Source organism: Misgurnus anguillicaudatus, chromosome 24 (genome assembly GCF_027580225.2).
Source record: "Misgurnus anguillicaudatus chromosome 24, ASM2758022v2, whole genome shotgun sequence".
NCBI classification, from domain to species: domain Eukaryota; kingdom Metazoa; phylum Chordata; class Actinopteri; order Cypriniformes; family Cobitidae; genus Misgurnus; species Misgurnus anguillicaudatus.
Window position 1 is genome coordinate 33,978,455 of NC_073360.2, and position 144,179 is coordinate 34,122,633.

Here is a 144,179-nt window from a genome sequence, read left to right on the forward strand (position 1 = left end):
GCCTGGGGGGAGAGAAAAAGAGAACGAGGAAAACTTTACCTGCACCGTACTTACTGTACGTCGTCCCAAGTGGAGAGGTGAGAGAAACCAGCAGAATAAATAACTGATCTTCTGTGTCCCAGTCAGCAGCCTGGGGAGAGAGAGAAAGAGAACGAGGAAAACTTTACCTGCACCGTACTTACTGTACATCGTCCCAAGTTGGAGAGGTGAGAGAAACCAGCAGAATAAATAACTGATCTTCTGTGTCCCAGTCAGCAGCCTGGGGGGAGAGAGAAAGAGAACGAGGAAAACTTTACCTGCACCGTACTTACTGTACGTCGTCCCAAGTGGAGAGGTGAGAGAAACCAGCAGAATAAATAACTGATCTTCTGTGTCCCAGTCAGCAGCCTGGGAGAGAGAGAAAGAGAACGAGGAAAACTTTACCTGCACCGTACTTACTGTACGTCGTCCCAAGTGGAGAGGTGAGAGAAACCAGCAGAATAAATAACTGATCCTCTGTGCCCCAGTCAGCAGCCTGTGGAGAGAGAGAAAGAGAACGAGGAAAACTTTACCTGCACCGTACTTACTGTACGTCGTCCCAAGTGGAGAGGTGAGAGAAACCAGCAGAATAAATAACTGATCCTCTGTGCCCCAGTCAGCAGCCTGTGGAGAGAGAGAAAGAGAATGAGGAAAACTTTACCTGCACCGTACTTACTGTACGTCTTCCCAAGTTGGAGAGGTGAGAGAAACCAGCAGAATAAATAACTGATCTTCTGTGTCCCAGTCAGCAGCCTGGGGAGAGAGAGAAAGAGAACGAAGAAAACTTTACCTGCACCGTACTTACTGTACGTCGTCCCAAGTGGAGAGGTGAGAGAAACCAGCAGAATAAATAACTGATCCTCTGTGCCCCAGTCAGCAGCCTGTGGAGAGAGAGAAAGAGAACAAGGAAAACTTTACCTGCACCGTACTTACTGTACGTCGTCCCAAGTTGGAGAGGTGAGAGAAACCAGCAGAATAAATAACTGATCTTCTGTGTCCTAGTCAGCAGCCTGGGGAGAGAGAGAGAGTGAACGAGGAAAACTTTACCTGCACCGTACTTACTGTACGTCGTCCCAAGTTGGAGAGGTGCGAGAAACCAGCAGTATAAATAACTGACCTTCTGTGTCCCAGTCAGCAGCCTGTGGAGAGAGAGAAAGAGAACGAGGAAACTTACCTGCACTGTACTTATTCAGCCTGGGAGAGAGAACCCTGAACGCTTATCAGGGAAATGACTGCCTGTAAAAGAAGAGAAAGTGAACCTGAAGAGGCCGTTATTTTAAGTTCCCCTTTTTCCCTCCCCTATTTATCTTTTAAATAATTTAAATAAAGTATATTTTAATATTACTCTCACCTTGTGTTTTTGGTCATTGGGGTGACTTTGGGAACCTCCTCGAGGTGGAACCTAGGAAGAGGCGTGACCCTTTAGCTATCTCGGGTCTGCTCCGACCTGTGACATAAATTAAATAAAATATATTTAAAAAATATCTTTTAAAAGCATATGTTTCACATTCAGTCTGTCCAGTCTCTACTACCTTAACTTTGACTATAGGTTACAATCTTTTTTGCAAACCATTGCGATATGCATACTGTAATATGCACATTTGTAATATTTTAATAATATAGTGTAACCATCACACAATATACACCTGAAATTTGGACATATGATGCTGGCCTGAGAATTTTCGGGTGTTTGTTGTTTCACCTCACACCTCTACAATGGCTGCATGGGTGCACTGGAACAATCTTTCCTAAAATACATTAAACTTTCATTTACAAAGACGTGAAACTCACAGAGTGGTCGGGGGTGTTAACTGATATGCTCACAGAAAAATTGCTGCAAAAGATAAATGTGCATATTACAGTGTGCATATCGCAAAGACAGGTCCACATATTATGATGACTTTCATTCATACTAACATGAACTCACTCCAGAAGAGATTGTCTCTGCTTTAATAATAGATAAAAGCAGAGTTGTGTCATACTCTGAACATGCAAATAAGCACTCATCTGTTCTTGTTTTTTGTAATGCTTCTGTATTTAGCATGTCATGTTGAACAGAGGAAGGAGTGGGACTTGTTATATGCAAAACATGAAAACGCATAGTATACAAAGTAAAACGGATACTCACATCCTCTATTAGTTCATGTAAAGATTTTGATGAGAAACTAATTAAGTTGCAATATGATTATCATATTTTATGGAAAGTTCACTTACATTTTTATTATTATTATTATTTAATCATAACAGTTTTACACCACATTTATGCCAAGAAATCTTGTACCATCGATTTCATAACTTTCTCCATAATAAGTAAACTCATGAAGAAAACCATAATGAAGAACATCCACATGAAAAACCTTGGCAACCTTCTTCCACTGTCATATTTGTCTTGCTGTAGCTCTCTGATCATTGTACAAGTTTTCCACATACTGTGTAAACTTGTCATGATCTTATCTTTCAACTTTCAGTTCCTGTTTCTGAGTTGGCCAGTGAACACATTGGGCTCATGATTGAGATAAGTCTTCTTTGTCTTCTAGCCTTGGAGAGATGTTATCCTGACTTCTTTATATTTAAATACAACATCTTCTTTCCTGGTATTGCCATTCGTGTTGCAACCAAACTAGCTTCTGTGGTTGTAGATGAGTTAAATACTGACTAGATACTGCAAGATAAACTTCTTGGCCTAGATAGGGATGGGTCTGGCTTCCGGGCCACAGTGATGTACTGTATGTTTATTATAAAGATGGTCAGGGCCATAGATGCAGTTGTCAATCAGGTTGGCAAGACCTGTACTTTCCATTACATTCGTCCAACTGGTTACCATTATAGGATCCGTAGGTCAGATGGCACTGCTCGGCATAAAAAGGGAAGAAGGATACGTCGACCTTACAGGAGCTTTTGGTGAGGACTGAAGCATTTCCAAAGTGTTTTTTTCTTAATCATGCATCCTGCCTTTAAAATGAACTGAGATTATTAAATGTTGTAAATAATTAACAACATTTTTGTTGTCCTTGGTGTTTGGTAAAACAGCAACATATATGCACAAATCTGTGCACAAAATCTCTTCTTTATTCTTTTTCATGATACTATCATGAATTTCCACCTTTTTTTTTTGTATCACGAATTTTTGTTTAAGTGTCATTGTCACGTATTGATTACTGTTTTCCTATTTTCTTACCATTGTTGTTTCGGTTAAGGGTTATATCTAAATAAAATGTGTTAGGAATGACAGAAAACTGAATCCCATTGCAGAGGTGTTTATTTCAGGAAAAATATGTGTAGGAGAAAACATTTAATGTTCATGAGTAAATGGTGCGAAAAGGAGAGAACACTAGATCCAAAATAGTAATAAAGAGACAACACTAGAGCGGCGGTCCACAGCCGAAATTCTTCGGGAATAAATCAGTAGTGGGAAACACAGCACGAGCCGTAGGACATCCACTAAAACATCCAAAAGCCTCTTGAATAACAGAGAGACACAGAGAGAGAGAGATAAATGTAGACGGTGCCTTCAGCAGGTGGAGACGCTGGACAGCGCTTTGATGTGGACAGCGCTCTGAGAGACCCTTTAACTGGAGACATGCAAACTCGGCTGTTGCCACTCCAGCCGAGCGAGTGAGAGAGCAGAGAAGCGGTTAAATCCAGCCGATAGTGGGCGAAGACTGGAAACAAATCCTCAGGGAAGTATACAGCTGAACGGGGGATCTGGGAGGATAAAGGCAGCAGAGAGCACAGACTATAATTAGAAAAATCTTAAGACACGACTAGACAAGAACTAGACAGAGCTAGAGCGGCATGAACATACTGAGACAAACTTGCAAAGAACTGGGGAAACGAGGGGAATTTAAATCAAACCGAAATGGGCAAAAATATGAATCAGGTGTGTGACGCCGGTGAGAAGAGTCAGCGATAATGAGATCACCAGGTGGGAGGCGCGCATGTGTGGAGCTGTCAAAACAAAACACAACACATAAAGAAACAAAGACAAGGCGGCCGGTAAGACCGAAATCATGACAGGACTCCCCACCCATGACCGCCACCGGGCGTTCCATGAGGAAGCTCACCTCGTCGCCAGCGGAGATCCTCGATCAGCCCAGGGTCCAGGATGTCCCGGGCCGGTACCCAATACCTCTCCCTCCGGACCATAGCCCTCCCAGTCTACAAGATATTGAAATCCCCTACCCCGGCGATGCACATCTAGTAAGGACTTAACTGTATAAGCGGGTGCGCCGTCCACAAGCTGAAGGGTGGGAGGGGTGGGGGCAGAGGGAACGGGATTAAGGTGAGAAAAATAAACGGGTTTGAGTTTGGACACATGAAATACAGGGTGAATCCAACCGAGTGCTGGGGGCAATCTGAGCCTGACCGTCACGGGATTAATAACCTTAACTATGCTGTACGGCCCAAGGAATCGCGGAGCCAGCTTGGGAGAAGGCTCATGGAGAGGCAGATCCTTGGAAGAAAGCCATACCTTCTGCCCACAGATAAAACGGGGCGCGGGTCTAGGGTGACTGTCGGCCGCGGCTTTGGTTCGTCTGGAAACCTAGCGTAAAGTTGCAACGACGGACGAAAGCCAGTGTAGACGGAACCACCGCATCGGGTTCTTGAGATGGAAATAAGGGAGGCTGAAACCCCATGGACGCCTCAAATGGGGACATATTAAGAGAAGACATGGGTAGAGAATTATGGGCATATTCAACCCAGGGTAGCTGTTGGCACCAGGAGCTCGGATATTGGGATGTCAGACAGCGGAGAGCTCTACCTAAATCTTGGTTAGCCCGTTCACATTGCCCGTTGGTCTGTGGGTGATAACCTGAAGACAAGCTGGCTGTTGAGCCAATCTGTCTACAGAACTCCTGCCAGAAACAAGAAATAAGGACCCCTATCTGAAACCACGTCTGTGGGCAGACCATGTAAGCGAAAGACGTGTTCAATCATTACTTGGGCGATATGAGACCAAGGGCGAGAGGGGACAGGTAAGGGTTTAAGCAGACCAATAGGGGCTTGATGAGAGGCCTTATTCCGGGCACAACCCTGATTATTATGTCATAATTTCACTCTGCTGGGTTTAACCAATGGGAGAAAAAGGCACAGGGATGTACCTTGCCATCCTTAGCAGGATCTGGAATAGAGAGAACAGGAGCAGAGATAAACCGGGACTTTAAATTATCAAAGGCCTCCTGAGCCTTAACATTCCAGACAAACCTCTCCTTGGTGGAAGTGAGAGCCGTAAGAGGCTGAGCAATCTGACCGTAGTTCCTGATGAATCGCCGGTAAAAATTGGCGAAGCCCAGAAACCTTAATAATTCCTTACAGGACTCTGGGACTGGCCATTCGACAACCGCTTTGATCTTAACTGGGTCGGGACGTATCTCGCCTGCGGCAACAACAAAACCCAAGAACGAAACTGACCTACGATGACATTCGCACTTCTCCGCCTTAACAAAAAGCTGGTTCTCTAAGAGTTGACGTAAAACTCTACGAACTTGCTGAGTGTGTTCCTGCATAGAAGGGGAAAAGATGAGAATGTCATCCAGGTACACAAAGACAAACTTATTAATCATGTCTCTCAGCACGTCGTTAACCAGAGCCTGGAAGACAGAGGGAGCGTTCGTGAGACCGAACGGCAGAATGCAGTACTCAAATTGGGGTGTTAAATGCTGTCGGGGTGTATACAGCTGAACGGGGGATCTGGGAGGATAAAGGCAGCAGAGAGCACAGACTATAATTAGAAAAATCTTAAGACACTACTAGACAAGAACTAGACAGAGCTAGAGCGGCATGAACATACTGAGACGAACTTGCAAAGAACTGAGGAAATTAGGGGAATTTAAATCAAACCGAAATGGGCAAAAATATGAATCAGGTGTGTGACGCAGGTGAGAAGGGTCAGCGAATGAGATCACCAGCTGGGAGGCGCACATGTGTGGAGCTGTCAAAACAAAACACAACACATAAAGAAACAAAGACAAGCCCGCCGGTAAGACCGAAATCATGACAAAATGACATCCATGCCCAAACCCAACTCTAACGTAACGCCAGGCGACAATGGATTAAGTTTTTGAAAATATAAAAAAATAAATCTGAAAAAAATGATAAAAAATATAATAAAGTGACATCCTAAACAAACATCAAATCTAACCCTATACCGAAGCGAAAATGGTTTGAAAATAAGAAAAAGCAGTTGAGTAACCAACACATGACATTGACACATAAACAGAAATTCGTGATACGATCACGAAAAAACACGGAAATTCGTGACACATGTAAAGGGTGAGATTGGCTCACAATCCCAAAAGGGCTTTAAATAAGAATCGGTTTTATTGCGGCAAATTAAATTTAGATTAAATCCTTTTGGGGCCTCATAAATTAATAAGACATAATTACATGACAAAAGAAAAAGAACGTAAGTAAGATACTTTGTGCTAAATACAACAAACAGTTACAACAAAAAATATTATTATTATATATTATACAACATATGTCATTCATGTTGACTGCAAAAAATATTTTAACTTAAACTTTAAACATTTTATTAAACTAAAAATTATGAGTTTTTAAATTTTTTTCCAAAATTCCAAAAATGAAATGTATGCAAGCTTAATTTCAGCAGCTTTTAAAGCAATACAGCCTAAAAACTAAAGCTTTCTCATTATTTCTCACCCTCGTGTCATTTGATCTTTGTTTGTTTCTCAGAACTCAGACAGAATTTTTTTTTAAAGTGTTGCTTTGAATTATCTGGCTACTATGGGAGTGGATGGTGACCACCTCTTCAAACTTTAAAAGGACCCAAAAGTGTCAAAAAATAACACATTTTAGGTGTCTTGAAGACATACAAAAGGTGAAATGCAAACTAAAATATAATCCATTATTTAATGAAAGTCTTGACATGTGTCACATTTCACATTCTCTGTGTCCATAGCATTGTTTAGGCAGGATATTTCATTTTAAATCATGTGTAACGAAAAACAACAACAATAAAATAGAGAAGTAAATGAGAAGCTCAGAAGCAAAAGTCACTAAATGCCACCTCCATCAAAAAAAAATAATATTAACCGAATGCTCTCGTCACTCGTTTAATGTTCATCAAATACTTTCACTTAAAAACTGCTTATGACAGATGTCAAGTGGAGTTATTTATGTAACACTTTTTGGTTATTTTAAAGCTTGGGCTTTTTGTAAGGTACGCCTCTGTCACCAACCACTCAAAAACAACACTTTAAAAATCTTTGGGTTTGGAAGAACAAAGAGAAGAAATAGGGGTTAAAATTACATGAGAGTGAGTAAATTACGTCAAAGTTTCTGTTTTTGGGTGAACCCTCCCTTTAACATATCCTTACAGTAAATGCACATCTAAGACATTTTAAACCTTTTGTCAAAAATAAATGTGAAATGCTTTTTGAAAGTTCATAAAACGCATTGCAAACATCAGGGGATCTCTGAATAATCCGCCAAAATTTCCAATTCCTGAGAATTTGAATAAATGTCCTCCTCGCCCTCATTCTGTTTCTGGTTTTCGGATCCTTCATTAGATATTTCAACTTGATTATCTTGATTCTGATGGGTTGTTCTTCCCTTCTTATCCTTTTTGATCTCTGCATAGTCTGTGTTGGCTGTCTCCTCCTCTTCCTCTTCAGGTGGTTTCTCCTTCATAAGCGAGTAATCGATTGCGGCATAATCAACATCTCCATCCTCCCCACCTGCTTCATTCTCCTCTGCTGGACCTGTCATCTCCACCTGTGTGCTTGACATCTCTACATCAAATTGGTTTAGAAGAGGCGTCTCTTCATTGGTCTGTTCATCGTTCACAGCCGAATCTATGTTTGTTTGCACCTCCTAAAACAAAGAGAACACGTTATAGGAAAACAAAAAAAACAAATGTCGTAAGACATTTAGGGCTCAATCATACACCCGGCGCAATGCTGCGCAATGTGTGACGCAAGTGTCTTTTTCAACCCGGCACAATTATCATTTTCACGTTTAGCGGCACGTTGTTTAAATAGCAAATGTATTTGCGCCCACTTTTGCGACCCTGGGCGTTCTGGTCTGAAAACGAGGTCTGTTCAGGCGCATTGTTGGCACGTTGCTATTTTGAGGAAACTAAAATAGCCTACACCACTGACCAACAAAAACCTGCTCTAAAGTCTATGGCGCAATATGTTTTTTTTTTTGTTATTTAAAGAGCACAGTAAATTATGCGCTATAAACGGGATGACAACGCGGGTTTGCTTATCACATACATGAATGCGCAGCAGCACAAAAACGCTTTTAAAATATAAAAGATTAAAGGATTGAATGTAAAAGATTATTATTTATAATGTTTCTTATTTCAACAAAGTAAACATTGTGTAATCAAATGATCTTTTATTCATGCTAGGCTCACTCAGCAGGCACACAGCATTAATCACTACACAGGTGTTCTTGTAGTCTTCTCACTCTTCAGCTGTATACTCTACAGATAAATGTAATGCTATTGACACCTAGTGGTTAGGTTCTGTACCGTACACATATATATATATACTATCACTTGGACATAAATGAGGACTAATTATGAGACGTTAAAAGGCACAGAGAGCTGCTTCACCTGTAGACTGGTAAGTAAATAAATGCTTTGCTTTAAACAAATGCATCTGTTTTTAAATGTTTTTAAATGCTACCTTATGGATTTATTGTATATGATGACACTGTACCTGTGGATATGATGAAATGAGAAACATTTTAAGTAATGCTTTGTAAAAATCCATGGCGCTGTCCGAGTGCTGAAACGCTTCGGCTTTCCGCACATTTGTAAATTTTTTATCTCTTGTTTGTATTTTTAGAGTACAAACCTTTTCTTGCATATTTGCAAATTATTTTATGAGATTACAATGATTATGTAGGATATCAATACATTTACAGCAATTAAAAGCCTCCTATTCGTACTTCTATGACTGAAAAAAAAGTCTTTTAAAGGCTTTAATCCAAAAAATTAAATTTCAATAACAATGAAGACAACACATTATTTAACATTAATCTTAAACTGGGGGTCTTCTTCCTGTTTTTTTACTTTTTATCAAAAAATATTAAAAAACAATTAGTTAAATGTCTTAAACCTGCCTCCAAATGAACTACAGAGTCTGCTGGTACATCCAGCACTTCAGGTTTTTTGGTTCTGTGGAAAAGACAAAATCATAGCAAACTGTGTAAAACATTGAACAAATGCATTTTGATGGATTTTGGTACTTTCTTTAGTGACGGTAATAAAGTTAGTATGTTACCTGTTGCAAGACACCCAACAACACAACACCACAGAGAAGAAGACTGCTGAAATTGCGATTCCCACCAAAAACGTGTGTAATCTTGACAGCCCCAGACTTTGAAGAAAATCTTCTATATGATGACTTTGGTTCTTGTTACTTACACCTGTAGTTGAATGCACATATACACATATACTTCATCAAAAATGAATTTGTCCTGGAATAGCATTACTTTAAACAAACATGCTAAGCTTATTCCCCAATACAGCCTTAACAGTAACTACCCCTAGGTCAATAAGGCCTAGTCCACATGTACACAGATATTTTCACTCCTCCGTTACAAAAAGCCTGCTTGTCCACATAGACATAAAAAAACCCGATATGAAGTGCTGTCAATAGCATGCTTAAACCAGCAGGTGGCGATATTTCCTTAACCATAAAGCCATGTTGGCCAATCAAAAGTCATTTCAGAGTTTCCCCTCAGCACGTCACAGGCCAAAAAGTCTGGTTTTACCGGTTACATGACATGCAACAGATTTTCTAAAATTCTTTACCCAGGCAGAAGTTTTTTATAAAAGTTCGGTTTTAGTCACTTGATACTGTGTTTGCGTGTGGAAAAACAGCCAAACCACATAGAAAAAGGTAGGCTATGTGTAAAATACCCGTGTACATGTGGACAGGGCCTAAGAATGTTTTTAATCCTAAACCCCAGTCCTAAATACATTTAGGGGTGGTTTCCCAGACAGGGATTATCTTAACCTTAGTTTAATTATGAAATATAACTAGTTTTAACAAACATGCCTTAAATACATAAAAAATAACCATAAAATCAGCCATTGCGTGTGACGTTAAGGGACCTGTTATAGTCCCTTAAGTTTTTAAGGGAAAATGGGACTTAAGGACTTTGTAGCAACGCACAGCAGAACTTAAGGTAATACTTTAACATTTAAGGGTAAATACTTATTGAGAGCCTTAAGGTTCACTTAAGGGTTTTTTTTTTGCAACCCATTTTTTATTTAGGGGACCCTTAACCTTATATTTAAGTGATTTCTTAGCTTAAGGCTTAAGCTAAGAAATCACTTAAATATAAGGTTAAGGGTCCCCTAAATAAAAAATGGGTGGACTTTCATGCAACCGGGCACTGATTAAAAAAATGTACAAGAAAACATGTCAGGTACAGTTTACATCTCCAAATGTCCTCGGGATATCTAAAAATCATGACAGAAGTTATTTTTAAACACTTTTTGGTTATTTATGACGCTTGTGGGGTTTTCAGTTTTTTATATAGGCTACACCTCTGTCACCAACCACTCCCATAGTAACCAGAAAAACCAAAAACAACACTTTAAAAATATTCCCACCAAGAATGAGATTTTCCCATGCTCATGAACACACAAAAACCCAAGTGTTGTCAATAGCATGCCAAACTAACAGATGGCGATATATCTTTAACAGTTAAGTCATGTTGGCCAAGTAGATGCCATTGCAGAGTTTCTTCTTACCACATCACAGGCCAAAAAATCCAGTTTTCCGGCTACATAACAAAGCTGCTACTAGAGTTTTTATAAAAGTTTGGTTTTAGTCACCTTATACTGCGTTTGGAAAAAAGTTACGTATAAAATACAGTACCCATGTACATGTAGACACGGCCTAAGAATGTTTTTAATCCTAAACCCAGTCCTAAACCTCCCCTTAAAAGCTGCTTGGTCAATAGAAATGTTGATCTAGGAATATGTCTGACTCGATCAATAAAGATTGTTAATTTGATAGTTTTATTGATCATTACCTGTATTATTCCCAGTGGCATTCTGTGACCATTATTCATGGTCAGGTTTCCATGTTCAGAAGTATTTTTGACTTTTGGACTGGCTGTCAGATATGTTTTAATTTCATTTGTATATGGGTTAAGATGAGATACATACAGTATTTGCTTTAAAATTGGTTATTCATATTTGGTTATTCATATCAATTGGTATTTTGTAGGACTTTTCGCATTTATAACCTACAGTCATGTGTTTTGTTATGTTCAAGACAACATGTTTTATGTAAGTGCTGTATAAATGGATGTGACACTTAAACAGTCTGTATGAGTACATCTATACAGTAGATAGATATGTATATTTAGTCATGTCTTTTCTAGTAGTTTAAATAAAAATGTAGACTGGGAAACTTACATGTCACTTCTATGGTACTACTGGTATTGATGGTTGTGTTTCCATATCTTGCTTCACATTCAACAGTTGCATTGTGTAAACCAGCGGTTGGCATAAAGGTCAACGTTGCGGCGTAAATGCCTTCAGAGGTTGTAAATGTGATCTTTTTCAATTTGAAGCCTTTTTCATTTTGCTTGATCCACCATGAGATATCAGGAAGAGTTTTAGGGTATGGAAAGGGCACCGAACAGTTCAGATTTGCCTCCTGTTCTTCTGTGTGAGGCTTAACTGCAATGAGAAGAAGAGGTAAACTGTGAATCAAACAGACATATAGACAAGAGATCTAAATGTTATTAACTCTTCATTTATTTCTCCAGACTTAATATGTTTTTTGAAACGTACAGAAACTCATTTAATTTGAATTGAGGAGCAAAACAGTTTACTTTGCATTGTGGTTCACACACAACCACACACACAACTAAACTTCTTTATTTAGGAAACTATAACAGTACGTAATGTGCTCTGCAATAAAGCTTCCCCAGCTGACATTATGAAATCTTGTACAAAATGAGTTTATCATTGCTGACAGAATAACAAGAACTAAAAGAATAGATTCAAGGAAAAAAAACTGAACTTATAACCTTTACAAACACAAGCAGCATTACCTTGAATGATGAATTTAAATCTGGAGCTGTATGGGTCTGACTTAGTTTCCTCCTCTCTGATCTCACATTCTACTTTATCTTCGGCCCTGATATTGGTTATATTAATGCTAAATTTTTTATTGTCTAGAACAAATGTAAGCATCTTAACATTTGTGTTCTCAAATTCACTACAATTGTTTCCTTTTGTACACTGATACAACAGCAGGATCTCAGGCTTTGCTTCATTTGGATAACTGAAGGTAGATGAAATGACAGCACATACTCCTGGCACTGCAGTCACTTCTGCTGGAGTGAAGCTGATGTTGCAGTTCTTGTTTCCTTTACCTTGAATAATAATGTGTGGTTATTTATAGTTCTCACATACATTTAACACAAAAAAGTCAAGTTAATCTGAAACATAATAAAATTAATATTTTAAAAATACGTACCTTCACACAAAATATTTAATATAATCATAAAGAAGATTATACTTGAGATGATATGCATTTTGTATTTGTGTTCCACAGATCTGCTCAGAATAAAGTACAATGAGCTTTTTAAACAAACTTACATACTAGATTTTAATTGTATTGATAGCATTAAAATCTGAGTCTTACCCTTTTCTCACGTGAACTTCTTCAGACTGCTCTGAGAAACTTCAATGATAAGAATTTGCAGGTCTCTTGTTGAGCATTCACACTTCATCTGTTGTGTCACTTCCTTGTTATATCTTTATAAAAGGTACACATTGCAAAATTTGTAGGAGTGGAACAGCAGCAGAACAAATTATTTTCTCATATAAATATATATATATAAATATTCTTTATTGTTTGATGTTTCTTCAAATGAATATGTGTCTATGTGCACTGAAATAAAAAGAAAAATCTCTATATTCACAGTTTATTTTTCACTTACGTTTCACACACATCACTGCCCCACCCCATTTTAATGTCTTTACATTTTGTGCCTATATATGGCTATACTGTATGTGTTTTGATGTGACCGAGATCCTACCACTCTAAAAGCATACTCTTGTATCTGTCGCATTTACTGCTTTCATAATGAAGCCACAGTTATTTGAGTTATGATCAGGTTAAAGCATCTTAATCCATTTTGTTTCAAAATCTTTTGATCCCCTTTTTCTGCTTTTTATTTCATCACAGTTCAATATTTCAGTTACGCATTGGTCTTTTTATACACTCATACCACATCATGTTTCTAACAAGTGTTAAAGGAATAGTCTACTCATTTTCAATATTAAAATATGTTATTACCTTAACTAAGAATTGTTGATACATCCCTCTATCATCTGTGTGCGTGCATGTAAGCGCTGGAGCGCGCTGCGACGCTTCGATAGCATTTAGCTTAGCCCCATTCATTCAATGGTACCATGTAGAGATAAAGTTAGAAGTGACCAAACACATCAACGTTTTTCCTATTTAAGACGAGTAGTTATACAAGCAAGTTTGGTGGTACAAAATAAAACGTAGCGCTTTTCTAAGCGGATTTAAAAGAGGAACTATATTTTATGGCGTAATAGCACTTTTGGGAGTACTTCGACTCGCCTGAAAAGTCCGCTCCCCTTCTCACTCTCATAATGGGAGAGGGAGGGTGTTACTGCGCAGAGTCGAAGTACTCCCAAAAGTGCTATTACGCCATAAACTAAACACAGGTAAGACCCGTAGCAATAACTGGAACACACAGGAACTAGAAACAGAGCACACGGAGAACATGAAACTCTGAACATACAACAACGCACGCACGCACACCACACAGAGAACACGAGGGCATTAAATAGACAGCACATCAATGGGGAACAGGTGAACATAATTAATCACGTAAGACACGAGTACATAAGGGAGTAGGGTAAAAGTGACAAGACACTGGGACATAAACACAATGCTGTCATGGCCTTGCCCTCTAACATCCCGCCTGGATAATGACCAGGGTCAGGCAAGACCATGACAGCCACAAAACACTGGGAACACGTGTCACACAGAACATAGTACTGTCATGGTCTTGCCAGATACACTCAGACCTGAGTCTAGTACAAAAGCTCTGGCAAGCCCATGACAGCTGCGCTGTGTTAAAATTGAGCTAAAGATTTAGTAGGGAGAGAAATAATAAAAGCCAAACCCATTTGCTGAGGTTTAAAGATTTGAATTATTTGTTTATCTAGTTTCTGTAAAATCTCAGAAAGATGAGATGAGATGTTAGTTGATGTTGACATAACATTTTTATTATGCAAGTGGTTTGAATGGCTGCACAATATTGGTGTGCAGCCATTCAAAACGGTGGTGTTTTCCTCTAGTTTTGTAAGATTCATGTAAATTAACCCTGGAGAACTTTGAGAAATTTGGCCAATGTTAATAATAGATAAAAGCAGGGGTTGTGTCATACTCTGAACATGCAAATAAGCACTCATCTCTTCTTGTTTTTTGTAATGCTTCTGTATTTAGCATGTCATGATGAACAGAGGAAGGAGTGGGACTTGCTATATGCAAACATGAAAACGCATAGTATACAAAGTAAAACGGATACTCACATACTCTATTAGTTCATGTAAAGATTCGGATGAGAAACTAAATATTAAGTTGCAATATGATTATCAAATATTATGGAAAGTTAATTTACAGCTCTTTAAGTTTTTTATTATTATTGTTGTTTTGCACCACATTTAGGCCAATAAATTTTGTACCATCCATTTCATCTAGCTTTCTCCATAATAAGTAAACTCATGAAGAAAACCATAATGAAGAGCATCCACATAAAAAACCTTGGCAACCTTCTTCCGCTGTCATATTTGTCTTGCTGTAGCTCTCTGATCATTGTACAAGTTTGCCACATACTGTGTAAACTTATCATGATCTTATCTTTCAACTTTCAGTTCCTGTTTCTGGGTTGGCCAGTGAACACATTGGGCTCATCATTTGAGATAATAATAATAATAGTAATACATTTTATTTATAGGCGCCTTACATGACACTCAAGGACACCTTACAAACACATTAAAACAGTCAGTAGTAATGATATGCACTTGATATGTCAATGTCAAAGATAACTTTTTCTTTGTTCAGATAAGTTTTCTTTGTCTTCTAGCCTTGGAGAGATTTTATACTTACTGACTCCTTTAAATTTAAATACTACATCATCTTTCCTGGTATTGCCATTTGTGTTGCGACCGAACTAGCTTCTGTGGTAGATACTGCAAGATAAACTTCTTGGCCTAGATAGGGATGGGTCTGGCTTCCGGGCCACAGTGATGTACTGTATGTTCATTATAAAGATGGTCAGGGCCATAGATGCAGTTGTCGATTAGGTTGACAAGATCTGTACTTTCCATTACATTCGTCCAACTGCTTACCATTATCCGTAGGTCAGATGGCATCAAAAGTATACGTCGACCTTACAGGAAATTTTGGTGAGGGCTGAAGCGTCTCACATGATCGTCTGTGCTGAATAAAGAGAGATATAACATTTAAATATACCAATATATAAACAGATTACTTGACATCGTTTTAGAAATTAGTACCTGATAAATAAATATTTAAAGTAAGGTTGTATTTGTTAACATAAACCAATATATATGGGACCAATATGAACCAATATATAGTTTCTCAGCATTTATAAATCATTGGTATGTTCGTTAATGTTGTTTCATATTCGTTCATTGTGCATTAACTGACATTAACAGTTACACACATGGCCGTAGCCAGCTATGAGGTCACAGAGGTCGGACCTCAGTCATTTTAAAAAATAAAATGTGAAGTTCTCTGAATGACTATTAAGTTTTTTAAAACGAATCCGCATATATAATTAAGATTGTACAGTTTACTGTATAGTTTAGTTTAAAATGACGAAGATTAGCTTAAGCTGCGACAGCGCGGGTACAGAATTTGCAGTGTTGCCAGATCCCATTGTTAAAAATCCTCTTTAGACGTAGTGTTTTAGCAATAGATGTGACACTTTGACATTATCTATAAAGTGATTGTTAGGTGTAGGTTAGTATTAGCGATTTATCTGATTTATTTCTGAAATACAAGGTTTGGACGAACTTTGTTTTTTAAGGCCAATTATTTTTGCTTGTTTTATGTACTAATATCTGGCAACATGGAAATTGAAAGTTATCAAATAAGATGCATCATTCAGCGCGAGCAGGTTATTGCTGACAGGATAAAAGCAGTAAGATAAAAGCAGTAATCATCATAATTGTGTCTGTAAGAGTATCAACAACACTATAACAGAAAATAACTCTGGTACAAAGATGTAGAAGAATTGGTTTTAAATAAAATATGCCAAAAAGTCACGTAGCGAAAAACGGTAAAGCTAATCTCAACAAAACATAAGAATTAAGAATTCTGTTATTTCATTTAATTTAGAAGTTAACCTTTAACAAAGTCATGCTGAAAACAATAAGAGCACTAAACAAGTTATTGTTTAAAATCTTGTAACGTTTTTGTTATATAATATTGCTTATTAAAATGATTACAAAAATAAACATTGTTGCATGAAAAAGTAATAAATAATCCAGCAGTCCCAGTCCATGCCCCAAAACAAAGTACCCAAAGTGTAAAAAGGTTAAGACAGAATATTTTAGATCGCAGGTAAAAATAAAGTATGCTTCAATGTACTTAAACCACTTAAATACTAGCAGGTTTGTAAGTTATGTAAAGTTATGCTACAAATATATTTATTAAAAGTACATTTCTACTTGAGCAGTACTTCAGTTTACCTGAAAAAGTAAGAATACCAGTACCAACTAGATTTTTATTGAAATAAATGTCTCAAAATAAAAGTTCAGTTAGATGTTCTTAAATTAATTTTAAGAAGTACCAAAAACAAATGTGATATATAAGCCACAAAATGAGTGCACGAAAATAGTACATTTACTAAGTGTACTTAATAAGTGTATTTTATTTAAGTTCACTTTTTTCACCCGCTATAGCATTTGTTAACTCTTAACACCCCACCGTGGACCTCGGTAATTTTCAAACCGTGGCTACGGCCATGGTTACACATTTTGATTTTATATATGTATTAAATGCTTTTTGCATCTTTTGATCCACAAATCACTAAATAATATCGAGTATAATCATGAAAAAACAGAAACACACATTTTCCTGAAAACTGAGTCGTAATTGGCTTTCAAGTGTTCAATTTGTGCCTCCATGTGGAGAAAGAGGAAAGTGTAAGAGAAAGAGACAAGCCCTTTGAATTCTGCCAGGTCATTTTTAACCCAATGCTGGGTAAATATTAGACAGAAAACATGTTGGTATATAAATAAACCTATGGTGGGATATTTCCATTTTAGAAATATATAAAAAAAAAATACGGCATATACTGTCTGCATCAGATGCAGAGAAGCTTATCCATGCTTTTATGACCTCTAGAATAGACTATTGTAACTCGTTACTCGGGGATGCCATGCAAATCAGGTAAACAGACTTCAGCTAGTTCAAAACGCTACCGCAAGAGTGCTCACTCAATCTAAGAAGTATGACCACATAAGCCCAATTCTGGCATCTTTACACTGGCTACCAGTTAAATATTGCATACAATTTAAAATATTACTAATCACCTACAAAGCTTTAAATGGCCTAGCACCCTCATATCTTAGAGAATTACTATCAGAATACAATCCATAACGTATACACTGCGTTTGCAAAATTCTGTTCTCTTAACTATCCCTAGAATATCAAAAGTGTCTAAAGATGTTAGATCCTTTTCCTACTTAGCCCCTAAGCTCTGGAATGATTTGCCAACTGATGTCCGAGAATCAGACACATTCGATCACTTTAAGTCTAAACTTAAGACTTTTCTCTTTAACAAAGCATTCACATAATTTGTCTAGTAAATATACTTATATCGCATAGCTTGTACGGAACAAAGCATTCACATAACTCGTCTGGGTTATTTACTAATGCCACAATAGCTAGCCTGTCTTGAACCGAGCATATATTAAAACACAACACTGTGTGACACTTGCATTACATGCGAACGGACCCTAAGCTAATAGGATTTTATTTCTCTCTCCCTGTCTCGTCCTCGATCCCAAGGAAAATGAGACAAACAGACCCAGTTCCGGCTGCCGTGAAGGTCAACACACCACTGACTGATCTACTGATCTACTGGCCGTCCTTCAACGTGATGCCCAGCCGATGCCCGACCAACGACCACCGACGGAACCCATTAAAACTCCTTATCCGTTTACACACACACACACACATATATCCAAGGGTTTTTTTCCTCCTAGGACTTTTTTCCCCTTTCCTTTTTTCCATACTGGCTTTCGTTAAATTATCATGTAACTTTTTTATTCTTTTTTCGTGATCTAATCGTGATCTCGTTTATCACAAATTTCCATGTTTTTTCGTGATCGTATAACGAATTCCTGTTTTCGTGTGATTATCACGTATTGGTTACTCAACTGTTTTCTCCTATTTTCTTACCATTGTCGCTTCGGTTTAGGGTTAGATTTAAATAAAATGACATCCTTACCCAAACCAACTCTTACCCTAATGCCAGGCGACATATAAAAAATAAATAAGAAAAAATACTATAAACCAATATATAAAGTGACATTCTAATGCAAGCACCAAATCTAACCCTAATCCGAAGCGACAATGGTTTAAAAAAAGGAAAAAGCAGTTGAGTAACCAATACCTGATAATCACATGAAAACAGGAATTCGTTATACGATCACGAAAAAAACACAGAAATTCATGATAATATCACGAAAAAGAATAAAAAAAATTTACGTGACTATATCACAAAACCTTGTGAGACTGCACTCTAAAAAATTATGTGTTCAATTTTTACACATAGTTTGTGTCATGCCATTTAACACGTTTGTGTGTTATTTTGTGTTAAAATAAATGAAATGGACAACACAAGTTGTGTTAAAAATAACACAAAATGTGTTGTTCCAATAACACATAGATGTGTTAGTTAGGGACAACACATTTAATGTGTTGTCCCTAAACTAACGCAGAATGTGTTGTTTTTGACACATCTGTTTTAAGAGTGTGGGTAGGAGGAGTTAGCCGACATTGGCTTAACTTAGCATCCTCTTCTATACGTTACATTATTAACACGCTCGCTTGTAAAGTTTATTCATATCCGCCACATTTTGCCACTTATGTTGTCTGTCGATTTTTCTGTGTTTTTCCCTGCTTCTATTAATGTAAAGCTCCTTTGAAACAATTTCCAGTTGTAAGCGCTATATAAATAAAATTGATTTTAATAAGTTAAAACAACCCAGCATTGCATTAAAACAACCCAGTATAGGTATATTTATTAACCCAACATGTGTTCTGTCCAATATTTACCCAACATTGGGTTAAAAATTACCCAGAATTTAGAGTTAACCCTGTATCAACCCAACCTCCCTGTTATATAAGACTACATCAGGTCTGCATACATACCAGGTATACGGATGGTATAAATACCTGTAATGGTTTTGTCTTGTGTTCTGTTTGTTTTGGTCTTTTATTTTGAAGTCGTGTTTCTGGTCTTTTATTTTGAAATCATTGTTGCTCCTCTTCAACAATGCACATGTTTAACCCAGTCTACTTACTGACAGTTTCTTACATAAAATTACTGAAGAATACAAAACCAAAACACACTCTCTAACAGTCAAGTTGTTGACATTAGACAAAATCGCTCTGTTGTTATCTGGCATCACTTGTAGCTGTAAAACATTCATATTCATACTACATAATAACTTGCAAATTATTTTATTGTTAGAAATTCTTCATTCATTATGGTGACAGATGCATTGGTTGGATTAAATCTATGTATAGTGACCCACAGGCACAAATATGTGTTAATGGTACTCTTTCAGAGAAATTTGGTTTACAAAGGGGCAGTCGGCAGGGATGCCCCATCCCCATTTCCCGGTCCAGAATATAGGATGTGTTGACGAAATCATCAACACTAAAAGGGAAAATCTCTGTTATATATGGTGTACTTCTAGATTAACGTAACTCTTCTCTGGCCTCACTTAAAACTGTGTGGCAAAAGGACCTTGAGTGCACCTTTGATAAAGACCAGTGGGGCATTATATGCAAGAAAGCTTTTATCTCTTTTTCCTGTAACACAATTATAGAACAGAATTATACATTTATGCACAGAATTTACTATACTCCTCTTTGTTTGAGCAAAATGTATCCCAATGTGTCACCCAAATGTCACAGATGTAAATCATATACAGGGATCAAATATACACATCTTCTGGAAATGTCGAAAGCTTGAACACTTTTGGAAAGAGGTACATGATTGGACAGTTAAAGTTCTGGAAACACCATTGGACTTTACACCTGTACTATATATTTTCGGGGCTGAATTTGATAAGACACACGATCCTGTATTTGCCAAAATAATTTGTATAATATCATAAATAGCAAAAAAAATATTTTGCTTAACTGGAACCAACATAGACCTCCAACATTTAATCTGGTCAAACTTCTTTTGTATGATACAGTACGACTTGAACAATTTACTTACTTTTTAAGAGGCAAGGCTGAAGTTTTTAAGAACAACTGTGCTCCTATTATATACCAAAAATTGTATGACCATAATTTCTTTTTCAACCGAAGACAAAATAGTTATTTTTGTGTGTGTGTGTGTGTGTGTGTGTGTGTGTGTGTGTGTGTGTGTGTGTGTGTGTGTGTGTGTGTGTGTGTGTGTGTGTGTGTGTGTATATGGTATGTGTATGTATGGATATATTATTCTTGCTATTTCCTTTCCTTACCCTTTTCTATGTACAAATATTTAAAAAATTTATAAAAAAGATAATTTAAAAAAATAAAGAAATTCTTCATTTAACTCTTTATCTAACGAAAACACTTGCATGGAGTTGTGTCTTTACTTATGAGATCATTTAAAACTACAGTATAGCCACAGTGTGGCAGTATTTGCACGTGTAGATGGTGAATGCAAGGATAACAAACTGAAGTTGTATTGTAATAACTGGAAATTGTCTGAGAATGAAGAGAAAAAACAATCATATTTAAGCATTCATAATGTATCAACAGTTACAAATTTCATTTTAACATTCTGTTTCATCTATATTTACTATATATCTATATACTTTATAAGTTTACAATAAAAACGTTGTATTGTTAAAATGTTTTATTAAAATGTATGTATTAATAATTTATGTATATTTATATATTGATGTATTAATAAAATATGTGTATTCCACCTTAATTCAATTCTATATATGAATCAACTTTACAGTACAATAAAGGTGACAGCATAAGATCCAGACAGATATTCCTGTTGGTTGCCAGAGGACGTAACACTAATTTTACTGTCAAATTCATTGGCTTGTGGTCAGTATTAAAGTAAATGAATAGGTTTTTTTGTTTGTTTTGTGAATAATACTGTATCAGTCTTGTATGTGTCTACTTCATTTTACTTTCAAATCAGACTGAAGCAAATGTACACTGTAAAAAACTATTTGCAGCCTTAATTATTTTGTGGAATCAACTCAGATTTACAAGTCATTTCAACTTACAGTACTATTATTTATCTTGACTAGAGATGAGATATTATAACTACAGATGAGTTGTTGTAACTTATAAGATACTGTAAGACATCTTGAAACATCTCTTTTCAAGATAAATAATAGTAAGTTGACATGACTTGTAAATCTGAGTTGAATTAACAAAAAAAATTGAACGCAGCAAAAAAAATTTAAGCAAACGCACTGTGAGATGTGTCAATATCTTACACAGTTTGGGATTTTCCATTTACCGACTGGTGAACCCAGTGACGTTGAGTATATGAGTATGCTGTCATGTTGCTGGAAATGAACTCATCCGGGTCCCGAACTCATGATTTTTGAAGTGCACCATTGTTTCTGGTCCACATGTGCAAAGACCCAAAATGGATATCCTATAAATTAAATATATTGCTTTTCAACACTTTGTTGCAGATCCATTGTTGGGTTGAGTTGTGTGTGCCCACAGATGGAAGCTTCAGCAAGACCAAAACTGCAGCAAACCAAAATAGCTCATGATTTACAAGAGGGAAGTGAACGTTCTCCTTTTGTCTGCTCTCACTGACAAACGCAAATAAAGATACATGAAAAGTATTAAAATCGCTTTATAAGCAGCCGCAAACTGACAAACCCATGAAGAAAGCTGAACCTGAAACTACACGGGGTTTCTGGTTTTGCAATCATGAGGTGTGTAAAACCCAGATTTTCATAAGCGGTTTCTGCTTTTTATTATTATGCATGCAGAAAGTACAACGTCAGCATTTTACAAACAGAACTAGTCATTTCATTGGATGTAGTCATACTGTACAAAGTGGTTCGAAAAACCTAAATGTGGCAAGATCTTATGCAGTATATATGTATATTTACATCATGGGTGTAACCTTTTTGTGAGCAAGGGCTACCACAATGGATAAAACAATCTGGATGGCACTCTTCAGGTACTCCATGCATTTTGATAGTCTACTCAAAGCTTTTTTATTTTACTTTTTGATATGTTTTTTTACATACATAAAATAAGCCAAGCTAAGTAACATATTAAATATATTAATATTGAGGCTATTAATAGAATGTGCTTGCTGGGCAACTCACAGACTCTGTGCCCGTTGGCACCATGTTGGAGACCACTGATTCCCACGATACCCTGTATATACTGTAACCTGGTCACTGAGATGTCTAAGATGATCTCTAAAACTGTGGTTCTTAAACTTTTTCGGCATGACATAAACCATTCTAAAACATAAAATTTGAATTAAACAAAAAACATATGAAATGATACAATGTAGTGCTGTTGGTTAGTAGCCTTATTTTTCCAAGGTTTAATTACACAGAATTTATGATAAATTATTGTATTTTATAAAATGTCATAAAACTTGTGTCCCCATGGCCTTATCTAGTTAATCTTTAGTTAGTGTGTAATGTTGCTGTTAGAGGATAAATAATACCTGCAAAATGATAAAGCACAAAGTTTACTGCCAGGCGATATATTTTCTTATATTTATATATATTTTTTAACAGAATTCGCCTTTTAAAGCCTACAGCGAATGGCCGGTTTGGACTACAGCCCTCTACTTCCTGGATGAATGACATCAATAAAACCGTTTTTGACTGAACTCCGCCCACAGGAATACGTCAGTCGCCAGCTAAGCTCAAGCGGCTCTTGCTAAGCTAAGTTGCAAAATTAAGGTAGAAAAGTTGTCAGGATGGTACCTTTTAAAAAGGTCCTAATATGTACCATTACCTAAATAGTACATATTAGGACCTTTTCAAAGATATATTTATATGCACCTTTGTGGAACCAATATGCACCCTTCATGTGTACCTTTTGAAAGGGATCTGGCCCAGTGACAGCTTTTGTACCTTTATTTTTTTAAAGGTGCAGTGTGTAAATTTTAGTGGCATCTAGTGGTGAGGTTGCAAACTGCAACCAACAAATAAGTTTGCAGCTCACCCTTCGCTTTTGAAATGAGAAGCTACGTTAGCCGCCACATGACAAACATACTGTATCACCGTTGAAGATAAAGTTTGCCTGTTAAGGGCTTCTGTAAAAAACATGCCGGCACAAAATGGAGATAAAAACGTCTTATTCTAAGTTAATAAAAAAAATACCGGTTCATTATGAAATGTCTTAGTTTTGTATATTATTTTGCATTTCTGTCAAGAGATCCTTCTACAAATTACACACTGCACCTTTAAGTTTGCATATTGTTTATACTAACGAAATCTCATGGCAATTCATACATATGTAATAATCTAATAACAATTTACTTTAAATTTATACGAATTAGCCATCTAAACATACATAGAAATATCAGTGAGATGAGGTTTATATTACACTCTGCCCTTTAGCAAAAGTTTTTTTTATTTTTTACAATTAACATGCAATAGCCTCAAAAGGACATTTTTGGATGCTTAGGCAGCACATAAAATATATTCTCAATTTAAATGTATTTCTTTAAAATAAGTGCCATTGTTATATTATGTAAAAGTGTTTATACCAGGAGTGGCTGGTGACTTCTTTTTTCGAGGGCGCTCGATGCGAAGTTCGTCACAACATATGTGTGTAGTTCGTCATTTCTAAATATGTGTTCGGCGTGTCGAGTGATCCTATGTGCATCACGTGTCTTGTCAAAATAAGTGCCTGTTGCAGACGCGTCTAAAGGGTTTATGATAAAAGAGATGCTCGTGGTTGCCAGATACTCGCATAATCTCGTGCGTAATCAGAGTTTACTGTTAAGGGAGTGTCTTGCGTGTATTTTGTGAACGTGAGCGTCTCTTTTATCTTAAACGGTTTTGCGGCACGCAGGCACTTATTTTGAAAAAAACGTGATGCACATGGTTCACATGAATCAAACAAACACATATTTTGAAAACACGAGCAACACACATGACACTCTAAACACTTATTTTGAATTTGCGCCCCTCGGATGAGCAGTCATGAGCCACCACTGATATTGTTTATACTAACAAAATCTCATGGCAATTCGTACATACTTTATAGGTGACAATATACAAATTCATACAAATTAGTCACCTCAACTTCCTAAAATACAGACAAATACCAGTGAGATGAGGTTTATATTACACTATGTCCTTCAGCTAAAATGTTTTACACGCAATAGCCTCGAAAGGACCTTTTTGGTTGCTTAGGCCACACATAAAATGTATTCTCAATTTAAATGTATTTCTTTAAAATAAATGCCATTGTTATATCATGCAAAAGTGTTTGTACACTGTCAGAAAAAAATGGTCAAAAAATTTGTCCCTATAGCTGTCACTGCGTTGGGTAGTGGGACCTTTTCAGTATGGACCCAATATGTACCATTCACAGTAAAAGTTGCTGTAGTTATGCAGCTGTTTGCCAGTAACTTCATGTAGATTTAAATGTATGCCATACACTGATAACAGTTTGTTTAAAGTTAAATAAACATTAAACATTAACAAGTATTTATCTTTACAGAATAAAACAACAGCCTCATGCAAAGCATTCTGGGAAATCCTCATCAACCTTTTTCTGTTTATTTCCTTCAGATATTATTTCCCAGAATGCTTTGCATGAGGTTGTTATTTTATAATTTTATTCTGTAAAGACTATTCATGTTTATTTAATTTTTAACAAACTTTTTTAAGTAAATACGATACATTTAAATCTACAGTAAGATACTGGCAAACAGCTGCCAGTAATACTGTAATTTCAATATTTTTAATATACATTTGGTAAGTCTGAGGTACTAGGTGTACATTTTGAAAAAGTACCGCCCAAGGGACCATTTTTTCTGACAGTGTATGTTATACAAGTGTGGCTTACGTGTCGAAACACTGTACAAATTGACAGTACATGTGATAAACCAAATACCTAATTTAAAAATGATAAATCATATTTATGTCCCAGCATATTTACAGTATCACACAAGTTTTCTTGGGGGGTGTCTTTGGGTGGAGGAAAATGCGAACGGCTTCTGTGAACACCTCGGTCACGCCGTCCTGGTTGAGCGCCGAGCACTCCATGTACTTGCTGGCATGAATCTGTTTGGCCAGCGCCGCGCCCTGTTGCTGGGTGATGGGTGAGGCGTTCTTCTCCTTCAGCTTGTTTATAACCTCCGGGTCGTCTCTCAGATCCTTTTTAGTCCCCACCAGCAGGATGGGTACGTTAGGGCAGTGTTCAGACACCTCCGGGTACCACTTCAACTTGACGTTCTCGTAGGAAGGCGGGCTGGTGACACAGAAACAGATCACAAAGACGTTGGTCTGCGGGTAGGAGAGAGTCCGCAGGCGGTCGTATTCCTCCTGACCCGCCGTGTCCCACAGGTTCAGACTGATGGGTTTCGTGTCCACTGTCAGCTGCGCACTGTAGTTGTCAAAGACAGTGGGGACGTACTCTTTAGGAAAGGCTTTGGTGGTGAAGGAAATCAGGAGGCAGGTTTTACCCACGGCACCGTCGCCAACCACAACACACTTGATGTTCTGCATTGTCGTCTTTTTTCCCGGAGTCAAATCACTGAAAATACAAAAGAACCTGAGTTGTTTGTAGTGTACAACATTTAGGTACAGATATTTGGTACATATGTACCTCTGATGTACTGATATGCAATGTTTAGGTGCAAAGGTGTACATTTTGAAAGGGCACCCCAGTGACAGCTATAGGGCCCATTCTTGACCACATTGTAAAAAATAGTAAAGCGCCTGCCAAATAAAAATCGTAAAATTAAAGTAAAATTTCTTAATTTCAATAACGTCCAAAAACAATAATTTTACAGATTTTGTTTTTAAAAGTTCTGCAGCCAAATATTTTTATTTTATGTATTTTTCCCAAAATTATTATCAAACAGCAAGTGACCAATAAAAAAAAAGTGAAAGAGGCATGATTGTCTCTGCATTTTACCCATCCACTGCAAGTCATGAACACGCACAGACACCGAAACCCTTTAGTCACTTCCTGCCAGCTGTGGGAATCCAGTGCACTTATCTATTGATGTTCTTGTGTTGCTATAGTTGCATTTATTGTTTACCTCATTTGTAAGTTGCTTTGGACAAAAGCGTCTGCTAAATGTAAATGTAAAATGTGGGAATCGAACCAACAACCTCTGGGTTACAAAGTCTGACTCTCTAACCATTAAAACCTTTATGTATTTCTTGACATTTTATATGGGATATAAGGCACACTTATTGTGCATTCATACCATTAACTCAACATTTTGAATTCACAATAAGTTCTCACGTGTTTGGGTTTTGCACCTTTCTGTGATAATTAAGTTTGGTTGGGTTAAGTGATCATTGACCTAGAAAATATAGTTAATGGACGGCTGTTTCACCGATCATTATTACATATTCAGTCTTAAAGGAAAACACCACAGTTTTTTCAATATTTTACTTTGTTCTTACTTCAGTTTAGACAAATGAATACATACCTATCTTTTTTCAATGCATGCACTTCATCTTTGCACAGCATGTTGTGCATGTGCATTTAGCCTAGCCCCATTAATTCCTTAGGATCCAAACAGGGATGAATTTAGAAGCCACCAAACACTTCCATGTTTTCCCTATTTAAAGACTGTTACATGAGTAAGTATGGCCGCACAAAATAAAACTTTTGTTTGGAGCCATAGGAATAAATGGAGCTAGGCTAAATGCTAACACATTCAAAATGCGCTGTACAAAGATTAAAAGTTAGTTTTTTTATGTTAAAGTGCACCTATTTCGTTGCTAAAAAACACTTTTTTTTGTGAATTTTGTATAATGCAATGTGTTTGCGTGGTTTATGGTTTAAAAAACATATTATTTTCCATATACCGTACATCAGAGTCCTGCACGTGTCCATTTTTGGAGACCCGCTCCTGCCCGTACCCGCAAAGTTCAACACCGGATCCGACCCGTCACAAGTGATAATATCAAAATTAAATCCGCACCCGCCCGGACCCGTTAATATTTGGCCTGTTTGACACTAAAATCGTTCCAATTGAAGTGCTTTATTTTTATCTCGTACCTCTCTCAACATCACAACAGCGTCATGAATGGGCTAATGAAACAGGCTAAAGTGGCTTTGTTTTGCGCCATTAAAGTAGCCTACCATCAGCACCTAAATAGGCCTAACCCGAACCTGATAACTATAAACAAATAGACATATTAATGAAAAAAGAACAAGAAAAAAATCTGCCTACCTACGTAACCCCTGCTGTGCAAGTCTCGTCTCGAAATGCTTTCTAACTGTGCATTCACACCGCCACCGGCGAGAGCGTCAATAAAAGCTCTGGCTGCCCTGCCAACGACGCTAAAGAAAAGGTGTAATAGACGCTCTGACCCTCGAATGCATTCTCTGAACTCCTCTCAGGGGGAGGTTTCCGCCTTCCGATTGGTTGCCGCCGTACATTTCCGCCTTCCGATTGGTTGCCGCCGTACATTTCCGCCTTCCGATTGGTTGCCGCCGAACTGCGTCATATCTCATTACCATAAAGTTGAGCTGATTTCAACTCTCCTCGACGCTCACCCTGTACATGACGCGCCGTGCCGGAGCTCGCCGCCGGCTCTCATTGAAAATGAATGACTTCCGGTCACTTTGTAGCTTTTGCCGGTTCCCAGTTTTCAACTGCAAAACTTTATGCAACTCCTGCAACGCTCGCCCCAAATAGGCTACAAGAAGCATCAACAAAGGTCGCGCACTGTTGCAGTGGTGCTGACGTGATGGGTCAAATGTCATATGTTGCGCTTATAATGTTAATTTAGACATACAAATATTGCACATATTTTCATTTGCGCTACTACCCGCCCGCATGGAGTTAATTATCCGTCCGCATCCCCGCCTGTGAATTTTAGGAATGTCACAAGCCACTCCTTTTAGACACTTTTATGCGGGTATCCGCGTCGCAGGACTCTGCCGTACATTTTTGTAGCTCCAGGTTTCTCACTCTTCCTGAAACGCACTGATTTTGTACAAAACTCATTGATTTGAAAAGCGCTATGTTCCTGATTCGCCAGCTAATCTGTACGTTGTGATTGGCTTGAATACATCTGACGTCGGCCAGAAATGTGACCCTCCTTACCATGTTTGATATAGTCTGAAGTAGGAGGAATTATGAGAATGTCGGTCTTTACTACATCACCAATCCCAGAAAGTAAACTGTTGCCTACAATCCGTTTGTTTGTTGTAGTCCAAAAAAAGAGATTTACGTTACATGTAAAAACGTGAATCGGACCATAGGTGCTCTTTAAATTGTTAGTATGGTCATGTACAATGTACTACACATTTAATTACAGTTTTTTGTTGTAAATTTTCATGAATTTGTAAATAAAAAATACTGTATAAATAATATAGTATGTTCGTGTATAAAAACATAGATTTTCTGTTCTGTTACTGTTCTGTTGTGAAGCGCATGCCCGAGACTAAACACACGTGACTGCAGTGACGTGGCTGACGTGTTATCCTCAGTTACCTTTTTTTTTTTTTTTTTTCAAATTTACAGTGTGCATGTCCCTCAGACTGTAAACAAATATTGGGTGCCCAAAAAACAACTGGGGCACACCAGATAACACGTCATCCACATAACTGCAGTCACGTGACTTTAGTCTCCACATGCGCTTCACAACAGACGCGGAAGAGAAGACAATGCTGTATAAAGCCGTAATTTTTGTTATTTTTGGACCAAAATGTATTTTAGATGCTTCAACGCATTCCCACTGATGTCACATGCACTACTTTGATGATGTTTTATTAGCTTCCTGGACATGGACAGTATAACGTACATAGATTGTCAATGAAGGGTCAGCAAGCTCTCGGACTAAATATAAAACATCTTAAACTGTGTTACGAAGATGAATGGAGGTCTTACGAGTTTGGTGACACTATTTTCATTTTTGGGTGAACTATACCTTTAATGACATAATACTTAAAATCAACCTGTTGATTGACATATAAAGTTTGTAATTACGGTAACTTCGTAAAAACATTAGAGTAGTTAGTCGTAAAAATAGGATCTTTTTTAACAGTGCGTTTTTTTTCTGACAGTGCATGTAAATGACATGCAAATTTGGCTTGTAATGAAAAAGCTTAAAAGTCAAACTAAAAATGAAAGCATTGATATCACTTTATACCAGAAATAAAGTAAACTAAATATTGGTTTTAAATTATTTGTTATCTCAAAACTGATCAAACTAAACACAACACAGCATATAGACAGAAGTCACATGTGTGCAAGTCACATTGATGCAATATCATCACGTGTGTACTTCAGCTAAAATTGACTGCACTGTCGCCCACAAACTTTACAATGATGTCAATAAAATGTATTTATATCGTTCTGTGAAAATGAGAGCTGAGCTTGCAGTGGTGGATCGGAAATCTTTGTATTACAAATATGGTGAAAGGTGCATTTAAGAAACAATGCAATCATCTTATAAATGTCATTGATCAGTTATAATTCTTTCATGCAGGGCACATTATTGATTTCTACATGGTATTTCGTTGTAGTATCAACTTTGTCTCACTCCTACTAAGTCTCGGAAGTAATAAGGATGGACACACTTGTTGACATAAGTTCCTGTAGCCCAGTGGTATGAGCATTGCGTTATGTGAAAGTGGTTTAAACCCTGCAACCATGCATAAGGATAAAATGCATACCTTGTAATGCACTGTAAGTTGCTTTTGATAAAACCGTCTACCAAATGCATAAATGCATGAATGTAAATGATCTGTGTCTCAGGAAAACTGCACTGAAAAAGTGAAAATGTAGCCAAAGTAAGTTAAACCAACTTTTCATATTTTTACAGTGTGTGTCTGAGAAGCGGGAGACTTTAAGCAAAACGTCTCCGTTGCATATGTAACCCTCGTTCCCTGATGAAAGGGAACGGAGACGTCGCGTTGTGACGTGGTAGTGACCGACTGAAAGGGAACTCATATTTTGCTTTACATCAAATTTTATTGCTATTTAGGGGAAAAAACTATTGAGATATGGACTCAAATGTTCTTATACATCTGATTTTGAAGGTAAAAACTAGTTTAGGGTTATAAAATGACTAAAATGCTGAAAAAGAGTTTGCTTTTAGGAGGGAACTAAAACTGCAGACCAAGACTGTACTGCTACTGTTAAGAGGACTATCATCAGATCACTTACTTTAGCACTGGACACAATTTCTCAACGTCATTTGTCATATGTTTTCTTTAAAATCTAATATCTTTGATACTTTTATAAATATGATTTTGTCTACAGTGCTTGAATATCTTCATTGGAGTAGGCTGCATGTACTATATTTAAAGTGAAGTACTATGTGACCTTTGCAATATTTGCTTAGCAATCTTATTAGTTATTACCAACAAATTACTTTTTAATTTACAAGCAAATGCCGTACAAAATTCCATTAAAAGGGAAAAAACAGATATAGCTTAATTTCACTGCCAAATCACAACAATAGTAAAGTGCCTCTCTATGACATCACCACATCTTCATTCATTTTTACATTTTCAAACCAAAAATGCAACAGAAATAAACAATCTGGCCCTATAACAACAAAGTCTCACTGATCAGTGGTTTTAGGACAGACCACTGGGTGTCATATACAGTAAGAGCATGCATTGCAATGCCTTCTCGCTGAAATAAATGTCGTTAAAAATGTCAAAAAGAGATGTGCAACTTACCAGTCATTGATCCAGAAGACCGGTCCAGACAATTATAACTGTGAACTGAATAAAGCTGTCCCTGAATACAATGACACAGGGCACCTCAGGAGGAAGTTAATGCAGACTAATTCACTAAGAGGAAGTAAGTGACACAAAAAGGCAGAGCTGATGGGGAAGTATACTTTGGAGGCCCATAAAGCTGGGCTACAGTACAGTGAAAATCAGTAATAGTGCAACATACTACATGTTGATTGTCACGAGCATTCAATGCATTCTTATTTTATTTCAGAACATCCAGTTTCCATCACACATGCACTAAAATTGCAATGCATAAAATGTTTTTATTAGTTTTATTGTAAGTATAATCATAGAAAACACTGTTTGTGATTATCAGATAAGTAATTATCTTATTTAACAAAACATCTAGTAATAGTAAATATATATATATATGAATGTGATTCAAAACACACCTCAAGAGGGCGCAATTAATCATAATTTAACATAGAATGTATTTGTTCTTTACATCGTGTAAGTCAAAATGATGTAGTGTTATGACCAGACCACTAGACGGCAGTGTAGTCATTTTCACACACGCACATACACACTGCAGTCTCGAGGCAAGTAATGAAACTATGTGGGTATCCACCAAATGTGTCTTTATTTATTTTTACAATGCTTAATTTCCCACAAAGTCATATTATTTTTACATGTCGTGCAATAGTGTCTGCTGGTGATCAGGCAGAGTGTTTTTTATTTAGTTTTACTGAAACGTTTTGGCATGTTAAGCAAGTTAGGAATAATTTCACTATTACAATAGCAGAATGATTTAACATTAACATTCTAATCTGGGGGTTACCATTTTCAAGAATTATTACATAAGATATGCAAGTCAAAGACTTGGAGTGGTGTCATTAAAACAAAAGAGGAACACCCCAAATACTACCAACTATAAACAATTCAACTTTCTCTCATCTTGCATGGTAGACATTTATTTATAATATAAAAAAAATGCATTGACATAATGCAAAATAATTGCTGACAGTGGTCTTGCGAACCACGCTGAATCTGATCAGGCAATGGCATTGTGTGTCAGTAATGTCTCCACAATTATTAAGCGAGTAAGTTCTCACAATTCTGCCTAATTTTCCATGTCTAACTATCGAAATTATAAACAATTATAACAAAACGTATTCGTAATCCATACAGATCGTTTAGAAATGTAAGCGTATTTGTGCTTTTGAGGAAACGTCTCACTTCCTGACCTTCCCAATATGGCGGCGTTGTTGGCGTACTATTCAGCAGTCAATGCAGCTTCTATGTCTATGATATGGCATGTATGTCTATGGCCGTTTCTCAATACGAAGGCTGCAGCCTTCGGAGGTTGCATATGCAGGATGCCTGCGTCATCAAGCCTGGTTTATTTATTAAGTTAACTGAGCATTACATTCGCAAGTATAAGCATATTACAAAAATGTATGATTAACTACGAATAATAGTCAACTTTATAACTCTTAATTTGTTGAAATAAGACAAAAAATGGAAGCAACCTTTGGATTGAGATACGGCCTATTTCTTTTACCTTTTGTAATATTAAATGCCTTTTCATATTTAAATATATTGTATTATGTTTATTTTGTCCTATTCTACTGTATCATTTACCTAGCACCTCATTCACCATTTGTTGTTGTTATTGTGATATTGTATAATATGGCATTGCCATTATTATTATTATTATTATTATTTCTAATGCTTTACCAGTATTGTAACTAAACACAATCATGCAAATAAAGTAATTTAAATTGATCTGTAGGTGTGATTGTGATGAGGCCGAGTGTGTGCTGATCTGTGATCGAGCGTGTATCTGCGCATGCGTCCCGCCGCAGCCTGCCAGCCCGGCGTGAATCGATGAGGAAGCGCAGCTCAAACGGCCTTTCGCGCTGACAGAGGGCGAGGAAACTACCGTCCACCTGCCGTTTTCTCTCATCTGCCGGCACGGAAAACCTTGCCGGACTGTGATCGTGTGATCTTGGCAGTGTTTTTATAAAAAAGCCTCCATGGAGCCTCGCGGGGGAAGAGCGCAGTCGTTGAAGAAGACGAACCTCAGAGTTTAATCTCAACCAGTGAGGCGAACATACGAGGTAGTGTATGTTATTTTACCACAGCTGATTTTACAGCGTTTCACATTTTATGCCGTTTCAGCGATGGGTTAAATTGTTTAAAAAATGGAAAGGTGGGTGCCAGTGGCCTCGTGTTGTTACCGAGCCAGGTGCGCATAACTGCATGATATATGTCAGATATTATGGTTGCCCACATGAACAAATACTGTAGCATACTTTAGTATTTACTATAGTGAACTGTATTGACATTTTTAGATACAGTTGTGTTTTTTAACCTTACCATAAGCATAACTACTAATATAGGTTTTAATTGCTATAATTTACTGTTTTAAACACTGAAGTATACTACAGTATTTGTTCATATGGGATGCATAAGCTGTGTATGACTGATTTATATCTTGCTTTGGTAGTATTTTGTCATTAGCATAAAGGGTTCAGCTTGGCGAAATTTGCATTTGAACCTGAGATCTAAAACCTACCTGGGTATTATTTAATGTATTTTTATTGATTATAATTATTACTGTGGGCCTATCATGCAGCAAAATAAACCTTTTAGATGGCCAGATTGGTTTTGTAAGGGTTGTATGATGAAACCCCATTTCCAAATCCACATTGTTCCTTAAAACAAGGTACTAGTTAAATAGTGGTTTTGACTCTGTAACAGTTCCTTCACAACTCAAATCTGCATCTTTTGTTGTATGAAACGCAAATGTGACAGAAGTAATAATACTTCAAAGTACTGAGTGTAGCATAAACAATGCTCCTCATAAATATTATGATTTCAATGCACTTAAAGGGATAGTTCACCCAAAAATGAAATTTCTGTCATTGTTTACTCAATCTCATGTTGTTACAAACCTATATACATTTCTTTGTTCTGATAAACACGAAGGAAGATATTTTAAGGATTGTGTCTAACGGAACCGGTCGTGAGTCCCATTCACTTCCATAGTAGGAAAATGAATTCTATGGAAGTGAATGGGGCTTTGGTTACGAACATTCCTTAAAATATTTTTCTTTGTTTTCATCAGAACAAAAAAATGTATACAGGTTTGTAACAACCTGTTAAATGATGACAGAAATTGTATTTTTGGATGAACTATCCCTTTAAGGCAGTAGTGACCAACCCTGTTCCTGGAGATCTACTGTCCTGCAGAGTTCAGCTCCTACCCCAATCAAACACACCTGAACCTGGCAATCAAGCATTTCAGAGCTACCTAAAAATTAGAGTCAGGTGTGTTGAAGCTGGGTTGGAAATAAAATATCATATGCAAAAGGGTAGATTTCCAGGAACAGGGTTGGTCACCCCTGCTTTAAGGTTTACTATAGGGTAGTGTCTTACAATTGCTCCCTGACCAGTTGCCCTATCATTCATTTTAACCAAAGCCATGAATGATATGGGTGTGTTAAAGGATAAGTCAGTTTTCTTAAAAAAATCCAGATAATTTACTCACCACCATGTCATCCAAAATGTTAATGTCTTTCTTTCAATCGATACGAAATTATGTTTTTTGAGGAAAACATTACAGGATTTTTCTCATTTTAATGGACCCCAACACGTAACAGTTTTAATGCAGTTTAAAATTGCAGTTTCAAAGGACTCTAAACAATCTCAAACGATAAGGGTCTTATCTAGCGAAACGATTGTCATTTTTGGGAAGTTGTGGTTTAAAAGTGCATATTTCACTAGATAAGACCCTTATGCCTCGTTTGGGATCATTTAGAGTCCTTTGAAACTCTGTTGAAAAAAACTGTTAAGTGTTGAGTTAAGTGTTAAGTGTTGGTGTCTATTAAAGTCCATTAAAATGAGAAAAATCCTGGAATTGTTTTCCTCAAAAAACATAATTTCTTCTCGACTGAACAAAGAAAGACATCAACAGTTTGGATGACATGGTGGTGCGTAAATTATCTGGATTTTTTTTTAAGAAAATGGACTAATCCTTTAAAATTCAAACTTTAACTTTAGACAGCAGAAGAACATTCTTGGTGGTCCTTACTGAGCATGTGCAGAATCACTGTCTTTGTTTCATTGGTTTGTCTGTGACATGAGCTTCATTGCGTTACAGTTGACTTTAGCTGCTGGGGTGTGGATTTGCTAGTTAAGGAATGACAGCACCTCATATCTTTTATATCCCAAACCAGCTCTTACACTATGGAGCTGAGCAGATTGGTCACCTTGTGGATCATTTGGATATGCTGCTTGAGGAAATGCCGGACGGACAAACTCAATCAAATAACCGCGGACCCTCTACCGTCAGACAGCGACGTGTCCGGTGAGTATGACCTGAAAATGTTTTTTTTTTTTTTCATTATAGACCAAAGGTGATGGTCCCTTTCATCAAGGAATATACAAACAGAAACATTCTGTACTTTGGAGCGAGTGCTGAAGTCTTATTTAGAAGTTGTGTGGGGGTCTAAATGCGTCCGGGCTGAGAATAGGTAGGGAATGCATTCTCTGTTAAGCGCTGTCCTCTGTTGTGCTGTGTGTTGTGGCAGCCTGTCAAATAAACTTGCTGAGCGCATCATAGTGTGCACAGTTGCTTCATTAATACGTTTAAAAGGTGGGACTTTTAGAAGGATCTCTTAACAGAAATGCAAATTAATATGCATAACTATATTATCAGTGGTGTATAAAGACCTTACAAAATGAACTGTATTGTTTATATTACCTTAAAATTAGCAGTTTTTCATATATATACACCACGGACCCCCTTACATGGAAGTTGCGGTCATGTTACTACAGTAGCCCTAAGCAGGTCTATACGTTTTGTTACTACGTTGTTTCAGACAATGAAGTATTTGTCTGTAGCTTCACTATGCATTTGGAAAAGGAGGGGTGAGCTGCGGATTGAGCTGTTCATTTTAGATATTGAAAAAGTTGGATTATTACACTGTTACATTATACTTATGTAGAATGAGTACCATATATTTTATTTCATCTTAGCTTGATTTTGTCGCTCCATTGTTGTTGGCAGATCCTTATGTGTATTTGCATTTGAACTGTGAAATTCACTTCCTGTAAGTCTTTGTAATATCTCTTCGATCTCTGTTTTCAAAGCTTAGGTAAAATGATCTTTCCTTTTGATCGCTGATGATTTTGTAGTCTGTGTTTTTACTTTTGATTTTTGTCTGTATTTTATAAAGTGACCTTGAGCTTTGGAAATGTACTCTATAAATTATTAGTATAACAATTGTAGACGGTTTCAGCAGTAACAACATAAACAAGGGGCTTTCGTGGTTAACACGTAACTTCCGGTAAACTCCGCTAAGAATAAATAGCAACAAAGTCCTTTTAAAGTAGTTTATTTATATAACAAGCAAAATAAACAACACGTAGATTACCTATGAAACCAAAACATTTGTTGTTTTCAATGAGGTATTTGTTTAAGAGTTCAGTTTTAGCAACTAGTCAGATCATTAAACAAGCAAAGAAACGGAAGTAAAGTTCAGACCTGATGCGTAATCGCGTCACTGCATGTGCGTCTGATGAAACGGTCTATAGACAAGTTGGCGAGAAATTGCTATACTTCTTTAGAAATAGCTTTCTAGCTATTTCTGTTTTCAACTAATTTCATTATCGATTAGTTGGTCTGTGACGTCACATGCTTATAATTAAAGTCAGGGACGTTTTCAAGGCAACATTGCCTGGACATTAGCGTTGCCAGGTCCTCTGTTTCTGCAGGTTGATGTTTTTCTGCGGGTTAGATATGGAAGGATTTGTTGGTATTTGGACTGTGAATAGTCATTGGGATGCTTTTGGACTAATTTTGAATGGTCATTGGATTGTGCAAAAATATTGATACAGCTAGCTATCGTGATAATGTTTTCCATGATAGTGTATTGATATTTCAATCTCTACTATCAGTATTTTTAAAACCCCATCAAATCCCTCTGTGTGCATCAAATGACCTCCTCTGACGCTGCTGTAGTTGTCGCTGTCCTGTTGTCTGTCATATACGGCCATTCGGCCAAGAAGTTAGCAGGAGTGAGAAAATGGCAGAAAATGTTAAAACCCTTGCAGCTTTCAAAGTCGACGTGTGGAAGCATTTTGGCTTTTAAGTTTTTTTTACATTTTTGATAAAAAAAAAAGTATTGCAATGTATCGCAGCACGCAACGTATTGCACTGTATCGTATTGTATCATACCGTGATACATTGTAGCATGTCTAGCATCGTGATATGTATCGTATCGTGAGGCCCTTTTCCAGTACCCAGTCCTAGTCATTGGGCTGGTTTTGTTACGCGGATCTGGCAACCCTGACAGAACAAAGACGAAAGCAAAATGAATGCGGGTTAATAAAGGTCACGTTTCATCCTTTAAATTACGTTAGTTTGTATTTGTTTAATTGTTGTAGGGTTTTCATAAAATTAGTATTGAATCATAAACTAAGCATCTGTTTTAAAGTAAGGATTTTATTACTAAAACAACGCATGTTTACTTGCCACTTTCATATCATAATGGCTTATTTATTTATGAGTACCTATTGTCCGATTCACGATTTTTCATTTTCTTGACGCAAGTTATCGTCTCCAATGTAAAGTAATTGGTAAATAGACATAATTCCTCCCGCTTTGGACTCAGCCTGTAAGTTAACTCACGGTAGTATTGTATTGTGACCAAATCTTTGAAACATGGAAAGGAGCGTTACATTTCCACCTGACGTCAGAGGTATTCAGGCCAATCACACCGTACAGATTAGTTGGCCAATCAGGGGCAAAGAACTTTTTAAATGCAGGAAGATTATATTAGCAAATCTCTGTAGGAATGTGTGTTTAAAGTACACTTCTACATATGAATACCCCAATTTAGTGCCTTGTAAGTGAAAAATCGAATTGAGTAATGTTTTTATCCCATTAGTCGATTAATCGAAAAATAATCGTCCGATTATCAAAATAATCGTTAGTTGCAGCCCTAATTGAATTTAAACATTTGTGACATTAACATTGGAATGCCAATCAATCACGTTCTGCCTGAGTGGGCCGAAGATGCAACAGTTAAAATAGTTGTCTTTTCAAAATGAATGGCTATGACCATTTGGTGCTCTTGTGTCATATTAGTGAATAATTGCAACATGGGAAAAATGCACAAAGTCCAGAGTGAGCCATACAACGTTTCTACATTTGGAATGGGGCCCAGTCATAAAGTCATACTACATCATCTCGGTGTTTGTTGAACACGCAGTATGGGCCAGACATGTTTTTCACTGACTAAATTACTTATCGAATTAACCTTTAAAGAGTTGTCTGATGTAAGTCTAGGTCTCATTATAATGCTGTTAGCCTTGAAGTCCACTGGTTTGTTCACAGATGAATGCCTCGAATGAAACATTCATTTTCTGCTTCGGCTCAGGGTCAGCAGCTAGGGGAGGACGTCTGATTTGTAGCTATGCAGAGTTTACACAAAAAGGCCCTGATCTGCGTGCTGGCTTGAAAGTGTTTTATGTTGCATAAGAAAACTGGTTTGTGTAAATGTTTTATAAGGGTCAGAATTTGGAGAAGCAGCATGTGAACGTGATGCATTTTGGCCTAAACTCTAAAAAAAGCTTGAAGTTTAAACAACTTAATTATTCAAGTCAATTGAACTTTTTTTTTAGTTTTGACTTGTGATTGTGATAATTGTATTACCTAATTTACTTAAGTTAAAGTAACATTAAAAATGTGTTTTACAGTGTATGGTGTATTATAATGTACAGTTGTGACTCTGAATTCTGATTGGTTGAGAGACATTTTGTTAAAATTACTGCACACCTGCTCACATATTCTCTATTGATGCACCAAATTTCTGTGTTGCGTAGCAACAGCAAGCAGCCTGCAGTTAAGAAAATGAAATGTGATACTGATACCGATAGTATTTTATTTTAGTTAAATAATAAAACATTTATACAATAAAGTAATAAGCTATCATGAGTACAAGTACTAAAGAAAAGGCAGATTTTTAGTTAGAACAGGGCTGTCTTAACTCTTGACACACATTAGTCGACTAATGTTTATGCAACGCACCAACTAGTTTTTGAAAATAAAAGTTTTCATATACTACTTATTAAAGAAAAAAGAATTGTGGTTTGTACATGATTGTTATAAACAGTGGAAGTGTGTGGTTGATCTAAAATGCGTATTACACACACACATACACACATTATGGGTGTGGGTTAACCCGCAGGTCAGCTGAAAATAAGAAAATAAGATTTTCGAATGCATACAATGGATGTGGGTTCATTGTGGCATATTGTGTTGTTCTCAAATACTGTTTGGTGTGGTTTGTTATACTGTAGATTGCCTTCAGATCAGGTTTGGCTCAGTTTTTAAAATAAGAGATGTCAAATATAGCAGAAACCAAACCAGTCTGTATTGATGTTTTAAATTGATTCGGTGTTTCTCGGAAAAACAATAACGGATACGCTGTACAGTGAACTATGATACTGTTTTCTTTTTTGCATGAAAATTGTGTTCATCAGTTGATTTATTATTTCAAAACTTTGAGTATATTGGATTTGACAGTAATACAATTGAAAAAGTAAAACACGGCCAAATCAGTTCATCTTTGAAATGATAATAAATGGCTATTATATAGGGTTTTAAAGAGATTTCCAGAGGATCATACATTTATGTGACATAATGGGGTTGCTTTGACTTTCCCAGCATTTAGATTAACAGGCATGTGGGAACTATGGAGACTTTGGTCTTTTTCATCAAGTTTTTTCTCAAGACTTAAAGGTCACGGTCTTCCTGATACCATTTTTTTAAACCCTAGTTAGTGTGTAATGTTGCTATAATAGCATAAATAATACCTGTAAAATGATAAAGCTCAAAGTTCACTGCCAGGCGATATATTTTCTTCAATAGAATTCCTCTTTAAAAGCCTACAACGAACGGCCGGTTTGGACTACAGCCCTCTATTTCCTGCTTTAATGACGTCAGAAAAACGTTAGTTGACTAAACTCCGCCCACAGGAATACGTCAGTCACCAGCTTTGGCTCAAAAGGCTCTGCTAGCCTAAGCTGCTATCGAATCACAGCACACTAAACAAACTACACAATCAGAACTCGATACGTATTTCTGAAGGAGGGACTTCACATAACAAGGAAGACATCAGCCTGTTTTGAGGACAGTGAAAACAGCACTATACAGATAAGTAAATTGTGTGAAAAATACCGCGTTTTTTTTACACGTGAAACATGAACACATGTTATATTGCCCACTATAAACACAATCAAAGCTTCAAAATCACAGACAGAACGGGAGCTTTAAAGGACAAGTTCGGTATTTTACACTTAAAGCCCTGTTTTCAGATTGTTTATGATGAAATAGAACGGTTTTGACTGAAATTTCGATATATGCGGCTGCCCAGAGAATTTTTGGGTGTTTGTGGTTCAGCTCCTACCTTTACAATGGGTTTAATGGTGCACTGGAACAAGCCTTCCTAAAATGCATTAAACTTTCGTTTACAAAGACGTGAAACTCACCGAGTGGCCAAGGGCGTTCACTGGTATGCTAACGACAAAATCTCGGCCAAATACGAATTCAAACAGGTTTTATCGTAGTTTTTGCCAACTCCATTGACTTGTATTAGTTGTGCTGTGAGGTACGGTATTACTCGGCGCCGGGAACTTTGTTTGTATTCTTGCAATTGGCAATGGTGGATTAGCGCCACCAACTGGGCTGGAGTGTCTATTATTCAAGCTCTAAGCGGAAGAATGTACGGGTGTGAGGCGTTTGGAAAAATAGGTCCACAAGTTTACAACGAATGCTAAAACACCTGTTGGAAAGCATCTTTTAACGCGATTTCTGTGTGAGCACACCACTGAACACCCCTGACCACTCGATAAGCCCCACATCCCTGCAAACGAAAGTCCAATGCACCCCAGAAAGGATTGCTCCAGTGCACCACCAAACCCACTGCAAAGGTAGGAGCCGAAACACAAACACCCAAAAACTCTCTGAGCAGCTGCAAATGTCGACATTTCAGTCAAAACCGTTCTATTTCATCATAAACAATCTGAGAACAGGGCTTTGGGTGTAAAATACCGAACTTGTCCTTTAAAATGTGTGAGATTTCCTGTTTTTTCCGTCCCTTTCCATTAAGCTATCTGTTTTTAAAGAAGAATTTAATAATTGTTTTTTTATTTGGGTCAAAATAAAGTAAATAGTTTTGTTGCAATGCAATCATTTCCTTTTTTATATTAAAGTCAGGGCTCCAGACTGCCACCAAATGGTGGCATTTTGTCACCAAAAATTGTGGCACTGAATTTAACATTCAGTCGCACATGTGCGACCAGTAAATTTGACCTTTTTTTGTGACGTGACACTGAATTTGAAAACAGCAGATTATAGTTTCTGCATCTATTATTAAAGTATTTATTAGTAATACAGTGGAAATTAGTAGAAATGTGAATATTTGGTTAGCATGTTGATTTAAGGTATGTGCCCCTAAATTTTCTGGTTGCGCCCCTAAAATTTTCAGTTGGGGGCCACTGTGCTCCTAGTGAAAAAGTTAGTTGGGAGCCCTGAAAGTAGAAATATGACTCATTTATATAAGATGTATTTAACGTGTAGTGTATGTTGAATTGCATATATCAGTAACATGCAGCCTTTTATTATTGTTACAGAAAACAAACTTCTGAGGGCAATAAAGGTTTGGTGGATTTAAATATGTGACGCTAAACCAAATGTTATTTGCAGGTAGCTTACTATAAATATGTCAGCTTAACTTATTCAGCAAGATTGTAAACTGTTTCTCTTTCAGATGAGCTGAAGAAAATATTGATTGTAGTGCACAGTTTGTGCCAAAGTGCCCCCTTGTTGCAACACTAAAAAAAGGGAGTTACGAGTGTTTCTTTTATGTAATGACTAATCGCATTAATGCATGAGTTTGCGTTTATGTCTTTGTGTAGAATTTGTGTTTTGGGCTTAACAGTTTAAGAACTGGGGCATGTTTCAGAAAGGAGGTTAAGTGAAAACTTTGAGTATATTGAACCTGAAATGAAACTCTGGGTTTTCTGTTTCCAGAATGGGAGATATGTCAAACCCGAGACAGTGAGTTAGGTTAAGTCTATTTCAGAAGGAGAGGTAACTTAGGCCATGTCCCAAATGACACACTGCGACTTATGGACTTCCTCAGAGTCCACACTTTGATGACATCATGTAGTGCATACCTTAGGGACTCTTGACGCAAGTCCAAGAGTGCGCACTGGAGTCGTATTTTGGGACAGTCTCGAGCGTCACGCCGGAAATAAGAAGAGAAGTTGTCCATCAGTGTGAACTCCTCCCTTCCGTCGTCTGATTGGTCGGACTACTCTTTCGTAAGGACTTCTGGGTTGGTAAAGTGCGCAAAGCCTGCTGCATTGCGGGCTTCTCTGAAGACTGCATCAAGGGTGCAAAGAGGGCGCTGATGAGCACACTTCGGAGTGTAAAAATGACAGATGGGACACCCTACGGACTAGTAGACTAAGGGGGCACGCGCAACTTAAAGCAACGAGACCGAAAGTCCACATGAAGTGTGCCATTTGGGACCGGGCCTTATACTTAGAGTCTGTTTCCATGGTAACTTACTCTGTGAACCTAACCTGGTCTGGAGCAGGCTTTCTTCTGTAAACTCAGTTTCTTTCCGTTTCCTCCACATTATTTAAAAGTTTAGATGATGATGTTGCCTTCATTTGTAGGGAGTTACATTTATGTTGGGAGAGGATTATGGATTTTTGTCACATCCACGCGCATTTATTTGAGCGTTTTCATTTATCTTTGCATTTATTTTAGATATTGATAGAGATTGCTTGACAAATATCAGCCTTTGTGGCTGTGCTCTTACATCTGAACAGCTGCCTTTACGTTTCTTGCGAATTCTTTCATTAAAAGTTCTTGGTGTAGGGGGTAGTGCTGTGTGCAGCGCAGACATACTTTCCGCGACCTGAGTTTGAATACCGGCTTGGCATTTGGTTTTAATATTTGCAAACATTTGTTAAGTCATATAGCCTTAAGTATTATGCCTAATTTGTATTTGCTGTCATGTTTTTTTGTCCATGGGATTGCATCTGCATGATAATGAATAGGGCTGGGCAAAAAAAAATATTTTTTTTTCGATTAATCGTGTTTTTTACGTGGTCTGTTCAAAATCGATTCTCAAAGGCCACGAATCGATTGTTTTTTTCATATTAATTTCCGCAAACATTGAACGTAAGATTAACATTAATGTAATTACTAGTCTTCACCACTAGACTGTTCTGACTTTTTTCAGCATACATTTTTCATCTTGCACCAAAATTGTATTGTATTTAACATAATTGTATCCATTTCAAAATTAGAGATGGGTTCTGTTTTAATGTACCCAAGTGTATACAAGAGTTTAATATACAGGTTTGTGGCTCTTAATTTCTTTTGTTAATTACCCTTGTAAACTTATGTTCACTGTTCTTTTTTATAAATATAGTATTTGTATTAAATCTATATTCATTTAGTTGAATCGAGAATCGAGTATAAAAACCGATCGAGAATCGGAATCGAACAGAGAATCGAATTGATAGCTTGTGAATCGAATCGATCTGGAACATCTGAATCGATACCCAGCCCTAATAATGATTGGTGTAACAATATTTCACGATACACACTATAATCTGATATCGATTCTGAATCACGGTGACGATATTATGTACTACGGCTATTTGATCAAGTCCTTATCAATTTATAATCACAGTTTGAGTCGTTTATAACATGCATTTGAAAATGCAACACTCGTCTAACATAATTATAAATATTTTTTATCATAAAAATACCTGTAAATGTTTGAAAAACAGGGATGTAAGTATGTTTCTGCATGAGAGCGCCATCTTGCTTTTGGATGTAGGGGCATTTCACCATAATTCATTGAGAAGCATAGCAAGCAGAATCGCACAATGTATCGTTACATCTCTAAATATAAGGTTCAATAACTTGAATTATCTTAGCCCTAAAACTGAGGTTTCAATCGTGCGAATGCATTTTTTTCCTCGATGAATGAATTACAGTGAAATGCCGCCACATTCAAAAGCCAGATGGCGCTCTCATGCAGAAACTCCGTTTGTGCCGCAGAAGAAGTACCATTACAAACGCAATTTAGGAAATGTCTATAAGCATATTTATAACGCTGTTCTTCAAATTGGTTCAGGTATTTTTATGATAATATTTCGAATGATTGTGTTTGACAAGTGTTGCTTTTTTAAATCCATGTTATAAGCGACTCATAGCAATTTTAGATTGATAAGGACTTCCTACTGATCAATGCGCCGTAGTACTACTCGCACAAGCTGTGCATGAAACATTAAATGTATTGACTCGAGCAGCAATTTCCCACAACAACTTTTTTCTATACACTCTAAAAAAAAAAAGGTTCTATATAGCACCAAAACTGCTGCTCCGGATCGCAACGACAGAAGAACCATCTTTAGTGCCATACAGCACCAGTGAAGAACCAGTGAAGCACCAGCGAAGCACCCGTGCAGAACCACATAGTGCCACGTAGAACCATATGTGGTGCTATATGGCCCCTTTATGGTTCTACACTGGTGCTTCACTGGTGCTTCACTGGTTCTTCACTGGTGCTTCACTGGTTCTTCACCGGTGCTATATGGCACTAAATGGTTCTTCTATCGTTACGATTGAAAGCAACAGTTTTGGTGCTATATAGAACCGTTTGTTTTTTTAGAGTGTATGCTTGTAGCTGCTGTACACTTGCAGCAACACTTACAGTTTTACTAGTAAAAAGTATCTGAACCTTTTTATCATGGCGAATCATAATACCAGAGCTCCATTGATGATGGCTTTCCATAATAGTCGTGCACACGCTCAACTCAAAGTCAGCCTATTTAAACTTGAACTAACTAATTTTAGCTTTTCTATAAACAAATACTTAGTTTCCCATCTCAGAGTTTGAGTTGGTTAAACCTCCTTACTGAAACAGGCCCCTGGGCTGTTGGCACAAAGGATACAGGTTCAGTCTTTTGTTAGGATTCCTTTGATTATGCTATCATCGCTTGTATATGTAAAATAAGAAACAGAAGAGTATTTATATTGCGTACCCCAGGCTGCTTTACAAAATGCCTTATTCAATGTCCTCCAAGGTTGAAGTCTGTTCTAATTGGTGTTATATTTCAGAAACCTTATATGAAGCCTTAACCCACCCAGCACCCATCCCAAATCCTAATACCTACGACTCCTGTCTCTGCTTTTAAAGGACGTCCTTGGGTTTCTAAATGGCCGGAATTCTCTTGTTAGAAGGCAGACACTAAGATTTAGTTTTTTGAAGCCTGTTGTCTTTAATAGGTTATGATATACACCAACTTGTGTGGTATTCATAAGGTTTCACATAAACTAGAAAACCTTTCTGATCTGGAAACCAAAGAAGAGCACAAACCACGTCACCTTGACTGTAACACAACAGCTGAAAAGATTGTTGGTCTAAAAATAGTCTTTAGCTAGTTTTTTGTTAATACCACAGTCAGGCCTATTTTTAGCCCCACTCAAAGTTTGAGTTGGAAATCTTCACATGTGCTGTCTTTATGAAGTTTGGGATTTTTATCCTCTCATTATAGATGCTGAGAGTCTTCATTAGCACGCAAGATTCTCATTAAATGGTGCTATGTGGCTCAAGACAGTCATAGTAACCATCACTAGACTGCAGGCTGTTTTGGGTCTCTGTCTTGCTTTAATTTCCAAAAAGTTGCAGTTTAATTGCTTATCTATTTGAATGTGCTAGTCCCTAATTTAATGGCAAAAGCATGTAATATTAATGGGACCATCCTGCAAGTGTGGGGATCCTAAGTCGTTTCAGATTAAAGGCTTTTGCGAACTAACCTGTAACTATTAAGATCCAACATTCCATAAAAATTCAAGAATTAAATTTAAGTTTAGAATTAGGCACCGTGAGTTTCAGTATCTAACTAAATGTCTGTCTCTTTCCATAGAGCTTTGCCGTATTGATGAACCCCTATGCCAGGATGAGAACGCAATCCTCAGCTTCGAGGCCATCCGCAGCATTCACAAGCAAATGGATGACGACGCCAACGGAAACGTGGATGTTTTGGAGACTGACGGGGTCAGTGGTTTGCCTTTAGCGCTGCTTCTAAGTGTCTGATGTTTGGTTTATTAGGCAGTTGATTTACTTTAATTTACTGCTAAGCTCATTAATAAATTTTCCCCTTGCCACTCGAAACCAAGTGAAGGGGTAAGACAGATCGTTTCTCTAAAAAATTAATAGGGCAATCGATTACCGTTTGCATCATCTTCCCTTGCCGCTAACTGGCTGCTACCCCAATAGAATCTGGACCTTCTGTTGATAGACCCGCCCCACACATACGCAGGATGTCGGTTAGTAGACACGCCCCTTACTGCTGATTGGCTATAAGTGTGTTTTGGTAGTCGGCCCGTCTCCTTTTCCAAAGCGTTTTTCAAACATTGTGGACTCCGCCTTTAATTAAAAGTATCGTAAAACATGAGTGTCATAAATTAATATATCAATTAAACTGCTGAAAATAACGTTACTTACATTTGTGCGAATCGTTGACAGTTCGACGTTCAGCCGTAAAAAATCTTGATGCCGGCATTCCTGAGAAATCCTACGTTAACATTTACCCATCTCTTTCAAGTGTGGTCGTTATCACACTTCGTTTCAAGGGCTATGTATCCCTACGCCTTGGCCCTAGCCCTTGATCAAAATGAGAATTGAGATGCCACTTCCCCTAACATAAACACGCAAAAACAAGGGGAAGGGGTAAGACGGAGAAATGAGATGTAGCCTTATATCACTGTCAATGGTGTAAACAAAAAACTTGTTCTTTGGTCACCAAAGGATATGGTTTTAAGTTTCACTGGGTCCGCTGCTGAGACCATGTTACCCGACAAAATCTCATGGCAGGTTGAATGTGTTTTACGAGGTGGTTCATTCATATGAATTTGTACTAGGGCTGTGCTATTTGGGGAAAATATCATAGACCGTATGAAACATGGATGTAGTGTCCGTTAAGTCACCCATAGGTTTCTGAAGAACATTTTTGTAGCCCAAAGTTGGCGCCATCTTGGCAGCACGTCACTTGCAGATAACCAAAAATGGACAAAGAGTTGGAAAGTAGGTGGAGCTGATGGGCCTGGTTTCTAAAACCACGTAAATGGTTGTGGAACAAACGTAATGTCCGCTGAACTTTGCAAAGAGTCAATAACAACAAAGTTCCTTTAGAGTAGTTTATTTCTGAATAACAAGCTAAATAAGCAGCAAGTAGATTACCTTAGTTCTAATCATAGCTAAAGTGCAGCAAAAACTACATCGAGCTGACGTTACTGTGTACTAATGTATACAGTTTTAACTACAGTTTGGCTGCCAAACCTCCCTTCACATAGCGGTGATCAACGATCGAAGAGAAATGGCGATAATGGATCACTGCTGTAGCAAGAGAGATTTGGCAGCAAATCTGTAGTTAACATTTATACATTACATTACATTAATTTGGGGAGAACGGAGGCATGCTCACTCAATTGGTTAGTAAGACTGTCACAAAGAGGAAAGTCATGTTTTTGCTTCAAAGGCACAGACTCGCTGCATATTTCTCATTTCGCAGCCTTTTGCGAATTGCTAATCGCAATGTTACACATCGTGATTAATTTTGATTAATCGCTTAGACATAATTTGTACAGTCACCTTGCAAACGTTTTTGTAGACATTGGGTTTTATTTATGCTTCTTTCCCTTATAGACGGTTTCATCGGACGCACGTGCGCTGACGCGATACACGTCTAGATCCGAACTTTACTTCCGGTTTCCTTTTTTTAATGGTCTGACTGGTTGCTAAACTGATCTATTGAGCAAATGCTTCGTCGAAAATAACTAATATTTTGGTTTCCTAGGTAATCTATGTGTTGTTTTTTTGCTTGTTATATAAATTAAAGGGGACAGAGAATCAAAAACCATTTTTACCTTGTCTTTGTTAAAATAATGGTAGTCTACCCACATTCACAAACATACAAAAAGTGCTAAACATCTCAGTCTCATAGAAATTCCTCTTTTAGAAATGTCAGCCAGAAAACAGCCCATGCAATCTGAAAAACTGATGCTTATGACATCACAGGCATCTAACTGACTCTCCACTTTAAAATAATTGGCTAAATTTTTTGAGTGGCAGCAAAGTCAGCCAATCAGTAATGAGATTGCAAGTTAAGCCAGTAGGGGGAGCCAAATAGGTGCAAAACCACTTGTTTAAAAACCCCCACCCTAATAGAGCTATCTGAGAGAGGTTTTTAGGTAGCTTCTAAGGCATTACAGACCCAAACAAAAATGTTTTTGTCTACATGTCACATCACGGAACAAGGATAAATACTCCGTTCAATCATTCTATGTCACCTTAAACTAGGTTTAATTAACTTTGTTGTTATTTATTCTTAGCGGAGTTTACCAGAAGTTACGTGTGGACCACGACAGCCGCTTGTTTATGTTGTTACTGCTGAAACCGTCTATAACCATAGTTTTCGTACAATCACTTCATGTGAATTAGTCACCTCATATGTATGATTTCTTGTAAGATCAGGGTATGTTATCATCAGTACAAGCCTTAAATCCACTGTATCTTCGTATCAATTTTTCAATATTTTACTTAGTTCTTACCTCAACTTAGATGAATTAATACATACTTGTCTTTTTTTCAATGCATGCACTTTTAATCTTTGTACAGCGCTTCTTGAATGTGTTAGCATTTAGCCTAGCCCCATTCATTCCTATGACTCCAAACTAAAGTTTTATTTTGTGCCACCATACTTACATGTGTAACTACTCTTTAAATAGGGAAAACATGGAAGTGTTTGTTGGCTTCTAAATTCATCTCTGTTTGGATCCTAAGGAATGAATGTGGCTAGGCTAAATGCTAACACATTCACGACGTGCTGTACAAAGATTAAAAGTGCACGCATTAAAAAAAGATAGGGATGTATTAATTTGTCTAAGTTAAGGTAAGAACATAGTAAAATATTGAAAAACTGTGATGTTTTCCTTTAACTAAAGATGGTTGTAAATAATGAGATTTGGCTAATTCCTTCTTTGTAAAGATTGTCCTTTTGTCTGGGAGCTTATGTGTTAGTCCAGGATGTGTGTTTTCTGTGTGTGTGTGTGTTATCTGTACTATGCAAGATGCAGAAAATGTTTCTGCAGAAGGCAAGAAGCCATCAGTTTCTCAGATAGGTGGTCCGCAAGGGCCATAAATGCTGTTTTAGATCCCTGTGTAGGTGTCTCATAGAAACAGCGCTGGATCAGCATTGTCTGGCTTTAAAGGATTACTCAGTTTTCATTAAACAAATCCAGATAATTTATTTACCCCCATATCATCCAAGATGTTTCTGTCTTTCTATCTTATGTAACGTGTACATGTCAGTCTCTTGTGAAATTTTAATACTTCACCAGTTTATTAAAAGACTGAGGTAAAGCAGTTTTCATTTTTCATGGCCAAACTTGTCAAATTTTTTTCAGAATAGGACATATCGTATGTTTCCTATCTTTATACGTCTTATCATTCGTCAGTACGTCAATTCTGTTTGACCCACATTGAGTTAGCATAGCTGAGTCATCACACTCGCTAGCATTGCGCAACATTAGACGTAAAATCTCCTTGAAAAACGTCCCCATGGACCAGTTGTGTCATATCTCTCAATACCACATTTTTTGGCACTGGGCCTTTGTTATCACCGTAATGATCTATCAACAAATCCTAAATGCTACATTTGAAGTCCTGGCTATTTTCCCAAAACAAACCTAGTTAGCATGTGCACCGGTGCGTGGGTAGCATTTTGGAAAGGTTTGCAACAGTGAAAGGGGCCTGCCTTTTGGCTTTTGTCCCACTTAGCGATATGTTGCGTAGGTGTGGTGTCCTCATGCGTCCAATCTCCTCTTAGCAGTGTTATGGCTAATCAAACCGAACGGTATAGCACATCTTCATCATTGGTGTCTTGGATTTTGTGTCTACTGTATATTTTTTGGCTGGAGGCCCTTTGAAAGACTTTCTCTTATCCACGATCGCATACTGCACATTCTCAGATGTGTTTCACAAGCACATGTAATAATAGACAGATCTGGTTGTACTGCATTCACACAGAGTAGATTTGAAAGCAGGACACATAGCATGGCTAGACTCGTCTTGCTTGACAATTTGTGTGGGCATGTTAAAAAATGTCTCGGCCTATCTAATGTTTTTGATGTTTTATACAGTAGAGAGAGTGACGGTGTTTCAAGTGAAATTATCAATGTCAGTTTTGGCATTATGACATGATGTGTTGATGTCTGTGGTTTTGACTGTGTTTTTGTTTATCAGATACATCAGCTATGTTGACTGCTTTAAAGGTATAGTTCGTGTCATGCCAGATATTTATGACTTCCTTTCTTTGGTTAAACACAAACGAATGAATTTTAAAATAAAATGCATAAATATCAAATAGTGCGACACGCCATTAACTTCATGTTTCATTCATTTATTTGAGATTTTAAGTTATGTGCATGTATTTTGTGCTTGTTTTAGTTTAAAAAATCTAAATATACTTGAAATAGTATTTGTTTTCTCTCATAAATCTATCATTATTTTAAGTTGTTTACCATTTATTAATGGATTTATGTGTGTGTGAGTAAATAATGAGAATTTTTATATTGGAGTGAACTATTAGTTTAAAGTCCTCCTATAGTGAAATTCAAGTTTTTGTTGGTTATATGTCAATGTGCAGTTTTCCAAATTTTTCAAATGCCACTGCCTCAGTTTCCTATAGGGGTGGGCAATAAACCGGTAGAAATTTGTCAACCGGTAGAGATTTTGGACTATCTTCTCTATCGAGGTTACGCGCCCACATCACGCTACTGTGCGCATGGTCACGAAAACATAATGTTTGTACACGTATTTAAGCACAACCATTTAAAAACAAGTTATTTTAAGCCATTAAAACACAAACAACAGATCTATATGTGTGCGCTATTTCTGTGTGTGAAGAGCGCGCAAGTCGCGCAAGCGCTGCTCTTTCTGTCTGTGAGGAGCGTGCAAGTTGTGCAACTGCTGCTCTTTCTGTCTGTGAGAAGCGTGCATGGATGCTGCATAGACCCAAGCTGAAACGATTGCAACACTGCTGCATATCTCTACTTCTTTGATGTAGGGTTGTGCCGATAGACGATAGTATCGTGTATCAACGATCTTCAGACATATCGCCAATGGCAGGCTTTCAAGGCGATATTCATGACGATAGTTGGCGAATGGTTGTTATTATTATCATCATAGTTTTACATTAACATCCACCAGTGTTGTAGTCGAGTCACCAACTGTCGAGTCCGAGTCGAGTCTCGAGTCCCAGTGTTCGAGTCCGAGTCCAAGTCCGAGTCACCAAAGAAGAGTCCGAGTCGAGTCCAAGTCGAGTCACCATTACCAGAGTTCGAGTCCGAGTCGAGTCTCAAGTCCCCAGTGTTCGAGTCCGAGTCGAGTCTCAAGTCCTGTATTCGAGTCTGAGAGTGCCTACATGTCTCCACTTTGGGACCTTCAAAAAACTGATAAAATGTATTAAAAAGGTTCTACATTAAACAAAAATGACACCACTGTCACGATTCCAAATGGAGTTTATTTACTGATTTGACATACACTTTGGAACACACTTTGTAACTTTTCGAAGCCATCAAAAGCATGTGTGTACTTCCATTGTTGTAAACTTGTGATTGAGAACTAGCGTAGAAAATTTACAAATTTAATTTGTAATCATGCTGCATTTTGTTTTTTTGAGGAAATAAGAACAAACAACTGAGTTGGCATTGAAGTCTATTAAGAAAACATCCTGAAATGATTTTCTTAAAAAAACAATTTATTTTCCATAGTAGGAGTCATTTTTTGGACCCAACATCAAATAGGAAAATTCAACTGCAGTAGCCACCGTTCAACCTGAAGAGGGCAGCACTCAGACGTTTTTACACCATATATTGTAGTACTGAAACACTTTATATCCAAACGTACATCAAAATCAATGAACAGCACTAATAAACCATCATTCTTACAGATCAGTAACTAAATAAACTTGGATTAGGGTTTAGTTACTCTTTTTAAGTTTTCAACAGACAAAAAATGCTGTAATCTGAACCAGACATACATTAACCCTAGCTTCTTCTGTTTGTTATATATGCATTAGTCAGTAATATTTTTTTAAAAAAGCTAAAGTTAGGCAATAGAAAGCATTTTACTTACTTTTCTGGGTGCATCCGTGTCTGTTAAAGTTTGAGGTTGTCCCAGTCTTTTACCTACACACACAACATTTAGCGCTGCTCTTTCCAGCATTAGAAGCAAAATTCGCGTAGGCGAACTTCACAATCCGGGGCACGTCTTTCTGCATTTTACAAATGTGAACATTTAGCCCGCGAATCATGCATCATGCATTGCACGAGCGTAAAAGTGAGTGACGTCAGTGAGTGTGTTGTCAAGCAAAGAGAGCGAGAGGTAGCAGTGTCTGTGGAGGGAGATCGCGACCGGTCTTGGGCACGAAACAGGAAAAGTGTAACACCTTATATAATTTTTTATAACATATTTAGTCAAAAACAAAGTGATAAATGCTCAAGTCCGATTGTATATATCCTCGAGTCCGAGTCCAAGTACGAGTCATCAATCCGCGAGTCCAAGTCGAGTCACAAGTCCAGAGAATGGATTCTCGAATCGGACTCGAGTCCAAAGAATAGTGACTCGAGTCGGACTCGAGTCCGAGTCCAGGACTCGAGTACTCCATCACTGACATCCACATTGCATGCTTTTCCTTGCATGAGGGTTTGTGGGCTTGACTTTACGCGGAAAGCTTGTAAATAGAGAATTCCTTCTTGCACGTACCTGCACTTAATGCGCGTGTCTTTGCATATTGGCGCCTCTCTCACTCTGGCGGATGTGCAGAGAGCTGCACTCTGTCCAAAGTCAGATCACTAGGTAGTAATCCTGTTTATGATATGCATTTCAATGAGTTGTGGCAACACGTCCTTCGTGTTTAAAATATGATTGTGTTTAAAATATGATTGCGTTCAGCTGGACCAAGGTGTTTAAAAAGGCACCTCTGAGAGCACTACTGCTTGACACGTGTTAGAGGTCTACACGGAAGACCCGAGACCCGGACCCGACCCGGGACCCGTACGGGTTTGGGTCTATATTTTAAATGATCAGCCAGGTCCGGGTCGGGTCTCAATTTATTACTTCGGGTCCCGGGTCTGTTTAACATTGTGGGTAATACCCGAGGTGGATCGGACTCTTGAGAACACACACTCACATTTAAATAAAATATTTCAAAAACAGCAACAAAAACTTAGATGAAATGTTGCATACATTTTTTCCATGACGCTAAAATTGCGTTAAAAAGTTTATATTTGGTTGCTCCAACCAGGCAGCTAACGCGCATGCGCTCTTGTAATATGTCTCTGGCTACCAGTCAGGAGCTTCTGCAGTGAGACGCAATGACTTTACCTTTGACAATTGGCTCTTTTATTTAGAAGGCAGGACCGTACCGCACATTTTGCACTGACTTCTCTAATTTTTTTAATAATATTATAAATTGACCGTCTTGCTGTTATATCTAAAGTTTTCGCGACTCTGCTCAAAGAGCACAGAGATAATGGCAAAGAAGTAAAGCTAACGAAAGCAGCCATGGCACTGAACGACCAATCGTTATTATAATCCAAATGGGCAAACATTATTAAGCAAGTTGACCCGATACACAACAAATGTAAAACTGCGTTATTAATCACCACGACTGTAAAGTGGACTTTTAAAGCTGGAATAAGCATTAAACATTTCAATCGTCAAGAGAGGAATAACATGGATGGAACTTTCTTGGAAATAAGGATTGTGCATCACACAGTCAGGTACAAAGAGGGAGAAGACTAACTTCTATGGGTAAGACAAAAGTTTAATTTTCGCTACTTGTTTATTGACTTATTAATAACATTTATCTAAAGAATATTTGCCGGTCGGGGCTGTGTCTTCCCGGACGGGTTCGTGTCCAGATTTTAAATAATAGACGGGTCCGCGTCGGATCCGGTTCCAGCTTTTAAATAATAGACGGGTCCGGGTCGGTTCCGGGTCCAGCTTTCAAAACAACAGACGGGTCCGGGTCGGTTCAGTGTAGCACATTTACGGGTCTGATCGGGTTCGGGTAGGAATTTTTGGACCCGTGTAGACTGCATCAGCACTAAACAAATGCATTGAATTGTTTGTATGTGCGCGCACGTGTGTGTGTGTGTGTAAGATGCATGTTTTTACAGTTAAGTAATCATGGTTAGGGTTTTAATGACGCGCTCACATTAATGGCATCAGTTTTAAGAAGGTTGCGGTCATTACGGCGTTGCTCTTGTTCTTTTTTTGTCCACCAATCAAGGAACTTGTTATAAGTAAAAAAAAAAAACAAATAAAAAAATGAGTAAACTACTCCCCCACCACCCGATACTATCGTGTATCGCCGATCTCACAGGCTGACGATAGGACGATCTCAAAATGGGGCATATCGCCCAACACTACTGTGATACGAGCATGCGCTGCTCACATGTGAGGTGTAATTGCTTTAATCAGTTAAAGGGGACATATTACGAAAATCTGACTTTTTTCATGTTTATAATTGGGTCCCCAGTGCTCCTATCAACCTAGAAAATGTGAAAAAGACCAACCCAGTAACTTAGTTTTGGTAAACCTATCTCTGCAAGCATGTGAAAAAATACGTAATTGAAATCTGGCTCCCCTTGTGATGTCAGAAGGGGATAATACCGCCCCTTAATCTAACCACGGCACTTCCATTTAGTGCATAGATCAACTTATTTGTATTTAAAAGGACGCACCCAAAAACTGCACATTTTTGCTACGAAAAGATTTATGTGACATCTTTAAAAAGTCTTGTGAAATGTCCCCTTTAATATGGGTGCTAAAAAATTAGTGCTGCAAACGAGCAGCTTGGATGCTTCTGAAACTGACGAATGTAGCATCTATGTTCATGTATATATCTATGTTCAAGCTGGTGCGATTGAGTGGAGACAGAGATTTGCATATGCTTATCTATTGTCCAAGGTAGTGCGAGTAGAGGCGAGGACTAATTCACATATTAATGCATTCATGAATACCAGACAAGGAAAGGGTGTAGAGTTACATTCAAGCTATTTTAAAGCGTGAAGAAATTGCATAGAAAAAAGTTAACATGTGTTATTATGATGTATATGATTCGTTTTAGGTGATCGAGAACAATTAGTTTTCCTAGTCAACCAAGTATTAAAAATTCATTTATAATTTTAGATAGTGGGTGCTAATGGATTCTGTGTAATGTTTACACAGTTTTGAGAAATCCATTACCGGGGTTGCAGTTTGCCAAACGTTTGACTTTTATATTTAAGCATTTAGCAGACACTTGTATCCGAAACGACTTAACAAAAGTAAAGAAAACAACATATTAAATAAGTTGTGAACTGTTCTCTAACCTTCTGTTGCGTTAGGTTATGCGTATAATCATTTTTGCCATTTTGTTGTGTCTGAGCAAACACAGCCTTTGCTCGCTAGATGTTCAACAGTATTAATAGATCCAGAATAACTCCAAACAAAGCCGCATCAAAGCCTAAGATAAACTGTATCCAATGACTTGCTCCCTTTTTTGGATGTTCTCTCGGGTAAACAGTTATTGTCTTTTGTATTAGCTTTTGCTCATTGAGGTCAAACAAACTCTTATTTTCCCAGATTCACTTTTTTAACAATGTAATAAATAACTTTTTTTCTCTTGTTTACTTCCTTATAAACAGCAATCAGTGGCCTGTTGAGACCAATTGCATCATGGTAGATGAAAGCATACTTGTAAACCTATTGTAAACCTTTTTGTGGGTATGCTGTTGAAACTTGTATATTATTTTAACTGACCTTATTCTCCTTCCTTGTAAATGGGAATCAACGTTGTCACAGATCAAACTATTCCTTTAATTTCTTCTGAATCTGAATGCCTATGTATTGAATTTCTCTCTCTTTTTCAATTACCAGTTTTTAAGAGAGGACCTCAACTATCATGACCCCAAAGCCAAACACAACAGTTTTCATGGGGACGATCAGTTCATCAGTGTGGAGGACCTGTGGAACACCTGGAAAAGTTCAAAAGGAAAGCAGAGATTTTTTTCATAATGAGCTATTAATGCTTAAACCGTGTGCCGGTGCCTGATTTGTAATTGTTTTAGTTTTTATGAAGGACAACGTATTGGTTGAACTTTGGTTTTGCAGACTCTACAAAGTTTCTACAAAGTTGGTTTTGCTGAGTTTGCTGAATGCATTTTTTGTTTATTTAACATATTGCATTATTTTGCAATGTGAAAAAAATGCAAGAGCATTGCATTAGCATTGCAAAAGGTCATGGGTTCTAACCCAAGGAGGAACACACATACTGATAAAAGTATATTCCATGCACTTTGTGTCTGTATTAGATTGGTTTGTGTTTTTGATCATTTATATACATTAAAGCACCGTGGTATTGCCATCTGATATCTTTAGTACTAGTATGTAGTAGTTGTGTAGGCCATGTGTTGTTTCCAGTAAGAACAGAGATTAAAACAGGGTCGTAACAGAGCGAGTGTTAGAGACAGATCCACTGCTTTCAACACCTTCTTCAAATCCAGATAAACTGTAGATGCAGAACAATTGACCTGCTCATAACATTCAGCTGTGAACAAGGACCTTATCTAAACACTGACAGACCACCTATTCAAATCAGAATGCTAGTTTAGTGGAGTGAGGGATAATGAGGGATTCAGGTCTCTCTCTCTCTCTCTCTCTCTCATGCCAATAATTAGTACCATGGCATTTTTCGCTCGAGTTGAAAATTTTGAGGCGAATAGCGCATGTTTTCACGGCAAACCAATGCGCTTAAGCAGCCACATCACAGAATAATAAGTGATAAAAGTCTTTCAGCCGAAAACCGAAGATGCTCAAAAGAGCATTTTTGGTTTTCGGCCGAAAGACTTTTATCATCGAAACTAATTTTTGGGGGTCGAATATTCGGTGCATCCCTAGTCTAAATGCATTTACTAGAAATATAAAAAGCCATATTTTGACTTCAAAATTCATAAAAGTTGTGTTCATCTGTAAAGAGTAAAACAAGTCATAAACTTTTGTTAAACACAGAACTTATTTTTTTTTTTTTTGCGATAATCCAAAAGTCTATAGGGGAAATTAATAGGGGTGTACACAGGGTCCGAAATTAACTTTTTGGCTCACCTGCCACGGGGACTGGTAGATGAAAAAATCCACCAGCCAAGCATATTTTTTACCGGCCAGAATAATAAACAGTAGGGATGCTCCGATCGATCGGCCGCCGATCGGTATCGGCCGATAATGGCATTAAATGACTCGATCGGTGCTCGCTAAATCTGCCGATCTCATAAACCGATCTTTCTGTTTACTTTTGTCATCAAAAGGATCCTGAATGCGGTTGCAATTAAAGACATTTTTGTTTTCCTGTGAGGAAAATAAAAGTTTAAACGCTCAAAACTTTAAGACGCATGCAAATAAGAAACTTTTGGCATGAGGATGCAATTGTCCGTGATAGATATGTGTTGTATACGCTGTTTGATGGGGATGTGAAGACGCCTCGCGCTGTTTACCGGAGCGCGTCCTCATACGCATATCTCTGTAAAGGCAAAGAGAGACATACAAATCTGCACGCTGCACATGAGCAACAGGTTGTAAAAATGCTTATGATGCTTTACAACCTGTTGCTCATGTGCAGCGTGCAGATTTGTATGTCTCTCTTTGCCTCTATAGAGATATGCGTATTTACCGGAGGACGCGCTCCGGTAAACAGCACGAGGCGTCTTCACATCCCCATCAAACAGTGTATACAACACATATCTATCACGGACAATTGCATCCTCATGCCAAAAGTTTCTTATTTGCATACGTCTTAAAGTTTTGAGCGTTTAAACTTTTATTTTCCTCACAGCTGCTTGTCTGCGTTCAGCCGCCGCCCACACACACAGAAGCCTGTCATCAGTGCACGTGAACGATCTCTCTCTCACCTCTTAAAGCTGCAGTAACCTAATTCATCTCTCAATAAAATCACTCTCTGCTCTTGACTAAAGAATTTTTATACTGCATACGAATGCGTGTATATTTAATTAATACAGTAAAGTCTGTGAAGTGTTTTATTTTCAGTACTTTTAGGAGACATAAGCCTTTTTAAAGCCATATGAAATTTCTCTTTGCAGAATAAATATTTGTTGTGCTTATTTATTTGAGTCTCTATTAAAACAATAATATACCTAATTACTGCAAGTAATATAACAAAGGCAACATCCGTGGTATTATTTTATTTAGAAAGATTGTAACAGTTGGTCATCAAAGAGCTTGCATATCAGCTTTAAAAAAAAAAATCGGTATCGGAATCGGTATCGGCCGATCACGAAGATTACAAATCGGTGATCGGTATCGGCTGCAAAAATCCTGATCGGAGCATCCCTAATAAACAGCCTTTTTTTGTCACATGTACATTGTTTTTATTTGCTGTATTCATGGCAGGGCTCGCAAAATTTCTAAATCCCTGGTAGCCCTTCGGGCAGGCACTCTTCAGTTTTTGGTAGCCCGAAATGAATGCAAGTAGCCCGAATAAAAAATACATTACTTTTAATGTAGAATATTAAGACAAAACATCTATCAAAACACAAATAAGACATATACATTTTCAGTACATATCAATCATCAGTACAAATTTTTCTTCTAACCAAAGTGAAATATCTATACATCAGATTCTGAAATATTAACTGAAGTCACAGATAAGAAAATGCCACTTGACTTTGTGGGCATAGCACAGGCTTATTCAATTAGTTTTACCACTGGCCAAATTTTGCCAATACAAAGCCAATAGGGCCTCTAACCACAATGTTTAATCTGCTATTCTTGTTGTTGTTTTGATGCTGTTGTTTTTAAATAAACAAAAAGACGGATTTCCATGTAAACCAACTTTTCCTGCTCATCCCCACACCAGATATACTCACCATTTAAAAGGGGTTTATTGGGTCACAAAACTTACAGTTTGGATCATCCAGTTACAGATTGGATCATTTTTTCGATCAGAAAAACTGGGGCTACTGTCGCTTTAATAGCCATTGTGCAAAGAGTCACTCTCTTCACTGCCCGTATAATCTTTATCACTTTAAAAAGCTTGCTGCGAGAGATTTAATTTTCTTACGTGGGGATAGTAATGACTGACAGGACTTAGTTAGAGGATTTGCCCAACAATTCCATGACAAATCATGACGGATTGCTTCCTGTACTGCGTCTTTTCGCGCGATTGCGAAAGTGAAAGTTAAACTCGAGCGCGCGCTAAAACGTAATTTAAATACCCATATGCCTGAATTTCATACACCATTATTACACATCCAAATCTGTGAAAGAATGCATAAGCATTTAAATGTATTTTTTCCTCCCTATAAGTCAAGATAGCCTGACGGGCAGGGCGGGGATGCATTTTGATATGCAGCAGATAACTGCTGACCGCAAGCCTGCAGTACTAGCTAGAAACAGACCGTCTCTAGTGCGAGACTTTGAGCGTAGAGACGTTCTGTGGCTAGCTCACCTCGTTCCCAGATTAGTTACTGGCAAACACATTATATTGCATTAATATTTTGGTATGAAAATCACCCGCCAGTGTGGCGGGTATCCTTTTGAATTTAGTCGCCAAACGGAAAATCTACCCGCATTTGGCGCTTGGCGGGTGTTAATTTCGGACCCTGGGTGTACATTTTTATTATTATTATTATTGTTATTATTTTCGCCAGCGATACGGTTTTTGCCGATACATCAAACACTTCTTTGGCGCGATTACGGTCCGTTTTTTATTAATTTATCTTTATTTTTATATACGTTCCAAGTTATATTTTTAGTTACTTGAATGCAACCAAAATATATAACGTGAACATTTAATTAAACTCTTTAAAAATGGCACAATCTCTGTTCCAATTGAAACGTTTACAACAACAAACCAACAAAAATACACTTTTGAATTTTTTTTTGAAAAATTGATTATAATGTCACATAAAACCAAGCTTATGATGGCAAAATGTGCAGTAGTGACAATCACTGAGGTAGTTTTAGTTTTATTAAAAATTAATATAAAAAATAAAGCTGTTAAACTTAAAGGAATATTCCATTTTCTTAAAAGAAAAATCCAGATAATTTACTCACCACCATGTCATCCAAAATGTTGATGTCTTTCTTTGTTCAGTCGAGAAGAAATTATGTTTTTTGAGGAAAACATTGCAGGATTTTTCTCATTTTAATGGACTTTAATGGACACCAACAATTAACACTTAACTCAACACGTAACAGTTTTTTTCAATGGAGTTTCAAAGGACTATAAACGATCCCAAACAAGGCATTAGGGTCTTATCTAGCGAAACGATTGTCATTTTTGACAAAAAGATAAATAAAAAATATGCTAATTTAAAGCACAACTTTTCATCTAGGTCCGGTTCAGCGTGACCTAACGTAAATGCGTAGTGACGTAGGGAGGTCACGTGTTACATATATAAAACGCACATTTGCGGACCATTGTAAACAATAAACTGACACAAAGACATTAATTAGTATCATTCCACATACAACAACGTAGGAACGGTCCTCTTTCGACACACTTGTAAACACTGGGGCGGAGTTTCGCGTTCGTCCTCTGTGACGTCATGACGTATTGCTTGGGGTCACGCTGGCGCATCACGACCGGATCTGGACGAGAAGTTGTGCTTTAAAAGTGTATATTTGTTATTTTTATTGTCAAAAATGACAATCGTTTTGCTAGATAAGACCCTTATGTCTCGTTTGGGATTTTTATAGTCCTTTGAAACTCTGTTGAAAAAACTGTTATGTGTTGAGTAAAGTATTAATTGTTGGTGTCTATTGAAGTCCATTAAAATGAGAAAAATCCTGCAATGTTTTCCTCAAAAAACATAATTTCTTCTCGACTGAACAAAGAAAGACATCAACATTTTGGATGACATGGTGGTGAGTAAATTATCTGGATTATTTTTCTTTTAAGAAAATGGACTAATCCTTTAAGCATTTGATCTGTCACACAACATCAGATCTAACAGTCAAACAAGTGCTGCAGTGGTTTCTTTTGAGTGATTTTTCTTTAAAAAGATCAACTGATCAACATGTTCAGGAGAGAGGACACTGTGTTTTGCATGGACAGTATCACCTGCAGTGCTAAACAAATGCTTGTTTTCAGTCTCTTTCAACCGCTTACAACCGCTTTGTTGCTGCACTTGCTGACGCTCGCAGATGAAAATAACAAAAATGTGCGCTTTGGCGGAAATGCATGAATGGACATTACATCAAGGAATTAGGACCTGGAAAGTGTTAAAATAAAGGTACCTCAAATCGATATTTTTACGCGTGGCATTGATGCATCGGATCGTTAGAAATAATCTCGATCCATATCAATGTATTGTTACACCTCTAGAAATGAATTGGCTTGGCTAGAGAACTAGTATTCTGCTAAACTGTAAACCACTGTAAAAAAGTTGAATTTACTTTTGTTGTCCTAAAAAAGGAATTATATATAATTCAAAATTTAGTATTTCCAAATTAGTTCAGTAAACTTAATTATAAGTTGATTTAAGTTAAGTTGATTTCACTTGAAATCATTTGTAATATCAATTGCTCCGTCCAACATGTCAATTTAGTTACCAAAGTTACTTTTAATGTTATAAATGGTATTATAACACAAGTTTTTTGACTAAGTCAGTCATTGAATAAACATGATTCTCCACATAAACACACACAAAATTGTCCCTGTAACGCCGTCATTCGCAATATTTCATATAGCGATATACTTCCTGGCTCCCGCGTCACCCTGTCTTTGTTGTTAAGCCTCACCATTGGTTGAATTTGATATACACATTCAGACGCACTTACTCCTAGAGGCGTCCCCAAAGTGTCATCGCAGTGACGCAGCATGAGTTCCCTCAAAGGGGAACTGTAACAATGTATCTTAAAAGGTACCACAGTGTAACCTCGCTCTCACTTAAAATGTGTCCCCACATTTTTTTGAAAGGTCCTTGAATTTGAGGTTAACTAAAGTGTTGGACCCCTGAGTCATGTATACTTTACTGTTTAAGTAAACAATATTGACAGTGTAACTTCCGGGTTAGCCTACAAAATACGTCATCCTTGCGGCACTCTATGAATCGCCAAATATCCAACGTATGAATTTTAGTCAGTATTGCTCTCTGGCCTATTCTCTCTCTATCTCTCTCTTTCTTTCTCTCTCTATCCTGCATTGCAGCTCTTCCCAAAGCACATCTGAATAGCCAAAGCTATAAAAGCTGATCTGTCTAACGCTAGCAGCACATTAACTAGCGCACACATACACAGAGAGCATAGTTCAGTCCAGTGCCAGGGTCTGGTCAGGCAAGAGCTTTCAGCCCTTACAGCGTTTTCATTGAGCTGTGGCAGCCTCTGTCATTTTTATTGCTGTTATGACATTGAACAGCTCCCTATTATTAATATCATTGTAATATTTATACTCTGGTAGCCTGCAGCAGATGACATTTTATTCTGTACACTTGCTTTATTTTAAGTTTAGCCATTTAATCAGTTGATCTAGATTGGGTACATCATGCATATGACTTACACGTTACAGGTTACACATTTGATCTTTATGGGGATCGAACAGATGACCTTTGTGCTGCTAACACAATGCTCTACCATTTAAACTACAAAAACTCATGTAGAAGAACTGATTTAGATGTCTTCTGATATTGACAATATGTTCATGTACATTTGTGTTTCACAGACAGAGAGACTTTGCGATTTGTTTGTTGTTGGATCGATTGCATCTGTGATTTTCTTGCACAACCTCGTTCAGATTTGCAGAGCAAATGACCTGCTGTTGTTTAACTGACTCGGAGGTCCTTTGGGAAATAAAGTGCATCTGGATAGGAAGATCTACATTATTTCACATATATTTGGGTTGACCTTCCTGTCATATTTCGAGCAGGCTAAATTAAATCAATAAGGAGAACTTATTGGCCACTAATGTAAATCTTAATTTCATCTAATAATTGTATTAATGGTTACATCAGTCAGAGCATGTTAACTGGGTGATTCTCACGAAAACTTGGTTTTAAAAATGTCAAGCATGAAAATGTATAAATTGCTTACATTTACTTTTTTTCCCACCAGACATTGAAAAACAAAGTCTGGAGTAAATGGGAACATTAATTTAAAAACTTTACTTATCATTTAACACTTTTTGTAACATAATTAAAAAAATTAGTCCTAAAAAATCTCATTACCGCAACAGTCAGAAAACATCAACACTGACATATTTTCAAAATGACATGACAAACCTGAAAGAACATAATTTGGAGATTCTGCACATGCATTTAAAATCAAAGTATTATGCTTCTATTAGTTAAATTAACATTTAATAAGCATCTGATGCAGTAATGATAATCAAAATGTCGTGTAAGTATTCTGACAAGACAATATTTCAAATTAACTGTAAAAAAATGATCTTACCTGGTAGCCATCTTGAAGTAACTGGTCCATTAAAATTCTGTATGTGTGCTTAAACTGTTCTCAAAAAGTGTTGCGGAGGATGAGAACATCAGGCATGGACACATAATTTTCCTAATTTTTCTTCATTATTATTATACATGAATATTCAGTAAATATTTTTTCTGTCATCTAAAGTAGTCTAGCAAAACATCCATTTATTTTTTTCTTAATTTTTTTGTGTTAATTTGATTAAATTACAACATAACGCATGTTCAAACACAGCCGGACACATTGCGGTAATGAGAATTTCAGCAGAAAATTAGATAAAATTTCCAATTATAAATTCTTATGTTGAAATCACACATTGTGCAAGATGCTTTTTAATGTTACTATATTACACATTTTAATGCTAAAATCATTAGTGCCGTGGTGTTTCAATGGTTTCGTGAGAATCACCCAACTAGTGACCACAACCATGTAATAAACAACATTTAGAAAGGTGTCGGTCGGATCCAAGAATAACATGACCCACTGCATGTAATTCAAGGTGTTCTGTTAATAAAGTTGAACGTCGCTTTAAAAAATTTGTCCCATCCAAATAGCGTATGTCACTTAGTGCTAATGTCAACAGATGATTAATCACGTTTTTACTGTCACGATTCTTATTAAATTAAATCCAAAACTCCATTAGGATACTTGTTGTTTAAAGCAAAACCACCCACCTTTGGTCGCCCATTTATAGCTCTCCGTGTTTATTAGCTTTGATTGATTTCACAGGACTAAATGGCTTGTGTTATGTGATGTTTATAAAGTTTGTGTTTTTGTTTCGCAGTGTATAACTGGACTGTGAATGAAGTCGTGGACTGGCTCATCGGGTACGTTAAGTTGTCGCAATACGCGGAAACCTTCTGCAAGATGAATTTTAATGGTACATCCATGCCACGGTGAGTAATTGTCATTTAAAGACCGATTTTAACTCTTAAAACGCAAATTATGAAAGGTCCGCACTTATGGTTTTTGTTTTCTTTTAGATTGGCCGTGAAGAATGTGACGCTAACGCAGACGGTCCTGAAGATTCTGGACCGGAGTCACGTTCAGAAACTGCAGCTCAAGGCGCTCGACACGGTTCTGTTTGGAGCTCCTCCGAGTGAGTGAAATGAAACTAACGTAATACATCTGAAATCTGAACACATTTCTATTAGGTTTAAATGGTTGAACCTGTTCTGTTTAGTCATTTACTTGACATGGCACAATTTAAAACCGTCAACTCCTTCAGACCCTGGAATGGACATCACATGATTTGTGTTTCAAATGCCGATCAACCAATTAAAATAAGGCACACTGATTAAACGCCTGAAAAATCAGGTCTTAAGGGGTTAAGTAAAGTAAACGGATCTGGTGTGGTTTGTTTTCTGATGTAATCTGGTTTGTAGCAGGAAGTATGAGAAGTGTGGTTTAGGCGTTTTTCTGGGTCAGCTACTATGATCTTAAAGGGATAGTTCACCCAAAAATGAAAAAATTCTGTCATCATTTACTCGCCCTCAAGTTGTTTCAAACCACTATACATTTTTTTTTTGTTCTGCTGCACACAAATTAAGATATCTTGAGCAATGTTTGTAACCAAACAGATCTGGGGCACCATTGACTTCCATAGTATTATTTTCTTCTTCTATGGAAGTCATTGGTGCCCTAGATCTGCTTGGTTACAAACATTTTAAAAGTTGTCACGACACAAATCTTATTTAAACTCATGAAAAGTCAGATACTGTTGTATAAATAATCGTAAAATATCACAACTTTTTCATTATTACCCCCTTATTACACAGCTCGTTGGAATCCTTAATTCTGATTGGCCAGTCGCCACACTTCCCAATAGAGCCCTGCGCGGGACTGTTTTTTTAAACCCATGCCCGCCCTCACCCGCTAAATTTATGACCAGTCCCGCCCGCTCCCGCAACCTGCGTGTTCCACTCCCGCCCGCGCCCGCAATATTTGTGTCCACTCCTGCCCGCTCCCGCGGATTTTCTCAGAGCTTGTGAAAACTGTACACAAATGCATGCTCATACAAAACATTGGTTCAGAAAAACAGACTTTCAACACTATTGTGTTTAAAATTAGGGATGTGCACGAATGGTCGAATATTTGATCTGCAATAATAATTCTAATGGAAAAGATGCTATTGGAATGTTAGTTTGTTTGTTTTTAATGCGCCACCGCAGGGTAAATGCTACTATATTCATTTAATGTTTTCACTTCATGTATTGTCTTTTACAGTCTTTAATGTAAATATACATCAAATATAAATTACATATACATGAAAATGTATTTGTTTATATGTCTGATTGTTTTGGCAATTCAGATCGCAGACTAATTTAAGTATTTACAGTTTTAACACCGGGGTTGTCTGTTTTTGTCCACCGGCTCAGGTTTAATTTAGAAGTGCTTCTCCGCCGCATCAGCGCGCATCATGAGAGATTTGTTAGCTTCTTGTTATGACTTATTTTATTTTGTTATTACAGCTAAACGAGACAGACATGGAAAACGAAACGGAGAACATTTATTATATGCGGTGCTCTATATGGAAAATGAAGCGGAACTGCAAGTGCCTGTTTAAGCAGAGTTTTCTCTGCTGGCATTAAGAACAGGCTTTCACGGAGCACGTAGGCAAAATATGGTTGTCTTTCTTCATAAAAACATGTCAAACCAAATAAAGATATTCATATGCCGACCGTGCAGTCTGTTATGTAGCCTATGTTTATTCGTTCGCTCCGGGCTCTTACTTGGTGTTTCGAGTCTGCTTGATAGCGTACTTTGTCATGTCCTCAAACTTTAAACTTTGCTTGCGTTTGGGGTTAGAGTATAATATTTGCTAAACTATAATTTCTGTAAGATCAAACAGTACTGAATTTGTACTAACGACCGCATTGAAACCAAGGATTTGATTCAGCCTTGAGCCTTCGCTCCGCGTGGGGTTTTACGCAGTTAAAATGACATAATTTTTTAAGCAGTGTTTTGTAACATTAACCGTTAAAACAAAACCCCAGTTTTCAACTGTATACTGCATGATACACACGCACCAAATGATTAATTAAACTAACAAACAAACAGTTTAACTGTTAACAACCTGATTTGTCACTAGTGCTCACCAGTTCTTCCAGATGCGAGGCACATAGTCTATAACAGCATTGGGCATGTGCTCCCCGAAGTTGCCACGGTATGTCCCACATAATGTTTAGCTGCAAAATCCCACCGGGACCCACGGGTCTTCCGCAAAAAAATTCTGACCGCCCACTCCCGCCCGCAGCAAAGGTGAACCCGCCCGCCCCCGCGAGATTTGCGTTGGGTCCCGCGGGAGTCCAATCCCAATGCAGCCCTCTACTTCCCAAGTAACAACTGCTCAAAACTAATAACACTTGGTATCCTGGATTCTGCGAATCATTTTGACAGGTATTAAAATTACACAAAAATTAAACATTAATATATCTTTTAGTAACATATATGACAATATATTTACAAATGATTAAGCCAAATAGTGTGTTTGTCACATTTGAACTTCTCGTCTTATCTTAAAACTGCAAGTAAACGGGGTTTCCTCGCGGAAGGTCTACATTCGTTAAAAATTAGCCAATAAAATATTTCAAATCATTATTTAAAGATGCAGTGTGTAATTTTTAGAAGGATCTCTTCACAGAAATGCAAAATAATATACAAAACTAAATTATCAGGGGTGTATAAAGACCTTTCGTAATAAACCGTTATGTGTTTATTGCCTTAGAATGAGACGTTTTAGCTACATAACCAGAGGGTCCCCTTACATGGAAGCCGCCATTTTGTGCAGCCATGTTTCTACAGAAGCCTTTAACAGACAAACGTTTTTACTAAGTTGACTCCAACGATGACATTTGTCTGGTGGCGGCTACCGTAGCTTCTCTTTGTGTTTCAAAAGCAAGAGGTGAGCAGTGGAATGAGCCGTTGGTTGCAATTCACAACCTCACCACTAGATGCCGCTAAAATTTACACACTGCACCTTTAATGTTCCTTACCTTACTTATTAGATAAATAGTATAGACTGTAAAAAAAGATGGACGCAGTGTCCGTGAGGTCACCCATAGGTTTTTGAAGATCGTTTTTGAAGCCTATAGTAGGCAGTGCCTGCCGTCGGCATCTTGGCCGCGCATCACCATGCATCACTTGCGGATATCCGAAAAGGGGTAAAGGGGCTGGACGTTGGTAAAGCTGAGGTGGCTGGTTGCTAAAATCATGCCTGCCTAGCTCGACTCTAGTGACAGCAGCGGCTGTTTAACCATCACTCAAGTGGCCCTTATGCAGAACTTTAAGGCTTAATATCATTTTAACGGATGAGTTACAAAAAATGTATCCCCCTCACAGTTTTCACGAAGGTCAAAATTAGCTATACAGACCAAAAAACGTTTTTGTACCAGGCTTTTAACATATTTTTTCTAGGGATGCACCGAATCCAGGATTCGGCCGAATACTGGGCTTTTTGACGGGGTTCGGGTTCGGCCGAATCCTAGATTTTTTTTCCACCGAACCGAACCCTAGGCTTGCGCTACGCTGGTCGACGTCACGCGGCCGTTGATTACACACATCGGGTCCTGACGTGGAGATGAGCTTTTTCTTTCGGTGAGCCAGGGGCTGGACACAACAAAACTTTTAAACACGGCTGAAAACGCCTTGAGGACGCCAAATGCCAGCTGTTTTTCAGACGAGCGCTTCGTAGCTGTGATGCTTCAGCTGTGAGCCGGTGGGTTGCTGTGGTAATGTCCCGCCCCTCCTCCACAGTAATTGGACGGCCGTGTGAAAACTGACATTGACGAGCGGAGATTCTCACTCAAAGTTAAATATAGTTTTCAGCGCGGAGCTGCTTGCTTATTGAAAAACGAGCGTGTCGCAACGCATCGCTTTCATTTTGCATAGGCTTATGGTAATTGTCAAAATAGTTTTTCCAACTTGTCATCCTGACATAATGTACAGTTAAAATTAAATAAAATGAAAAATACACTGCGGACGTTGTTTTCTTCATTTATGTGCTGTCCTGTGTTAATGGAATAAGGATGCGAGTAGGATTCGGTATTCGGTTTCGGATTCAAATTAAAAAATCTGGATTCGGTGCATCCCTAATTTTTTCTGCTCTAAAGATGGCCATTTTTACATGGGGGTCTATGGGAATTGACTCCCTTTTGAAGCCAGCCTGTTAAGGAATTGCAGTTAAAATCACTTCCATATTGGCTTCATCAGAGAGATCGGAAGGTTGCCCCTCGGTAAATAGGCATGCAATAAGCGGGATAATGCACAGGCAGCCGATCGTTATCGTGAAATAAGTACCTATAGTGATATACAAGACCCTCAGCATCACATGATGCTCAGAATCTGCTCCTGTTGCCCAGGGAGGAGCGCTGGTGGAGTTGGAAAGGGAGGAATGTGGAGCAGTACTCTGTATTCTGAGCACATGCCTTTAGCGCATTAAAACAGATATGTGCCGTGTCTCACCCTTCAATCAGACTGTGAGCTTCAGAATGCTGTTATGCAGGTTAAATAGATTTAGCGAGTTTTACAACGTTTTTTCTGTAGGTTTTGCATGTGCTTTTATCTTCGTGCAAACGTGTGTTCCCGGGAATGCAGAAAATGTGTTTTAGGGGTTTCTCTGTTATTTCTGTTCTCTGTTATTTTTGACTGTCAGGTTTGTGTCGACTGCTTGTATGTCATCAACTAATTTCTCTGTGTTCAGACTATCCAAATGTAGCTAGCTGATCATTTTAATAGTAAACTTGAAACTTTATTACACGGCTCGGTGGAATGCTTGATTCTGATTGGGAAGTCGTGGCATTTGCACGTTTGTTATTCCCAGATAACAACTGCTCAAGACTAATAAAACACGGTCACCCAGATGCTGCAAATCATTTTGATGTGTTCATTTTAATATTACACAACATATATAACTATATTTACAAATGATTAAACCAAATAATGTGATATTTGTTTGTGATGTTTGAACCGCTTGTCTTATCTTAAAACCGAAACTTGATGGGTTTTCCTCAAGGAAGGTATGCATTTGTGCACAAAAGTAAATATAAAGGTGGAGTGGGTTGCATTCCACAAGCTTTTAAAAGTGATTCTGGCGGTATTGACATTGATGGTTGTGACTAGTTCATTATAAGTCATTTGCACAGTATCATAAAAGTAAATCTAAATCATACGTCTCAGACAAGCTAACAAAGAATTTGTGTGTCGGACATTCTGCATTGAGACGTTTGTGGACGTGTGTGTGTGTGTGCATCCGTACACAGTCTGTTGCCATCCTGGGAATGTTATCTAAAGTATCCATCTTTACATGATAACGGGATCATTGTGTGCCAGTAGTTATTTGTGTCTGTTTGCAGAGCCTCACATGCTCTTTTTACACGGACCACAAAGTAGATCGGTCCAAATAACACATCACATTGCACTGTAATGTAAATTGATTTACACCACACCTAGGAAAACATAAAAGTGACAAAACTGTGTGGTTCACATGCATAAATGTTTATATAGAGGTGACATTTATGAACGTGATTATATATAACATTAGTTTATATATACACTTGATGCCACAATTAAAGTGTGGCCCATCTCAGCATTTTGAAAGGTCACGTTTTTCCTGAGCCCATTTTTTTAAACTATAGTTAGTGTGTAATGTTGCTGTTAGAGCATAAATAATACCTGCAAAATGATAAAGCTCAAAGTTCACTGCCTGGCGATATACAGTATTTTCTTTAACAGAATTCCCCTTTCAAAGCTTACAGCGAATGGCGGGTTTGGACTACAGCCCTCTACTTTCCGGATATATGACATCAATATAAGAGTTTCTGGCTAACCTCGGCCCACAGGAATACGTCAGTCGCCAGCTAAGCTTAAACGGCTCTGGCTTAGCTAAGCTGCTGTCGAATCACAATACACTAAACAAACTACACAATCAGAACTCGTAACGTATTTCTAAAGGAGGGACAAGGAATACGACAACCCGTTTTTAGGACAGTGAAAACAGCGCTATACAGATAAGTAAATTGTGTGAAAAGTACAGTGGGGTCTTTTTACACGTGAAATATAAACATATGATATATTGCGCAATGTAAACACAAACAAAGCTTCAAAAACACAGGAAGAATGGGACCTTTAAAATAAAAAAGTATAGGTTCATATTAGGGGTGTAACAGTACACAAAAATCATGGTTCAGTGCGTACCTCGGTTTTGAAGCCACGGTTCAGTTTATTTTCGGTACAGTAAGGGGAAACTGCAGGTTGTTTATTACTATAAACTTTTTTAACAATTTGTTTACACTTTTTTAAAAACTTTTTATTACAATAATTAATAAAATATATATATAAAATAAAAAAGAATAATAAATAAAATACTGCTGCAAAGTTCTCCACTAAATAACATACTTTCTTACGTTATTTTATAACAGTAGGTAAATCTGTTCTCTTAAACTTTTTCTAATAAACCTTGCACTAAACTAACAATTTCAATTCCTGAATAAATGTATGAACTATTAGCCTACATTTTTGCCACCAAAAAATGTTTCTTTATTTTGGATTTTTTTTAAGTCACAGTATTGAATTGGTTTTGTACCATCTCTGTATAAAAATAACATTACTGCTTTATGTGTAACTGCATAGCAAGCAACATGATGATATATTTATTATACACTCATATTAAGATTAGTGGGTTGCATACATAGTCATCTTTGATCTTTTGCACGTTTCTCCTAATCTTTGCTTGTGTCGTCAATCTAAGCTGTGACTTAAACTAACGAACCCCTCCGCAGCTGAGTAAGCCCGGGTTACAGCACTTCTCTGTCCCAACTAACTGATCGCATTGTGACAATGATGTGATTGACGTGAGGTGCAGATGAAAAATCTGATCACGCATTCTTATTTCGCTGTCACAAAAAGCGCGACTCATAATTGCGTAGCAACGAAAGACGCGCAACCTCTCACGCACGTTTAGACGCGACACCCAAACGTTTACATCAATAATGAAAAGAATATACAACTAAGTAAATAAAAATCTTTCTGCTGGCCGAATTATGTTATATGTTTGACAGAAGACTTGCGCTGAACGCAGAGACTTCCGCCACTTAATACGTTCGTGTGGAAACACGAAAATTGACCTATGTTCTGCGCACAAAAGATTGCATTCGGCCATTCGGTGCACATGTGCACCGTGCCGAAAGACCTGTACCGAAACGGTCCGGTACGAATACACGTACCGTTACACCCCTATTTCATATATTATATATTATAAACAGTCTGCAGATGTTGTGTGTATCATAGATATGTATAAAGGCTAGATGTCTTACAGCGGAGTCTCTAACGTCCTCACCTGGCGGCCATCTTACCACAGACAGTTCGCTCACTCTAAGCATTGAGTTTAATGGTGCAGGTACTTTTAAATGACCATAACTTGCTCAATTTTCTACCAATTTTCAAACGGTTTGGTTTCTTACAAACGTTATTAACGTGGCTATAATTCTGGATGCTTTAACATTTTTCATGAATTTTTTCAATTTTTTTAGAATAAGCATTCAGTGTCATAGGTACATCTTTGAAGTTTATAACAAACCAAACCGTTTGAAAATCGGTAAAAATTTGAGCAAGTTATGGTCATTTAAAAGTACCTGCACCATTAAAACTGAATGCTATAAGTGAGCGAGCGTCATGTGGTAAGATGGCCGCCAAATGCGGACGTTCCACTCAATTGGCCAGCAGTGCGGGCAAGACATCTAGCCTTTATACATATCTATGGTGTGTATATTTTCCATAATACATAAACGGAGAGATTTCTATAGTAGCGCCTGTCCAGAATTGACATCTAAAAGTTAAAAAATGGGTCAAAAATCACATATTGACAAATGTAAATGTATAAATGTAAACCTGTAGTTTTAAGTACAACGGGTTTAACAAACATAACAAACTATAAGGGATAGTTTACTAAAAATTACAATTGTGTCATCACTCATTTACTGTCATTTCAAATCTGTATGACTTCTGTACTTCTATAATACACAAGAAGTTTAAAAATATATATAATTTTAAGTTCCAAAGAAGCAGAACTCAAACTTTTATTTTTTTGTGAGCTCTCTTATTTCTTAACATTTTAATAAAGGGTTTGCTGTCAGCCATCATAGTGAGACAGAGAGGGCAGGGTGTCTGCGTGTGTGTGTCACATCTCATTGTGTAAGTGGACTTTGAAGAGGTTTTGCGGCAGGAAACCTGACAGAAAGTGCCATATGTATGTGACAGTTTAACACCACCTACACCGACTTCAGCTGCCCTGGTGCCTCAGGACAGAAACGCGGCTCATTATCAGTCTTATGTTTGTGAAACAGCTGACATACTGTACATAGTTGACAGGTTTGTTCAAGCTAACAGCATTTGAATTAACTTGCAAAAAAAACGTATGCTTCTGACATTTAGCTTTTCAGCTTTTCGTTGACATTGGCGCTTTGGCACAGCTGTTAGCGCATGTGTTCGTGACATGTTTTGCTTTGGTTCATATGGGTGATACAGGTTTGTGCCCTGATCCCTTTCAATTGCTTTATCATCCTCATTTTCAAACACTTCTCTGTTTCTATCTTAAATAAGTTTAAAATAGTGCACTTATATGTTAATTTTAACCCATTCTCATGAAAGGTGTATAATTGGCACGCAGTGTGAAAATAAAAATTTTGCGTGCAAATTATTCATCCGTCCTTCCCGTTCACTTAATACGGCGCATCTTTTCGTGCCGGTTTATGTATTGGTTTCTTAATTTTGTTTCTTTCTTTTTTAAACCATTGTTGTTTGGGATGTCATTTAATACATCGGTTTCTCCATGTTTTTGTATATTTTTAAACTATGGTCGCTTGTATCAAAAAGTTGTTCTAATCTCGAAACCAAGTGACAATGGTAAAAATGAGAAACCAATACATGAAATGACACAGAAAGATGCGTCATATTAAAGGCGGGGTGCTTGATCTCTGAAAGCCAATGTTGACATTTGACATCACCTTAACAAACAGACCCGGCCCACACGCAACCCAGGCAACAATGTTGGTTAGTAGACACGCCCCTTACTGCTGATTGACTACATGTGTGTTTTGGTGCTCGACCCGATTTCCCATTTCAAAGCGTTTCTCAAAAATCATGCATCCTGTCTTTAAGTGAATTAACCCCAAACCAAGGGGCAACCTTCCGATCTCTCTGTTGAAGCTAATGCGGAAGTGATTTAAACTGCAATTCATTGACTGGCCACTAGAGGCTGGCTCCAAAAGAGAGTCTATTCCCATAGACCTCCATGTTAAAATGGGCAACTTTACAGTAGAAAATAATATGTTTACAGCCTGGTACAAAAATAGTTTTTGGTCTGTATAGCTAATTTTGCTCTTCATAACAACTGAGAGGGGGGTGAATTTTTTTGTAACTCATCCGTTTAATTTATATTAAGCCTTAAAGTTCTGCATAATTAAGGGTGTGGCCACTTGAGTGATGGTTGAGCGGCCGCTGCTGTCACTGGAGTCGAGCTGGGCGGGCGTGGTTTCATCGGCCAGTCACCTCGGCTTCATCCATATCCCGCCTTTGCCTATTTTTCGGATATACGCGAGTGATGCGCAGTGACATGCTGCCAGGATGGCAACGGCAGGCACCGCCTACTTTAAGCTTCAAAAACGATCTTCAGAAACCTATGGTTGACGTCACGGACACTACGTCCATCTTTTTTTACAGTCTATGCCCCAAACTCATACGACAATGGTAAAAAAGAAACCAATACATAAAACGGCACGGAAAGATGCTTCGTATTAAGTGAACTGGAAGGACTGGATTATCATACGCATGCAAATTTGAATGTAGCATATGTATTGCAATGCACAACTTTTCGCACTGCCTACTATTTATACGCATTTCGTGAGAATGAGCTGGTTAATTTCCATTTATCAAAGCTTATGCACAACAACTATTTTCATGCAAGGTAGCCTGACGTTCTCCCCTTGAGACGGACAAATGAAAAGAGAGCATCGTTTTCCATTTCTCAACATATATTTGTTTGTATTTAAACATGGACTTTCAGAAAGCCTTGTAAGAAATTGAGTCAGCCAGGCTCAGGACACAGTGTGGTGTCCCCGGGGCTGTTGTTAGTTTAAGTATCTTGCCCAAAGACACACCGGTGGTAAGTATTGCAGAACTATGACCACACTCATTAGCTGAAATCAGTGTTACCCTATATGCAACCTTCCCATATATTTCGTGAATCCAACACGCAAGTGACTTGGGCTGCAATTCGTCGACTGGCCGCTGGAGACGGGCTCCACAGGGGAGTCAATCCCATATACAGCAAAAAAAAAAGTTTACCGCCTGCTACAAAACATGGTTTTGGTATAAATAGCTACTTTTTATGACAACTTTCAGGAGACTGGGATCTCTGCAGAACAAAAAGAGGCATTTCCCAATTTTGGATTTTGGGGCGTTTTCAAATTGAAATGGGTGTTTTTCCACCTCTATGTCTGATTGGCTCAAAATGAGTGGGCGATTCCCAAATGCATTTTTGAGAAGGAGGTCTCTGTGGAACAAAAAGAGGCGTTTCCCAATTTTGGGGCATTTTTTTATCTGAAATAGGTGTTTTTCCACCTATTTGTCTTATTGGCTCAAAATGAGTGGGCAATTCCCAAATTTATTTTTGAGAAAGAGGTCTCTATGAAACAAAAAGAGGCGTTTCCCAATTTTTGGGCATTTTTTAATCTGAAATAGGTGTTTTTCCACCTATTTGTCTTATTTGCTCAAAATGAGTGGGCTATTACCAAATCCATTTTTAAAAAAGAGGTCTCTGCGTAACAAAAAGAGGCGTGTCCCAATTTTGGGGCGTTTTCAGATTGAAATTAAACGTGTTAAAAATAATCATGTATGGCTTTTCAGGGCTTCCGTACTTTTTGATTGGATGGTTAAAAACGCCTAATCCCAGTTTGAAAACACCCCAAAATTGGGAAATTTCCCTTTTTGTTCTGCAGAGACCTATATTAACTTCGAGTGGGGTGAATTTTCTTGTAACTCATGCATTTGAATTATATTAAGCCTTAAAGTTTGCATAATTAAGGGTGTGGCCACTTGAGTGACATGTGAATTGTTTTCCCAACATTTTTGGTTGTCCACCAGTTATGTGCAATGACGTCCTGCCAAGATGGCAAACTAGTTGGCTTCAAATATGCTCTTCACAAACCTATGGGTGATGTCACGGACACTACATTGATTTTTTTTTACAGTCTATAGCGTTTAGCCCAGTGCCTTGGGAAGGTAAACAAATGGCTTTATATTTAAACCATGTGTTGTTCATTGTGTCCTTGAATGAGATGGTTATCTCCTTGTTACAGTGGAGGACTGTTTCTTTTAATATGGATACTTTTGGATACAGTTTGCTAAATGACTATTGACTTTGCCACTTTTGATTTTCTAATTCACAGTGAACGGACACAACCATCTAAAAGACTTCATGCTGGTGGTCTCTATCGTCATTGGAATGGGAGGTTGCTGGTTTGCATATATCCAGAATCGCCACTCTAAAGACCACATGAAGAAGATGATGAAAGACCTGGAGAGCCTCCAAAGGGCGGAGCAAAGCCTTCATGACCTCCAGCAGAAGTGAGAGCCTCTTCTATTTATTTTTATTTTTTTTTTAGAAAATTTCCTTTGTGATTGCCAGCATGCTTGGAGAGAATGAAATGTAAATTGCCAAACAGTGTTTGAAATGTTTATAGTTGAAAAATTTGATTTCATTAGCACTAAGTGTTTTGTATTTTCCAAAGAAATTGATGTTTCGAGGTTAGACGAGAGCCAGAAGTGTTTCTGATCTGTTGTGTGATATATAGTTACATACTCTAGTCAACAAAACAGCCTTTAAAAACAAGCAGTAGATCAATGCACAATTTTGGCGCTGACGCCAAACTCACTTTTCCAAAGCAACGTTTAGCAGCTTAACAATATACTGCCTTACAATTTTGATGATGTAACCTGGACCTCCGGTTGAGCCAGTACTCCGGTTTATCATACACCTTACTATTACACTTTCACTGATCTGTGTTTTAAGGAAAGGATCTCGCATAAACTGTCAGAAGAGAGTGCTTATGAACTTTGCCATCAGGCAGATAGATACGGGCATACAGTGTTCAGCTTGCATCCTGTCTGGGAAAACAGGATATGAAGCCTGCGTGAGAAAAATTGCAAGTATGGACATCTGTTTGAGAGAGTGAATGAGATATCAAGAAAATTGAGGAAGAGAAAACCAAATGATTTCAACACTGTCCCTCTGCTTCCTTCTCATACATATATGACATGGGACATCAGAAGTCCTTTCCCATGTCATTTGAAACTAGGGCTGTCAAACGATTAATCGTGATTAATCGTTTACAAAATAAAAGTTTGTGTGTATGTGTGTGTGTACTGTGTGTAATTATTATGTGTATATATACAGGGTTTCCCACAGAAAATTTGTTAGTTAAGGTTGTAGGGTTGGGCGGGTCTGGGGGGCGTGGCAATCAAAGTGGCGGGGCATATGCGGCATGATGAAAATGAAAATATTTTTATGAAAAACACTTTTGAAGAAACTATGACAGAAAATGATACATACTAGATAATTAATGAACTAAATGTTTTTAACAGATACCTCTTATGGGAATAGCTGCGTGATGAAGTGAAACTAAAGGGTTAATAAACACAAACTGAAGCAGTTTGGCGAACAATGATAGCGCGAAGATTGTAAAACTGATTATTTCCCACTATTAATTACATTATCTTAAAGAAGTGTGACTACTTTAGCATGTAAATAATGCACATAAATAACGTGAGCAAGAGCGCTCAACAATTATATCGAATCAACAGGCACGTGCAACCTAGCTAGCAGGTTGCTCAAACAACAAAATCACCAGCTAACTTACTTTAAATTTGCAAGAACTATAGACTAATACAATAACAGGCTTAAATAAACAAAAACATAAGTCAACCTACAGTTCTCTCACGGACACGTGACGGACCATTTCGGCCGTGTGGCACGCGTACATGCTCGCGGTGTGAAGCGCATTCGCGCTATTCTCCGAGATGTTTTATCAACTGGCTAGTTATTCTCCAGACAGTGACAGACCACGTCTTTCTTTCATTTCGGCCTTGTGGCGCGTGCCCGCTCGCGGTGGGAAGCGCGTCGATGCTATTCTCCGAGACCCACTTGACGGACTTTTGCGCAGCAATTATTATTTTTTTGGACAACCTAGTTAAGGCGGTAGGGTTAGGCGGGCCGCCCGAACTGCAAAGCGCTGCGGGAAACCTTGATATAAATACACACACATTATTTATGTGTATATTTAAGAAATAATTATATGTGAATAAATATTTATTTATATATTTTATATTGTATATAAATAAAATTAAAAAAATTCTTGAGTTTATATATGTATTTATGTATGTGTTTGTGTGTGTTTATATATACATAATAATTACGCACACACATATATTATGCAATGCAAACTTTTATTTTGTATGCGATTAATCTTGATTTTTTGTTTGACAGCTCTATTGAAACTGATACAGTTTAACTAAAAGCTCTTACAGCCTGCATAAATGTGATCATTTGTAATCTGAAATGCTAACACGTACAAACAAAAAGTATGCAAATATTAATGTGAGTCATTTTATTTCAGAGACACCCAACGTAGACCATTTTTCATGTTCTGTAATATAGACATAACCTCTCTTTGTAAATACACACTGTTAAATGCATGCCAAATTGCTTTTGACATGCCGGAACAATGCGGATAATGTTCGGATCCCTTTTAATACCCACTGTCTTCCTCTAGTTTCCTATCGGAGCCCTTACACAGACACGCAGTCTGTCACCTTGTGGAAGGGGCTCCATTTAGCTCTTTAACATGTGAATGAAGTGAGAAAGTGTGTGTAGAGGACGATCCAGTGGAAACTATGCAGGGTGCATGTGTGTATGTTACAGTGGAGTACATCCAGTATTTTGTGTTTTGACACAACCACCGGGTCACATCTCTGGTGATTGGCGGGTGAGAGGTCTGTGGTCTTCTGGTCGGCCCTGAGGGATGCGATTTACCCCGGATATTTTTAATCATTTATGCTTGAACAAGAGGACAAATATACAAAAGTGCCTCGGGCTGTGGACAAATATACAAAAGTGCCTCGGGCTGTTACATCATGCATAGTAGTGGGGCTTCCTTTCCTCTATTTACTTTTGTTTTGATCTAAAAGGAAATAATTGTCAGCGTGTCCTTTAAAAAACTTTGCTGGCTGTTTTTATGTAGGCATTAAAGACGTATTGTGACGGCTTATCAAGGCCATTGCAGTTGAGTCAGGCTTCCCATCAGTTTCCTGTGTAGGTGTGCTTGTGCATTTCACACCAGACAAACCTCTCAATTGCTGCCAAATTATCACACAAGCGATCGCTCTCTTTTCTCTCTGAAGCAGAAATAATGTAACCTTACAGAAAGGAAAGTCAGAATTGCATTTAATGTTTTGAACTATTTAATGGGAAGGAAATAATAAGAGACGATCGGCTTTGGAAAACTGGGTGGTTGCCAGAGTGCTATGGTGATCCGACCAGCTTAAAGCATGGCGCTATGTGGTTATCAGGATGCTTGATAAAATGTTTGCATGTGGTTGCTGAAATTTTTTGGGTATGTGCTTACCAACCCACATCAAAGGAGTCCATCCTCGAGTATTCTGATATTCTGGTCACTAGATATGGCTTTGGAAATGGCAGTATAAAGGCACATTAACACCAAAGATTGTATTCATAATGATACTAATAACTAATACATTTTAAAGGGGTCATACCGTGACAATCGTACTTTTTCTATGCGTATAATTGGGTCCCCAGTGCTTCTATCAACCTAGAAAATGTGAAAAAGATCAACCCAGTAAATTTGTTTTGGTAAACCATTCTCTGCATTCCAATTGATCGATTGGAGGTGGATGTAATATTAGTAAACTGACCAACATTAGTCGACACGAAGTTTGAAATGACTTATCGCGAGAGGAAAAACTACCTTTTAGTCGCATATCATCAGTTAATGGAAATGCCGTCATTTCACAATAGTTTTTTGTCGACATTTAAAATTATCACTAAAGTTAGTGCAAATCTGTAATGGAAACGCAGCTATAGTCAATGGTTGATGTGGACACTGTTGTAGTTATAGACGGTTTCAGCAGTACAACATAAACAAGCGTCGTTCGTGGTCAACAGAACACGTAACTTCCGGTAAACTCTGCTAAGAATAAATAACATCAAAGTACTTTAAACGTGGTTTATTTATATAACAAGCAAAATAAACAACACGTAGATTACCTATGAAACCAAAACATTTGTTATTTTCGACGAGGTATTTGTTCAAGAGTTCAGTTTAGCAACTAGTCGAACCATTAAAAAAACTGAAACCGGAAGTAAAGTTCGGACCAGACGCTTATCGCGTCACCGCACGTGCGTCCGATGAAATCACCTAAAGTTCGCAAATATTGTTCTTGTTGTGAACAGGCCTTAACTCTATAAGATAGTTTGAATCCATTACTACAGAGTTTAATAGTTTCAGCTAAATGCACTTTTTAGCTAATTTATTCCAATTGTTTGGAACAATTTTCTACTTTAATCATTACAATAATGTATTAGCGTTTTAATGTTCAATAATTAACAAACCCCATCACTTTAGGAACCCTACAAACATGTTATGAATTTCTTATTTCTCACCTCTTGCCTCCCTGTTAATATGACAAACAGTGTGGGATGAGTAACACATCAAAAAGTACTTGAATTATTTTTCGACCAATGAACCAAATGATTTGCATTTTCTGAACAATCATTTGGTTTTTCATCAGGTTCGCTCAGTCTGTATGAGTCAGCTCACATGACTCACATTTGTGTCGTAGTCTGATGTGTTTAACTTTCATAAAGGGTTAAATACTCATGAAAGTGAATGTTGTTCATGAGGATGCGTTATTATACCATGGCAAGGTTATCCAGCCCAGCATGTTTAAGTGGTTGAAAGAAACCGGTTTAATTAATCATTGCGTGCTTGGTTTAGTCCATTGTTGATTCAGACAAAAGAGAGTGTCTCTTGAATAGGAGGATAGTAAACAGGGAACAATTGTTCTTTGCAAATATTGTGGATCTGTACTTTGTTGGAACTAGGTCAATGTTAGACTAAACAAATAGAATGGAAATGGATTTATTGTAATAGCGCTTAATTGTTAAAGATTCAGCACAAACAATATGGTGTTGTGATACCAATTAAGTTTGTGTTTATTATAATTTAAGGGGCTCAGATGCAAAGTCTGCTAAACGTCACCTACGTCAGAAATTAGATATTGATATTAACTCAATGCTCTAACCACGTGTTATACGTTCATCAAATACTTTTGCTTAATCCCATCCTCAGGCCATTCAGAAATACCGGTTTGTTGGTAGAATCCATTAAAAGTCTGAAAAAATGCTCATTTGCATCTCAGAAAAACATCTCAGGGTTTTGCATCTAAGATCTTCACTTCTTGTTAGGCCTGGTGAAATCGTAAGCAATTTGAAATGAGATAACTTGCCTGTAATGTTTATGTTGCATGTAGGGATGAGTGCATTTGCCGGATTGCTGGATGCCGAATGGCAGAGGTCAGGGCTGTGTCATAGATTTTATGTCTTGCTTTCAAGTCAAGATCGGTTTACACTAGTCCTTCAATCTATCAAAAAGCATTCCAGGGTAAGACCTCAAGAAACTGATTGATAAAATACCACGAGTACGTATGTAGCTTTGTTTTGAATTCACTGGGCTTGAAACTGTAATTCATCAGCAAGGTTAGGTTTATATCACGTGTCATGTGGTTTCTAGACGTTCATATTTTCTGAGCCAGTCCAGTGTCCTCTGAACTTTGTCATATGATACTGTATGCCTTGAGTATAATTCACACACTGACAAAGCCTCTTCCCTTAAAGGAAGGTTGATCTTGGGTTTAATATAGACATGACTGAGCGAATCAGGAGCCCTGCATCTTTCCTCTCACTGCCGCCAGGAAAAACCCTTTATCCCGTTGTAACTTAACGAGCCTTGTGTTGCCACGATGTCATGTACCCTCCCTGCTCATTATGACATCAGTGCCGTGTAGCTCCGCCCCTCTCATAGGATCCACCCATGTTTGCAGTTAGAGTTTGCTGTGGATGTAGTTTCCGTGTTGCTGTCCTTATCTGACCTTGACCTTGACCTTGATAGATAGATAGATAGAGAGAGAGAGAGAGAGAGAGAGAGAGAGAGAGAGAGAGAGATGCATAGAGGGATAGATAAAGAGATGCACAGAGATAGGCCCTGTCCCAAATGGCACACTTCATGTGGACTTTCAGTCTCGTGGCCTTAAATTGCGCATGCTCGCTAAGTATACGAGTCCGTTGGATGTCCCATCTGTGATTTTTACGCTTCGAAGTGTGCTCATCAGCGCCCCTTTGTATATTTGATACGATCTTCAACAAAACCCGCTGGAGACCAACCCAGAAGTCCTTGCAAAAGAGCGATCAGACCAACCAGACGACTTAAAATACGACTCTGGTGCGCCCTCTTGGACTCACATCAAGGGTCCCTAAGGTCTGCGCTACATGATGTCATCAAAGTGTGGACTCTGAGGAGGTCCACAAATCTGGAGTGTGCCATTTGGGACAGGGCCATAGATGCACAGAGGGATGGATGGATATATAGATGGATGGATGCATAGATGGATGGATGCATAGATGGATGGATAGATGGATGGATGGATGGATGCATGGATGGATGGATGGATGCATGGATTGGATGCATAGATGTATGCATAGATGGATAGATGGATGAATAGAGGGATAGATGGATGCATAGATGATAGATGGATGGATGCATAGATGGATAGATGGATGGATGCATAGATGGATAGATGGATGGATGCATAGATGGATGGATGGATGGATGGATGCATAGATGGATGGATGCATGGATGCATAGATGCATAGATGGATGCATAGATGGATGGATGCATGGTTGGATGGATGCATGGTTGGATGGATGCATAGATAGAAGAATGCATAGATAGATGCATAGATAGATAAATAGATGCATAGATGGATGGATGGATGCATAGATGGATAGATGGATTCATAGATGGATGGATGCATAGATCGATGGATGCATGGATGGATAGATAGATGGATGCATAGATGGATGCATAGATGGATACATAGATAGATAGATAGAATGGATGCATAGATAGATAGATAGAATGGATGCATAGATGGATAGATGGATGGATGCATAGATGGATGGATGCATGGATGCATAGATGCATAGATGGATGCATAGATGCATAGATGGATGCATAGATGCATAGATGGATGCATGGTTGGATGGATGGATGCATGGTTGGATGGATGGATGCATGGTTGGATGGATGGATGGATGGATGCATGCATAGATGGATGGATAGATGGATGCATAGATGGATGCATAGATGGATGGATAGATGGATGCATAGATGGATAGATGGATGCATAGATGCATGGATGGATGGATGGATGGATGGATGGATGGATGGATGCATAGATGCATGGATGGATGGATGCATAGATGGATGCATAGATGCATAGATGGATGCATAGATGCATAGATGGATGCGTAGATGGATGGATGGATGGATGGATAGATGATGGATGCATAGACAGACAGACAGACAGACAGACAAATAGATTGATGGATAGATGGACAGACGGATGCATAGATAGATAGACGGATGCAAAGTAGGGATGGCGAAAACTTAACATTTTCTTGATAGTTTTTCAAGCAAAAATTAATTAAGTGGTAAAAATCATGTCTGAGGATTTACAAAAACAAAACTTAATCTGCACTTTACTGTTAGCCTAAAAGACGTAAATGTTAATAATTTGGAACACAATCAGGAGAGACTTTTTGATTGCTGTATTTTATTTACTATTCGAATAAAGGAATTTACCAAAAAATAGCCTGTAGCATTTACTTCTCGCAAACCTTGTGAGCATGCGAAACAAAACGCAATGACCTCGCGCCAAATGTTTTTTATTGGTTTATTAAGTACAAACAGGCCAGTTATGAAAAACTGAGTGTGAGGGATTTGTTCACTTCACACAAAAATATCTTTGAAAGAGATGACTAACTGTAGTAGCATTTAGTCCACTGTCTATAATAGCCTAATTTAGAGATCACTTTTTTTAACCGACAATTGACAACTTTGACCGGTTAACATTGATACGGTCAACCATCGGTCAAACGGTCATCGGTTAACATCCCTAATGCAAAGATAGATAGATGGATGCATAGTGGACAGGCTAAATATCCATATGTTAATACATACCGTATTTTTCCCCAGTGTGTGTGTTGTTTTTCTGGTTTATTTGTTGTTATTTCTCTACTTTCTACCCTACAGGCTGCAGATCGCTCAGGAGGAGCATCGCTCAGTGGAGGTGGAGAAGGTGAACCTTGAGCAGAAGCTCAGGGATGAGATCAATGCTGCCAAACAGGAAGCCCAGAGACTGAAGGAGCTGCGCGAGGGAACAGGAAACGAGCTGAGTCGACAGAAATATGCTGAGGAGGAACTTGAGCAGGTAATTCAAAGACACACAGGATAAGAGATCCCAAATTGTAGATCTAATAGCTACCTGGATGAATACAATGTCAGGCACACTTCTGAAAGACAGATGGGTCACCATTGACCTACATAGAATGCTGAGACGGAAATAAAAATGAATGGTGACAAGCAATAAATCATTTGAAAACTCAGGGACTCAGGAATTGATATTTGAATGATATTGTACAATAGCAAAGCTCCAGCAATAAAGTTGTTAAAATGTGTGTTTGGAGTAAATATTAAAACTGTCTCTAAGTTTCTGTCTCTATTTTATGTAAAATTTTGTGCAAATATTTTCCATTTCAATTTATTTCTGGCACTTTATATGGTTTTCTTTAGGAAATGGTGTGTTACAATCAAAAATTTGAGTGGCTGCATCAGTGCTATTGTAGGGGCGGTTTCCCGGACAGGGCTTGAAGGGGTACCCCAGCCAAATATCAAAATTATTATGGACTCACCCTCAAGCATTTTGAGATGCATATGTCCATCATCTTTCAGACAAACACATTTGGGGTTACTTTAGTAAATGTCCTTGCTCTTTCAAGCTTTATAACGATAGAAAACAGGGATCAGGGTACAACTTCGGATTTTAAACCCCAAAAAAGTGTCAGGGTTCCCACGGGTCCTTGAAATACTTGAAAGTTTGTGAATCTGCGGGGGGAAAAAATCAAGGACCTGGGAAGTTTTTGAAAATGTACATACATAGATAAAGGTCATTGAAAGTGTTCGAATCTATTTTATGCAAGTTTTTTGGAAAAAATCCATATAATTCCCTGTGGTAGTGTAGGATAATATCATAATTCTAGACTTTTAATGCACACATGCTAAACTGTTCGCTTTAAATGCTTAAATCTTCTGTATGCGAATGTTGATTCATACCAAAATGCTTTTTTGCATAGTTGTGGTTGACACCTGAAAACGTCTAGGGTTACGTATGTAACTCTTGTTTCCTGAGAAGAGAACGAGACGCTGCATGTCCCTTGCCATACTTACTGGATCCCTGTAATGCCGTCGTTGGCAATTTTTCAGATAGCGATATACTTCCTGGCTCCCGGGTCACCCGGTCTTTGTCGTTAAGCCTCACCATTGGTTGAATTTGATATACACATTCAGACACACTTACCCCTGGAGGCGTCCCCAAAGCGTCACCACAGTGACGCAGCGCGAGTTCCCTTGAAAGGAAACTGTAACAATGTATCTGAAAAGGTAACACAATGTAACCTTGCTCTCACTTGAAATGTGTCCCCACATTTAGTCCTTGAATTTGAGGGCATTGGACCTGGAAAGTCCTTGAAAGGTGCGTGAATTTGAAGTTAACTAAGGTGTGGGAACCCCGAAGTGCATTAATCTTTCACAGAAGTAATCCACACGGCTCCAAGGGGTTCATATAAAGTTCTTCTAAAATATCCATATTTCAAACTTTATAAACTATAATAACTAGCTTCCTGTAATGGTGTCATCTTGGACTCACACAATTCACGCGAGAGTTTTAGCGTAGTGAGCATATTTAGAGTAGTTGCCATGGATAAAGTTACGCAGTGACTTTTGTGAATTGCCTGAGTTCAAGATGGCCCCGTTATTTTTTGGATATTTTTCTAACAATATTATTACCCGCCAAAGACCTCTTGGGGCCATGTGGATTACTTCTGTGAAGTATGGATGCACTTTTTTCTTCTTCAAAGTCAGAAGTTGTCCTGATCCCTGTTTTCTCCATTATAAGCTTGGAAAAGCAAGGACGTTTACTTAAATAGCTTCAAATGCATTCGTCTGAAAAATGATGGACATGTATCTCGGATTACTGGTATTTTGGTATTTGGCTGGAGTATCGAGTAAGTCTAGTCCCAGACTAAACTGCATATTTGAGCTGTGTTAAGGCTATACAGCTTGCCCTGACATATCTTAAAAGTGTGACATGTTTTGTCAAGTATGCTGACCCATTCTCGAAAAGTGACCTCTGCATTTAACCCATTCCAGTGAGAAGTGAACCAGTACAGTGTTTCTTAGTGCCTGGGGAGTATTGGGGGACATGTGCCTCGCTCAAGGGCACCTCAGTTGCAGCCTGCCAGCCGTGAGACTCGAACCGGAATACAAGCCAGAATCTCAAAACATTAGGCTATCACTGCTCCTGTATATAAAGTATATCAGTGCTATCTTTTGTCTCAAGTCAAGATGCACACCAGTAATGTTTGCATGTCTTAAAATAAACTAAGGCCTAGTCCTGGCTTAATCTAAAACCACCTCGTAATGTTGAGGTTTCGGTCGCAGAGTCGATACCTCGACCTAGTTTATTCTTTGATGTGCGGTGACATATCTTCTGTTATTGCGGTTTTCGTTTTGTCAGTTTGAATGAAAGGTGACCTCTGAAATGTTTCCTCATTTTTGCTCAGCACCTAAACCGCAACTAACTGCGCAAACCAATGCTCGGTTTTTATGAATGGTTGCCAGTGCATTGCTGTGTGGTTGCTAATGTGTTGCATTGCACGTTTAATACTTGGGATTGAGGTATAAGAAACTCGCAGTAAAGGTTCATAACTAATTTAATTTCCTAACTGTTATCGTAATGCTTCCCCACACATTGCAATCTGCATCCGTCTTATCTTGATTTTTATTGGGTGGGCTTTCTTTAAAATGTCTTTGTTTGGTATCGAACAGGAAGTGGGTGGATAGGCTCACAGGATTCCCTATAGGGCCGCAGGAAGTCATTTTCTGGGGAAGAAAACTGAGCAGCCATGCAATTTGAGATTTATATGACTGATGCATTAAAGTCAAAGTTTTTCCTGCAGAAATGAACAGGGTGTCAAAATGCAGGTTTGAAATTAATACCGTCCCTCCCCCAGTTTTCTCCTGAGGATCCAGAGCACTTTTACATTGAATTTGAAAGCACAGGTTAATGCTTCAGTATCCTTATAAGGAACGGTCTTTGTGGATATTAATTCAATGAGCTGTTTCCAAACCAGATCAGAGAATTATAACCGGTCTCCCGTGTCGTGGATAGCGAAGCAGTTCATCCTCTGACGGTATTCGGTTTCAGTTTGTTGGTGTGAAATGAAGTGGCATTTGGACATAAATAGACCTGAATTAGATTTGTTTTTTACATGGCTGCCCCACGTCGGCCTATTAAATCCTTATCATTGAGTGGGTTATCTGGGTCAGGGGACAGTACAGACTCCCTGTGGGTTTAAAGCTCGTTAGCTTCGTCCGAAATGGGGTTTGTCGGCTCTCCGGCCCCTTGACCAGATTCCCAGAGGCCCTCTTTTACCCTCGTTGCACCTAATCGGGTTCAGGTCTGTTTATTTACCGTTGTAATGGAAGATTAGATTAATTGTGTTTATTGTAGCTAGGTGGAAGTGGGAGTGAGTTTATTTGTGGCTTGGTTAGTTGCATATTGTCACTACAATTTTTTGTAGGCTGTTTAATTGATCCTGTTTTTTCTCATTAGTTTACCAAAATGACTCATAAAAATAAGGTAATTGGCATAATTGCATATGTAAATCAGGACTAAATGCAGGGGGGTTAAAGATTAAGTACTGCCTTGCAATGTTTTATTTATTTTAGTTTGGGTCAATTTATTGCTGTTTTCTAGTTTTTTTATTTTTTTAGATCTTTGAGTGTTTTGTGTGGGCAGTATACTACTACAAGGTCCTGTTTTGTATGTTTTTGTGTAATTATCGCAGACCCTTGGAAGATCACAGTACTGGACATGGTTGAAAGTCAATGGAGCTTCATTAGAATTTCAATTATACTCAGTTCAAAGCTTCACACTGTCACTGTTGCCCCATCAGTGGCTTTTTGGATCTTTTAAATGATCCATCTTATCTTAAATGCACAGTCTGATTTAAGCATGTTCTTAAATTGATAAAAATACTATTGTTACAAATTATATATCCAATATGTGATGAGCCGTTATTTAAAAAACAGCAAAAACTGTATCTTCTTTCACTCTTTTCCTTTTTACAGGTTACTGTCGAAACACTGTATATAGTGCCGCAGGAATTACGTATTTTTGTATTCAAAACCCTGAAGCGAATTAGCATTTAGCACGTTTGGTTCCATCGTCTTGAAGTCAATGTTTTTTTATAGGGTTTTGGTTAAACTCCTTAACTTTTCCCGCCATTGACGAGTTACCTCGTCATTTAAAGAGCACCTATTTCATTGCTAAAAACAACAATATTTTGTGTATTTGGTATTAGAGCCCGACCGATAAAGGATTTTGAAGGCCGATGCCGATATAAATGTTTGTTGTTTTTAAAATGCGAAATTCTGATATATCGGTCTATAAATATACTATTTCAGAAACGAGCAACAAAACATTAACAGATTTCCCTTACATTATTTATTTGTAGTTTTTTATGAGTTTTAACTAAAATAATATGATAATGCATTTTAAAAAGAAACTTGTTTCTTTTATTGTCACAACAGAACAGAGGAACATCAAAATGTGTTAAAGTTCTGATAAATAAAATGTATAAAAATACTTAAGATATGAAACGTAATGTTCACTCCCCGCAAGTCTAACTTTCATTTTACAATGCAGAGACTGTAACAAGAGATATGCTAGTTATAAAAACAGTAATCATTACTTTATTTAGGCAGAATAAGTTCGTTGTGGTTTCCATGCTCGTTACTGTTAGCGGTCTTCCACTGATAGTGGCATTAGCTAATCTATGATGAGCCATAATGTGTGATGCGTTAAACACGAGTGTTGCCAACAGGGAGGTTGTAGAGTGCCCTCTGGTGGACAAACTATACAAGGGCAACACTCATGACATGGTTGAAGGCTGTTTCGTCCGTTTTTTTTTTATATATATATATATATATATTCATTTATCTGCCATTATGAATGCCGATACCGATAGTTTTGAAAATGCCTAATATCTGCTGATAATATCGGCCTGCCGATATATCGGTCGGGCTCTATTTAGTATAATACAATGTGTTTGCATGGTTTATGGTTAAAAAACACATTATTTTTTACATACCATACATTTTTGTAGCTCCAGATTTCACTCTCTTCCTAGCTAATCTGTACGTTGTATTTTGGCACAATGCAATGCTGACAGGAGTTAACTTACAGACTGTAAGTCAGAAGCGGGAGGAATTATGATAATGTCGGTCTTGTCTACATCACCAATCCCAGGAAGTAAACTCTTGCCTACAGTCCGTGTGTTTGTTGTATTCCAAGAAAAGAGACATCGTTTTCTTTGCGGTTTGCACCTTTTACATATTGTTAACATGTACTAATACACACTAACACACTAAAGTAAATGTAAAAACATGAATCTGACAATAGGTCCTCTGCCAATGACGAGTTTTCAGGCAACCCGTATTTCCGCTATTATTCACCAGGTGGTGCTCTTACCCAACTTATAAAACCCTGAAGTATTCCCTTAGGGCAAACTGTTCAAACTCTGTGTATGCTTTAAGGATTGCTCTGAATATGATCTCTTTTTAAAGTCCTTCACAAATGTGCAATTATCTCAGCTTTTTGCTAAAAATTTTGTATTTTTGAAGAAACCTACCCATATTTGAGAGGTGATAAAAAGCGAACAAATGAAGATAGGATGAAATGTTTTTTGTTTGTTTGTTTGCTTAAAAACAGGGTGTCTGTTCTTTCATTTGATATATTGTATGTTTATATATTTGAAGAAGAACATTTTCTGGAAGGCATTAAAATTTTGTGAAAGTCATGAAAAATGCTGCCACTGCCTTACAACTTTTTTAAACGCTGCCGGGGAAAGAGTCAAATAAGATCTTCGGTTAATATTAACCCAAGATATTTTCACATTCTATTCAACGGCATAAAACACTCCAATAACACCACCATTCATGATTTTTAAACTGTCTTTTAAAGGGTGGTTGCTAACAAGTTCCTACATGGGACTACAGACTTTGTCTGGGACTTCAAACGTCATCCCGCATGAAAATCTCAAAAACAATGCACCATGGGCACAATTCCCATCAAAGATCTATCCACAGAGTATTTGCAAGTTTTCAAATGTGTTTAATCAAGTTTGAAAGGGCTGTCAAATGCTTGGTGGTGATGACGTTGATGTCGAGAGACCACTGTGTAGTTGTGCATGTAGCCTAAAGTTGTTGCCTTTTTATTTCTAGTAAGTGCATTTCTTGTTTGACAAAACATGTCAAAAACATCTTATTTTTATGTCTATGTAAACATGAATGGGCTTTTTGGTGAGGAAACCAGTGTCCCCCTAACTTCCGGGTTGGTCTACAAAACTGTAATCCCTGCGGCACTCTGTTATAGTACTTCTGTGTAACTGCCTCAGCATGAATCGTTTCATTGTTTTCCTTACATTTGTACGTCACTTTGGATCAAAGCATCTGATAAATGGAAATGAGCCTGTGAGTTTTCATGCTGTCTCTGGCGCCCCCTGCAGGTGCGTATGGCTCTGAAGAAAGCAGAGAAGGAGCTGGAGTCTCGCAGCTGCTGGTCTCCTCCCGAAGCCCTGCAGAAATGGCTGCAGCTCACTCATGAGGTGGAGGTGCAGTACTACAACATCAAGAAACAAAACGCTGAGAGACAGCTGCAGATCGCCAAAGAGGGGGTGAGCAACCAAACCAGCTAACTTTAGATTTTCTTGTACTGTGTGATTTAATCTAAATTAGGGCTAGGACACGTGATTTACAATTAATTAACTTACAATTATTAAAAATGAAGATTTTACGTGCAGCATATAAGATGATGAGTGCAATTAATATAATAGAGTAATAATGATGATTTACATATATGCATTTGTCAGATGCTTTTATCTAAAGCGACTTACAATGCATTACATGCTAAACTGTTGCGTTAGATCGAACACATGACCTTTTGAGTCACTAACGCAATGCAGCATTGAGCAATTACCTAATTAATAAGTAACTTTTTTTACAATTTGCAGTGATTCGATAAAAAAAATTTGTTTAGATGTTGAGTGGTGTGGTACGTACAGAGATCACGATACAGATGCAAAAGTTACAGGTTGCAGCTTTGACAAAAATCTACTGTTAACCTAAAGGAAATTAAATATTTGTTCCTTTTCCATAAATATCTGTTTTAAGTCTTCTATATTGTGTTGGAAGTCACTGGTTATCTATATATTTGATAAATTACGATGTTATCTAAATACAATGTGGGATGTGTTGATGTATTTTTTATAAAAATGTGTTGTAATACATTCATACAATATTTCAGTAATTGAATAATTCAATTATTCTAACGTAAGGGGGAACGTTAAACTAACCTAAAAATAACGCTCTATTTTCCTAAAATAAACATTCCTGGCTAACCAAAAAACCTTGGAAAATAACGTTCAAAAAACCAAAACTAACGTTAGGGGAACGTTTTGGAACCAAAACTTGTTAGCCCGGGATGGGCAGCAAGGATTTATCAATTTTCTACATTAAACAATGTATTTTTTTATTCGGGCTACTTAAATTCATTTTGGGCAACCAAAAATTAAAGAGTGCCTGCCCGAAGGGCTACCAGGGATTTTGAAATTTTGCGAGCCCTGACCATGTGTTGGAGCACTGCCCACCTCACCGTGGGCTCCGAATTATTCGACTACTGTTAATTTGGATATCAATGTAAGGCATTTAATAACATTTTTATTTTACGATTTTTTTAGGCAGAGAAGATCAAGAAGAAAAGAAGCACTTTGTTCGGGACGTTTCAAGTGGCACACAGCTCCTCACTGGATGATGTCGATCACAAAATACTTGCAGCTAAGTGAGTTTGCACCGAGCATGAAAACAACCACTAAAACAAAAAAGCATCGCTTATATACAGTATATTTTTGCAACAAAGAAATGCTTTCTTGATACGTTTGTATGAATTAAAAAGTTGGGAGATATAAAATATTTGGGGGGTGTGGGTAAAGGCGGGGTGTAGGGCTGGGCGGTATGACGGTATATTCCGTTACCGCGTAATAAAATGTCTGACGTAACAGATTTTTCTATTCCGTCTATTCCGCGGAATGCAAATAAGTGGGCGTGGCCAACTCTGCCCTACAGCATGTTAGACTGAGTGTGACGGAGAAACATGTAAAATAGTTCACTTATAAAAAATGATCGAGTTATTTGTGTAATTTTTATAATAAGTGCCAGTGAATCCACCGCGGGTCACACAGGGAGACTCTCGTCTTGCTCGCGCTCTCTCTCGCGCTCTCTCTCTCCTCATGCAGCAGCCGGGCCGGTCTCTCGCGTGCAGAGGTCTCTAGGCAAGCGCAAGGAGCTGCGACGCCAAATAAAGAGTTCTTCTCGCACTTAATGCTAATAGTTGTAAAGTTTTCTGAACTTTAAGCAAGCTAAGACAAAACTCGCGTTTATATCAGTGACACGTGCGCTGCTGGAGCGATGTAGTTTGACGCGCCATTTGCTTATACAAACATATTTGATCGGAAAGACGAGAAAGCGATGCAAATGTTAAGGTCTAATAGAAAGTAAAGGGCGTCAAGACCTTAAAACAAACTTTATGATCATCACATCATAGCACATGTCAAATTTATAATATCTAGAGCTTCTTCTCTCATATACAGGTATTTATCCTGTCTGTAGGTTTTTGCATATATTTATACCTGTTCATTTTACATATTGCATATGTTTAATGTAATGTATGCATAAATACAAAATACAATGAAGCCATACTATAGCTTCAATAGTCTATAAAATTAATAACTCAATTAAAAACAAGATTCTGTCTAATCAAGACTTATCTGTTGTTATCTTCTGGGCATTTTCACTTTAACATTATTAACTTTAAATTGCTCATATTTTAAAACTGTGGTGAGCATTTAGTTAAAAGCTATACTGAGTGGTGTATTTCTGTACATTTTTATCATCAAAAAACAATATAAACTGAAAAACATGTATACCGTGAAATATTCCGTTCCGTGAAATAAAATGACTCATTCCGTGAAATAGATTTTTGGTCATTCCGCCCACCCCTAGCGGGGTGCATGATTTTTGAAAAACGCTTTGAAAAAGGGAGTCGGGCCGAGTACCAAGACACACTTGTAGTCAATCAGCAGTAAAGGGGCGTGTCGACTAACTGACATCGTTGCCTGGGTTGCGTATGTGTGGGGCGGGTCTATCTAAAGAAGGTCCAGATTCTATTGGGGTAGAGGCGTGTTTGTTTAGGTGATTTCAACTGTCAACATTGGCTTTTGCCGTGGGTTCACTCCAGCCGCGTTTGAGGCGTCAAAATTAGGGATGCACCGAAATGAAAATTCTTGGCCGAAACCGAAAACCGAAAAAGAGGAAACCAAGGCCGAAAGCCGAAACACCGAAAGAAATTATGCCAATTATTAGTACTACCATTGCACTTATGGTATTTTTGTGTGTAATAGAAATGGAGTCAACATACACAATTTGAGAAGAAAAATAAGCCAAACAGCATGTGGCATAAACAAACCCAACTTCAGTTATATAGGCTGAAGGATTTGTTTGATTAATCCTTTGGTGCTTGTTTGCCATGCAGTATACTTTTAAAAACTGAGATGTGCTAGTTGTGGTTTTGTTCTAACGTTAATGTTACAAAATGCTGATAAAAAAATGATGGCATTTTAATGCACGTTAAAACCCCGAATGGGTCGAAGGCTCAGTCAAATATGAATATCTTCTTTATTTAGTCTGACATGTTTTTTAAAAAAAAAAAAACATATTTAGCCTACCTTCTCCGGTGAAACCCGTTTTTCTCATTAATGCCAGCTGCAGAAAAAACTCTGCTCTGTTGTTATCCAGTGAGAACAACAAACGGATCTAACAAATATATCTGAATTTAATATTATGTTACAAATAACGCAAGCTGGCTTGATACATTATTGCTGAGGGTGCAAAGTTACGAGCTTAATTTAACAACACTTCACAAAACTGAGCTATTGTTTGCTGTTACGGCATTTGCAGTTATCGGGTTTGTTATAGCCTAACCATATCCACAGATAAAATAAACGTTCTCCGTTTCGCTTTCCATGCGTGTCTCGTGTCGTTTTAACAAAATAAACTAGGCTATGTAAGGAAGCTAGCAAATCTCTCATCATGCACGCTGATGCTGCGGCGGAGAAGCACGTCTAACACCCGGCATTAAAACTCTAAAGACTTAAATGAGTCTGCAATCTGAATTACCAAAACAATCAGAAATACATACATATTAATTTTCATGTATATTTTATATTAAAGTCTGTAAAAGACCGTACAGGTGAAGTGAAAAAGGATTCAATGAGCAGTAGCCGTAATGCTGCGGTGGCGGATTAAAAACATTTGAATATCATTTCTTCCCCATTCTAATTATTATTGCAGATCGAATATTTGACCATTCGTGCACATCCCTAATTTTAAAAGCAATCATGTTAAATGTCTGTTATTCTAGATGTTAATCTGAACGAATGTTTAGTCGGAGCTTGTGAAAACTGTACACAAACGCCCAGAGAAACTCCGCGGGTTTGGACACACACATTACGGTCGTGGGCGGGAGTGAAACTCACAGGTTGCGGAGATCCTGGTCAGAAATTCGGCGGACGCGGGTTTGAGAGAAATCTAGTCCACACCACAGATATGTTACTTCAGACAAGCACGTGCAGGTCGCGGTTTCTGTTTGCGTCATCACATTATTTCGGCCGTATTTTTTCGGTGATAAAAGTCTTTCGGCCGAAAACCGAAAAACCACTTTTGGGCCAGTTTCGGCCGAAAATTTTCGGTGGCCGAATATTCGGTGCATCCCTAGTCAAAATCACGTCTACTGCGTCTAGTTTGCCGCTTGAACATTTTGAATGCATTCGCGCATCTAGAGCAAAGTAGACGGGCGGAAAAAGCAAGCATTTGTCACGTGTCAGAGGCAAAATCCGCTTCTTGTGGGAGGGGCAAGTGCTACGCGGTTGTCTGTTTGCAAGATGGCTGATGTTGATTGTGCATTTATCGAGGGTTATCGGTTTGTATTTGGTCACCTTACTATAGGGAAAAAATAGTTTAAAAAACGGTGAGAATGCCGCGGGTCGATAAACGTCATGTGATTCAAAAGTGAAATGTGTATTTACAACTTACCAGGTTGCCCCGATGTCCTCACTGACACTCTTCCAAGTGAGGTCCTTTTTATTCCTCTGTCTATAGAAATCAGAACTTGTGTCGTATAGCTCCGGGTGACTGCACACGGACAATATCAAGCGTTTCTCCATGTTGAATGAGTGACTTCGGGCGGGGCCACAGCAGCAAGCCGACACAAAAATCCGCCAAAGTTCAAATTTTAGAACTCGGGCATCAGCCGCAAATTTGCGTCAAAAGCAAAAAGCACCATTTTACGCTCAATTCGCGCAAATAAGGCGGAATCGCATCTCCCACACCAAACGCCTCATTCGTGCCGCAAGACCTCCTGACGCGCGTCAACGCGTCTTTACATTGACTTAACTGAAATCACTTGCGCTTGACACCTCTACCGCTACTGGTGTAAACGCAGCATTAGAGATCATGCACCCCAACTTTAAAGATTTAGGTTCATAACTGAAAGGTTGTATGTTCGAATCACACACAAAAAACGCTTATTGCATTTTCTTCCCCCAGGCAGGCGTTGGGTGAGGTCACTGCGGCACTCCGAGAGAGACTCCATCGCTGGCAGCAAATCGAGATTTTGACTGGCTTCACGGTGGTTAATAACCCAGGTCTACCCTCTCTGGCCTCAGCCCTCAACCTGGACCCCAGCTTCATGGGCGGCCGCTGCACACCCCAGCACTTCATTTCCGACGACATGGATGATATGGATGAGGATATAGTGGCGCCAGCAACCCTACAATGTAAGGACTCGCCGGACAGTGAGGGGCATAAAGCCCCGCCCCCCAAGGGCCAGCACAGACACATAAAGGGGCTCTTGACCAAATCGTTTTGAAAAAACACCTCGTATTGACTTGTTGTGTGAGAATGCATTGTTGGTTAGTTAATTCACTGGAATGTATTTTATTTTTATTTTTTGCCTACAGGTTTACATCAAAGAGATATTTACAACGCATTGCTGTCATATGTTTCTGAATTGTTGTTACACATTGGGCTTTAAGTGAATGGGGTCGGTTTTGTATAGTTGCAGATTGTAATTCTTCATCCGAATTTGTAAAATAATTTGTTTGAAGAAGCCATCACGTTAGTTGTCTTCCTAAGTGTGTTCAAATAAAATTGGTGATGTTTGGGTAATGTGTATCTAAGCTTAATATATATTGCTAATATTGCTATAATATTGCAAAAATGTCATTTTCATAGTTACAAACAGTGCTGGCCTGTGACTTTTCTTCCGAGGGGCGGGAATTCAAAATGTGTGTTGCGAGCGTTATGTGTGTGGCTCATCATGTTAAATGTGTTCAGTGCGTCATGTGACCAGCAGACATGTATTTTGACATGACACGTGATACTCATAGGTTCACATGACGCGCCAAACACCTATTTTGACATGATGGACTAAATACATGTTGTGACGAGCTTCACTTTGTGCGCCCTCGAAAACGTAGTTACTGGCCACCACTCGTTAAAAACCTAAAGAACGACAAACTTGTGTAGACTAGTAATGAATGAGCAATTAACCATTGGTAAAAAGGGGCGTTGCTGATGTATGTGCGATTATCGCTGTTTTATCGCTCTGTGTTAGTACTTAACCTATTAACAGTCGCACCCTGCCCTTGCCCCTTACCCCCTCCAGATGCACCCTGGCTAATGGGCCGTCGAGCGAGTGATCTGTCGTCTTTGAATTTGGGCTGCCATTCGATTTGGAAGTACTCTGGTGGGCTACATTACCATGCCCTCTTTTTATTTCCTTTTGTCTCTCTAAACCACTCTCTGTTAAAGCGTTATGCTGCCCAGAAACCCTACTACAAGGGGGCACTGGGCAGAAAACCCAACAACCAGTCAGTCCACATGGTGTCCTCACCTCTTAATCTTGCTCTTGTTCATGGCTTGTGCCGGGAGTGGGCCGCTTTGGTCCTGGAGGGCCGGTGCCCTGCAGAGTTTGGCGCCAACCATAATTAAACACACCTGAACCAGCCAAGTAAGGTCTTACTAGGCATATTAGAAACTTTTAGGCAGGTGTGCTGAGGCAAGTTGGAGCTGGATTCTGCAGGACACCGGCCCTCCAGGACCAAGGTTGCCCATCCCTGGCTTATGCCATGGTCACACTAGACTTTCAGCATGCTACATTTCTTTTAAGTTTAATAAACACTTTTGCATAGGTTATATGTCGTAATTTGGATCTTAGCAACTCATAATAGGAAGTACAAGAGGAAGATATGAACAATTTAAGAGTCAAAGGTTATCCCCAGTTTCCTAGGATGTCCGTTTCTGAGCCTGTACACCCCTTTACCTTTCTTCTTTCTTAGAAGTGTCACCAGAGTTTCCCACTGTTCCTCCTTCAGCCTGCACCCATCACCCCACAAATGTTTGTCAGTGTCCACATGCTCTGTATTACCGCTCTGACTGATGGTATTATTTTGTGCTCCCACAGCTCCCAGTATGATGTCACTTCGTCAACGGCACATTGACCCGCAGCTTGCCCTGGGCTCTCAGAGGTTGGTAGACAGTTTCGGGCAAAAAGGGGAGGGTAGCTTGTACTCATCCAGATCTATGGAGGTGCTGCGGCCGACGCGCAGCCAATCGTTCGGGCACTACGACCCTCTGGGACTGCCCCCTCTTTCCTCAGCCGTGTCTCATCCCGCCATCTTCTCCGCCTCCTCATCGCACCCTTCCCACTCCTCCTCTTTCCACATTGCCACCCCTCATTCATCCCACTATCACTCCACACATTTCCAGCCCATGGATACCATCCCAGACCTCCCAGACGAGACCATCCCTCAACGACCCCACCTCTCCGGCAGCTATGGGTATTGGTTCATTATGCTGGACTTGTTGGCATGAGCTTGGGACGGAGTCCAAAACAACACTGATTTACCTCAAACACTTCACGCTTTTCTTGAATTACCACTTGCTTGATTGACACATTGGCTTTGTAATTTGGCCTATAACATCTGTTTTTGCATCCCTTGCACTGCATTAACCATTTTAATACCTACATTTTTGACGTAATTGGTGTTGGCTTTCTGTGCACAGGTTTTCAACGCAAAAGGTTTGAGCACATCTGGCATGGTGTTGTTGACAGTATGTTTGTGCTAATGCCTGATGCACCAAACAAGTCAGTTGGACAAAACCCCAACATTAAGCAAAACTAGACCACTCCTATTGTTTTCAACAAAGCTGGTTACACTAAACAAGCCTGATATGGCGATGCCACCCCTCACATTCCTGTCCCGTCACTTTTGGCCACTATTGTACTATTCCACATTCACACTAAAACCAAAACCTTGGTTATTTATAATGTGTGTTGTTGGGTAATTACCTTCTTAAAGCTAATCTCACCATTTCTCTCAGAGGGACCTGAACCGTTCCGACTCCGATTCCTCCCTATGTATATCCCAGACCGGCGAGCAACTACGGCTATCCTACAGTTCCAAAGCCTTCCCTGTAAAGCCCACTTCCCTTCTGCACGGCCCCTTCCCAAGGGAGGAAGGCGCGACATCCCACTCGCATACTTCCAACGGAGGCAACCGTGTCCAAGAAGAAGGCGCCTCTCCCGACGGACCACCCGATAGTCCCATATTAATGAAGAAGTTGTCCAACATCGAGAAATCCGCCAGCATGAGCGAGATCCATGGCTCGCAGGTGGCGATGTCCATGTCTGAGTCCTCGCGCTCCCTGAGCCCGAACTCCACGGAGCCTGACACGCCGTCACCCACTGGACAGACCGGTGGGAAGGTGGGAAGTCGCAACCCCCAAATATCCTCAAAAAAGAGCCCCCTAGAAGAGGACAGCGGCTCTACAGGTGAAGAGACTGATTCAGCTGCCAGTCGCAAGAAACATACCTTCAAGATCTTCAAGAAGCAGAAGAAATAAACTGGACAACTGTTTTGTTTTCCCACATTTCTTTGGGTTGTATTGTTACTATGATTGTTTTGATTTTCCCCCCTCTCGTCAGAAGTTACGGCACAACTACAATTCTTACTATGTTTCTGTGGAAATGTTTTTCAGACGACCTTAAGAAACAATAGCATGATTTATTTGGGTGGGTAGGTGGGTTGATAGAACACCCTTGGGAACATCAACTTTTTCTGAAAGGGATTGTATTGCGTTATTTATTCATCAGGAGACGGTGCCAGACTTTCCAAGGATTCTTCCCTCTGATGGACTTTTCTTTCCTTGTGTAATCCGTATCAGTTTGCATGTCTTCGCCTTTGTTTGATTGAACTTTGAATGCTCCTAGATGTTTGCTTGGTTCTTGTTCCCCTTTGCTTAAACACAATAACCTGGTTCTTTTGTTTCTATCAGCACACTCTCTCCTTGGTTTTCTTTTTAGCATTAAAACAAATCGTCAGATGAACGTTTTGTGGTACTCCTCGGTCAGTGTTCGTCATTGGTGAGAACTGTTAAAGGGCTGAACTGTGGGTTCGAAACTCCCCTTAAATCTGTTGCACTATTTCTGAATGTTGATTTGCAAAAAGAAAAATTGAGAACATGCTGGAACACACGCTAAACCGTTTACACCAATCAAGGCAATGAACGTATGTCTAAGGCTTCAGGGATTCCTGGGATGTGACTGAAAGCAAGCAATTAGAAAATTTGTCGATCATTCCAAATCATTCAGAAAATATAAGGTGGTTTGTGAATATGCACATGAATGTTTCAATTTGTTGTTTTTTCGCTATAAACTTTCTTGTATGTCAGAAGAAGACTTGCTACAACTGGAAGTGCCAAAGCCCCTGTCTAGAAATGTAATACTTCAAGTTTATATTTCAGCATTGCAACATCACTCATCTGTTCTGAGGCTTGGACCAGGCTTTCGTAAAGGTGCAATTTGTCTAAATTTCAGTAAAATAATTCTAGTCTGACATCAGAGCTTGTATTTATTTTGTTAATGAAGCTTTGAACTAAGTCATATAAACCAGTCCATTCAACTCGCAATAAGTTTAATCTTCGATTTCGGTGCTCCTTTATTAAATACGAAAGCAGGCCAGGTCAAAAATTGTCAATTAATTTGACATATTTAGAACTTGATCTTTAAAGAGCACTAAAAATTATAAGCACACTTTCCAAGTAAAGCCAATAAAACAACAAATCTTGGTGAGGGATGTCACTATGCATTTTATTTGTTTTTTTACCCACAGGTTTTGAAGTCAAATGCATCCACGAACCCGGAGACAAACCTAAGCAGCACTGCACGAAATTCACAGACAGCAGACGACCCAGGCCCGGATCTGCACCGGAGCTGCTGATTTTGGGGCGGATCCGGTACGGTTTTGGCCCGGAGTCATCTTCTGTCTGTTTCCTGTGTCGTTTTGTAATAATTGGTCCACCAATGTATATCGACCAAACGGTTAAACTGTAAACAGATGTGTTTGTCTCATTTGTGCGTCCTTTGCACGAAGCAGCTGTTTAATCGGTGAGTGTCGGTGCGTGCGCATCAGTCTGGTCCATTGTGTTGATGCATGTTCTCAACAGCAGTTCTCAAAAACAGACGGGGGACGTTTTGATTTAGATAGTCCCCGCTCAATTCTCTGTTTGAGCTGTTTATGCCTTTACTGTACAGAGAGAGGTGAGAAGAGAAAAAATGATTTTGCATCTGTAATGTTCATAACTGTAGTCTTCAAATTTTATGGCACTCCTGCATGAAAGCAATAAAATGTTTTAAAACAAGAGTGAGATTTAAATGATTAATTTATCACATTTCTTATGAATATATGGGAGAGGGCTGCATAAAAGCTAGGAATTTTCCACAATTTATTGCCTATAGAAAAGTTTATAAGATCTTTTGTGACAACAAACCCCAATAGTTTGGGGCATGATGTCACTATGGGGTATGTGTCACAATGGACTCTGTCATTAAAAAAACCCAAACCTAGACATACATAGTAAGATAATGGCTATGCTACAGTATATATTTTTATATATGTAGTTTTCGTGCAATTGAAGTGATCAGGGTTGAATCGACTGCCAATACAGTGACACAATTTTGTCAGATCACATGTGCAAATAAGAACCTACATGGCATATGCATATAAGAAAGTAGGCTACTGGCAGAGAAGCAACTTAAACTGCTGCATCATCATCATTATCCAATAAGAAAAGGGTGGAACTGTCGATGTTATTTACTTAAGCTTCTACACCTGCCGCTTTAACAGGATGTTATTCCGGCCTTGTTGAAGTCCCTTAGTGGCTGCTTTGCTATTTCACCACGTACACAAGAAACCAGAAGCTGCAGATATTGCGCAAACAGACTAATAACGCAATCTTTTGCGCACCATGAGCGCAGCAAAATATTAAATTTTTTTAACCACTGCCTATTGAATGATTTTACAATGGGAGAGCTGGCAAAAAGTTTCAACTTGCTGTGTTTACCTCTCTATATTTTGGTAAGTACTGTGCCTAAAATTATCTTTCCAATATCCTGTTATTTTAGTTATCGAAACGCATTATTCTTTTGTTTACAACCAGATTTCTTCAACTGCATGCTTGAGCCATTTAACAGGCGATGTGGCTTTTCTTAACGCACCTGACGCGCCGGTCTCAAGGCATCCGTTACGCATCCTCTACTCCTGTTCTGAGTCGTCGGTGGCGCACGTCCAGCTTCTGGTTTCTTTCGACACTGGCTCCACAGTAATCGTTTTCCACAAATACTGGACCTGCGAGCCCGGACGTACCAGAACCAGAGTGTTGACCGTGCGCTTCCCCGACTGGCTTGTGTATCGGCCCGACTGGATGGTACGCGGTTCAGATTGGGTGCTCAGTTGTTTGTTGCGTGGTTGGATCGGCTCTGACGAATCCCCAGAACCGGACAGATTTTCCTTGGCTAGAGTAAACGTATTCCTCGACGTTCAGACACCTCTGAGTCGACCCGTGAAGCAGCACCTGGTTTGCGCCAGCTGGGACGCAGCATTGCTCCGGCGAGTCCGTGGAGATCCGAGGCCACAATGCGCAAAAGAAAATGGTAACGACTTTTGCGCCTCTTACAAAAAAAGTGCTATGCTTTTATAGTTTGCTCCTATACCATTTATGACACTTGAAATCAAAATAATGTATTTGCAACTTAAGTCATTTAAACTTTTTTACAATGGTTACTTCAACTCATCTAATTAAGTTGTAAACATATTTTATAAATGCAAAACCTAAAGCAGCATACAATGCAATGTATTTGGCCATGAAATGTGATGTGAGTGCCATGTCAATTCAATATTATGGTGAATGAATATGTAAATTATAGTAAGTTTGTTTAACCTCTTAGACGTCGAGCCAGCCCCCCCCCCCACTCTGGCAAATGGCATACCCAAAATAAAAAGGCTGTTGCTCATGCATGCTACTGTCCACAAACATAACCAAGGTGTCTTTTGAAAGCTAACACTTCAAATTTCACTACTAGAAATGCAGAACTGTTCTAGCAATAAATATTTCATAGATATGGCAGCAGAAATACAGCGCTCAAGATTTTTTCTCTTTTAAAATAATTTCATTCTTACATTTCTATGGCAAAATAACTAACCAACCAGTGGTAAATGAGCCTGAAAATATAATTGATCTAAACTCACAGGTCTTGACAGTCTATTTGTAAAATTTGAAGTTGATACAAGCAAAAATGAGGTTTTTACAAGCTTTTTTGTTAGTGTATGTCTGGGTGTCTTTCCAAAAAAAGCCACTTGGAGACTCCAAAGGGACACTTGGTTACCACCTTCTACATTGAGGTCTAACATGTTTATCTGACCATTTCCACACATTTTATTTTGATTTAGTATGTGACAGAATAATATACACTGTTTTTTCTGGAAAATACTAACTTTCTGGATATATTTTAAAAGGTATTTATGTGCATTTTTCTTGGTGTGCTATTTGAAGGCTCCAAAAGGACACCCAATTACTTACTCATATAAAATGAAACAATGTCTTTATTTACTTACATAATTTTGCATGGTTTAGGAAAATGTACAACATTAAAGAACAAATTTATGTATAGGTTTTTATATGTTTACAATATAGTAGTTATCAACAAACTGTGATAAAGTATTGCACATAGCTTGGCAGTGCTGTGACATGAGTCAAAAATACAAACTATTTACAAAGTATTGGATTTACACTTTAGGATTATGACTATTAGTGTAATGTACCATCATGCCTGCTCTATTCATACACAAAATTCACACTTTAGGATTATGAATAGCAAAGTAATGACCCCATTATGCCTGCTCTTTTCATACACAAAATTCACACTTCAGGATTATGAATAGCAGTGTAATGTCCCATCATCCCTGCTGTACTCATACATAAAATTCACACTTTAGGATTATGGCTATCAGAGTAATGTACCATCATGCCTGCTCTATTCATACACAAAATTCACACTTTAGGATTATGGCTATCAGAGTAATGTACCATCATGCCTGCTCTATTCATACACAAAATTCACACTTTAGGATTATGGCTATCAGAGTAATGTACCATCATGCCTGCTCTATTCATACACAAAACTCACACTTTAGGATTATGAATAGCAGAGTAATGTACCATCAGACCTGTTCTAGTGATGCCATTTGCACACATTCACAATACTATCTTACAATAATCTGTCAACAGTCTGCCTCAAAGTACAGTTTTCTTTTCTAAATAAACATGCACAAAACAGCATTGTATTTTCACCAACCATACAGTACTGCGTGAGTCAGATGGAGATTCTATCTGTGTCCTTTTCTTTCCTCTTCCCTTGGCACAGGTAAACGCAGGTGAAGATGTTTAGAAAGGCAGGAATGATTTGTCTGTGGTCCAGAGGCCTCTGGTAACCACTCTTCATCAGAAGTGTCAGCATCCCTATTGACATTTACAAATAGGTTTAGAAATGCATCTTCTAATGCAACAGATATTATTACACAGTCGAACTATCACGTATTCACTGCATTTTCCTCCCATTGACACAATAAGAACTTTTTACTTTCTACATACAGTAAAACATGTTTCATATGCTTTACATAAGTGTTTCTAAGTGATGCTAATGGCTACAACAAACTGTATTATGGCTACAACAAACTGTATTAGAAACTCACTTTCTACTGTAATAACAAGTTAGAAAGAGCTTGTTACATTTTGCCCTTATTTGCGCATGCAAGTTACTAGTCTTCCTTCAAATACGTTATATCGCAATATTAGCAATTGAATAATACTTTGATTACACGATGCATCAATGCACTAATAAGGTATAATAGTCAAAGTAATAAAACGCCTTTCACTAAACAAATGTAATACGAAGTAAGAATAATACAGTACAGATCGCTAAAATACTTATAACTTACCGATCTAGACCGTGTAAAAACATTTCTTCTTGTTCCAAATCGACACTGCAAACACTTTCTTCTTCGGTATCCTCAACATTTTCTTCATCACTGCTTCGCATAAGTTCTTCCAAGGCAGCAGTAGGAGAAAAAAACTTCTGTCCACGATGCTGTTCCATTGTAAGAAGTGCTAACAAGCAGGTGACGTCTCAAAGCCCTGTATGTGCACGAGCACGAGTGCGTAACTCTTCTGAGTGCTAATGTATACGCACAGATAACAACACTATAATATACAAGCATTATGCAAATCCGCACATGGGTGTATCCGTCATATCATTAGCTACACGTCACTAGACGCTACATGATTTCAATTGGTCATTTGTCCATTTTTTTTATAAAAAACTTTTGCATACGCACAAGCAAACGCTACCTGCAGAACACGCCCCCTTTCACTATTTTATAAGTTTGCCGGGGTAGTTTTTATCAGAAATGACTTGAACTACTCTCATTTTGTTTAGAACACTCTACTAGATGCATTGACGCGTTTGGATTTATCGAAAAATGTGTTTTGAAAGACATAATCGTCGAGTGAACGGGAGTATGACGACATGTTTACCAGATACGAGGGTGTAAACAATGGACATATAAACCTTTTTTTTTTACCGGTCAGTGTGTTTTGTGCAAATATTTACTATGGATATTGGATACTGGACTACTTTTCTTCGAAGAGCAATACATGTTACCATTATTTGACCAGACATCTCGTTGCTAGAACACAAAAAGGTAAGGATTCGTCCGCTTTGTTATAGCTTTGCATTGTTTTACTCTTCATACAGAATAACCAAAAACTCCTACTAAGTTATTTATATTGTTGAATGCATACACGCAAATGAATTTGTGTTCTTTTATCTTTCAAACGGTGCATTGGTTGACCACATTAGTTGACTAAGTGTTGTTTAAATGAGCAATGAATGTAAACAGTGAGCGTTCGGCTGTAATGGCGAGGCCGCCCATGATCTTTGTCTGTTAACTTGTTTTAAGGTTCTGCCTCATAGATCTATATCCCTGATAGCACACATACATCTTGGAGATGTCTGCGTTTACATCTGCAGGACGTATTATTTAGATTGTTTGCTCATCTGCAATACGTCTCTGAGACGTTTCCTAAAATATGTCATGTAGACATATTGAAGACGTTTTTGCGAGACGGTTTTGATTTAGAATATAGAGCAGCTTTTATAAGATGTTTTTACACACCAGATGTAGCCTGTTCCAGATCTTTACCAGACATCTTACAGACGTACATGTGCTATCCTTGTTTAATACCGTAGTGCTGTCGCAGTTTAAGGAGACTTCGCAAAATGTTAATAGCAACAATCACATTTTGATTGCAGTAAACCATCTTGGTGTTGAATCGAAATAAGTTTGGCACACATATTTATATTTAATTTTTGAATCTCTGTTTGTAAGAGGTGGCTTTTCTTCTTTCCACGTTGTATGCATCTACTGGTGAGAATTTTGGGATCATAAAAACCCTGGAGCCATTCAGGAGTGAAATGTTGGAAGGGTTAAGAATCAAATCCATCTACCAACCCTGGTAAGACTGACTATCTTGTTACTTTTGAGCAATTCCGTGTATCAACCAAAAGTATTTTACTATTCTGATATATCAGATGTCGATATTTGGTTGTTTAAATACAATATAAGGTCTCTGACTTTTTATTCGTTTTCCATAGTTGACTTAAGTGCAGTTTTCAGGGTTGCCCACTTTGTTTTTCCTCATGAGCGCACGTGAAAAATAAAATAAATATTTAATGTTTATAAAGAGCCATCCCTTCTTAATGGGGTATTATAGACCCCTTCAAAGTTTGTAAACATTGAATGACTATCGGGTGCGCGCTCAGCATGGGGTCAAACTGTTCATACCATCCAGGCTTTATAATGTAATCTAACAGGGCTGAAAAATTATGACTTACCTCAAATGAAGTGAACACAACAAACACAAGCCTCTTTGATATTTGCATTGTTCCAGTCTGCACGTTAATTGCTTGCAGATGTTGTATTTTTTTGTTTTTGAGATTCTGCATGAATCGCGAAAACTTAACGAAAGACCTGGTGCGATTTTCACAACCCACGACGTAAGTAGGCATTTTTGACGATACCGAATAATACGCAACTCTATCTGCTGTAATGGCTTTTCTGACCCTGACATGCGCATTGGAAACTGCCTGTGACGTGAACCGTGAAGGGGTCTATTGCTCATGGTTTGTGCATTTTAATTCACAAAATTCCTACAATGTGGTCTCATACATTTTTGTCACATCTATAACGCATGTATTTCCCTCGTCTAAAATAGAAAACGCATGCATAGATTTTTCTGATGGTTCAATCAGGGTTCCGACACCTTAGTTAACTTCAAATTCAAGGACCTTTCAAGGACCTTCCAGGTCAAATACTCTCGAATTCAACTAAATGTTGGGACACGTTTCAAGTGAGAGCAAGGTTACATTGTGTTACCTTTTAAGATACTTTGTTACAGTTCCCTTTTGAGGGAATTCGGGCTGCGTCACTGTGGTGAGACTTTGGGGATGCCTCCAGTGGTAAGTGAGTCTGAATGTGTATATCAAATTCAACCAATGGTGAGGCTTAACGACAAAGACAGGGTGATGCCGGAGCCAGGAAGTATATCGCTATTTGAAATATTGCCAAAGCGTTACAGGGATGCAGGAAGTATGGCAAGGGAGACGCAGCGTCTCGTTCCCTTCTCGGGGAACAATAGTACATGCATAACCCGAGATGTTTTCATGTGTCAAACACAACTTTGCAACAAAGCATTTTGGTATAAATCAACGTTCTCAGAATACAGAAGATATAAGCACTTAAAGCAAACAGTTTAGCACGTGTGCTTAAAAGTCTAGATTTTTTATGATATTATCTAACACTACACAGGGAATAATATGGATTTTGTTTCCAGAAAACTTCTTGCATAAAATAGATTCAAGCACTTTCAATGACCTGTTTCTAAGTATGGATATTTTCAAAAACTTCCCAGTGCCTTGAATGCCCCCCCCCCCCCCTTTCAAGGACCCGTGGGAACCCTGTTCAATAGTCAAATGTCTAAATGTGCTAGCAATCTGATTTTATTTATTTTTAGGTGTGCCTTTTCACTTTGGGTTTGGCTGATGAAACCCTGCAGTAGTCATCTGTGTGGCCTTCTGTACCACATTGATGCTGAGAATAATTATACCACACCTGCCTTGTTCCTGACTAACGCCGGTGAGCATGCAACCTTTGGATGACCTCTGACTGTTATTGACATTATTTTATGATCACTTATTGGGTTTGCTCATTTATCTGATTCATTCAGGTCAGATTCACGTGCAGTTGGTCGGAGATTCTGGTCAATCGTCAGCGTTTCTTTCGCCTTTCAAGGTTCCTGTTGGTCAGTGGTGTCGTCTCAGCCTGGAGATTTTGGGAAGATTGGTGAGACTGGAATGATTATTAATGCATATGTGCAAACCACACACATTATGTGCTAATGATGTAATATTTTTGTATTCGTTTTGGATGTTAAAATGAGACTGGTTTAATCTTTGCAATTTAAATGTTATCGGAAATGTTCCTTGGGGAGCTAGAGACCAACTTCGAATGCTACCTAGATGCAAATAATCCAGTATTTCTTCAAAAATCTTTAAAATATTTATATCTATATGAACTGTAAAAAAACTATATTAAATTATTCATACACTGTAAAATCTAAAAGTTAACTCAACTCAAACCATTTAAGTAAACCGGTTGCATAAGTTTTAAAACACATACATTTGAGTACTGGGAACTTAAACAAATTGAGTCATATGCAGTTATGCACTTACATTTAAGTTCACACTACTTAAATATAAGTGCATAATTGCACATGACTCAAGTTCACAGTACTTAAATGTATGTGTTTTAAAACTTAAATGGCCTCATGCAACCGGTTTACTTAAATGGTTTGAGTTAAGTTAACTGTTAGGTTTTACAGTGTATATGTTACTTTGACTTAACAAATTAAGTTAATAAATGTCAAGTTATCACAAGTCAAAACATAAAATAGTAGGTTGCTTTTTATACAGTTCGTGTATTTCCATGATGTTTAAAGTAAATCATTCAAAACATTTTAAAAAATGTGAATCTTCGCTAACTAAACCCTAAAATGAAATGCATGTTAGCGTGCTGGATTTATTATTTGTTAGCACATGGATCATATAATTGTTACATTTCTTTGTAGACCTTTATGGTCCACTCTTCTTTTGCAACCCATATGTCAAAAAATATATTTTCAAATTTATAATTATTTTCATAATTTTAAAAATATTTAAAAATATTGGCAAAAATATATGTGCTTAAATATATTTTGAAATGTTTACGAAAAATATTTTTCACATATTTTGCCCTTTTTTTGTAAAATGTGTACAATTTATTTGAAAGCATTTATATTTACGTCGCATTGGAAGACCTACAAAGGTGTCTACAAAGATATTTTCAACTGCAAAAATGTATATAATTTCTACAAAATGTATTTATCACCTATTTAATTTAAAACCTATTTTGGGCCAGAGATTTTTTTTTTTTTTTTTTGCTTTTTGTTTTAAAAAATCAAAATTTTTACTTTTTTTTTCTAGGCAAAGATTTCAATTGCATGCACTGATGGACAGCAGCAGTTTATAAAAAGTTTTGAGCACGTGTAAGTTCCTTCATCTTGTTGACATCACTAAACTGTTGTGTTTCACTATACTGTTGTCTTTTTCAATAGAAAGATTGTGATGTTTTGTGATGTTTGTGACAGGTTTGGCATTAACCCTATGCTGGATGACACCCACGGCTATTTTGTTATTGGTGGTGGTAAATTTACTAGGGGCATTGAAGGATATTATGGACCGACTACAATTTATCGTACAAAGGGGCTGCCGGCTGACCCGGTATGATATCTTAATTTAAGAATAATTAAACAAATTAAGGTGTGATGCAAAACAGACATGTTTTTAACAGGATCACTTACATGATCTGTGTGTACTTCCATTTACATTTTATGCGTTTTGCATTATCCAAAGCTAATTATAGTGCATTCAAGTGCAGAAAAAAGAAAGTGTAGTTCTGGATTAATCACAAAATCGCTTTATTTCCTGCAGGCTGAGATTGAACTTCCTCATATAATTGCAAAGGTGAATATAACTGGATGGTTGCAATCATGTCAAAATTTCAAATCCGAGCTTTTCTTCAATGCACGTCACACTCTAAAGAGGCAGTCTGGTAAGTTTCCCTTATGTTTATCAAATGTCACATTAAAACATAGCATTAATAAAAACTTTACTTTTACATTACTGTTTACTTCCAGGCAGTTGTTTGGACACATACACCGAGCTGCTACTGAATCACAGTACAGAGATCACAACAGAACAATGTACTTTCATCGAATCACCAGTAAATCCTTACAAACGTCGAGTGGCACGATTGACTAAGGTGCTGTCACAAAAACACGGTACGTTATACACTGCATACAAAGCAAAATTCGTCATGAATATGGTTTGTTTCACCACACAAATGAAATTATGAATGTACAATAAATGGCAAAAAAATTAACGCTTGCATCAACCTTAACATGGCAACAGCTGAAATAAATGCATAAATATAAATATATAAATATAAATATATAAATATAAATATAAATATAAATATAAATATAAATATAAATATAAATATAAATATAAATATAAATATAAATATAAATAAATAAATAAATTACATTTAGTTTTTTTTTATAAATATACCTTACTGGTGTGCATCTTGAGCCAAAACAATGGCACTGATATACAGTATGTGAAGACGTGTCAGTGCAAGACATTTTTAAATTAAGGCAGCTCAATCTTGCATTTTAGGCTGGCACTAGGATATTCCCTGTCCGAGAAACCACCCAATAGAAATGTAACGTAAAAATAAAAAAATATTTATATTGTGTTTATATGGTGTGTCTTCGTAGGTAGCGTGATGGCCTCTACGGTGGGCCGGGTGCTGTATTCTTATGTCCTGCGTAAACTAAGCGCAGCTGATGGACTGGATGTTATAAACAAACTGATGCCTTTCTTACTGCAGTCTGGATGTTTGGGGGACTACAGAGCACTTCACCTGTCCTCTGTTCTCTATAGCAGTGGGTTTGGCGTTAAGAGACAGCCATACAAGGTGTGTTTCTATTTTGGCATATTCATTTAGCAGGTGCTTCATCAAAAGCAACATTGGGGTGATGTAACAATTGATCAAACATTAGGATATGTAGTTTGCCTTTACTGTTTTTTGTTGGAAATGTTCCTAAAGTTTGTATGCGTTTTGGCTGTTCATTCACACAACAATGGTTTTTTTTTTTTTTTACCTGACAACCATAACAACAATGGTGACCTGCAGAAATGGGTTTGTTGGATAAACGAGTCCAGGGTAACTTGTAGTGATAAATGTACCTCATTGTCCATACAAAGCAAAATTGCACGTTGTTTTCGCCGTCTTTTTTGACTTGACGCTCTGTAGGATGCATACTGTTTGTGTGCGAGTGTTTCTTTACTAAGCAAAGTCACCAACTCCTGGCCTAGTAGCTCTACAGGATTAGGCTATGAAGGAACATGCGACTGCATACGAGAAGGAAAGAGATTTTTAACAATTTAAAGGTATAGTTCACCCGAAAAATGTAATTGTCATTTTCTCATCCTTGTGTGGTTGTAAACCTGTATGAATTTCTTTTTTCCGATGAAGACAAAAGATATTTGGATAAATGATGGTAAGCACACAGGTAATTGTAACCATTGACTTCCATGGTAGGAAAAAAATATATGATGGAATTCAATGGCTACTGTCAAATATTTGTTTTCCTACTATGGAAATCATTGGTTACAGCAGCTGTGTGCCTACCATCAAAATAAAACTAATAGAGGTTTAAAACAACATGAGGGTGTGTAAATGATGACACAATTTTCATTTTTGGGTGAACTTTCCCTTTAAATAAGATAATGTGTTGCCTTATTTGTTTAGTGTTCAAACCTTACAAAAAGTGATCCATAAATCCTCAACCTTGTGCGCAAGACCATCAATCCCAGCTTGGCCAGGACTATCACTTTGAAGGGGCCATGTCATGAAAATATGACTTTATTCATGTTTAAGTGCTATGATTGGGTCTCTAGTGCTGCTATCAACCTAGAAAATGTGAAAAAGATCAACCCAGTAACTTAGTTTTGGTAAACCATTCTCTACACGCACATTGAAATTTGGCTCTCGTTATGATGCCATAAGCAGCGCTTATTATAATTATGTAATAATAATAATAATAATTATTATTATTATAATTATGTAATAATAATAATAATAATAATTATTATTATTATTATTATTGTTATTATTATTGATCTTATTATTGTTGTTATTATTGATCTTATTATTGTTATTGATCTTATTATTGTTATTGGTCTTATTATTGTTATTGGTCTTATTATTGTTATTGGTCTTATTATTGTTATTGTTATTATTGTTATTATTATTATTATTATTATTATTATTATTATTATTATTATTATTATTATTATTATTATTATTATTATTATTATTATTATACCACCCCTTAATACAACCACAGCACTGCCATTTAGTGCACAGAGAAAATAATTTAGAGCACAATTAAGTTTCAATTTCATCAAACCACCATCATTTTGATCAGTGTTTGCACTTCATCCGCTCATGTGCATTTTAAAGGACACACCCAAAACGGCACATTTTTGCACACACCTACAAAGTGGCAATTTTAACATGCTATAATAAATTATCTGTATGGTATTTTGAGCTAAAACTTCACACATGTGCTCTGGGGACACCAAAGATTTATTTGACATCTTAAAAAAAGTCTTGTGCCACGGCCCCTTTAAATAAACCTTTTTCATTTAGCTCATATTTAAGGTATTTATTTAGAATTAAATGCAAAAAAAGAACATTTGAAAGGCTCGATTTGTTTTTACAAGGAAATCTAAATGTTATATATGCAATGTGTGCACTTTAAAATGTAACCCAATGAACTGCACCATAGGCTTGGCTGCTGTCCCTGTTGGCAGCTCAGGGGGACTGGAGATTGGCTTTACTGCGTTTAGGACACATGCACCATGTTGGTGATGTGGATATGATGCCGGACCATGAGCTTTCATATGCGTATTACATCAACATCGCAAGACAAACCAGCACGGATCATAAAACACCCACGCCAGAACAGGTAAGGACACTTAACTCTTTGTAGTGAAAACGACTTTTTAGATTATATAAAAAAGGTATGAAAGAAATTGTTTCTCTAAGATGACTAAATGATGTTTGAGGAACCAAAAATGTGTTTTCTATGGCATTGCTGCATATGAAGAACCTTATACAACCTTTTGCACTACATGGAACTTAATCATACTTTTAAATGATTATGGATTTATAAGTAATGTTCAGTGCAGTTTCACTGTGTTTCTATAAAAGCACCTGATCTCATCTTTGGTACCCTGCAAATCTGTTAAATTTCATCCTCTCTGTAGACATTTGTAGAGTTAATACGCTTGAATGATGAGGCGACCTTGAAGGCCCAAACCAGTGAGAATGGCGATCTGTTTCACTGGCTCAAACTTCAGGCACGAAGTGGAGTGGCCGAAGCAGAGGTACTAAACACCGAACACTTTTTAAAGATACTCCACCATCCTGTGAAACATCTCACCTTTTAAGGTTTCTATTCATGGTTTTTGATGTTCTCTGTAGCAAGCGATGGGTCGCATGTTGTTCTGGGGTCAGCAAGGTGTATCTCCAGATATTCATACAGCCGTTAAACACTATGAGAGAGGAGCCACCAGACTAAATGATCCCGCCTCCATGTACGACTACGGCATCGTCCTCCTCACGGTAAGATTTGCTTTTTTAAATATTTTTTGATCATAAAATGCAAAAAAAGTATTTGTAATATGTTGTGCACACTTGTTTCTTATGGCTTTAAGAAGTGCAGTTATGCTTCATGATAATTTATCTCTCAGTAATATCACATCTGTCCAGTAGAGGGAACTGTTGTAGAGAGTTTGAAGTGTTGCTGTGATATTCTTGCTTTAAATAGGGGCAAGGAGTTGCACGAGATGTGCAGAAGGGCGTTTCATACTTGAAGAAAGCAGCAGAACAGGTATGTTTTGCAGGTGTCACATTTGTCACTGATATTCATATTGTACACACACAAAAAATGCTGCGTTATTTTCAACCCAGAAAGGGATGCGTTATTTTCAAAAAGGGGATAAACCCAACTCGCTGGGTTGTTTCAACCAAAAATGCTGGGATGTTTTAATATATTGTTGTGTCAAATCTAAAGCTTTCTGAGTTAATTTAACCCAGCAGCTTTATTGACCCAATGTTGGGTTGAAAATAATCCAGCAAAACTTGTGATATTAAAGGGACACTCCACTTTTTTGAAAATATGCTTATTTTCCAGCTCTCCTGGAGTTAAACATTTTGATTTTTACAATTTTCGAATCCATTCAGCTGATCTTCGGGTCTGGCGCTAGCACTTTTAGCATAGCTTAGCATAATTCATTGAATCTGATTAGACCATTAGCATCGCGATCAAAAATAAGCAAAGATTTTTGATATTTGTCCTATTTAAAACTTTACTCTTCTGTATTTACATTGTGTACTAAGACTGACAGAAAATTAAAAGTTGTGATTTTCTAGTCAGATATGGCTAGGAATTATACTCTTATTCTGGCGTAATAATAAGTGACTTTGCTAATGTATCATGGCTGCAGCAGGCGTAGTGATATTACGCACTGCCCGAAAATAGTCCCCTTGGTTACTTTCAATAGCAGGGGACTTTTTTTTTTAGGCGCTGCGTAATATCATTGCTCCTCCTGCAGCCATGTTACGGCAGCAAAGTCTTTGATTATTCCGCAAGAATGAGAGTATAGTTCCTAGTCATATCTGCCTAGAAAATTGCAACTTTAAATTTTCCGTCAGTCTTCGTACACGATGAAACTACAGAAGAGTCCAGTTTTTAATAGGAAAAATATCGGAACTCTTTGGGTTTTTTTTTAGCGCGATGCTAATGGTCTAATCAGATTCAATGGATTGTGCTAAGCTATGCTAAAAGTGCTAGCGCCAGACCCGGAGATCAGCTGAATGGATTTCAAAACTGAGTGTCCCTTTAAACTATTCATTTTTTCAATATGGCATCTCTACTGTAGATCCTAAAACTACACATTAACAATAATATAATTTTTTCCAAAGTAACTTATGGTGCATTACAATAGGCCTACAATTTATCCTGATGTTTGTTCTCTCTAGGTCGAAACCATGACCTTTGCACTGCTAAAGCAATATTTTACCAGGACCATGTGTTTGACTGTATTTTTATTCTTCTACTGTATGTTTGATAGTAAAATCATCAGTTGAATTTATTTTTGCTGTTATGATCTCATGACCCTGTTGTTGTCTCGCAGGGGCTCGTTCCCGCCATCACAGCTCTTGGTTGGTACTATGAGCATTTTGAAAAGGATTACGAGAAGGCTGTGAATCTGTGGGAGGAGGCGGATGCTAAAGGTCATGCTGAAGCTGCTATGAATCTAGGAGCTATGTTCCACCAAGGTTTCTATCCTGGACACCCGGCAGATGAGGCAAGTCCTTGAATGCTGATGTGTGTAACATATAAACATTGTGTTCTGCAAACATAATCATCATTTATTAGTAGTTAATCTGCATGATTTTCACATTTAAATGAGGTGCACGTGTGTGAGTTGGCGTAATTTATTGGACTGTGTTCAGTTTAAAGCATATCAGTGTTACCTGAGGTCAGCTCAGAGAGGACATGTGAATGGTGGTATCGCACTGGCTAATGTATGGATTCATGGGATTCCTGGTCAAGTTGCCAGACGTCCACTTGATGCTGTTTTGTAAGTATGAAGTTCTCACAGACTGAAATAAAACTCAAAAAATGATTTATTTTATGTTAGAGCAAATACCTCCTAAGACCTACAGTTTTTGAAGGTGCACAAACTCGTATCAGTTATTTTTGAAGGAGGACACCACAGTTTTTCAGTATTTTACTGTGTTCTTGCCTCGGCTTGGATAAGTTGATACATACCTATCTTTTTTCGGTTTGTGCACTTTATCTTTGTATATTTAGCATTTGGCCTGGCCCCATTCATTCCTTGGGATCCGGGCAGGGATGGATTTAGAAGCCACCAAACACTTCCATGTTTTCCCTATTTAAAGACTGTTACATGAGTAGTTACGTAGTATGGTGGCACAAAATAAAACGTTGCCTTTTTTGTAAGCGGATGAAAATTGAGTGCTGTGTTGTGTGGTGGAGGAGCACCTGGTTTGCAGCACTTCAACTTCAGCGTATAGTAACATCATCACTCCTGACTCCTCCCCCTCTCGCTCAAACTTTCCTCAATATTTTTGCGCCCGTGGTCAAAGTGCTGCAAACTAAGTGCTCTTCCGCTATACAATAGTTCTTATTTTTTATCTGCTTACAAATCACCACGTTTTGGTTTGTGCCACCATACTTACTCGTGTTTGGTGGCTTCTAAATTCATCCCTGTTTGGATCCTAAGGAATGAATGGGGCTAGGCTAAATGCTAACACATTCACAACGCGCTGTACAGGGATTGAGTGCATGCATTGGAGAAGGATACATATGTGTTGATTCGTCTAAGTTGAGGTGGGAACGTAGTCAAGTATTGGAAAGCGGTGGTGGTTTCCTTTAAGGATAATTATGTAAAAGAAAATGTTTGCACTTACTTTTTTTTAGTTTATTCAACTAGGATTTTTTATATTTATGAATATTTCCAAAATTTGACAAAATACTTTATACAATCAAGGTTACAACTTTTCCCCCAAAATTACCCTCCCTGCCAAATTAATTAAACTAACAAAATAAAATACAATAATGAAAAACAACAACAATAACAAAAAGACAATTGGAAAAAAATAAAACAAACAAAAAATATACTTATTTTCATTAATTATGTTTGTGTGTATATCATTTACATGTTATTGTTATTGTTATTATTATTATTATTATTATTATTATTTTTTTTTTTTTTTTTTTTTTTTTAATGTATGTATATATGTATACGTATTGAGATATATACAAATATATAAATATATAAAAATGTAAATATAAATATAAATATATAAAAATATAAATATAAATATAATATAAAAATAATATAATATATAAATAATATAATATATAATATAATATAACAATAAAAATTGTTAACACACACACATAATTAATGAAAATAAATACCTGCAGGATAATACAATCCAATCCTCTGACCTATTTAAAGTGGTAATCAACTAGGATTTATAAGTCATTTCAAGTCAATCAAGTTGAATTTGCTTTCGTTAGGTCAACTTTATTTTATAAGTTACAACAACTCATCACTAGTCAATACAATTGAAATTACTTAAAGTTGATTTAATGTAAAAATGTTAGTGCAAAAAGATATTTTTAGTGTATATAGATTTTTCTCATTTGTTTTCTATCTCTCTGGACTTCAGGTGGGTTAAATGGGCGTCTGAACAGAATGGATATTTGGGGACGGTTTTAAGAAAAGGATTAAATGCCTATCTGAAAGGAGATTGGTAATGCTTTAAAATTCAATGAGGAAATTGATCTGCAATTCTCATTAAAAATTTAAAATATTAATGGCATTCATATTAGATTTAAATCAGAAAAGGCTGTTGCAAACAGGATTTTCTCTCTCTCTCGCTTTCTCTCACGCTATCTCTCTTTTGTTACAGGATAATGTCTTTGATTTATTATCTCAGTGCGGCGGAGAGTGGCTTCGAAGCCGCTCAGTTTAATGTGGCGTACCTCTGTGAACTCAATACTGTGAGTCCGTCTAAAAACTTTCTTGAAATTGAAATGCATATCAACTTTGACCATTTACTTTTTTTCCTTTATAGCGCTTACTGAATCCAGCGCTGGTGACTGACTGCTTGTTGAGATACTATAACATGTCCATACAGGCTCAAGATCATTCTCCTTATGGTAAATATACTACGATTTAAGAAATAAATATAAGCCACAAAACCTTTGACCATAGGTCTTCAAAATAATAAAGGGACATTGAGCAGAATACAGAATTCTGCTGTTGAATGTTATTCAATGTGAAACCACAGGGGCGGCAGTCATGTTTCACTTAAACTGAAATGCACCTGAGATGCATGATCCTTTATGTATACTGTTGATCTTTTTTCCCTCTCAGCACTGATCCGAATGGGAGATATGCTGTATGACGGACAGGCTTCTGGCAGAAAACGGGTATCTGATGCAGCTAAGATGTACAAGCAAGCAGCTCTCAAGAAAGATCCACAGGTACGTGATGACAGAGACGAGCTGATACTAAATGATCAATAATATTTGATTTCCAGTCATTTAGGGGTGGTTTCCCAGACAGGGATTATCTTAACCTTAGTTTAATTATGAAATATAACTAGTTTTAACAAACATGCATTACTAAAAACATTACTTGTGTGCATTTTGAAGCAAAACAAAGGGCACTGATGTATTTTAAGATATGTCAGTGCAAGGTGTTTTTTAGTTTGGACAGCTCTTACATTTATTTTAGTCTAGGACTAGACACCGCCCCATAATGTTTAGAAGTTATGCCCAGTTGGTTGTGGGGTTTTTTTGTGCATTTCTTATGTTCTCTGTGTGTTCTGCATGTTTTTGGTGATGTAATAATAACTTGTATCTCCTCAGGGTTGGTATAACCTCGGCCTGCTGGTTCAGGAGGGAGAGTCTCTGCCATTCGATCTGCTTTCTGAACTCGATTTGCTTCATCTTTACCTAACAGACAAACAGAAGCTCATCACCACCTTGTTTCACAGGTGAGACAAAATAACTCGCCCTAGAAGACCAGCAGACTTTTACTTTGGGATTAAGAAAAGTGCATTAGAAATTAAGTGTTGATAATAATAATAATAATAATAATAATATTATTATTATTATTATTGTTATTATTATTATTATTATTTTATTATTATTATTATTTTATTATTATTATTATTATTATTATTATTATTATTATTATTATTATTATTATTATTATTATTATTATTATTATTATTAATATTATTAATGTGTTATCCAGTTAAAACATCAGTAATCAATAAATAATTTTACATTTAATATTCAGTCAGAATACAGACTGTCTGTTTTATAATAGGATTTTGAAATATTACTTCACTGTTTTACTCTTGTTGGATTTGTCTTCTTCTGTTTTTGTGCTGTAGATGTATAGAAACCAACAGCATTGATGCATACCTGCCGTGCACACTGGCGCTCTTCAATGCACATCTGCAATCCTTCCAAATGGATAAGAATACAGCAATAAAGGTTTGTGCATCGTATATACCTCTAATATTAATTTACCTTTTATATTCATGTTTGCATTTTGTTTGCATTCATATGTCTGGTCCAAGAAGTTACCTGAATGAACTCCTGGTTGTTTGAGTTCTTATTTTCATGACTGGAAAACGTCTGGAGTTGCTGTGTTAATGTCATAATGATCAATGGCTTTGAATGTCTAGATTTCACATTTAAACGGATCATATCATGAAATCATAACTTCATAACTTTTTCCATGTTTAAGTGCTGTAATTGGGTCCTCAGTGCTTCTATCAACCTAGAAAACGTGAAAAAGATCAACCCAGTAACTTAGTTTTGGTAAACCATTCTTTGCAAACATGGAAAAATTTGGCTCCCCTTGTGATGTCAGAAGGGGATAATACTGCCCCTTAATCTGATTTATTTGACATCTTAAAGTCTTGTTAAATATCTCCTTTGAATGTTTACATTGACCTTCTCTGATTCTGTTCTTCTCTGATTCTATAGCTTATCGCCACAGTTTCAGCAGGATTGGGAACTTTATCTTATATATTTGGACTTTTTAAAAGGAGGACGACAGCCATGAGCCAACCCTCACAATCCTCATCACCATCATCTAGCCAAGCCCACGTAGAGGAGGAATCTTAAAACCCGAGATAACTTTTTTCTATTTAAGATTCAATGTCCTTTGTGGTTCCTTACAGAGCACTTGTTTATGTAGAACATGATGTCATCAAATTTCATTATATTATTATAATTATTATAAATTAATCTATTATAATTCATATTTGTTTTATTTATGCTCTTAAAAAATGCTGAGTTATTTTAAACCCAGTGCTGGGTCAAAAAGGGACGAACCGAACATTGTTAACCTATGCTGGGTGCTTTTAACCCATTGTTGGCTGAAATATACCTTTTTCTTGATTAATTTACTCCAAAGGCTGGGTTTGTCCCTTTCTCATCCAGTGCTGGGTTAAAAAATAACTCGTATAATTGGGTAGAAACTTTTAAAACCATCTGACCATATCTATTTGAAATGTATTGAATATGATTTTTAAGTTTAACCTTCATGTGCTTTTACTACAGTAAAACACTTTTTTTTTTACATTTTACCAGTACGTTTTCTGCCTTAAAATTCGTCACTTTAAAAAAATAATTATTTTTAATAAAGTAAAAAATTTTAAATAAATGCCTATTGAAGTTAGTTACTTGTTTCTGAAATATACTTCTTCAGAAAGTTCTGCAGCACTTCGATGTCTCCAGACTCCGAACTAATTTCTCCCTCTCTTGGAGGTACGGTGTCCCGAAGGGGCGACTCTGTGTGTTTCTAATGAAAGAGTGTAAGGCGTCCCCCGGCTTCTGTGCGGAGTGCAGCAAACAGCAGGTGTACAGCAAGCTGCGATTTGCCCAGAGCCCCGGGGACGCACGATTAATTAAAACAACACCCAAAAGCTGAGTAATCCCCAGACAGAGGGGATGCACCACAACGTGCATGTGTTGAATCACCATCGGGGAACGATCACCGTACAGAGTTTAAATGAAAATAGGAAGATGAGGAAGATGTCACTGTGGAGTTTTGTTTTAGGCATTTTTTTGCTTTCTAGTGTACATATTGTGAATGTGATTAAATAGGTTTATATAAATTGTTGAGGGAATAGGTTGGGCTCGGCACACCATTCAGTCGATTTAATAGCTAAAGTAACTTTAAACTCTCCATATGTTGTTCTCCCTGGATGCCTTTAAAAATATAATTACTAAACTTTACTTGATGTTTGTGACACTATGGTCTCAGAAATAAAGTAGAAAGATGTCACTGGGGTGGTACCTCATGTGTACAAATCTGTAGCAAATTTGTACATATTGAGACCTTTTTAAAAGGTGTGGCTCTCGTGTTTCTCATGACTAGTCATAAACGCAGTTACGTAACGTATAATTTCTCTTCAAAAGGCATACATTGCCCTTTATAAGTATTCGGACAGTAAAGACATGATTGCTGTGCAGAAAAGAAATTTGTAAGATGAATATTAGACAAAAATACAGAATGTTACATTTTATTAAAGTCCGTGTTAAGTAATTTCTAAAGTCAGTTGTTTCTAAGCACCTTATAAATGTATTGCTGAAAGGCATTATAACGACTGTGAGCTATGTAGCACGTTGTAGAATTACGTTCGTTAAACAGTTTTTACACATTTTTGTGTTCAGGATTCTCGATGGCTCCAGTGCGTCATCGAGACACTGTTTTAGCCCTGCCCCTAAAACAATCGCTACCGTCAATTAAAGATTAAATTTGTAGACTCCACCACTAGAGGGCGCACTATCAAAACGATGACGTAGATTAATGAAGTTCTGAAGAAGCGTGGAATTATGGGATTTGTTGTCTTTAACTCAATCGCTGATGGTCATCAATCAGACGGGAACGAGAAATCATGTTGACTGATAAAGTAAAGTAATCAAGTCTTACAAATGTTGCGTTTGTTGACATCGCTTTATTTCGTTTCATGTAATGTTGAAAACTAAATTGTAAGTCGTAGATGTGTTTACACAGCACAGAATTAAGTGTTCCATAAACAAACTAGTAGGCCGACAGACGCTATACACTAATTTCCACATTTTGTCCGACACTGTTGTCAATGTGGTTTCTACGTTAGTTAAGGCAGTAACAAAGGGTAACGTGGATATTAACGTCATTGACAGGCGACTGCACTGCCCTGTGTCAATGTTTAGAATGGTAATTTTGTTGTAGTTGAAAACATTAGAGATATTGCGTCTCATTCACTAAGGATGCGTACGCACAAATTTGTTTGTTAAGTGTGCGTTTGGACATTTTAACTTGCAAATCATGTTTCAACACCAAACTTTCATACTAAAATTTCTTCTTAATATTTACAAAGAACAACTTGGACCACACATGCGCAATAATCATGAACAAGGGAAAAGATATGATTTGTGTTATATATTTTATATTTTTTTCCTTGTTCATGATTATTGTTTTTTCACGCATTTAAAATAAATTTTAGTATGAAAGTTTTTTTGTTGAATTTTATTATTAAAGTTTATGTTGAATCGTGATTTGTAAATTAGAATTTTACGAACATTTGTGCACACGCATGCTTTGTGAATGAGACCCAATGTTAGTAATCAGCTGGACAAAATATATAACACTGGCCTAGTGGTTTTTGGACATTTTACTGCAAATATCTTACAAATTGTAGGTTATTAAAATTTAAGGAAGACCCTGCAGCTTTTATGCGAGTGGGTGTGGTTTAAGTGCTGACTGCGGACACGCCCCCAGGCTTTGAAAGAAAAGAATCCTGCCTGTTTTACAAGATTTGGTCTCATTTGATTTATTTGCCTTTTTTTAATCATTCAAATTTGTCTGGGTGGATAATAACACGTTTGCCGTAGTGCCAAACTGCGAACACAATTAATATCAGACGTTACACAGACTTTAGCATTACTATGTTTCAACACACACATGCTTTACCAACAAAGAACAACAATCTTTCATCCTGACGTATGTGTGTTGTCACAAAATGCAAGACTCTGACTGCAGAAGCAATGAATCAAACTGATACTATACAATCTGTGCTTTTCATGTGTGAACAATTAGGACACAGCTCATCACTTTAAGGTGCCAAAGAATGCATTGATACAATATGTTACACTGTTCTCTTATATCTACATAGAAGGTATGTGGCTTTATTAAGTGCTAAAATTACACATGTTTTTACACCCTAGGATTTATCCTCAGAATGAAATGGTCTATTATTACAGAACCTTATTTGAAAGGGTTGTGAATAAAAATGTTGAGCTCTGCTCTGATTGGCTGTTTCTCAGTGCGGCTTATTTCAGTAGCTCTGTGTGTTCACTGCAAAAAATGACTTTCTTTCTTGGTATTTTTGTCTTGTTTTCAGTAAGAATAAGACAGAAATACTATCTCAAAATTCTTAAATCAAGCTGTATTTTCTTGATAAACTAAATATCCTAAGAAATTGAGTCTAGTTTTTACACAAAAATAAATAAAACTATTTAAGTGAAATTGTAAATAAAACAAGCAATAATATCTGTGCTGAGCGTTTAAGAAAGAAGTAAACTTATTTCAAGATTTTTTTTCTCACCCCATTGGCAGATATTTTTGCTTGTTTTAAGCACAAATTCACTTAAATTGTAGATATTTATACTAAAACTTGACAAAAATACTAAGTCAGAAAGTCATTTTTGCAGTGTGTACCCTGCAAAAAATTATTTTCAAGAAAAACATTTCTTATTATTTTTGTCTTGTTTTCAGAAAAAATATCTAAAAATTCTTAAATTAAGATGCTTTTTCTTGATGAGCAAAACGACCCAAGAAAATAAGTCTAGTTTTTAGACCAAAAATATCAAATTTAGGTGAATTGTGCATAAAACAAGCAAAAAAAACCTGCCAATTGGGTTAGCAACTTTTTCTGGAAATTTTCTTGAATTTAGTGTTTAAGAAAAATTTTCACGATTTTTTTGCTTACCCCATTGGCAGATTTTTTCGCTTGTTTTTGACAAAAATACTAAGAATTTTTTTCTTGAAAATATATATTTTTTGCAGTGTAACCTTATGTCTAAGTCTGTATACACTGAAAAAAATGGCTTTCTTACTTAGTTAGTATTTTTGTCTTTTTTTTTCAATAAAAATATCTCAAAATTCATAAATTAAGATGTATTGTCTTGATAAGTCTGGTTTTTAAAATATAAAATTTTTGCGAATTTGTGCTTAATTGAAGAAAAATGTCTTATTCCATTGGCAGATTTTTTTTAGCACTAATTTTGCTTAAAGTTTATTTATTTTTTGTCTAAAAACTAGACTTATTTTCCTAGGTCATTTTGCTCATCAAGAAAATAAATCTTATTTTTGTTTTGTTTTCAGTAAAAATATCTAAAAATCCTTAAATTATCTTTTTTTTTTTGCAGTGTATCAGACGAAGATACAAATTTTGAGTAATAATCAATTATTTGAAAATCGTCAATAAATTGAAAATGGATGTTTTCGAGTGGTAAGTTTGTTTTTATATTCAGTATGGAATAGTAAAACTTCAGCCTAAACATTAGCATATAGCATTAACTAGCATATAGTGCTAACTCAGCAGTCACAACTTTGTTTTTAGCATTGTAACAACACTGAAATTAATTTAATGTGTAATTTAATGTTGGGGGTTTACATCGCAACTGTTACGTCACAGTCTGATGTTGAGATTGGTCTGTTTTCCAGCGGCCTTTGGCATGCACGAGGTTTACATAAGGAGGAAACGATCGTTTTAAGGCTCCATTATATGTCATTACCATGTACAGAACTCATATTATTCATCTATGCACTGTAAAAAATACTTTGCTGCCTTAAAAATTGTTGTTGAATCAACTCGGATTTACAAGTCATTTCAACTTACTATTATTTATCTTGACTAGAGATGAGCTGTTATAACTTATAAAATGTAGTTGAGAAAATTCAACTTAATTTTATAAGTTGTGACAACTCATCTCTGTTTCCATAACTTGTAAATCTGAGTTGATTTAACAAAAATGTTAAGGCAGCAAAGTTTTTTTACAGTGTAGGTAAATACAGTTTTACATTCTACGGCACCTTTAACACTTGTGAGACGACGGTCTCAATATGCTCACATTAGATTGGAGGGCACTATATATTAACCCACCGGAGTCGTATGGATTACTTTTTTTGATGATGGATGGGCTTTAAATACGCAGCCACTATTCAGTGCCATTACAGTGCTAGGAAGAGGCAGGATATTATTTAATATAACTCTAAATGTGCTCCTAGGATGGCATTAAGGTGAGTAAATTATCGGCTAATATTCATTATTTACCAATACCTGAAAGTGCTATAAGTGCTATGAAAATTCCTACGGGATATTTTCATCTTAAAGCTGTACACTGTGATTTAACTCTATGCTGTTTGTTTCATCAGGAGTGCTAACAGTCTCAGAAGTGGTTTCTTCTCCGGGGAACGGCTCTGTGGGACATTCGGACCCTGACTCCTCCTCCTTCTCCTCAGAGACCCGCCCTCCTTTCATGTCTTCTTCCATGTCTTCTTCGTCTCCAGGCTGCGTGTGGATGTGCAGATCTGTATTTTCATACCTTACGGGTTCATATTTATTAAAGTCACGGAAGTTGTTCTTTGCCCCCATGATGTATTTGCCCAGAATGTTGGCCTGGTCTGGCTCGCTCGTGCTTTGCCACTGAAGCTTCTGGTGGAATTCCTGCAGCTCCAAATGCACGCGTCCGACCATCTTATTAAGCTCGGTTATTCTGTTACCTACATCTGAACAACACAATATTGACAGTTAGTAGGAAAGGAAAGAACTATGTCGGACATACTAGCATGCTGTACTACGGTTTTGGATCATTACAGAGAGATGCAGATGATGTGACCCACCTTTACGCATGCTTTCCTCGAACTCTCTGCGTGCCGCTTCAATGTAGCGCTGAACCAGAGCCTTGATAACCTGCAGGCGGTATGGCACTCGCCCTTCACCTTGACCTTTGCCGAAACTCTGGGTACTGCTAGACTAATAAGTAATGAAAAACATCCAGTCAGCCAAGTTTAACCAGGAAACACGAACGATCTGAAGGATCAGATACTAACCACAGTTGTGATGGGAGGATATTCCGGGGATTTGTCGTTACAGCAACAGCAAATCTTTTGGAAAATATTCCTACATATGAACAGGATAGTCACATTAGATCTAAATTTGCACTTCATGTAAAATATCATTTGAGTTGAGCCTTACATTGCAAAAAATGACTTTTACTTAGTATTTTTGTCTTGTCTTTAGTAGAAATATCTCAAGGTTCTTAAATCGGGATGTATTTTCTTGATGAGCAAAATGACGTAAGAAAATAAGTCTAGTTTGTAAACAAAAACTATACAATTTACGTGAATTTGTGCTTAAAACAAGCAAAATAATTTGCCAATGGGGTGAGAAAATTTTGCTTAAATTAAGTGTTTAAGAAAAAATAAATCTTATTTTTAGATTTTTTTGTTTTCACCCTATTGGTAGGTATTTTTGCTTGTTTTAAGCACAAATTCACTTAAATTGTATATTTTTTGTATACACTGCAAAAAAAAAAATGATTTTCAAGAAAAAGAAATCTTAGTATTTTTGTCTTGTTTTCAGTAAAAATATCTAAAAATTCTTAAATTAAGATGCTTTTTCTTGATGAGCAAAATGACCCAAGAAAATAAGTCTAGTTTTTAGATTAAAATATCAAATTTAAGTGATTTTGTGCATAAAACAAGCAAAAAATCTGACAATGGGGTAAGCAAATTTTTCTTGAATTTAGTGTTTAAGAAAAATGTTCAAGATTTTTTTGCTTATTTTATGCACAAAATCACTTACATTTAATATTTTTGGTCTAAAAACTAAACTTATTTTCTTGGGTTTCTTGAGTTTTGCTCATCAACAAAAAACATCTTAATTTAAGAATTTTTAGATATTTTTACTGAAAACAAGACAAAAATACTAAGAATTTTTTTTCTTAAAAATATTTTTTTTGCAGTGTAAAAACTAGACTTATTTTCTTACGTCATTTTGCTCATCAAGAAAATATATCTTGATTTAAGAATTTTTGGATGTTTATACTGAAAACAGGACAAAAAATTCTAAGTGAGAAAGTCATTTTTGCAGTGTAAAAGTTAATGTACAAGGCTTAGTAGGACTATATAAGCATTCCTTACTGTGTTTCTTACCTTATGAAATAAAACAGGGACTTTGGAGAAGGAATGATATTAAAAGGAACCGGCATGGTGAGACCCTCCCTGAAGTAACTCAGGTAAAGTTTAGAGCGAGCAAATTTCCACTCGACATCTGCATCATCCTGTGAGGAACATAGTATTAGATGATATGATGTCAATGTTAAACCCTTAAATCTTTTTCCATGTGATACATTTTGCTCTTTTGCTCACCTCAATCTTTTGAAATGAATTGGAGATCATGGCAATAAGCATGTTCAGCAACACAATAACAATGAGGAGAGTAAAGATCCCATAGAAGACCCTTCCCACAAACTCGGCCAAAACATATTCAGGCATGTCCACGTATCCCTGATTCGCCATTCCAAACATAGTCCAGAAGAGGAAGTTAAAGGTTTCATTCAATCTAAAGTAGATACAAGAAATGCATCTTCTTAGTCATGTGACTTTAAATCAACCAGTCAAGTCTAGCATTAGTTATTAATCACCTGCCGAGATGTGGTGAGACCACATAAGGGACGTATATGTTGTTTATTCCACATAGAAATGCTGTACCGATAATCATGAGGATAAACATGAACCTGGAAAATAAAAAAAACATTTACTGAAGTAGTAGATAGTAAGCATGTTGGAATCTAAACGTCTAAACTTAAAGATCAAACTCAAAGAGCAGATGTGAGGGTTCACACCTCATCATGCTGTCAATCATTCTTCCCATTGATATCTGCAGCGTTCCCAGAGATTCATGGGCCGGGAGGATGTAGGCGAGACGCGTGAAGCTCAACATACTCGTCACGGCAAAGAGGGTCTCAGCAATGAGCTGAGGGTCTTCCTGTTTCCAATTCTCACGTACTGTTCACACACAAAGACAACACACATTTAGATTTATTTAATACATTAATTATTCGGCTTCTTTGCAAAGCAACTTGCAACAGTTTATTCAAGGTGTATATTTTATTATCATAATGTGTGTTTAATATCTGTCTGCCTGTCTATCTGTTATCTATTTGTATCAATATATGTCTGTCTGTCTGCCTGTCTATCTGTTATCTATCCATATCTGCCTGTCTGTCTGTCTGTCTGTCTGTCTGTCTGTTATCTAACCATGCCTGTCCGTCCATCCATCCGTCTGTCTCTTATCTATCCATGTCTGTCCATCTTTCTGTTATCTATCAATGTTTGTTTGTCTGTCGGTCTGTTATATATGTCTGTCTGTTATCTATCTATGTCTGCCTGCCTGCCTGCCTGCCTGTCTGACTGTTATCTATACATGTTTGTCTCTTATCTATCCATGTCCGTCTGTCTGTTATCTATCAATGTTTGTCTGTCTGTTATCTATGTCTGTCTGTCTATCTGTTATCTATGTCTGTCTGTCTCTCTGTTATCTATGTCTGTCTGTTATCTATCCATGTCTGTCCATCTGTCCGTTATCTATCCATGTTTGTCTGTCTTTCTGTCATCTATGTATGTCTGTCTTTCATCTATCTTCGTCTGTCTGTCTGTCTATTATCTATATCTGTCTGTTATCTATTCATGTCTGTCCATATGTCCGTTATCTATCCATGTTTGTCTGTCTGTCTGTTATCTATCTATGTCTGTCTGTTATGTATCTATCTATTTCTGTCTGTTTGTTATCTATCCATGTCTGTCCATCTGTCGTCTATGCCTGTCTGTTATCTATCCATATCTGTTTGTCTGTCTCTCTGTTATCTATGTCTGTCTGTTATCCATCCATGTCTGTCCATCTGTCTGTCTCTTTGTTATCTATGTCTGTTTGTTATCTATCCATATCTGTCTGTCTGTCATCTGTGTCTGTCTGTCTTTTATGTATCTATGTCTGTCTGTCTGTCTCTCTGTTATCAATGTCTGTTTGTTATCTATCCATGTCTGTCCATCCGTCTGTTATCTATTCATGTTTGTCTGTCTGTCTATTATCTATCCATGTCTGTCTGTCTGTCTGTCTGTCTGTCTGTCTGTTATCTATCCATGTCTGTCCATCTGTCTGTTATCTATCCATGTTTGTCTGTCTGTCTGTTATCTATCCATGTCTGTCCGTCTGTCTGTTATCTATCCATGTTTGTCTGTCTGTCTGTATGTCTGTTATCTATCCATGTCTGTCCGTCTGTCTGTCTCTTTGTTATCTATGTCTGTTTGTTATCTATCCATATCTGTCTGTCTGTCATCTGTGTCTGTCTGTCTTTTATGTATCTATGTCTGTCTGTCTGTCTCTCTGTTATCAATGTCTGTTTGTTATCTATCCATGTCTGTCCATCCGTCTGTTATCTATTCATGTTTGTCTGTCTGTCTGTTATCCATCCATGTCTGTCCATCTGTCTGTCTCTTTGTTATCTATGTCTGTCCGTTATCTATCCGTGTCTGTCCGTCTGTCATCTGTGTCTGTCTGTCTTTTATGTTATCAATGTCTGTTTGTTATCTATCCATGTCTGTCCATCCGTCTGTTATCTATTCATGTTTGTCTGTCTGTCTATTATCTATCCATGTCTGTCTGTCTGTCTGTCTGTCTGTTATCTATCCATGTCTGTCCATCTGTCTGTTATCTATCCATGTTTGTCTGTCTGTCTGTTATCTATCCATGTCTGTCCGTCTGTCTGTTATCTATCCATGTTTGTCTGTCTGTCTGTATGTCTGTTATCTATCCATGTCTGTCCGTCTGTCTGTTATCTATCCATGTTTGTCTGTCTGTCTGTCTGTCTGTTACCTATCCATGTCTGTCCGTCTGTCTGTTATCTATCCATGTTTGTCCGTCTGTCTGTTATCTTTCCATGTCTGTCCGTCTGTCTGTTATCTATCCATGTTTGTCTGTCTGTCTGTCTATTATCTATCCATGTCTGTCTGTCTTTCTGTTATCTATTCATGTCTATCCATCTGTCATCCATCTATCCATGTCTGTCCATCATCTGTCTGTTATCTATCCATGTCTGTCTGTCTGTCTGTCATCTATCCATGTCTGTCCGTCTGTCTGTCATCTATCCATGTCTGTCCGTCTGTCTGTCATCTATCCATGTCTGTCCGTCTGTCTGTCATCTATCCATGTCTGTCCGTCTGTCTGTCATCTATCCATGTCTGTCCGTCTGTCTGTCATCTATCCATGTCTGTCCGTCTGTCTGTCATCTATCCATGTCTGTCCGTCTGTCTGTCATCTATCCATGTCTGTCCGTCTGTCTGTCATCTATCCATGTCTGTCCGTCTGTCTGTCATCTATCCATGTCTGTCCGTCTGTCTGTCATCTATCCATGTCTGTCCGTCTGTCTGTCATCTATCCATGTCTGTCCGTCTGTCTGTCATCTATCCATGTCTGTCCGTCTGTCTGTCATCTATCCATGTCTGTCCGTCTGTCTGTCATCTATCCATGTCTGTCCGTCTGTCTGTCATCTATCCATGTCTGTCCGTCTGTCTGTCATCTATCCATGTCTGTCCGTCTGTCTGTCATCTATCCATGTCTGTCCGTCTGTCTGTCATCTATCCATGTCTGTCCGTCTGTCTGTCATCTATCCATGTCTGTCCGTCTGTCTGTCATCTATCCATGTCTGTCCGTCTGTCTGTCATCTATCCATGTCTGTCCGTCTGTCTGTCATCCATCCATGTCTGTCCGTCTGTCTGTCATCCATCCATGTCTGTCCGTCTGTCTGTCATCCATCCATGTCTGTCCGTCTGTCTGTCATCCATGCATGTCTGTCCGTCTGTCTGTCATCCATGCATGTCTGTCCGTCTGTCTGTCATCCATGCATGTCTGTCCGTCTGTCTGTCATCCATGCATGTCTGTCCGTTATCCATGCATGTCTGTCCGTTATCCATGCATGTCTGTCTGTCCGTCTGTCTGTTATCTATGTCTTTCTGTCTGTAATCTATCCCTATCTGTCTGTCTGTCTGTCAGCTATGTGTTTATCAATATCTGTCTGTCTGTCTATACTGTAACTTAATATTAACTTGATCTCACCTGAATTGGTGAAGTAGTCACACAGCTCTTGTGTGCTGGGGTCCTGACAGAGGACATAGCCCTTTAGCATAATGAGGATGCGTAGTGTAAATGATGCTAGATACATGCTCAGCACCATCATATCCAGAATATTCCATACATCCAGGAAGTAACTCCTCAAACCCTCAAGCCACACCTCCTTACACTCAAACCAGAAGAAACCTTAAGATGCACACATAAACCACGCATAAATTATTTTATTGTGTAAATTATGGTTTAGACTGAACGTTAATTCACTGTTTTCAATGGATATGTAAAGGCAGTGTTACCTACCCACAACCCATATCATGTGGAGAGAATTGTACAGAAGGTTTTGCTTGCGAGAGGCAAAATCGTCGCGGTAGATCTCCATAAAAATAGTTTCGGCCAGGAGGGTAAAGAGGAACCACATGTATGATGCCGAGTGCAGGAGAAATTTGATAACCGGAATTTTTAACATTTTACCTAGCTGTCAGAACAAAAAAGACATTGTAGAAATGTACTGTATATTATTAAATGCTTGTATAAGTAAAATAAATGTAAAATGTAAAGTTAGATCTCACATCATTTATTTGCCTTCTATAACAAAATATCACATCAAGTGATATCTGCAATTAAATTATATTACAAATACATTTACAATCTCTGTATATACAGATACACAGGTGATTCAAACTTACTTTGGATTTGGGGGCGATCCAATAGACAAAACACAGGACTGGCATAGAAATGAAGATCCCACAAGACACCAACAGTTTCCAAGCAGTCCGACTCCCCCTCCAACCAGACAGGTTACCGCACCAAATGGAGGAGAGCACTTGCTGGCAGATGGGATGAGTCACAAACTAGAAGAGCAGATGCAAACAGTTACGGTAGTCTACTGGCCAGCTGTCAATCATCTAGCCATCCCATAAGGCAACAGCATGGAGGTCAAGCAACTGTGTGGTTGAATTATGATGTTCATGTGCCCTGTGATTCTTCTCAGTTCTATCAGTCTGTATATGAGCTACAATACATGTTTTATCAGATTTAGCTCTGTGCTGCTTTAACCTCCTAATACCCAAGCTTTGGTTTGGCGTTAGGAAGATTTGGGGTTCGGAAGAACTTATGAATATAATAACCAAATATTTTTCTTTAAACATGAAGCAGTGTAATTGTCCACGTTTGTGTACAGCAGGTTCCAGTTACACAGAATTAAGAATTATGGTGCAAATAACAAAAAATGTGAACACCAGGTTTTAAGATGTTAAATAAGAACCACATACAGTACTCTTACAAATCAAAGTACTACCCAATGCCAGGGGGCAATACAAGGGGTACTTGATCTTTATATGGCCTAAAAAGGTTGGAGACCTCTGATCTAAACGTTTGGACAGCAGTTATCTGCAAAAAAAATGGACCCAAAACATCTCTTTGTGTTCTCGCAGATAAAAATAGGGGTGTGAGTCACGAAAACACAAAACTCATGGTTGGGATCACATTACGTTTTTTTGAGGGATTGATCGGATCATTTTTCGGATCAGCAAAAAAAGGTGTGGGAAAAATCTAAGAACAAATAAAGAAATGACAAACGTTTATAAAAAAGAACAAAGTTGCACAATAACCAAGGTCTAAAATTAGCATTAGGTACAGAAATCAAATCAAATGGATCATAACACTGTCTTTATTGTAGAAATGAAATAAAAAAAAAAATTTGGAGCTACAGAAGTGATTTTCTCTTTGTCTTGGGTTGTTTGATTAACATTGAAGACAAAGACAAAGCAGGCTAATTGAGGTTACTGTCTCTTTAAGACCAAATAAGCATGGATTGGTTTCTGACTCTAATCTATACATACACTTAAAAAATGAACAAATGTTTTAATTAGAAAAATAATACGGTGGAGATCATTTTGTTTGTATGTGCCCTGTCAAGAACAGAAAAGATATTATGTTTGCTTGCTTTTTGAAACGCGTCTCTCCGTGTGTGCACTATTGAGTGCACTTAAATGCGCGCACACAGATGGGGGGTGAACGGCGCAGCAAACAGTCGCCCCACATAAAAACGTTACGTTGTTTTTCAGTGCTCTATTCACAGAATGAATTTGAATCAACTACAACATGAGACACAGTAGCGCAACTCTCTCTAAAGTTTACACATCAAGAGTTCTGATCTCTTAAGGACGTAGGGATGTTCTGACTGAATCTGAACCAGAAACATTCAACCGCACATGTGTCTGTGCGTACAGAAACTGCTCACTTTAACACCTTTTTGCAGTTAAATTGTTTAAAATAACTAGGAGGTTAACATTTGCAAGCCTTAGAAACACGTGCAAATGATAAACTTTCCTTATTTAAATTTGCATATTAATTCACAAATCGCATGCCAGCCGAACCGTGGGTCGTGATCCGTACGGATCAACTACGATCCGTCACAGATAAAAGTAATGAATAAATGATAGACCCTGTATCTGATTGATCAGACTTTTCAGTCGCTGACAGTAGAAAACGTTGTACCTGTTTTTGATTGTAGTTGACAGCAAGGCGAAGACGAGCAAGGTTTGGGATACCTTCCTCAAACGTCTGCTCTTCCAGTTCTTCGTCCTCGCTGTCCTCCTCGGCATTGTTAAGGATGGTGGACACTTCGCTCTGGTTCCTGCACATTCCCAGAAGCTCCACGGCAAACTCCTGACACAGTTGCTCCAAAGCGAGGTACTGAGGCTGAGCAATCACACATCACAAACAATGAATCACTGCCAGCATATTGTTGATTGTTCTGCAAAAAATGGTGCTTGATGTATAATTACATTTTAAAAATTTTTGTAATTTTATTTGGGGGAAAATGCTATGGTAAAAACCTGTTAATTGGCTAACTGTAAAAAAACTTGACATTTACGGTTAAAACCTGTAATAGATTTAACAAAATATGATTTAATTTTACAATGAAATAAAGTAAAATTAAGGTTTTTGAAAGTAAAATTTACGAATTAACATATATTTTATTGTGAAAATCTCTATAAAACGTAATAGATTTAACAAAATACTACATTTAATTTTACGATAAAATAAAGTAAAATGAAAGTTTTTTGAAAGTAAAATGTATGAATTACCATATATTTTATGGGGAAAATCTCTATAATATTCAATTGGATTATACATTTACTTTTACAGTAAAATATTGTTAAAATTATGGTTTCTAAAGTGGAAAAATCTAAATTCCATGTAAAATCTAATCTGAAAAACAGTAAAACAAAATTCCCACAATTCGCTGCATGAACCTTCACATTTGAATACATTTCCTTTAAATAATTGTGTTTAATCTCTACCAGTTACGTACATTAAAGGGTTTTATGCTACATTTTGTGTGTTGTTTAATTAATGTCTATGGTATTATTTTCATGTCTACTGTAAAACATGTGCTGTAGTTATACAGTTGTTTGCCAGTAACTTACTGTAAATGTAAATTTATGTTATTTACTAGCAACAGTTTGTTTAAAGTTAAATGAACATTAAATATTAACAAGTCTTAATCTTTACAGAATAAAACTATAAAATAACAGCCTCATACTAATCATTCTGGGAACCAGAATCCTCATCAACCCTTTTCAGATGTTTTACTTCAGATTTTGGTTCCCAGAATGAAGCTGTTATTTTATAGTTTTATTCTGTAAAGATAAAGACTTGTTAATGTTTAATATTCATTTAACTTTAAACAAACTGTTGCCAGTAAATAACATAAATTGAAATCTACGATAAGTTACTGGTAAACAGCTGCCAGTAATACTGTAATTTCTACAGTGTGTGTTACCATGATTGTGTTTCTGTGAATGACACTATGTACCAACCATCTTTTTGTTTTGTTTAAATCTTTGAGTCTGAATACAAGCCCACCTTAAACTCTGGTTCTTTGTTGGAGAGTTTGCGCAGTTCTCGGCTGAGGTGGAAGGCGCTGAGCATGGCGTCCTCTGAGGTGACAGACAGATAGGCGCGGCTTGCGATGCCTCTGTATGTATTGATGCGGGAAAGCGAGAACTTTAGCAAGTCATACTGGCGCCCGTTTGTGCACTCCAAGCAAGTGCATGATATGGCGTGTGGAAGAGGGATATCGTGACCTCTCTGGGTCAACATCATCACTATCTCATAAAGGTCTTTCTGACAGGCCAGCGTCAGTGGTGTCACTCCAGGGGCGAATTGAGAGTCGTCAATGGAGTGGTCGAAGATGGCCGTGCTAAAGGAGCGGACGTCCATCTTGTTGCCTTTCTCTTGGTCGAGGCGGTCCAGGAGTTTTTTGACCACTTGGGGTTGATTGGTGTCTACAGCCACCAGTAGGGCTTCATGGATCTGACGGAAGTCAAATTTAACTCCCAGCAGAAGGGATGACATGATTTCTTCGTTGCCCAGCCGGATGGAGAGGTTCAACGTTTCCCTCCATAACCGATCCTCGGACTCGTCAAGCTGGCGAATGATCCCGTCCCCGAGCGAGAGGAGACTTTCCACCCAGGCCCCGTTGCCCTCTTGGATGGCGGAAATCAGCTCGGGTGCAAATCGAAGCTTTTTGTTCGTAATCTCCCTCCAGTTATCTGACTGCTCATATAGTACATAAAAGACATGAGACATATCAATAAAACTATAGGGATGTTCTCAAGAACTTTATGCACATGATTTTTAAATACTTTCTTTTTCATTTTAATGGCGCAACTGACACTTTCATCAGAGGCATCATGACTATTTAAATGCCGTTTTTTTAGCCAAATTGATTTTGCATGCAACCTCTAACTCAAAGAAGCATATGTGTTACACTGCAAAAAAATTTTTTCAAGAAAATAAATTCTTAGTATTTTTATCTTGTTTTCAGTAAAAATATAAAAAAATTCTTAAATTAAGATGCTTTTTCTTGATGAGCAAAACGACCCAAGAAAATAAGTCTAGTTTTTAGACAAAACATATCAAATTTAAGTGATTTTGTGCAAAAAAACAAGCAAAAAAAATCTGCCAATGGGGTAAGAAAAAAAATCTTGAACATTTTTCTTTAACACTAAATTCAAGAAAATTCAAGAAAAATTAGCTTACCCCATTGGCAGATTTATTTGCTTGTTTTATGCACAAAATCACTTAAATTTCATATTTGTGGTCTAAAAACTAGACTTATTTTCTTGGGTCGTTTTGCTCATCAAGATAAAGCATCTTAATTTAAGAATCTTTAGATATTTTTACTGAAAACAAGACAAAATACTAAGAATTTTTTTTCTTGAAAATAATTTTTTTGCAGTGTACTTGTCTTTTTATCTGTTTATTATGCACATTTATCAATTCTGTGCTGCATCCTTGTCACTTTTCATAGATTTTCGTTGTTTCGATGACTTTCTTACTTGTTATTTTTGTCTTGTTTTCGGTACAAATACCTAAAAATTCTTAAAACAAGATGTATTTCACTGTTGAGCAAAATTACCTGAGAAAATAAATCTAGTTTTTAGACAATAAATAAATAAATAAATAAAATTTAAGTTAATTTGTGCTTAAAAAAATCTTTTTTTCTTGAATTAATGAATTTTTAAGAAAAAAAGTTTACTTATTTCAAGATTTTTTTTCTTACCCCATTGGCAGATATTTGTGCTTGTTTTAAGCAAAAATTCACTTAGATTTTATGTTTTTGTCTAAATCTTTTCTTAGGTAATATTGCTCATCAAGAAAATGCATCTTTATTAAAGATTTTTTTTGACAATAGTACTAAAAACAAGACAAAAATACTAAAATCATTTTTTGCAGCGCTTTATTCAGACTGCATAGGCTGTAGACGCAGAGGCAACTGCGCAGTCATACGTCACCACCAGCCTCTGAGAGCGGACACGGGCTTCTTGCTGCTGCATTTTGCTATTTAAAGAATTAAAGAAACGCTCAATTGAACCAACTGCTTCCAAATTTGATTCTGTTTTTCGAAGCGTTCGAAACACCACACACGCTGGCGACACTTGCTGGTCTCAGTAGTGTAAAAACAGATCTGTCCAACACTTTACACTTAAAAGCAAAATAATAGCAAGATTTTTTAAAAATATATGTTTAAAAACTGACCCGAGTTTCCCTAACCATATTAGACACTGGTCATTAGTATTCAGCTCCCCCTCGTGGTGAATCATCAGATTTTCGAAACAGTTATGACGTAATGAAGCCTCGTTTTTCTAAAATCACGTGATGATTCGAAACGAAAGATTCGTAAAAGTTTCGAAGCCTCAAGAAGCAGTGCAGCTTCGAAAGCGACCATCAATATTAACAACATTTCTAAAACCCTGTAAGGTAATAAGCAGTTAACCTTTGCTGTTTAAAAAATGTATGGTTCAAAATGTGTCAGTATCGACGTTATATTAAAAGATTTATCTTTTTACAACGGCAGAGTTCAGAATCATATATTCACGTAGTCTGAGGTAAAATTTAGTGGATGAAAATGCTTTTCTTTAATATTATAAATAAACATATTTTTTAAATCATTATCCAACATTGTTTATATAATAACGCTATTTTATTTTAAGTATAACGCAGTTGTTGTGCAAATGCATTAATGGCACAAAATTAAAGTTAAGTCATTAAACAGAACGTAAATTAACAAAAAATGCCATTTCAGATGTAATTATGATGTCAACATGTCATTATCCTGATTGAATCAATCGTATTTGATATGAAAGTTAGTCAACACATTTATTTTGGTGGTTTTTACATAAATGCAGGGGGGCTAAGATTGTTAGAAATGTGCCAAGGAAAATACTGTATAAGCTCAATAATATTTTATAATATGTCTGGGTATGCACAAATTCCTGTGAGCTGTGCAAACTGCCACTTAAAAAAAAATTGTCTATGAAGCCCCTGATTTATAATTGTTATAATTGTTTTATAATTGTTTCAAATTTAATACATGCTGCAATAACAATTGCACTGCACACTTATCTGAAATGTTTATTATAATCTAAAAAACATTTTGAACAAAAGCCATTTGCTTAAATGTTTAAAAGTTATTTTGCTCAGTTTACAATATATAATTGTTCAAACATATTGGTTTCTTTAATTTTCTTAACTAAAATTTTATTTAAAAAAAGGTTTTTGAAATTGGTGACTTGGACCAAATAATTAATCAAATTTTTGAGAGTCCAGATAGGAAGCTTCTTTTTAAAGTTACAAGAACAGATTTTTACAAATTCTAGGCAAAGTTTAACTAGACTAAAGATGCTAAAATATACTATAAAGTAGTTTGTTTTTTGTCGTATTTCCCAAAAGTACATTTGTGTTTTTCAAAAACATTAAGTTTACTATCTTAAAATGTTTCTAAAAAGACTAACTTTTGATCTCTTAACTTTCAAAACAAAAGTAATACTAGATATTCACAGATATAAAAACTTTAAGCTCACCGTAAGGTTTTCCATATTCTTTAGCGGAGCACCTCAAGTCAATTTAAGAAAAACTTTAGCAAACTTGTCCTGATAAAGATGGAATTGAAACTCTTGAAGTTCTCACATGTTGGCTTGAAACAGATACAGTTGTTGTCACCTCTTAAACCTGTTTAGTGATTTTGTCTTTTGTGCAACGCTTGTTTTTGTGTCTACCGATGTCTCATGTTGTTCTGGGAATTATCCCGTACCACCCACTCAGCATCAATAACAGAAATGATCCCTTAGGAGAGCACTCATTAGTGTGCAGCACTGTGCATGTCATTTAGATAATTAAGTGTGCTTGCAAAAGCACACTTATTGTTCTTCTTAAGTTTTATTATTATTATTATTTTTATTATTTTTCCCGGGTAGATTTTTTTGGCCAGCTCTAGCGACCAGACCGTTTGACGCAGAGACACCGTTCAAACTTTAAAATGTTCGGGCAGTACCGGTGTAAGTTGCTATAGAAGATAAAGTCACAGATCCATGTCGTTCGGCCACCATATTGGATAGAACACAAAACCTTTAAAAAGTTTCACAGGTCACAAATTTTGTCCAAACTTCAAGAAATTCCACGTACACGATCCTTGGACCGAGCCTCACAAAAGTTACTAGAAGGATTTTTGATTTTCGGAAGCGTTTGCGCGCCACAGCCCAAACTAAATGTGCGTCAACGCCGCCAAAACAGGAAGTAGTTCAAATCTCAATATGTCTGTAACATTTATTAACCAAAATTTGTATATGAACTCTTTACTCCAATGTGAAGATGCCCAAGATAAAAAAACATTGCAGTAACATGTCTATATTTTGTTATTTTCACTTTAAAATGTCCAATTTAAAACCTGTGTAAAAATAAAAATGTCATTAGCCTTTACCAGTAGAGGGCAGCCTTTACGTTCAAACGTGTTTTTTAGACAGAAAGTAAAGATAGCGGCAGCCATCTTTAGAAGCTAAGCTAACAGGCTATTGCTCCGTGGAAAAGTTTGAATAACAATGGCGGGACAGATTCCTGGATACATATTTTTAGAATCATAAACTTCATCTTATTCACTATACAGTATGCGGTTTCGGACGCAAAACTGCAAATGGATTTTATATTCTGAATGCTTGAATCAACGCGAGCTCTCTGGAGAACGTGCATTTTCACATACAGGTAGGAATTATATGATTCAGACATATTTTAATCCCTTTCTTTTATTTCAGTGATATATGGCACGACAAGTTTAATTCCCCTTTTCATCAATGTAATACATTGTAAACGTATTAGTTTCGCTCGCGTCAGTATCGCGTCCTCGCTCGCGTGATCGTTTGGCGTCGGCTCTATGACAGCTGCATGATTTAAATGATTGTGAATTGACGCGAAAAAGTGTCACTTTACCTTAAATCATGCATGTGATGCCAAGTGTATTTAAATAGTCATGACTTTCAGAAATGTATGACACATTTAAAAACACAGCTTTTGCCAGAAGACTGCGTATATGCCATTTACATGATCTTCAGGTAAGAAGATACATATATCTAAATCGTATGCTTAGCTACTGTTGAACGGGAACACGATTGATTGCATTATGCTGTCAATCACTGAGGGAAATATTTTCTTTTATCATTAATTTCACAGTCTGGGTCGACAGAGGCGCGGGCGCCGCAAAATCTTTATTTTTCAATCACTCCGCAAAGAGACTTAGATAACTCTGCTGATTTTGGACTTACATATATGATTTATACATCATTTAAAACGTTAAAGTGTCTAGTATTTTTTCTGTCCACTCCCATTAAAAACAGAATGTTGTGCTTTTCGCAAAATTAAGAAAATAAACATAATGCGCGTTTGTTCTCTCTCTTAGTGACGTCCTTTCAGAAACACGTCAGAAAAATGAGCTGTAACTTAACGAATTGTTTTCATAGAAACAAAAGATAAATGTCTACATAATGCTTGGAATGTCTGCTTTTAAATGGTGTAAGTGAAATCGAAAACAAATATTGTACTTCGTTGTTAACTGTATTAAAAGAGGGAGATGTACCGTCTCTCATGTTACTGCATTATTTATAAAGAGCCACGCCCCGCTCCATTGAAGAGAAGAACAGAGATCATCCATATTCATTAGTCAACGCCACAACGAATGTTTTCTCTGTGCTTGCTCATACAGCAAAGGCTCAAATATTATGCGAGTCATCGTTCTCACAAAAGAATGCAATTTAAACGAGTAAGTTAATCGGCCATCGCTCACAGCCCAGCATCTGTCCTGCACCACTGTATGCATATCGCGCTGACAAACATACACGTGATTTTACTGCTCTGATGAAATCTAAAAGTATAATTTCTCTTATTAGAAGCTAGCCTAATGTTTGCCAGTTATTAAGATGGCGGTTGTAGTTTAAATAAAGGGTTGTGAAATAATAAGCTTTGACAAAAAACTGCATAAAACAATTTTATGTTCCATATTATAAACTTTTGGTTATGTGTACTTAAGTGAGTAGATATGGCTCTTATTTAATGTATGAGACATTAAAACACAGCTTGCCACAGCTAGAAGACTGCGTATATTTACATAATCTTCAGATAAGAAAGTTATATATCATCGTATGCTTAACTAACGGGAACACGATCGATTGCATTATGCTGTCAATCATTATGCTGTCAATCACTCAGCGAAGCATTGATTTCACATGGAAAGCAAGAGGACAGGGTCGCAATCTTGATGCGCGTGCATATGTTGTTGCATGCAGAGCGCGAGTCACCCCTTCACGTGTATTCGCGCTTTGGTCTGCCCGCGTCAAGATGCAGAGACCACGGACTCTATGGCTGTTTTAACTTTATTTATTGTATTTCCAGCTTACAACAACTCCTCTTCCGACAGTTGTTGTCTTATATGTCGGCTCAACGATCACAATGACATTAGATGTCTTAATAAAGGAAACGATTTTTGTGAACTAGATAAAAGATCCTGGCGTTTCTCCGAAGTTCAAAGCAGACAAAGGGTCAAATATTATGCGAGTCATCGTTCTCACACAAGAATGCAATTTAAACGTGTAAGTTAATCGCCCATCGCTCATAGCCCAGCACCTGCACCACTGCATGCGTATCGCGCTGACAAACATACACGTGATTTTACTGCCCTGATGAAATCTAAAAGTATAATTTCTCTTATTAGAAGCTAGCTTAATGTTTGCCAGTTATTAAGATGGCGGTTGTAGTTTAAATAGAGGTCGTGAAATAATTAGCATTGCCAAAAAGTGCATAAAACAATGTTATGTTCCATATTATAAACTTTTGGTTATGTGTACTTAAGTGAGTGAATAAGTTAAATTCTCAATGAGTGTGATATGGCTCTTATTTACCCCTTTAAATGAAGAATAAAGCTTACTCGGGTATCTTACAATGCACTTATGTTGTTATGCAGTTTTAAAATACAAAATACGAACGTCTGGATGTAGATAAAGCCTACTTGGTCATATTACAATGCACAAGTTTTGTTGTATGCAGTTTGAAAATACATGTTTGTAGAAAAAGTATATTGTACAATGCACTGATTTTGTTGTTATGCAGTTTCAAAATACAACATGAGAATGTTTAAATGTATATGTAGTCATCATCACTGATGTATCTCTGGCCCTCATGACAAACTAATTGAATAGCCCTGTCGTAGACGCTCAACACACAATCATATTCATAAATAGTAAAGAAATGAAATGATATTAGGCTATCAGTGCTGCTGTCGCTCTTTCCTATCGCTTATTTTAAAAATGAGCTTATGATCAATAAAATGCAGCTTACATCTGCTGCTTTTGGTGACGTGAACTCTGGCCTACATTAAGTCTCATGTTTTTAAGATTATCTTAAGTACTAAAGAAGAATTTTTGGTATATTATGTACAAAACTAGTGTGCGAAAATAGGACACTTTAAAGGGATTGTTCACCCAAAAATTAAAATTATTTAAATTACAATTCTAAAAAAATTTAATAAGAAAACACTGAACATGTGCAGCATAGCTGTTATAGTTGGTTCTAGGCTAGCTAGAGCGGGTTATCTAGGCTTGTGATCCCTGTATTTACATAAAATGGTCTGTGCTAAACCCCGGATGTCCTTCAATGCTGGAAACACCCCTGGTTACAAGCCTGTATACATTTCTGTGTGTGTGTGTGCGTGCGTGCGTGTGTGTGTATGTCAGGAATGCTTTCACGTAGAGGTCGACCGATATGGCTTTTTCTCTGGCCAATGCCGATATTTAGAAATCAGGGCAGCTGATGGCCGATATGTTAGGCCGATTTTCTATATGTACATAATTATCAAAATGTTCTCATCATTAGCAGATATTTTAAATGTAAAAATGTCACTATTTAAGTCAAAGTCTTTTAAAAAAATTATGACTGGTCTTTCTGAAGAGTTTTACAACCTCCTCTGCACCATGCATTTATCAGACACAGATATTACCTGACACTCTTCTGTCATCATCTTTGATCAGTTTTTTACCATGGCTTTTATTGCTTTGTAGGATAAAATCCTTATTTGGTAGACCTGATAAAATATTTATTCATCATAAAGTTAACATAGTAATAAATGTCTATGTTTTTTAGTTGAGACTGTTATTTAGGGCAAATCTTTCTAAACAGATTTACATTCTCCTTTCTGAGGCGCTATAAGTGACTGATTGTGCTGACAGTGACGTCTTGTGAGTTTAGTGTTGGGACAGATCTGTTGTTTCAACCGTTCATTCAAACGAATCCGTTCAAAGGAGTCAGTTCGCGAATCGGACGCATTGTGTTGTAATCCAGGCTGAGCAGCGCAAAACTGTAAACAAAGTGTTACTGTAACAACACGAAAAACATTTCCTCGGTGGATATGATTTGGTCTTCCGACCTTTCGCCATCGAGTCAGTTTTGTTTTGAGTAATAAAAGCAGGGAGACAGTTTAAAGACAGAACTGTCTCCCTGCTCTCCAGTAACGCATAACTTATGTTGTTATGCAGTTTTAAAATTCAAAATATGAACATGTCTGGATGTAGCATTTTTTTGTGGAGGGAGGTGCCCTTTTTTTTAGGTTAGAGCAACTGCCCCTTAAAATTCCTGTGCACGTCCCTGATGCTTAGTTACTGTTGAATGGGAACACGATTGATTGCATTATGCTGTCAATCACTGAGTGAAATATTTTTTTTATGGTAAATTTTAGAGAAACAGTTGTTACAAGTCTGTATACATTTCTGTGTGTGTGTGTGTGTGTGTGTGTGTGTGTGTGTGTGTGTGTGTGTGTGTGTGTGTGTGTGTGTGTGTGTGTGTGTGTGTGTGTTTTTAAAATGTTCGGGCAGTTCCGGTGTAAGTTGCTTGAGAAGATGAAGTCACAGATCCATGTCGTTCGTCCGCCATATTGGAAACCTTAAAGTTTCACAGGTCACAAATTTTGTCCAAACTTCACGAAATTCCACGTACACGATCCTTGGACCAAGCCTCACAAAAGTTACTAGAAGGATTTTTGATTTTCGGAAGCGTTTGCCCGTCACAGGCCAAACTAAATGTGCGTGGACGCCGCCAAAACAGGAAGTAGTTTATATCTCAGGAATGATTTCACGTATTGAAACCAAACTTTGTACATGAATTTCGGTCTCCAATGTGAGGATGCACAACATCAAAAGAACAATTTTTTTCCTAAAATTTTACGCTGCCAAACAGGAAGTAGTTTATATCTCAGGAACGCTTTTACGTATTGAAACCAAACTTTGTACATGAACTTGGGACTCCAATGTGAGGATGCACAAACTAAATCGGCGGCACCAGAGCAAGCACACTTTTGCAGTTCGTCCCGAAATGCATTTTCTAGTTACAATTACAATCCACTATTTGTACTTTGTGTTATTGTTCATCATTTATTCCAGAAATTTCAGTTA

General features: G+C 37.5%; 5 protein-coding genes across 10 annotated transcripts; 2 read left to right on the forward strand and 3 right to left on the reverse strand.

The window, feature by feature from the left end:
* Nucleotides 1-3,926: 3,926 nt before the first annotated feature.
* On the reverse strand, nt 3,927-12,393 carry LOC129438947 (uncharacterized). The gene is made up of 5 exons (XM_073862679.1): nt 12,073-12,393; nt 11,429-11,695; nt 9,276-9,420; nt 9,115-9,169; nt 3,927-7,854 (listed from the first exon to the last, which is right to left on the reverse strand). Exons 1-5 carry the CDS (start codon nt 12,212-12,214, stop codon nt 7,447-7,449), a joined length of 1,017 nt encoding a protein of 338 aa, XP_073718780.1. The 5' UTR covers nt 12,215-12,393; the 3' UTR covers nt 3,927-7,446.
* A 9,862-nt stretch (nt 12,394-22,255) lies between these two features.
* rhoga (ras homolog family member Ga) lies at nt 22,256-31,291 on the reverse strand. The gene is made up of 2 exons (XM_055197211.2): nt 31,179-31,291; nt 22,256-26,051 (listed from the first exon to the last, which is right to left on the reverse strand). The coding sequence occupies exon 2, from the start codon at nt 26,021-26,023 to the stop codon at nt 25,451-25,453; it is 573 nt and encodes a 190-aa protein (XP_055053186.1). The 5' UTR covers nt 26,024-26,051; nt 31,179-31,291; the 3' UTR covers nt 22,256-25,450.
* A 1,721-nt stretch (nt 31,292-33,012) lies between these two features.
* On the forward strand, nt 33,013-101,172 carry stim1a (stromal interaction molecule 1a). 5 transcript variants are annotated; one of them, XM_073863190.1, is made up of 14 exons: nt 33,013-33,298; nt 35,420-35,550; nt 46,209-46,339; nt 56,273-56,385; nt 64,606-64,719; nt 64,807-64,922; nt 76,267-76,444; nt 84,266-84,443; nt 90,862-91,029; nt 92,092-92,192; nt 96,014-96,243; nt 97,134-97,214; nt 97,932-98,307; nt 98,854-101,172. In XM_073863190.1, exons 2-14 carry the CDS (start codon nt 35,430-35,432, stop codon nt 99,371-99,373), a joined length of 2,427 nt encoding a protein of 808 aa, XP_073719291.1. In that variant the 5' UTR covers nt 33,013-33,298; nt 35,420-35,429; the 3' UTR covers nt 99,374-101,172. The 5 variants fall into 5 exon arrangements, with proteins under 5 accessions (XP_073719291.1, XP_073719292.1, XP_073719294.1 ...); XM_073863193.1 differs by having other exon boundaries at nt 33,014-33,298; nt 97,932-97,995; XM_073863191.1 differs by lacking the exon at nt 97,134-97,214.
* Nucleotides 101,173-101,588: 416 nt separating this feature from the next.
* Nucleotides 101,589-119,978, forward strand: si:dkey-24p1.6 (protein sel-1 homolog 3). 2 transcript variants are annotated; one of them, XM_055197218.2, is made up of 23 exons: nt 101,594-101,886; nt 101,969-102,461; nt 106,255-106,381; nt 107,939-108,060; nt 108,152-108,267; nt 109,446-109,507; nt 109,610-109,742; nt 109,953-110,073; nt 110,159-110,302; nt 110,801-111,000; nt 112,880-113,059; nt 113,361-113,480; nt 113,578-113,718; nt 113,924-113,986; nt 115,293-115,466; nt 115,615-115,742; nt 117,364-117,447; nt 117,607-117,697; nt 117,772-117,856; nt 118,074-118,183; nt 118,571-118,698; nt 119,104-119,206; nt 119,705-119,978. In XM_055197218.2, the coding sequence occupies exons 1-23, from the start codon at nt 101,833-101,835 to the stop codon at nt 119,843-119,845; spliced, it is 3,120 nt and encodes a 1,039-aa protein (XP_055053193.2). In that variant the 5' UTR covers nt 101,594-101,832; the 3' UTR covers nt 119,846-119,978. The 2 variants fall into 2 exon arrangements, with proteins under 2 accessions (XP_073718761.1, XP_055053193.2); XM_073862660.1 differs by lacking the exon at nt 117,364-117,447 and having other exon boundaries at nt 101,589-101,886.
* Nucleotides 119,979-124,757: 4,779 nt separating this feature from the next.
* Nucleotides 124,758-135,703, reverse strand: trpc2a (transient receptor potential cation channel subfamily C member 2a). Its single transcript, XM_073863123.1, has 12 exons — nt 134,776-135,703; nt 133,402-133,605; nt 131,589-131,753; nt 131,203-131,377; nt 130,891-131,091; nt 127,622-127,784; nt 127,421-127,513; nt 127,146-127,338; nt 126,930-127,057; nt 125,826-125,895; nt 125,616-125,748; nt 124,758-125,501 (listed from the first exon to the last, which is right to left on the reverse strand). Exons 1-12 carry the CDS (start codon nt 135,499-135,501, stop codon nt 125,101-125,103), a joined length of 2,652 nt encoding a protein of 883 aa, XP_073719224.1. The 5' UTR covers nt 135,502-135,703; the 3' UTR covers nt 124,758-125,100.
* Between the last annotated feature and the right edge of the window lie 8,476 nt (nt 135,704-144,179).

Excerpts from the sequence above, each read along its gene's own strand:
- LOC129438947 (XM_073862679.1), bottom strand. The coding sequence starts at position 12,214 with ATGCTTACATTTGTTCTAGACAATAAAAAATTTAGCATTAATATAACC. Across the intron at positions 9,421-11,428 it reads TAGTACCATAGAAGTGACAT|GTGTAAGTAACAAGAACCAA; the intron begins GTAAGTTTCCCA and ends ATTCAACTACAG. Across the intron at positions 7,855-9,114 it reads ACTCTGTAGTTCATTTGGAG|GAGGTGCAAACAAACATAGA; the intron begins GCAGGTTTAAGA and ends TCTTTGTTTTAG.
- rhoga (XM_055197211.2), bottom strand. The coding sequence starts at position 26,023 with ATGCAGAACATCAAGTGTGTTGTGGTTGGCGACGGTGCCGTGGGTAAA.
- stim1a (XM_073863190.1), top strand. The coding sequence starts at position 35,430 with ATGGAGCTGAGCAGATTGGTCACCTTGTGGATCATTTGGATATGCTGC. Across the intron at positions 64,720-64,806 it reads AATGGTACATCCATGCCACG|ATTGGCCGTGAAGAATGTGA; the intron begins GTGAGTAATTGT and ends GTTTTCTTTTAG. Across the intron at positions 96,244-97,133 it reads GGCGCCAGCAACCCTACAAT|ATGCACCCTGGCTAATGGGC; the intron begins GTAAGGACTCGC and ends TACCCCCTCCAG.
- si:dkey-24p1.6 (XM_055197218.2), top strand. The coding sequence starts at position 101,833 with ATGGGAGAGCTGGCAAAAAGTTTCAACTTGCTGTGTTTACCTCTCTAT. Across the intron at positions 110,074-110,158 it reads CACTCTAAAGAGGCAGTCTG|GCAGTTGTTTGGACACATAC; the intron begins GTAAGTTTCCCT and ends GTTTACTTCCAG. Across the intron at positions 117,857-118,073 it reads TCAAGATCATTCTCCTTATG|CACTGATCCGAATGGGAGAT; the intron begins GTAAATATACTA and ends TTTCCCTCTCAG.
- trpc2a (XM_073863123.1), bottom strand. The coding sequence starts at position 135,501 with ATGTCTCATGTCTTTTATGTACTATATGAGCAGTCAGATAACTGGAGG. Across the intron at positions 133,606-134,775 it reads ACAAAGAACCAGAGTTTAAG|CCTCAGTACCTCGCTTTGGA; the intron begins GTGGGCTTGTAT and ends GTGATTGCTCAG. Across the intron at positions 131,378-131,588 it reads GGATCGCCCCCAAATCCAAA|CTAGGTAAAATGTTAAAAAT; the intron begins GTAAGTTTGAAT and ends TTGTTCTGACAG.